This window comes from Amphiura filiformis, chromosome 12, assembly GCF_039555335.1.
Source record: "Amphiura filiformis chromosome 12, Afil_fr2py, whole genome shotgun sequence".
In the NCBI taxonomy this organism is placed as follows: Eukaryota; Metazoa; Echinodermata; class Ophiuroidea; order Amphilepidida; family Amphiuridae; genus Amphiura; species Amphiura filiformis.
Genome location: NC_092639.1, coordinates 46,453,211 through 46,597,389, shown reverse-complemented (window position 1 = coordinate 46,597,389; position 144,179 = coordinate 46,453,211). Strand labels below are relative to the sequence as shown.

General features: G+C 36.7%; 3 protein-coding genes across 3 annotated transcripts in view; 2 read left to right on the top strand and 1 right to left on the bottom strand.

The window, feature by feature from the left end:
* The window catches only part of LOC140166293 (dihydropyrimidinase-like), a 65,911-nt gene extending 17,747 nt beyond the window's left edge, over window positions 1-48,164 (top strand). The window contains exons 9-15 of the mRNA XM_072189704.1: window positions 1,526-1,682; window positions 35,571-35,712; window positions 36,085-36,168; window positions 44,712-44,798; window positions 45,437-45,529; window positions 46,386-46,472; window positions 47,049-48,164. Of these exons, the coding sequence (XP_072045805.1) occupies window positions 1,526-1,682; window positions 35,571-35,712; window positions 36,085-36,168; window positions 44,712-44,798; window positions 45,437-45,529; window positions 46,386-46,472; window positions 47,049-47,360 (962 nt within the window). The 3' untranslated portion in view covers window positions 47,361-48,164. The remainder of the gene's footprint in view (window positions 1-1,525; window positions 1,683-35,570; window positions 35,713-36,084; window positions 36,169-44,711; window positions 44,799-45,436; window positions 45,530-46,385; window positions 46,473-47,048) is intronic.
* On the bottom strand, window positions 4,695-7,069 carry LOC140166294 (protein rolling stone-like). The gene is made up of 2 exons (XM_072189706.1): window positions 6,780-7,069; window positions 4,695-5,778 (listed from the first exon to the last, which is right to left on the bottom strand). The coding sequence occupies exons 1-2, from the start codon at window positions 6,922-6,924 to the stop codon at window positions 5,210-5,212; spliced, it is 714 nt and encodes a 237-aa protein (XP_072045807.1). The 5' UTR covers window positions 6,925-7,069; the 3' UTR covers window positions 4,695-5,209.
* A 7,242-nt stretch (window positions 48,165-55,406) lies between the features above and the next one.
* Window positions 55,407-143,822, top strand: LOC140166292 (uncharacterized). Its single transcript, XM_072189703.1, has 14 exons — window positions 55,407-55,899; window positions 119,528-119,969; window positions 122,136-122,312; window positions 123,877-124,103; window positions 126,692-126,830; window positions 128,540-128,654; window positions 129,376-129,444; window positions 130,126-130,262; window positions 130,880-130,967; window positions 134,497-134,661; window positions 135,033-135,209; window positions 135,427-135,510; window positions 141,726-141,938; window positions 142,863-143,822. The coding sequence occupies exons 2-14, from the start codon at window positions 119,878-119,880 to the stop codon at window positions 142,980-142,982; spliced, it is 1,803 nt and encodes a 600-aa protein (XP_072045804.1). The 5' UTR covers window positions 55,407-55,899; window positions 119,528-119,877; the 3' UTR covers window positions 142,983-143,822.
* Window positions 143,823-144,179: the final 357 nt, after the last annotated feature.

Here is a 144,179-nt window from a genome sequence, read left to right as displayed (position 1 = left end):
AAACTGTCAAATATTTTAGGTCATTTGGGGAAAAATGTATATCTTCAATACAAAAGGTAAACATTTTCAAATGATGGATGGCTTTTCCTCCCTGCTACATCACTCTAACTACATATCATTAGATTTATAAAGTCTACTTTGAGGACTGTTAAATGTCAATAATATCAATTTTTAATAATTTGCCATAAAATGTGTATTATATCGCAAAATCATAATTATTTGATATCAGAAGGATAGTCCTCGTATTTAGAATGCAATTTGGTGTGTTTGATGTGCTCTCAGGTCCCACAAAAATACTGTAAATGTCACTATCTGATCTCTTAAAGGAACCTTTCAGGGTCTTAGCTAGAAATTGAGGGTTGCCCGTCATTTGATAAAATTGCCTGTCCTAATTTGACCTTTAAAACGTTTACCAGACATCTATAGCCCATTGGGGGTTCAAAGAGTTCAAATATGTGCTGATATGGCCTTGTTCTACAAATTGGGTCTACTAAAAAGGTCAATTAGCTTCTCAAAACATACAATTTATAATATAGCTTCTGTCAAAGGCATTAATTTTCCCGTCCCAGGAGCAAACTCCCCGTCTCAAATGACGGCCAGACGGGTGGCTAGCTAAGACCCTGGAACCTTTCATATTATTATATGCCCCCAAAATTTTGTTTTTAGTTTACAATGTGGCAATATAATGGTAAGTAAAAGTGAGAAAAAAAATCTTCAAAATACAATATTTTGTGTTGGCTCAAGAAGTAGGGTCGGTCAGCCGAAGACAACCAGCCAACATTTTTTGTGTAAGCTTTTAGGTGTATGATTGCCTGTGATGTGTTGTCTGCAGCTTGTATTGGGCTATTCCAGTTGAAATTCATACACCCCCTATGGAAGATATGACCTTTATCTTCCACATAGGGAGTGTGAATTTGAAATGGGGTTACCTGAATGGGTGACTCCATTTGAAATCTACATCCCCTGTGTGGGAGATTAAGGTCATGTCTTCCATAGAGGGTGTATGGATTTCATCTGGATTAGCCCATTGAACGTACACATGTATATCACAGGCAATTATACACCCAGCAGCTAATGGAGATGTGTCTTTCTGCCACTGAGCCAAGTAGGTGAAATATCTGCTTATAAGGGCTCGGATAGCGACGTTTTCACATATTTTTTGTGGGACCTGAGAACACATCAGAGATATCAAATTGTATTTTTAATACAAATTTCAAAAATCATAATTATTTGATATCAGAAGGACATTCATCGTATTCAGAGTGCAATTCGATATGTCTGGTGTGCTCTCAGGTCCCACAAAAAATACTGTGCAAATGTTGCTATCCGATTTCTTAAGCGCATACATATACATGACGTCTTGATCTGATTTGTTTTCATGTCCAACAGGCAAAGTAATATTTGGGGAACCCAATGGAGATATGTCTTTCTGTCGCTGAGCCACGTAGGTGGAATGTCTGCTTTAGTGCATACACATACAGTAATACATTGTAATCTTGATTTGATTTGTTTTCATGTCCAACAGGTAAAGTTATATTTGGGGAACCCATTGCAGCTGGTTTAGGATCTGATGGCTCACATTATTTCAACAAAGAATGGCGGCATGCTGCAGGACATGTAATGTCTCCTCCACTGAGACCAGATAACGAGACGCCAGCCTACCTCATGGACATGTTAGCAAAGTGAGTGCATTTAGTTTTTATATTTCATTCCTTTACTTGATGTGTTGTGTGAACATCTATTCATGGAGGATACAGGCGTATGGTAACCAATGGAGGAAGGAAGCATATGTGACACGATCTGCTCCACGGGGGCCAAAGGAGGCATTTTTGACAATTGAGTTACTATAATCACAATCTTGTGGTAACATTGGGCTATTATGTACTGAAAACGCCATAGGTCTAAAATATTTGGTTCTAAAGTTATGAGGTTTTGTGATGTGTATTTTCTTATGTTTTTTATTATTTTTTTACTCCATATTTTTGCCTTTATCTCAATTTCAAATTTGTCGCCTATGGTATCACATATGCATATTTTTTCACCCTATAAGTTTTTTTGGCAAAGTGAATGCAGATGTAGTAGGTAATTTGCTGAATGTATGCAAAGAATGTCAAAAATGATATCTTCTGGATATATTATCTGAAGTTCTGTCAGTTGTATGGTAACAAAACCTGGTGGAAGGAAGGATATTTACTGGTTGCCCACCTAATTGTATTTTTGGGTGAAATAATGCAAATTCAGTAGGGTAATTTGCGTAATTTATGCAAAAATTCTTCAAATGATATATTCCACCTTTCACCTCGTGGACAAATTTATTCCAGATCTTATTGGTGGAAAGAAGTAGATCCACCTGCTCGTAGTTTTTTCGGTGATAAATATGCAAATTTAAAGAGCTAATTTGTATATTTATGCAAAAATCTTTGAAAACTGATACCAGAACTTGTAGACAAATTATCTCAATATCTGTCAGGTGTAGATGGTAGCGAAACCTGTTGGAAAAAAAGCATATGTGACGTGTCATGTCAAAAGGAGACACTTTTGGGCAGGTTATCAATTCTGAGATTTTTACATATATCTTAAATAGAGAGATATTTTGCTTCACAATACCGTTTTCCCCAATGAAATCGGACACTCCTAAGCGAAAATATTGAGTTCGTTAGTTATGGTATTATAAAATTGAAAATTGAGATAACGGCCTTTAAAAATATTATTGACAATGTTGAGAGTAGGAAGTACCTTGAAAAATGTCTCAAAAAATACAAGACGCCAGTTATATTCCGGTCTGAAACTATCACACAATATTTTTAACATTAATAACATCACAAATTCAAGCAACAAACCCAAATTGTGAAAAAATCACCCCGGTCAGATTTTTGGCTATTTCTCCATTTACGATCCTGCCCAAAAGTGTCTCCTTTTGATATGACACGTCACATATATGGAACCGCTTTTCACCAGATAAGTTTTTTGGCGACAAAATTTAAGATCATTTCAAGGTTACTGGGGGTCATGATCTTCTGAGGTCAAATAAGAAAAGATTGTTGGATTGGCATGAAACTTGGTTGAAATAATCCCCATAATGTGCCAACAACATTAAGGATCAGTTTATGGTAAAATTCAACGAAACACAATAAAAATGTAATAAGCTATATCTAACAAGTTGTGTGTGACTGTGTGTATTTAGTCATTCATATCTTTAATAATTATCTGAACTGAAACAATTAAGTATGATTGTCATGGATACGATTGTCATTTAAAACACAGCCAGAATGTGGAGATAAAAGTTTGGCTACAGCATTTGAAATTAAATTCCTTTGCATTTCATTCAACAGAATAAATCCGAAGTATACAGTGAGTGCTCCCCCCCTGGAAATCAACATGCATCTAGTTTTTCCAGTTCTTTACATTTATGATCAAATATAATTTGTAATAAATAATGATGCACTATTTATTTAGCACTTTCCAAAAGAAATCAAGCGTTTACATTATAGGAACAATATACCATTAAACACCAGAAACTTATTTTTAGGCCTAACACTCTCACACAAGCTAAGAAGAATAAATTGCAAGAGCAAAATAAACCATAATACAAATAAATGAGGAAAAAGAACAATGTACAAAAAAATACAGTAGCCAATGTGAAGGGGTTAAACCTGTCATACCATTTTAAAACATGATATTTACAAACTTATATGTAATATATATACAGCCTAAAATTACAGAACTCATTGTACCAAATTTTTTAAAGCATACTTACAGAGGAAACCCGGTAGAGCAGTTCTTCCAGGGTGAACCAAACCTGCCTGGTTATCAAATTAATCAATGACAAGGATATCTCTGAATTTGACAGATGCTAATTGATGTTTTAATGTTATTGCATCAATTAATTTGATAACCAGGCAGGTTTGGTTCACCCCAGAAGACTGTACAAATTAAGAAAAAAAATCAGGTTATCTGGCGGATGAAATCTGGTCATCCGCCAGAGTTTTTGGTAATCCGTATATATCCATACTGCATGAAGGTGAAAAAGTGTGGGTGTCCGACGGATAACCTGCAGTGAATTTCTGGTTATCCGTCGGTAAATCTGGGTGTCAGGACTACCGGATTACCACTTAATTTGTACACTGCCAGAAGAACTGCTGTCGCAGGGCTTCCTCCTATAGATAAGATCATGACCATAGATATTGAACAAACTACTGGTGAGACATGGTCATCTTTATGAATTCAGCAAAACAGGTGATAGATCAAAAAATAAAGAGGTAAGCAGCTACCAACAAACAAAAAACATGACTTGCTACTGATAGTAGTGATACATGACAATTCATAGAGAGAAACCAAGCCTCGCTGAAAGTAAAGGAAAGATAGAAAAATAAAAGAATAAACATTATGGCATACCCTAAATTTGTGAGTGACTCCAGCCCCTGACCCCCCACCCCCTGAACCTCTTCGACGTGATTTAATAATTGGGCGCAGAGAATACATACAATGATACATTACTCTTCTACTCTTGATAGTAAAAAGCATGGGTAATTGTTACCTGTCTAAAGCTGAAACTGGCCTGTAATCAAAGAGATTAAACCCAAAGAGTACCAACTCGGAATTGCCCGGTCCTGAACGCTATGGTAAATCTTGGTTTGTCACACATGGAGACCAAAATATTGTATGATAATTTGCATCTTTTAGCTTGATTGCCCTCCATGAGTGACACACAAATATGGTGTAGTGGGTCTGTTTGGCTCTAATCTCTTTGCAGGAAGATAAATAGTAAGTGAAATTCTTTTCATCCGGGTGGGCAGCTCCATTTTTGTTTCCCATGCAGTTGAAAAGATCTCAAGTGCTATTCACCTGTCTGTCTCTTTGGAAAGAGAATCCCAAAGGGCCGCTACAGACTCAGAGTATTCGACATAGAATATTTGATACAACATTTATTAAACGTTCATACATACGTGCTATATAAAAGCATGCGTGATTGGTCGATAAGCGGGCATAAACAATCGTTTAGTCATGAAAATATATGAATGAACCCCTAATTATCTAGTCCCATTCTATCTCCAGTAATGTTTAAGTTTTTACAAATGTTTGATGACGTAAAATCGATTACATGTTACGTAGAATATCTGTTAGAAATATATTATTGATTTTACATCTTCAAACATTTGTTAGAAGTTAAACCATGCACCCATGGTTTTCAAACTTTTACTTGGATTAGTCATTTCCTGTGTTTCTGTTTGCAATAATAATACCACTCCACACACACCCCTGCTAGTTTGAATAAAGTGTATACAAATAGGTGCAGTAAAGGAGCTGCCACAAAATCCAACATAAAGTAGAAAAATGCGGTGGTTTTTGGGAAACGACCCCAGTCCAATTTCTCTCTGTAGACGTACGTATCCCCATCCATTTCTTTGTCAGTATGATGCTCATTGGTCCCACCTGCTAAATAATATATACCAGAAAACGCGGTGTAGATAACTCCTACTAAGATGACATAAACAACGTGTTGTATGCGATGCGGAGATGCTATAAGGATGATATCGACAAAGACCATAAGCAAAGTGATGCCATGAGCGTGGATGTCACCGGAACTGGTAGTGTATTGGAATTTCTCCCCTGTGTCGACACCCCACCGCAAGAATGTTGTGAGGATGATCCCAGAGAAGAAAACATTCTGGAGAAACCAGGTGATTTTGAAGTACCAAGGGAGCGTGATGTTTTTGCGTGGGCCTTTGCCACTGCGCTGTTGTTCTTCATGTTCTTTAAGTACTGTCTGTGATGTATCTGTAAAATAAACAAAAAAGTCCCCAATTAATCTGTATGCAATTACCTATCATGTGAGACATGTTAATGGCTTGGCTTCGATTTAGTTTTCTTCTGACAATTTTCACTTTACGGCCGCCATCTTGGATTTTGAGCTGAATTTTCATAAATTTTCAAGTTTTACCGGATTTTTAAGCCGAAGGCGAATTTTTTCTTCAAATTTTGATGTCGCCAAGTAATCCTTATACAATTATCGTTCATATAGTACATGCAAATTGGTTGGCTTCAACTTAGTTATCTTTTTTTGAACAAGTGATCGAGCGGTCTATGTACATCAACCCCTGTGAAAGATTGGCCATTTTCTCCTCTAAATCACAATCATTGAAAGCCTTTTGTAGGATTATACAATAATAGGCCAATATAGTCCAATAATGGCCAGCCACAAAGTATTATGTGTTTGTCTAAATATTAGGTCATCCTAATATGTGATGCGATCAAACAAATGAAGTAGGCCCAGGTCAATATAGGGAAGCGATTCTTACATTTTCATTTTCAGCGTTTCAGCATTTTCAAGCCCCATGTCAGTACGACCTTTGTTTACAAACTTGCAACAATTTGAACATCAGTACATTAAAAAGAAAGAAACAGAAAATCAAGTTTAAAGAGTTAACTGAGTCATTTTTAGCACAACTGAAATACATGTAAATATACATAGTCAACTTAGCAATGATACCTTTGGTTTAAGATATAGCTATGGAATTTGGCATAACAAAACGCTGACTCCGAGAAGAATGTTTTCCCTTTCATTTGTGCAAAAAAGTCAATTTTGATTTTTCACCCCTGCACACAATATTTGGCCCATATCTCTAAACTAGGATTGCCGAGTTCCGACTGATTTTGCTTGATCGCATCACATATATTTCTGGGTGCATTTCAGATATTGAGTCAGATTTGATGATAACTCTGGGATGATAATTTGAATTTTGAATTATAAACTACGATAAATTTCTTTACATTCCTACCTTTGTATGAATTTTGCACGTGATAAACCAATGTGCCAATTGCACTGAAGAGGAAGTACGCACAAACCCCCAGGAACGACCAATAGGAATAGTAGACGAGTATCTTGGCTTTGATGCCGTCAAACTCTCGTTGGTAGTCGGGCATTAATCCCCATCTCCAGATGACTATACCCAACCAGATATTGAAATACAAAGCGACAATGATGCGGTATATGATCCAGGAGTAAGGTTGATATGGAATGTGTATCTGGAAAGAAAAAAATGGACAGCAACATCAAAAGAAAAGAAAATTGGGAGAGTTATGTCAGGAAACTTCTTTTGTTATATCTTCGTAGTTTCTATAATAATAGATCAAGGTCCTGCCCCATGGGTCCTGCATGATTTGATCAATTTACTTCAAACAAGGATTCAAACTAGTAACTACAGTGTGCACAATGTAAATCTGTGTTGCAAACTTTTATATTTCTGTGGAATAAAATGGTGTAGTTATTGGAGATACTGATATGCTTCTGTGGAAAAGTTGTTAAGCATTGAGCCATGATTGCGGGGGAAACTAGTACCTCTTATGCAGTGGCGTAACTAGGGTTGGTAGCGCCGGGCAAGAAACAAAATTGGCGCCCCTACCACCAAGAATATCTTAGACGCTGGCAGTGGCGTAGCTAGGGGTTGTGGCATCCAGGGCCAATGATACATAATGCCCCCTCCAACTCTTGAAACAATTGCGCGCAGAGCGTGCGAAATTTTGGACAAATAAGGCCTATCACTAATTAATTTTGGTTACTAGAAGTTGAATATCGGTTTTAAAATATTCTTTCAATTGATTTTGCCATGAAATGCGCGCAAAGCGTGCGAAAAATGTGACTTTCATCACTTGGAGGGGCGCAGAATGGATGCTGAATTGGTCAATTTGGCGCCCCCTAAGGGTAGCACCCGGGGCACGTTGCCCTCCCTGCCCCCCGCAAGTTACGCCACTGCTCTTATGTTAATCCTGGTCATATAGTGTGAAGGAGACATTTTAAAGGGGAGGCTAATTTTAACCGGTGATATAAATTATTTACTACTAAGGGTTTACCTGGTCTAAATGGTCACTCACTGTTTATTGCCATGCAGGGTCTGACACATCCAGCATTTAAGTTTTTTTGGCTTATAATTGGCTAAAGTTATTCGTTTTTTATTACTGCAGGACAACAAAGTCCCAACTTATGCTCACATTAATTTAGAAAAGCGTGCGCCAGTCATGCATTACACAACTAGCATAAGTGCTGTGACCAACGACGTGCCTACCATTCTATATCAATACACAATGTTACGAGGCTTCTTTTTTTTTGCCGAACAAACTTGAGACCAGCAATAAAACAGCATTCAGATAAGTATGAACTCAGATTAAGCATAGAACTAGCCCCGTTCGCAAACCCAGATGCCCCTCAAATAGCGAGCGAAAGGAGCAAAAAAGCGTAGCGAGCATCTTGGATCATCATCGGTATCGGTACAGAACTTAAACGTAATTGTTCATGAAATAAATTATCAAATAATCACAGTAGTTATATCATTTTTCCTCTAACATTATAAAGTAAAATGCTGTGTAATTTTACTTCAGAATGAGTCAGAGCTTGGAAATTTTACATTGTCAAATCTTACCTTTGGTGTGGCAAATCGCTTGGCATGAACTCCATTGAATCCAATCCATTCTGGACTTAATTCTCGCCTCAAAATTCTCTTGAGTTTCTCCCACCCACTGTCTGTACTTTGAGGTGATTGGGCCATGATAATTAGTTTAAAAAATCTTATTGATAAAAAAGATAGCAAAATGTTGCTTTTTAGGACTGTCCTTCTAACAGTTATTTTTAACCATCCTAGTAAAGTTTCCCGTATCTGTGTATTTTAGTGTACTGACACTTTTCATTTCAGTTTTGCCATTACATTTAGAAGTACTACTCCCTCCTGGTGTGAAGAGTGTTCTCTATTCACATTTGTGTGTTGTATGACCATATGGGGTGTAAGAAGTTTAAGTTCAATAGACCAGTTCCAATCATTCCTAACAGTTCTATGGTCAGTGAGTATACTGAATAAAACGCTTTGACCTTGAGGAACTGAAGCATGGATGGACAAAGCAACTTGCCATTTTATGATATAACTGTGCTACTTCCATGGGACTCAGAAAGACTAGTGTTGCCTGATGTCGCATCTTGCTTCTAAGTTGGATATAGGCTAGAAAGAAACACAATTCATGTACAGGTCTGGAAACAAGCAGGTCTGGACAAGGGGCCACACATTTGGAAAAGCAGCTCCTGGTCCTGTGATTATCTAGTGAACCAGAAGCCATTTTTGTCTCGCCTGAACTTTGTTCAGGAGTGGACTTAGGTGTCACTATTTCTGTCTGTCCGTGTGTGGGGGTGTGTGGATGTGTGTGTTCACCAAGTCATTCAAAGCGAGGACAAGAGTGAGTTTCACACATTCAAAATGAGGACATTTTGGCATAGCGAGGACAAAATCCCAGTCCTCACTTTGTGAACAGGTGCACAGGATGACACTCTTTCTGTAGGGCACACACCACTAAATAATCGTCCCATTGAAATACACGGGAAAATACAAGAAAGTAAGTTTGTTTTTCTACCCCATGTAACAACATTTTTAATATTTTGATCAAACCAGTGTCTTAAATAAAGATTAAACTTTTATTTAAATTTAATTTTTTGGGACAAGTTGAGACAAACTTAAAAGATACTGAACTCCTGAACAGCGCCATCCCGAATTTCAGCCGACACGCCGCCTCCTTACCAGTTCCGCCATGATATTGTTCCGAGGGCCTATTACCCGTGCACATTCGATTCAGAACATTTTCTGAACAGATATGTAATGTTGAGCTCCTATTCTATCTTTTTATCAAAACAACCAAGAGTCACTCAAATTTGGTTCCCTCGGGGCGCTTGATATATTTCGCATAGGTGCTATTTTTTACGGAACTATGAAGGGTTACACCAAATGCGGAAGGATTTAGTGTAGTGCACCCTTATAAGAAAAAATATTTTTGATATTCTTTATTTTTGGAATCAGTGGTCAACATCCTAAAAAAGTGTAATTGCTTTTTATCGCTAGTCACTCCAAAGGTTACAAAACAGGGCTCCAAACAAGCTTGGACTGTGTGAAAATATGATACTTTTCGCAATTTTCAGCATTCAAGGGCCAGAGAGCAACATTTTGACCATGTTAAACTGTATATATAATCCCATTAACATCAGGAAAGTGACTTTGTTTACAAAAATATATGTACAATCACAAATTTAACATGACCGGCGACATGTGATCATTTCACCCCCCACTCTTAGATCATGCATAATAAAGACGTGTCAATAGGCATATGCCTTAAGTTTGGGGGGTGTTATCAGGTAGATAGAACGGTAATTTGACACTCTAAAATGTAAAATTTCCAAGTTGCGTGTATTATTTTTGCAAGATCTAAAATTAAGAAACCCCATCATTAGAATTAATTGATAAATTTCTCTCTTGGGAATTGAACATTTGGTCATGAGATAAAAATGCCGTTATTTTGTCATCATTAGGCCATAATATAGTATGCTTTGACTTTAAATGTCTATTGAGACCCAATTAAAGGTTCAGTGATTATTTTCAAAACGGTTATAATTGAGTTTTGATCTTATAATTACATTTTGCATCAAAATAATTCCAAAGATGTTTCATTTTTTCAGCACCGAGATAACCAAAAGTGACCACTTCTATGATATTGGGGCCAAAATAGCTCAATTTCAAGCACGGTCTTAAATTGTCAATTCGACGGGAACTTGCGTTTGAAGCTAATTTCTCGTGCGTTTAAGAATGAAATCGCGTAGTTGTAGACGGAAATAGAAAAACAGACTTTTTTTATTTGCAAAGACATCAGTTTCAGTCAAAAATCTCACCTTTTGGCACTTAAAATCAGGTATTAATCATGTACATAGCATTTAAAATGAGTCTTGAAGGGCACACACCACTAAATAATCGTCCCATTGAAATACACGGGAAAATACAAGAAAGTAAGTTTGTTTTTCTACCCCATGTAACAACATTTTTAATATTTTGATCAAACCAGTGTCTTAAATAAAGATTAAACTTTTATTTAAATTTAATTTTTTGGGACAAGTTGAGACAAACTTAAAAGATACGAACTCCTGAACAGCGCCATCCCGAATTTCAGCCGACACGCTCGCCTCCTTACCAGTTCCGGCCATGATATTGTTCCGAGGGCCTATTACCCGTGCACATTCGATTCAGAACATTTTCTGAACAGATATGTAATGTTGAGCTCCTATTCTATCTTTTTTATCAAAACAACCAAGAGTCACTCAAATTTGGTTCCCTCGGGGCCGATATATTTCGCATAGGTGCTATTTTTTACGGAACTATGAAGGGTTACACCAAATGCGGAAGGATTTAGTGTAGTGCACCCTGTAGGGGGTATAGGGGGGTATGGGTGAATTCCTCTCTTTGTATGTGCTATTCGGAGATGTCCTCGCTGTGAAAAATGTCCTCACTTTGAATGTGTGAAACTCACTTTTGTCCTCGCTTTGAATGCTGGGACAGACACACTTTTATACCTATACACACGCTTTTACACACACGTCCTCTCTTTGAATGCCCGCGTACGTAAAGGGGTGTGTGTGGATGTATGTGTGTCCGTCCGGAGCTGTATCTGGGGAACCGTAAGACCTACGGCGACGCTACTTGGTGGGAGGAAGGGTATCCAAGTTTGCTCCGTAACCGTATGTTTTCGGTGAAAAATATGCAAATTAACATAGCTAATTTGCATAATTTATCTTGAAAATCAGCGCAAATTGATAGCGGAGTTTGTGGACAGACTATCTCAAGATCTGTCGGTATGGTAACGAAACCTGGTGACAGGAATGATACACACCTGCTGATCACCTGATTAGTTTTTCGGCGAAAAGTATGCGCATTTAGTTGTTAATTTGCATAATTTATGCGAACGATTCTACAAATATGGTTGGAAATCTGAAGAAATCCGCCTTGTGGAGCTGTATCTGGGGATTCGTAAGATCCTAAGCCCTATGATGATGAAGCGTGGTAGGGGTAATATGACCAGAGGATCTCAACCCGATTCGATTTTCAGCGCAAAATATGCTAATTAAGTACCTAATTTGCATAATTTATGTGTATCAAGCAAAAACCCTTGTGAACAGCTTATCTGGAGATCCGTATGGGGTACAGTGGCGTAACTTGGTGAGGAGTAAGCGGGGCCAGAGGTTCTCGACCTGATTAGATTTTGAGCGTAAAATATGGTAATTAAGTACCTAATTTGCATAATATATGCGTAATAAGTAAAATATCTTGTGAACAGATTATCTGGAGATCCGTATGGGGTACAGTGATGTAACTTGGTGGGGAGTTGCGTGGCCAGAGGTACTCGACCTGATTAGATTTTCAGCGCAACATACTTTATCCAATTTCGTGAGGTCAAAGGTCACATACAAGGTCAAAGGTCAACTGAGGTCACCAAATCTTTTAATAATTAATTTTCAACTGTGCATCACATATCCAAATAACAGCTTGATCGGTCATGTAATTAAGGAAATATGACGACTTTAAGGGATCTAAAATGAGCGTTTATTGCGTTTCGATAGTATTTTTTGTGGCACATGAGAGCACCTCAGACCTATCGAATTGTATTCTGAATCTGAAGCATGTCTTTCTGATATCAAATAATTTTCATTTTTTGAAAATCACAATATAATACAAATTTTATGACAAATTATAAAAATTTGATATTTTTTCAATTTTGATATATAACAGTCCTCGGTAAATTATATAAATCTAATGATATATTCTTAAAGTGTATGTAGCAGGGAGGGAAAAGCCGACGGTCAATTGAAAATTTTGACCTTTCATATTGAAGATATGGATTTTTTCCCAAAAAGACCTAATTTATTTTGGTGTTTTGGAAAAAAAAATCCATATCTTCAATACGAAAGGTCAAAATTTTCAATTGATCGTCGGCTTTTCAACCCAACTACATACACTTTAAGTATAAATCATCAGATTTATAAAGTTTACTTCAAGTACTGTTAAATATCAAAAATATCAATTTTTAATGATTTGCCATAAAATGTGTATTAAATTGCAATTTCAAAAATTCAAAATTATTTGATATCAGAATGACATTCTTCGTATTCAGAATACAATTCGATATGTCTGATGTGCTCTAATGTCCCACAATAAATAGTGTCCAAACGTTCATACCCCACCCCTTAAGATAGTCGCTTTCCATGTAAAGTATAGCAAAAAAGCACTTTCAACTCGTAAAGGAAGCATCTTTCTGTTTTGATTTATTTGATGAAATAGTTCTTTGGTATTGCCAAATTTAATTTTTCAGCGCAACATACTTTATCCAATTTCGTGAGGTCAAAGGTGACATACAAGGTCAAAGGTCAACTGAGGTCACCAAATCTTTTAATAATTAATTTTCAACTGTGCATCACATATCCAAATAACAGCTTGATCGGTCATGTAATTAAGGAAATATGACGACTTTAAGGTTACGCTAAATTTCTATGGTTCTCGTCCTAATTTGGGCTGTATGCGTAGCCACCTAAACCAATTTTTTCTCCAGAAAATAAACATCGTGAGACCTAAAAATCATAGGTCATCTCGGAGCTAACATTCTAAGCATTATTATTAATTATGATTTATTAATCTAGCTCATACACAAATGTACTTTGTCAGTGTTTCAATTTTATTCACGTCACGTGAGCATGAAGATTTTTGTGACAGGCCATAATTTAGTGATGCATGCCCCGATTTTGCTTTTAATTTGGCTACAGATAATAAACAGTTCAATAAAATAATGGCACTATTCAGCCTGTATAAAGCTTTTGTTGATTTTATTTTATAAGCTTAAGCATTGACAAAATTTGCATGGAATCTGGTACCACTTGTGGTCATTTTTTTTTATAATAATATTGTTTTTGTGTATGATATTATCGCCAGAATTCTTAGCTACATTATTTCTATGATACCTTACCATAACATATGTGGTATGCTAGTGTTACTAGGATTCACCAAAAATGAAATATCTGGGCGTTTAGGCACACTCCGCTGTCATTTTGTGATGGTTTTCAATTAGCGAGTTACGGCCACTCCATAAAATACATGCCGAAAAAATCGCTCTTTCATCAACATCTTTCATTCTGTTGATGTCAAAATGGACATGACGATTAATGAATAGCGTTACATGCTAATCAATAACTTACTTCTTACCAATTTGGTCCAAAGATGTCAAAATTTCAAATTATTTATCCTCCGGACACTTGATTTGAATTCAGCATTTCAGCGTGTTGATTTCTGAAGAGGTCACAAGGTCACTCACGTTGTGTGCCCTGTGACAACTCGTATCTAGTACCAACTCGGCCTTATTTCAATTTGACCCGCTTCTCGGTATATGTCAAACAACTGTGTCCAATTTTCTTTGCCATTTTCTTCCTCTCCCGCACTCTCCTTCAGTCCCTCTTGCTTTCCCTCTCTATTTCTCTCTCTCTCTCTTTCTCTCAGAAAATATATAATTAATCCATAGGGCCTACAATATGAAATCTAATAGGGCTAAATAGTATACGTAAATAAAAAATAAATAGGCCTAAAACCAATCTTTAAAAAAATATTAAGGGCTGGCATTTTCTTGAAGTCCCAAATATACGGGGGGGTTCAGTAAATTTTGGAAAGAAAAATAGGGGGGTCATAAAATGTTTAATGACCAAATGTAGAGAATCTGAGTCACAAGATGATTACAGATAGTGTGTTTATTTTATTTAAAAGGACCGATTTCAATACAATTTTAGCCTGTTAAGGGGTAAGGTGTATCGGTGATGGCCGGGAAGGGGGGGGGGGCAATTTTATTGGCGCTGACTTTTTGTAAATTTGGGACCCCCCTTCCAAAGAAAACTTCACAGCCCCCTAAATACATGAAAGTAATGCATGAGAAAAAAACACATGAAAACTAGGCCTAATAGGCCTATACCTAATGGGTTGTGAAATAGGCCTAATATGGAGAAAAATTTTAAAGGGACCATTGAAAGAAAATATGATTTGGTATCAAAATAAAGCCCATAAAATATAGAATCAATATCTAAAACAATTGAAGAACTAACTATTTTAGAAATAAAAATACAATGAAAACAACGTACTCGATTTACCCCCTTCCGACGCTACATCGCGCATCATTTATCAAAAGTAGAAAATTGGCGCTTTCCTGATGACGTCATTGTGGTTCCGCGTTTTGTGTTGCGTTTTTTTTTGCCGGGATAATTTGACAACAGCGATCGCGATCTAAATATCAGATGCAATAATCATGGTAATACAACCACTTATAATTAAGGTCAAGTAAAAACAACATTCCAGTTGATTGTCCACATGTTATCAAAAAGAGGAAGTGGATGACCTTTTTATTTATCATTTATTAGTTATTTTTTACAATGCAAATGGATCATTTAGGCCTATGTATTATTCCCGGACATTATTACTAGTTGTGTAATTTGTAGAGGAGGATGATAGGATCGAGGCTCTTGTTATTTGATGGTTCTCTGAGAGGATGATTAAAACAAAGCCTCTAAATTGAAATGCTTATTGGACAGAAGCAAATCTAAACTATTGACAATATTATTAACTTTTGAAACATTAAAAAAAAGAAGTTTCCCTTATAATAAAGAAAATAGCATTAACAATTTCAGACTCCCTCAATTACAATGCCATGCGAAAGGATGCGGGCGGGGACGATCAATTGTGGTTTTTTTATCATCATCAAGCATATGCAGCTTCCTATTTTACTTATTCATAAATTCAACCCCCCGGTCAACATGATCATGATTCCGATGACTTTATGTAGGCCCTACATGGCATATATAAAACCATAAAACTAATTATGAGTATGCCTATATGCCTATGATATAGTGACGATGTTGAGGGGGATTTGTTGCAACACATAAATTGCAGATGATGTGCCGGCGCGAACACCTCCCATGGGTATTATTATTATAGGCCTATGTATTTTTTGCGTAGGACCTACCTTAAAAAAATATTCAAGAGATGATTATTTTTTCCAAAACCTGACAATTGGTATAAAAAAGCTTTTTCTTCCATAAGTTAACTTTCAAAAGTGCTTATTTTCATACCCCAAACAATGCAAAGTAGGCCTAGCCCCTTTTATTTTGCAAATTTATTCCCCTATAGGCCTACCATGTGTTATACGGGGGACTTGCCAATATTATTTGAGCCGTTGGCACTGGGGCAGTAGCGGAACGGCAGAAGAAGAAGTTGGTTCAGAAGAACATGACATGCAAGCTGTTCTTGAAATAAATTACGAGGAGCGCCTATAAACATACATAGGCCTTCAAAAAGCCTATATGCTACAAACATCAAATGGGAAATATTATAGGCCTATACTTATTTTAATCCATGGATGGTTAGGACGGGGGTAGGCCTAGGCTATGCGAAATTGATGTCAGTCATTTCTAAAAGCGAAATATCCAGCCAGACGCAGCTGTATTTTACAAGATTTACCCAATCAACATAAACTTTGTAACTGTAGGCCTACCTTTGATAAAACGCTTTCGGACACTTTGCACTTTCAAGTATCAGTGGGAGTGATTGGATTAGGCCTAAAAGCATTTCCATAACGTAAACTAAAGGCTGACCGTAAATATTGTTCATATGATTGTTTGGAGTGGCCTTTATATGTTCCTCTCGTGGTTCTTTATCTTCAAATTTGTTTCTCATTTTTCATAGGCTTTTAAAATTTATAAAAATAAATAAAAATAAATTTCGGCTTTTATATAATAACGCCTTTTCCCAGATCTCGGAGGGTTCAAAGCGCTGTAATTTCGCTGCCATGGTACTTATCACAATCAGATCGCATCATCTATAGGCTGGATGCTGCCGAACCTGTCGCAAATCTAGCCGCACTTGGATTGTAACATCCACCAATTATTTATTTAGCTCCCCAAATTTCATTGGGTGAAGGAAGTTTTTGATAACCAAACAACTAATCACCGATTTTTGAGAAGCAGGAGGAAACTGGAGATCCCGAGGAAAACCTGCGGGATCGAGATAAACCAAGTTCACATGAGTCTTTGGGCCGCGCGCCAGGGGCTTGAAGTTGAACCCGGGACCTCAGTAGTGGTGCAAGGCGAGGAAACAACCGCCCCAACTCGCTCTCCCGACCCGGGGGAGGCACTCCCTATCTGAAATGGCAGGGATGTGCCTCGGCCATGTTAAAAGTAGGGGGCATTCAGGTCAAATGTACAATTACAAAAATATGGGGTCATTCCATTTTCTCTAATAATCTTATCCTGGTCCCCAGGGTCCCTCGCTACACCTACAGTATAATGTTAAACAAGCTTCCCCCTGAAAGAATTCAAAAATTCTGGGAAGATATCTTTGAAGATTTTTGTGATAAGGGGAATGTAGGGTGGGAAGAAATTCATATCCGAATTTCAAATGTACCATTGAGACTCAATTAAGATCATTTTATTTTAAACTATTCCATAAGGCAATTGCTTTCAACAGCTTTCTCCACAAAATTGGAAGAAAAGATTCTCCTCTTTGTTTCTTTTGTGACAAATTTCCCCGAAACTGTGGTTCATGTTTTTTGTGAATGTGATAAAGTTAAATGTATCTGGAATGAGTTATTTAACATGTTAAATAACAAACTTCACCTGAATATTCAGTTTAATAGTTTTGACCTTATGTTTGGTATTGCCAATGATAATTTACTTTCCTTTTTAATATTATGCAGTAAATACTACATTTACAGATGTAGATTTCAGGAAGTGAACCCAAACTTTACTGCTTTGAAAAACTTCATTTTGATGAAAAGAAAAATGGAATATGATATTGCTTTAAAAGGGTAAATTAAGTAATCACTTTAAAAAGTGGTGCTTTGACATTTGATGTACAAGGTGCATCAGCACTGTAATTATACCCGCATGCGAAGCATGGACGGGTATATAGCCATCCTTGGGTTTCATCTCCTTCTCCTCCTTCATCAAACACATCATTCTGTCAAGGCTAGCGCTAAAACTACAAAGGCCCTGGGGCCCATATGTGGTACACTTATGGACCCTACCCGTAGAAGTGCCTTTTGCCCATCTTGGCCCCAGAGGTCAAGGTCACGGGCCCCAGGGGCCCAAATGTGAAAAATACAAAGCACGCCATTTCTCATCATATGAAGCAGCCTCAGGGCCCTGAGTTGGTACACTGATAGCCCTAGGGGTACTCTATATATACAAATATACAAGAGCCCCATATGTTATATATTATGGGCCCCAGGGGCCCATATGTTAAAATATGGTGCAACAGATTGACAAGCCTAGTTCTATAAGTATAAGATGACTAGGGCTCATATGTGGCATATGTATGGGCCCTAAGTTGTAGATGTGCCTTTTGCCCATTTTGGCCCCATATGAACAAGGCTAGGGGCCCCAGGGGCCTAAATGTTAAAACAAAGGGCCGGCCGTTTCTCAGCAAATAAAGTAGCTACAGGGTTCAGATTTGGTACACAGATAGGTCTTTAGTATTATATTGTCATATGTATATATAACCCCCATATGTCACATAATATGGGCCCCAGGGCCCTAAAAGCTAAAACATAGTGCCGGCCGTTACTCAGTAAATAAAGCAGCTACAGTGCCCAGCTTGAGTTTTCTGATAGTACTTGAGAATTATACTTCAACATATGTACATGAGCCCCATAAGTCAAATATTATGGGCCCCAGGGCCCCAAATGTTAAAACAAAGGGCCGACCGTTTCTCATCTAATAAAGCAGCTTCAGGGCTCAGAGTTTGTACACAGATTGCACCTGAGAATTATATAGTTATATGTGCATATGAGCCCCATATGTCACATAATATGGGCCCAGGGCCCCAAACGCTAAAACATAGGGCCGGCCGTTACTCAGTAAATAAAGCAGCTACACTGTCCAGCTTGAGTCTACTGATAGCACTTGAGAATTATACTTCAACATAATTATGTACATGGGCCTCATAAGTCAAATATTATGGGCCCCAGGGCCCCAAATGTTAAAACAAAGGGCGGGCCGTTTCTCATCAAAGAAATCAGCTTCCGGGCTCAGAATTTGTACACAGATAGCACCTGAGAATTATATTTTACTAACACCCACACACCCATCCACCCCACACACGTAGGACTAAACAGACAGATCGTATTATATCATAATTGGAAATACCAGCGTGAAGCGTTAAGGCTGTTGCAGTTAAATTACATACCCATTGGCTGTTCCATTTAATTTACATACTCCCTCTGGAATAGTTTCCCCTAATCATATTGCATAGCCTCACTGTGAGTAAGAGAGACTGACAACAGCAACTTATGGAGAGTAAGAGAGACGACTCCCCTGGGAGGGGACTTTATACAATTTCTTTATTTTAAGTGCTACGACAGTGCAACCTACATTCAATTAAAGCTTGTGACTTGGACTTTCACTTTTTACACATTTTCTGCCCAATTGGACGACTTTTTACAATTTCTTTATTTTAAGTCCTCAGAAATAAGGACTATAAGTTTGGCTACTCCGATAACATGCGGGTATAGCCGTATTTGTGTACAAATATATAGCCTTCTAGTATTGTTTTGCCATTATGTCACATGTACATGTATGTTGACTCTGTATGATATACAAAATGTATCTCATTATTCATTATTTGTGCATTATGTAGTACACTATGCCATGTATGTATACACACATTTGCAGCTGTAATTGTGATTCTCTGTGATTATATTATTCTTATGTTTGCTTTTTCCAATAAAAAATATAATGACAAAAAAAAATATATATGGGGTCATTCAGTACACAACCTGAATAAAAATGGGGTCATTCAGTATGAAACTTTGAAAAAAGGATGGTCATTGGGGTAACAAAAAGTAAAATGGGAGTCATTGAGTACAGGATTGCCTAACTTGAGTATATCATTAAGTACACATAAATAAGTGCCAAACTGCGTAAAAACAACTTAGCCACCTTGGAAATGTGAAAAATCTCATTATTTCTGGAGGAGAACACATATGCCACCTAAATTTGGGAATTAAAAGGGGAGTCATTGGGTATAGCAGGAAATAGAAAAAGGGGTCATTGAGTATATGAATTTTTTTCAGGGTGGTCATTGGGTAATAGGTAGGACCATAACACAAAAAGGGGGTCATTGGGTACAAGCCGGTTTGAAAAAGGGGGTCTATCCCGAGGCACATGATGCATATCTGTCATGGAAGTGCCCCCCCCCCCCGGGTCTCCCGAGCCTGACTTTTGTTTTGAACCCGGTCCCATAAGTGTGCCTCTACACGGAGCGACCGTTTAGAAACAAGCATTAACACACTTTAATCACTGCAATTCAGCTTCCAAACTTGAGTCAGGATCGGCTTTGCGTTTTAGGCCTGGCGGTTAAGGCCGTATAAAATTAATGTTTTGGTTCTCGTCCCCTCCCTCCTCAACTTCTGGGATTTGTCAGATTTTTTTTGATTTTTTAGATTTTTCAATTTTTTTAGACTTTGGAATGATTTATGAAATCTTCATACATATAAAACAAGGACCACTTCCAAGTCTTTTTGTGGTACTCTAGGGGGGGTTTATCCCTCAGAATCTCACATTTGAAAAAAAAGTGTGTCATCGTTTTGAAAAAAATGTGCGTCATCGTTTCCACTGTTGGAAAAGACCGAAAACTTTTATACGGCCTAACCTAGGCCGCACGCCCGGGAGGTAGGCTAATTAGGCCTAAAGAAATTAAGTCGCATGTCATGGGCTAACCCGAAACATCATGCCTTCTCTTTCCTATCCTCACCAGATATTTCAGAGGAAATATAAGTAAAGAGTTGCTATATCAGAATGCCTCAGTCAAAACAAATGATACTCTCTTGCAAACGCCGAGCAGCTAGCACTGACAGCTTTGACTTGGTCAATATGAAGGCTAGGCCTAACTTACTTATGTTTCCCCGTTGTTGGCCAATTTTGTAGCCCTAGCTAGAATTTATATATAGGCCTATCATAGAAGTCATTGTAGCTTTGTAATTTATATTATAATATCCTTTTTAATATACTTGTTAGGCCTAAAAGGCACATAAAAGTTCATTGCTGTAAACACGTTCATGCGTTGGTTTAGGACCAAGTCTGGACTATGCAGTGTTGCCATACAGCGGAAAGGATAACCACTTTGACGTCACAGGGGTTGCCACGTGTCTCTGCACACATGAATTGGGCGAACGATGCGACATTGGGCGCTTTGTCTTTATTTGCTGATTTGGGGGTAAAATAAATGAAAATTATGCGTTTATCATTTTAGAAATGGATTCTATATGTCATTAGCTTTATTTTGATACCAAATATGTTTTTCTTTCAATGGTCCCTTTAATGGCCTTTGCACATTGCAAAAATACCCCCCGCATGGCAAAAAAAACATGCAATTTTTAGTAGGCCGAGAGGGCAGTGGCGGATTCAGGAATAGCGCGACCATCGGGAGGGTGTCTGAGGGGGGATGTGAGCCTCGAAACGGGGGGTACCAGTGCAGGGCCTCAAATTGCAAAACCTGTGTCTTGATGACCTACTATCAAAATGATTTTGCTGGAACAAATTCGCACGAATGGAGCAAAAAGTTTTAATGATATTAAAAATGGACCTAAATACTTGGCGCTTATATAGGCCTACTGGCTTGTCAATCCCAGTCCAACAATTAAGGGGTGAGACCCTCAACTTTTGGATTGTTACAAAATTCAGAGATGCACAGACAGACCCCAAAAATCCTGAACTTGCAAATCGTGGCGAGCGTGCGAGTGGAGCTGTCGCCCAGCACGGCCGGGGGGGTCGGGCCCGCTCAAGGTCGCTGGTGGGGGTACGCCAGATTGTTTCTGCACATTTCGCACCACAGGAAAGGACATTTCAGAGGCTATTAAAAAGAACATTTCAAGGCTCCTGGCTTGTTCTACACTTTTAATAACAAGTGCTTACTTCTTCCAGAAAACATGCTTTAAAGTTACTGAGTTTCCTATACTTTTATGCACAAGAGACACTCTTAAAAATTGTTTTTGGTTTTATTACATGACCAATATGGCTGATCTTGAAGCAGAAAATAAGGCAATAATTAAACATTTTTTGTGCTTGGTATCCACTGCTTCCCCCACCCCACCACACCTACCGGCACCCCATCCTGGGCTTTCACGTTCAGTAAACATTTTAGCAGATTTAGCACCCCAAAAGAGACCATTTTTGACATAAAAACCGGAGTGTTTTAGACTTTTTTGAAAAGTTTTTTTGACCTAATATAATATTAAACATGGCCTACATGACTGAAATTGATAGTATAGGCCTATAATGCGCAATATAAAAACAATGATTGTCCCCCCCCCCAATCGGGATGTGGGAGGGGCCCACATGGGGTACTTATGCATGAAGAATACATGGTATGATATATAAGAGTAATTTGTAAAATTCGGTATGTTAAACATACAGCGTGTCGCTACAAATTGGGATTTGAATAGTAGGCCTATATCCCAAGGGAAATACATACACACACTCACTCACCCCCACCCAACCTACCCCACCCCGACGGCCACACAAAGCGAAATTATACAGCTAAAAGGTCCACATCAAACCTTTGACCCAAGTTTGCTTCCATTTAGACTTGACAAACATGACTTGATCTTAGAGTATACATGGTATACATAGGCCTATACGGCATCAGTCCATGCAGCAGCATCTCAAACGTCATCGTTCATTAATACACATTGCATACTTCTTACTAGGGTAATATTCATTGAGGAAAAAGAGATGAGCTTTTGAACGCAAAACCCGACAGCAATCAGTGGCATGCTGGTCCGATAATGGACTAAAATTCATCAATTTTTGGCATGAAAATGTGTTCTCAATAATATAAAACTTTGATTCAGTTGGCCACGATGCAAAAAAAAATGAGTACCATTATCTAGCCGAGTCATCCAGTCAGGGTTCTAAGGAATTTACATTTTAAAATTCGAGATTTTCTCAGATCCGGAAATTTGATATATATAATGCACAATATAAAAACAATAATTCATCATTATTTGACCCTCCTCCTCTTCGGGTATGTGGGAGGAGGCCCACACCGGGGGGGTAATAATGTACATGCAGAATACACTGTAATTTGTTGGGAAAATGACACCAAAATTGCTCCCCCCTACTACCAAAAATCGCTTGCCCCCCCCTCTCGCCCGCCAAAAATTCGTTGCCCCCCATTGCACATGCCAAATTTTTGGGATGTCAATTTACCAACTTTAAATGGTCTTTATACATGTTATGAAAGCAGCATGAAGGAAAATTTGCATTAAGCTTTTCCGTGCACGGTTTTCCTAAGCATTTTAGAGTGTTTTATGTGCCAAAATTCACTTGCCCCTCCTCTCGGCCTGCCAAAAATTGCTTCCCATCCCCTTTCGCTCGCCAAAAATTTCTTGTCCCCACCCCTAATTTTACCCTCCCCAGGGCTCATAATTATTGCACAGCCTTTAGATGTCCCCATTTTCTCTGCTAAAACAAACAAAATAAACATGAAACACCCACCCCAACGAACTAACTAAACAGAGCGCTACAAACAAATACATCTTGAAACGCATAAGCCCGTCGGCCGTTAGGTGCTATATAAGGCCAGTATAAAATTAATGTTTTGGTTCTCGTCCAGAGGATTTTCATGAATTGATGAGGAGGGAGGTTTTTTTTTTTTTTTTTTTTCCAATGTAAAATTAGCATTGTCAGTAGTTTTCGGTCTTCTACAACAGTGCTCGAGGAAACGATGAGGCCCCTTTTTTTTTTCAAATGTGAGATTCTGAGGGATAAACCCCCTAGAGTACCACAAAAAGACTTAGAAGTGATGCTTGTTCTCTAATAAACTTATTTATATGTATGAAGATTTCATAAATCATTCCAAAACCTAAAAAAATTGAAAAATCTAAAAAAAAAAAAAAAATCCCAGAAATTGAGGAGGGAGGGGCGAGAACCAAAATATTAATTTTACACGGCCTAAAACATGAATGTGATAGGCCTACCCGAAACGATTCTGTCAATCAAACTCCAGCACAGCCGTTATTGGCCAGGATTTTAGTGTGAGGAATAGGCCGAAAAGACAAATTTTTATCCCAATTTGTAAATTTCTTATCTCATTTTTAGTCATTTTAAGGCCCGGTTTTAAGGACTCTTTGCTGTTCCCATGTATTCCTTAAAATTATCTGTGGGGATGATCCCCCACCGACTTCTTCTGGGTGCCCCACTCCCACCCAACCAATCACAGGCCTCAAAAAATATTGACCGGGCCGGTCGGTTTTTTTCTGGCTGCATTACAATAGGGCAGTGTCTTTTAGGCCGAATCGTCTTGGGTCGAGCTTGCAACTGATGATCAGTATAATTGCATGAGGCTGACATCTTTATAGTATGTTTTATAGAGATAATTGTGTTATGCATGACAGGTGACAAGCTATTGCCTGTCAATCAAATTTGTTACCAAGCATCGGTAAACAAATTTAACAATAGGAGCTGACTGAAGGTGACAAAATAAGCTAAAATGGTAATTTTTACACTTTTAAAAAAAAAAAATTTTAATTTCACATGATTGGTATGCATGTTTTCTTACGTGTAAGATGATAATATGTTTTTTGAGTTGACAAAGCCATAACAGATTTTGTTTAACCTTAAGATAGTCGCTTTCCATGTAAAGTATAGCAAAGTAGCACTTTCAATGAGTGATAACTCGTAAAGGAAGCATCTTTCTGTTTTGATTTATTACTTGATGAAATAGTTCTTTGGTTTTGCCAAATTTTGGAAGGTCATTACGGGGTCATCAGAGGTCACTCAGGGGTCATCTGAGGTCAAGTTATTAAAACTGTCGTATGGGCATGAAACTTGGTGGGTACAGTCAACATTTCAAGCCAAATTTTTGGAAGTTCATTTTGGGGTCACCAGGGGTCATCTGAGGTCAAATTAGTAAAACTGTCGTATGGGCATGAAACTTGGTGGGTACAGTCAACATTTGAAGCCAAATTTTTGGAAGGTCATTTTGGGGTCACCAGGGGTCATCTGAGGTCAAATTAGTAAAACTGTCGTATGGGCATGAAACTTGGTGGGTACAGTCAACATTTCAAGCCAAATTTTTGAAAGGTCATTTCACCAGGGGTCATCTGAGGTCAAATTAGTAAAAACTGTTGGATGGGCATGAAACTTGGTGGGTACAGTCAACATTTAAAGCCAAATTTTTGGAAGGTTACCAGGGGTCATCTGAGGTCAAATTAGTAAAAACTGTCGTATGGGCATGAAACTTGATGGATACAGTCAACATTTAAAGCCTAAGTTTTGGAAGGTCATTTCGAGGCCACCAGGGGTCATCTGAGGTCAAATTAGTAAAAACTGTCGTATGGGCATGAAACTTGGCACGAGGGGTACAGTCAACATTTAGAGCCAAAATTTTAGAAGGTCATTTCAGGGCCACCAGGGGTCATCTGAGGTCATATTAGTAAAAACTGTTGCATGGGCATGAAACTTGGTGGGTACAGTTACCATCAGCCAGATAATCGTGCCCAGCCGATAACCGCCAAATTCATTTACCTCTCTACCAAAAGTTATCGCAAAAGCAGGCGGTCAGAAAAGCAGGCGAGACTCGTGGTTCGAGAACCGCCTTGTTAAAGAGCTAGGAGTTATTTGTTCAGAGAGAATCAAAATGCTTATTTTTATTATTTTCCATGCTTTATATACCTGACATTGTATTGGAATAATAAAGCATTTTTGTGTTTCAATATGATCACTTATTTATTGTTCCTGAATGTTTTGATATTTAATCAAAATTTAATCAATTATTTCTAAGACTTGTAAAATAACTTAGAATGCATTTACCTATATCACTAATGGTGTTCTTGCATTGACACAATGATTTGTTTCCTGTAGGGGACACACATTCAGCTTTGAGATGCAATTTTAGCACATTACAATTTTTGAGATGTCCTGAAAAAATGACCATTTTGTACATGAAATGTTTGAAAAAGATCTTTTTTATCTCATATGAGCAAGATGAAATCAGTAACTGTTTTTGAAAATCAGTTTGTCTTTATAGTTTTCTGTAAAGGTCTAATTGTCATGTTTAATGCTCTGCGTGCTAACCATGGCCTTCAATATGAAATGTCCATGTTTTGAAATATGTTCTCAAAATATAGAGAGCTATCTCTTTAGCCGCGGAACCAGTACTAGGCTTGTAATTGTTTGGACTCATTTTAATGTCTTTTTCATGCTAATTCCAAATATGGTCAATTGGTCATGAAAATGTACAATTCCAAAATTGTTGAATTAAAAAAAAATGAAACTTGTCGTCTGCAGTCGACACCCGTGTGGAGAGAGTTAACAGCTTTTAACCTACTTGTGATGGATTTATCTGTAAATATTTGGGATTAAGTGAAGCTTACATGTTCAGGTAAACTGTTTTCATAGATTAAAGAGGTACATAAAGCATTCCAATGGGCTATTCCATTTGAAATCCACACTACCCCTGTGAACGATTTGGTAAATATCTTCCACAGGGGAGTATGTTTTCAAGTGTAATTAGTCAGGGAAAATCATTTTGAAACTCATACTCCCCCTGTATATGGCTTTACCTATGGTTTTGACAACTGGAGTGAGCATTTCAAATGGAAGTTACCCAACTGTCTATTCTATTTGAAACTCATACTCCCTCTGTGGAAGATATTTCCAAAATCTTCCACAGGGGTGTGTGGATTTTGAATGGAATAGCCCAATACTAAATGGTTGGTCCTCAAAAACAAATGATACTGGACTTTTGTTGCACCGTCTTGTTTATTTTTAGTCTGGTTGTTTTATTGTCTGGTTTTTCAGATGTTCAGTTTCAGATATCTCATAGCCACAGAAAATTTTTTTCCATCAAGTGGTCTTTCCAGACAATTTCTTCACTGGATTAAGCCTAAAAATAATTGTTTGATTGGCGTAACCTAAAACAAATCATGATAGGTAGGTCGGGTTTTAGAAAAAATATATTATTTTTTGGTCAAATACTCCTAAATCTTACCTGTTTTTGAATACTAAATGACAATAAATGCAGGATATCATGAGAGGGTTTAATGCACATTTTCTTTATTTTTAACTTCAATGGTCACAAACTACTTTTTTCCATTTTAAAGCATTATCCATTATAATTGTGTAAAATTTAAATGGCCTTTCTTTCTGCCCTCAAAATAAATAAAAATATTCAGGATAGGCAGTATAGTTTAGGGTAAAATGCCATGGTAAAATGACTCAACATATTTGGATCTTTGGGTGCTTTTTGCTCTTCTTTTAAGTGAAAATTGGGCTTTAATTCTCACTGCTGCCACCTTGACATGGTAACATGAATACATTTTAATTTAAAGCAACCATGACATTGGTGTGGGTGTATAGCCAAGGTGTGTTGATGTCTAACTGGAAAATCATTGACCCAAATCAAAAACTGAATACAATTTCAAATCTGTTTTTTCATGCTTCATGAATTTATACTTACCAAACTTAACTAAAGTAATTGAAGTATTTTCTCATGCTTCATGAATTTATACTTTATACCAAACATTATACAAACTGAAGTAAAAGAAGTAGTTTATAATTTTCAAAATGCATGAATTAAAACTAATGAAACATTAAATAAATGCTGTTTGAAACATATTACATACATGATTGTACATGGACTACTTCCAAAATAAACCTTATCATTAACAGAATCAAGTTTGGTATAGATTCAAAAATTTCCTTAAAATGTGTTTGTTTTTTACTGAAAAAGTATAGACATGAAACATAGCAAAATAGTAATCCTTTAGTTGGACTGGCATTAGAAGTACAATTCTAATATTTGGTCAATTTGAAAATAAAATTTTTTTTTATGCAGGGACAGTCAAGCCATGGGATAAGGCACAAAAAACCAACAAGTTTGTTTCCTGTAGCACGTGCGTCTTTCGTTTTTAACGGCTTATTGTTCGCATTTGAATATTTTTTCACTTACAAAGAAAAAAAAAGAAAAAAAAACAAAAAAATCACAATAATATAAAACACTACTGGAGTAAACATTTACACATTACACAACAAATGAGCATAGTGAAAAAAACTACTGCAGGTTAAAAGGGGTCATAAATATTCTTGAATATGAAGAAATATGATTTTTGTGTGTGTTGGAGAGACCCACTGTAAATTTCCATTCCAGTTTGCAACAAAAAAATTTATTTTTTTTTCATTTGAAAACATAGATAATAAAAAAATAAAATAATTTTCTTATATTAAACTTAATGTACAGGGTGTCCCAGAAAAAAATAGACATCAGAATTCAAACATCTAAACTTCAGCATGTAGCCCAATTTATTTTGCATCTTATACGCCAATTTTACTGGAATCGGTTGACTGATTGCAAAGAAATGAGCGATTCCATCAGTGTTTGAAATATGCCTCAAAAAGATACATGCCAGCCGGGCTTGACCTTAAAAAGTGACCGGCCAGCCGGGGCGGCAACTAGATGCCAGTCAGAAAAGTTACCGGCCAGGCCAAAAAGTTACAGGCCAATGGCCGGCTGACCGGCCCTATTTCGAACGCTGGATTCCATAACGCATGCATCAATTCACTTCATTCCAAGTTTGAAAGAAAGATCATTCAACACAATGCGCACTAGTGGTTAACTGTCAATGTGCTTCATATTTTGTTCTGTGAAATCCTCGCTCTTTTAAACAATCTGTTTCTTGCAAAACATTTAATTAGGTTTTGTTCAAATTTGAAAACCTGCACAATATTGGAAATGAAAGCTTGCACATAAGTAAATATCTTTTTTTCGTTAATGTTGATATGAATTTTGCAAAAAGAATTATTGCATAAAGAATTCCAGCTGGCTTAAAATTTCTCACACATTAATGTTTTCGAATATGTCCAAGAAATTGTAATGCAAAGCTTAAATCTTTTAAAACTTCAACATTAATGTTGCATGGTATCAAAAATTACACGTAAAGCTGTAAGCACTTGATCATTGTCATTCTTGGCTCAAATGTTCTTTGGAAAGTTAAAATAAAACATTTTTGCACAGCCTAAAGAATTAAAGTTGGAAAGCTTCCAGTTGCAGATATCAAAGTTTTCTTGGACAGACTGTTATTCATCTTCGGTGAAAGCATGAATAACATAACACCGTCGGATTATAAAATAGATAATGTGGACTAAATTTAATGAGATACACAAACTTTAGGAAGCGGTGGCGAGTATGAAAAAAAGCGCCTGTTGATCAAACTTGGAATGGACTGCATTGATGTGTGCATTATGTAATTGTTAATTTCTTCGTAACCAGTCAACCGAATCAAATAAAATTTTTGTATGTAATGCATAATAAAATAGGCTATGCGCTACAATTTTAATTGTTTGATTTTGATGTCTATTTCTCGACTTACGTTCAATTTTATTCACTCGATGATTTTTTTCTGGGACACCCTGTATATGTATTACAGACATGAAAATAAGATTATAATAAGAAATGTATCATTATACCATTATTATTGTATTAAACATAATTACAAATGTATATAGTATTGTGGCACGTACATGCATGTACTCATGGCCATGAAGTTTGAGCAAATGTTCAGTGGAAGATTATTCCACAGCACCACAGCTGTGTAATGGAAGAATACATCTTACAATTGAATACCTGAGTGGAAGAAGGGCCCAACTCCATCAAAACTGTTTTTGAGATATTAAGAAAAAACTTAATATTTGGAAAAGTTTTATAGGCAGAACGTTTTTATCTTCAGGGGACCTTTAATACATGAACATACAATAGTACATACATTCGAAATTATATATGATGTTTCCATGGCAACGGTACAGGTCTTAATAGGAGCTGGAGTTGGGCCCTTCTTCCACTAATATACCACAAGTACCAGTTCTGTGTTATAAATAGCTACAGAAATTAGATAATCACCATTAATTGCACAAGTAGAACTCATGTAATAGGTTGGCAAGAAAATTTATTGTAGTGAAAAGCAGATTTCATGGATGAACAAAATTCCTCTTTAACACTATGTTTGTGGAAGAAGGGCCCAACTCCATGGAGTTGGGCCTTTCTTCCATGAAAACCATGATTAAGTGTACGTGGAAGACTATTTGGAGAGTGGATTTTGGCTCATCCTTAACATACAAGGAAGATCAGTCTGCTGGCAATAAAATGCTGGGTCTAACTCATTTTTGTAAAAAAGTGGAGTTGGGCCCTTCTTCCACTCAGGTATTCAATTTTGTATCAGTTTTAATGAAACACAAATTTTACAAAGTATTTGTTGTTTTGTTTTATAATTGGAAACTACTACATTTACACCTTTGATCTGTGGATATTTCCACCGATAATGCCAGTGGGGTACTTGTACAGGCCTGGAAAAATCTGGAAATGCTTTGGGAAATGCTGGCATTTGGAGGGGAATTTTGCTTTCCCATATAAAGAAACACATTTAAGTAATGGCAGGAAATTTTGCATCCTAGTGGAAAATTTGGCTTTTCTTGCTGGGAAATCAACATTTTTTCCAGGCCTACACGTATATAATATCATGTGTTGCCATCCTCACAATGGTCTATTCCATTTAAAATCCACACTACCCATGTGGAAAATTTGGAAATAACTGCCACAGGGGGAGTATGAATTTCAAATGGAATGAGATTATGAATTTCAAATGGAATGAGCACATTAGGTCGATTTATTTGAAATTTATATTCCCTCTGAGAAATATCCACCTGAATCTTCCACTGAGGGAGAATGCTGAGTTTCAAATGGAGCTGCTAATGTATTAATTCCATTTGAAATTCATACTCCCTCTGTGGAAAGTATTTCCAAAATTTTCCACAGAGGTAGTGTGGATTTAAAATGGAATAGCCCATTTTCAACCTAAAATACTGACCTACTTCACTGACCTTCCTTGAAACCACTGTTTTGGATAAATGATTTTGTTGGGCTGTCTGTGGGCTGTCTGTTGACATTGCCAAGACAAAAGAGTTTAATATTATAGCCCCACCATTAAAATTTCTAAACAGTGAATTAGGCTTAAAAAATAGTTGACTTGCCCTTAAGGGATCTGGAATGAGCGTTTTGAGCGTTTCGATGGTATTTTTTGTGGGACATGAGAGCACATCAGACATATCGAATTGCATTCTGAATATGAAGAATGTCTTTCTGATATCAAATAATTTTCATTTTTTGAAATTCACGATATAATACAATTTTTATGACAAATTATTAAAATTTGATATTTTTCACATTTTTGATATATAACAGTCCTCGAAGTAATTTTGATAAATCTAATGATATATTCTTAAAGTGTATGTAGCTGGGAGGAAAAGCCGACGATCAATCGAAAATTTTGACCTTTCATATTGAAGATATGGATTTTTTTCCTAAAACGACCTAATTTATTTTGGTGTTTTGGGAAAAAATCCATATCTTCAATAATCTGGTCAAAATTTTCAATTGATCGTCGGCTTTTCATCCCACCTACATACACTTTAAATATAAATAATCAGATTTATAAAGTTTACTTTGAGTACTGTTAAATATAAAAAATATCAATTTTTAATCATTTGCCATAAAATGTGTATTACATTGTGAATTTCAAAAAATCAAAATTATTGGATATCAGAAGGACATTCTTCATATTCAGAATGCAATTCGATATGTCTGATGTGCTCTAATGTCCCACAATAAATACTGTCCAAACGTTCATACCCCACCCCTTAAGGTATCAACACCTGGGTCGATCAGTTGATTTATTTTTTTGTTGTGGTTGCAATTTCTGGAAAATAATATACTTTGCATAGAGAATTTTAGAGAAATACAGACATGCACTTTACAAATGTACGCATCTTCAGGTGCGTAGTTTATTGAAAATACTACGGAAAATGTGATTCAAATCAATGCAGGAAACACAATTTCCATCCCACATTTCCCTGTTAAAGTTACAGCGTATGTTTACGCTGCCAAATTTAACAAAACAAATGCAGAAATTGAGTCAGAATTTGTAAGAAATTGATGATTTTATGCGTTTATACTGTAGATTAACATAAATAAAACACATATTTGAATATTATCAACCAAAATATGACGGTCATTTCCCTATAGTCAAATTAAAAATAAAATAAAAAACCGCAACCGTGTCTTTTAGGATTTTTGGATCGGTGATAAGGGCAAGTTAACTTTTTTTAAGCCTTACTGGTCAGTTGTGCTATTAACCTGATGTTGGGTGAAATCCCTACTCTTTCCCGCAAATGGGCTGTTCAAGTTGAAATCTATACACCCCCTATGGAAAACATAACCTTAATTTGCCACACAGGGAGTGTGAATTTCAAATGGAGTCACTCATTCAGGTAACCCCATTTGAAATCATGTCTTAGGGGGTGTATGGATTTCAACTGGAATAGCCCAATTCCTGTTTGAAGATGATAACACATTGCATTTGAGTACCTCCCCCTCCTCAGATGATGCCTTCTCATTAGTTGGCATGACTTGACCTAATCTAGGATATTAATTGATTTTAAAAACATCTTATGATATTTGGCTTGAAGAAGTAAAGAATATAGTGATACACTTAAAACCTCAAAAACAGTTTTATTATCTAATAACATCTTATGTTGGTCTTCAAAATATAGGAAACATCCGTCTGCAGTGGAAATTTCAATTGAATTTACACAGCTTTCAATAGCTGTATTCGATCCAACCACGATTGTTTTTTGCGTATTTTAAACTACAACGCGAACGAACAACCTTGGATACAGAACTAACCAATCATGAGTGCGTTGGCATGGTTGGATTCACTTCCCTGTTACGCACGCACACCCCCAACGCTGGCGTACATCACATAATGTATGCAAAAATCATCACGCTACATCAGGCTGTGTTCAATCAATTGAAATTTCCACTATAAATAGTCTAAAAAATAGTTGAATATTAGGCTAATGAAAGTTGATTGAGTTTCCCATCGCCTGCCAGTGTCACCTTTTTTATGCCATGTCTGAATGTCATTTTGCAGAATTAATTCATAATTTTGACATTTTATCGAAAATACCCAGTCAAAATTCTAAATTGACCTGTCATTTTTGGGGCGCCCGCTACGGCGGGCCCCTTATTTTACCTTCCGCATGGCTTATTATTACTTATCAGTGTGATAAAAAGGCTGATGCGGTAAAAATGAATATTAAAAAAATAATGAATATTGAAGTAATCTCATTTCATTATTCGGCAAAAAATATGCAATGAAAAACTCAAGATCAAGTTTCATTCTCCTTAGCAATTCAAAGAATTGATAAAATAATGCTAGTAACTATTTTGTCTTTTCAGTAACTCTTTACAAGCAACAGGGTCAGACAACTGTACATTTACAATAATGTTTGTAACTATTTTGTCTTTTCAGTAACTCTTTACAAGCAACAGGGTCAGACAACTGTACATTTACAATAATGTTTGTAACTATTTTGTCTTTTCAGTAACTCTTTACAAGCAACAGGGTCAGACAACTGTACATTTACAATAATGTTTGTAACTATTTTGTCTTTTCAGTAACTCTTTACAAGCAACAGGGTCAGACAACTGTACATTTACAATAATGTTTGTAACTATTTTGTCTTTTCAGTAACTCTTTACAAGCAACAGGGTCAGACAACTGTACATTTACAATAATGTTTGTAACTATTTTGTCTTTTCAGTAACTCTTTACAAGCAACAGGCTCAGACAACTACATTTACAATAATGTCTGTAACTATTTTGTCTTTTCAGTAACTCTTTACAAGCAACATGGACAGACAACTGTACATTCACAATAATGTCTGTAACTATTTTGTCTTTTCAGTAACTCTTTACAAGCAACAGGGTCAGACAACTGTACATTTACAATAATGCTAGTAACTATTTTGTCTTTTCAGTAACTCTTTACAAGCAACAGGGTCAGACAACTACATTTACATTAATGTTTGTAACTATTTTGTCTTTTCAGTAACTCTTTACAAGCAACAGGGTCAGACAACTGTACATTTACAATAATGTTTGTAACTATTTTGTCTTTTCAGTAACTCTTTACAAGCAACAGGGTCAGACAACTGTACATTTACAATAATGTTTGTAACTATTTTGTCTTTTCAGTAACTCTTTACAAACAACAGGGTCAGACAACTGTACATTTACAATAATGTTTGTAACTATTTTGTCTTTTCAGTAACTCTTTACAAACAACAGGGTCAGACAACTACATTTACAATAATGTTTGTAACTATTTTGTCTTTTCAGTAACTCTTTACAAGCAACAGGGTCAGACAACTTTACATTTACAATAATGTTTGTAACTATTTTATCTTTTCACTAACTCTTTACAAGCAACAGGGTCAGACAACTGTACATTTACAATAATGTTTGTAACTATTTTGTCTTTTCAGTAACTCTTTACAAGCAACAGGGTCAGACAACTGTACATTTACAATAATGTTTGTAACTATTTTGTCTTTTCACTAACTCTTTACAAGCAACAGGGTCAGACAACTGTACATTTACAATAATGTTTGTAACTATTTTGTCTTTTCAGTAACTCTTTACAAGCAACAGGGTCAGACAACTGTACATTTACAATAATGCTAGTAACTATTTTGTCTTTTCAGTAACTCTTTACAAGCAACAGGGTCAGACAACTGTACATTTACATTAATGTTTGTAACTATTTTGTCTTTTCAGTAACTCTTTACAAGCAACAGGGTCAGACAACTGTACATTTACAATAATGTTTGTAACTATTTTGTCTTTTCAGTAACTCTTTACAAGCAACAGGGTCAGACAACTGTACATTTACAATAATGTTTGTAACTATTTTGTCTTTTCAGTAACTCTTTACAAACAACAGGGTCAGACAACTTTACATTTACAATAATGTTTGTAACTATTTTATCTTTTCACTAACTCTTTACAAGCAACAGGGTCAGACAACTGTACATTTACAATAATGTTTGTAACTATTTTGTCTTTTCAGTAACTCTTTACAAGCAACAGGGTCAGACAACTGTACATTTACAATAATGTTTGTAACTATTTTGTCTTTTCAGTAACTCTTTACAAGCAACATGGACAGACAACTGTACATTTACAATAATGTCTGTAACTATTTTGTCTTTTCAGTAACTCTTTACAAGCAACAGGGTCAGACAACTGTACATTTACAATAATGCTAGTAACTATTTTGTCTTTTCAGTAACTCTTTACAAGCAACAGGGTCAGACAACTGTACATTTACATTAATGTTTGTAACTATTTTGTCTTTTCAGTAACTCTTTACAAGCAACAGGGTCAGACAACTGTACATTTACAATAATGTTTGTAACTATTTTGTCTTTTCAGTAACTCTTTACAAGCAACAGGGTCAGACAACTGTACATTTACAATAATGTTTGTAACTATTTTGTCTTTTCAGTAACTCTTTACAAACAACAGGGTCAGACAACTGTACATTTACAATAATGTTTGTAACTATTTTGTCTTTTCAGTAACTCTTTACAAACAACAGGGTCAGACAACTGTACATTTACAATAATGTTTGTCACTATTTTGTCTTTTCAGTAACTCTTTACAAGCAACAGGGTCAGACAACTGTACATTTACAATAATGTTTGTAACTATTTTGTCTTTTCAGTAACTCTTTACAAGCAACAGGGTCAGACAACTGTACATTTACAATAATGTTTGTAACTATTTTGTCTTTTCAGTAACTCTTTACAAGCAACAGGGTCAGACAACTGTACATTCACAATAGAACAGAAGGCTGTGGGTAAAGATGACTTCACAAAGATCCCCAATGGAACCAATGGCTTAGAAGACAGAATGTCAGTTATATGGGAGAAAGGAGTGGTAAGTATTTGTTAGGATATCTGGCAACACTGGTATGAGTGGGGATACAGGGAACAGTAGAAAATGTGACTGGAAAGTCTCACAGCAGTGTGATAGTAAATATGGGAAGAAATGTTTTTGTGGTGTGTACTACTTTTTGCTATTATCAAATATTGCCTTTGTTAGTTTGCTGGGGATTGAATGCTATGTTATGCAATATGGTGGTACATAAATGTAAATCTCTTGAGTTCCCAAGTGTATTTTGATGCCAGTGATTTTGTATTATTTTATTGAATTGGCATATTTGCCAGCAGAAGTTAAATTTGCTGCAGTTCAAGCTGAAACAATCGACTGCCACAAATGATTTAAGTTGTTGAACTTTTATGTTTCCAGCACTCTGGTAAGATGGACCCATGTAGATTTGTAGCTGTTACCAGTACTAATGCTGCCAAGATTTTCAATTTCTACCCAAAGAAGGTTAGTGAAGGACAGTGTTTTCTTTCTAGAATATCAAATTCTTTGTTGGAAGGTATCGATAAAGTACTATTAGATAGTTAAGAGTATTATAATAATAGCAAGGGATATTATACTTTTCTTTGTTATGATTAAAGATGTAAATGAATAGACCTTATTGATTTGATACATGAGCTATTTTCCTGCAAGTGTGTGGTATCGGAGTAAGCTACCTCAAAAATACCATAAATTTTTTATTTTTTTTTAAAGGAAGGTTTGTTGGTAAACATTATAAAGGATTTCTTATGAACAAAACCAAAACATTTACTTACTATTGATGGTTTCGCTCATCATGGTCGGTAGGCAGCATCAAAATGAAACGGTCAATAGTGAGAAAATGTGTGCTTTTGTTCAAAAGCAATATTTCATAATTAAAAGATTATAGTATTAAAAATGCTATAACTAGTCTTAGAACTCTGCAAATAGATTCATCAGGATTGTCCATTGAAATTATTTACATAGTTCTAAAACAAATCCAATATAAAATAGGTGATGTTGACATACCTCAATGACGTTTCGTGCTGTATCACAGCACTTTCTCAAATTGAATGATCAGCTTTGACCTTAGCTGACGTAGGTGGCGTTGTTAGTAACTGGTCATAGATGTGCGGAAGAAAGTAGTTTTATATGACCAGTTTGGGTAAGTGCTGTGCCCAGCTGTATGTACGCCAGTCTATATCAATCCACAATGTTATGAGTCCCACCTGTTAAGAGCTGATCAGAGTATAGGCAGCTGATTCCATAACTTTGATGTTGGAACCAAAAGAGTGATGTTCACACAGAACCATTGGGAGGTGATCTGAGCAGAAATTTGGCGGGAATGCGTAGTGAGCGTGCTAGAAAGGGGGTTTTCAGTCAAAATCCATACACCTGCCACACAGGGGTGCAGATTTCAAATGGAGCCACCCATTTAGGTAACCCCATTTGAAATTCACACTCCCTGTGTGGAAGAAAAGGGTCATATCTTCCATAGGGTGGGTATGGATTTCAACTAGAATAGCCCAATAGACGTGTAACCCTAACCCAATGCTGTATGGTGCAAAAACTGAATGAGGAGCCAATGCCTCCTAACTTTATAAATCATTTGTGTTGCACGCAGCATGGATGTGCGCAGTGATCTCGCACAGCGCGATATTCTGCTAGATTTGGGCATGGGAGTGACTGGTTGAACTAGATCAAACATTCGTAAATTACATGCAAACATGATTTCATAGGTGATCTGTTTAAGAATTTGAATAAAAGTATTGTTTGGAGACCCAGCTGTGTCTCTATCATCTGATATAACACGGGATATAGCATTATTATTATGTGGAGCAACATTTCATCAGTTGTTGAGAGACGAGGAATTATCCACTAACTGTGTCTCAACTTAGTTTTAGTTTTCTTGCTCTTCGTATCTCTTTACTTTTTTTCTGATGACTAAGAAAATCCCAATACTTAAAGGAGTATTTCTAGATCCTAGCATCCTCGTTTTATGACAGTTTTTAGTAGATATCCACGAAAAAAGCTTATTCCCAAAATTTCAGTTGATTCCGATTTTGCATTTGCGAGTTATGAATGATTATGTGTATTACACTGCTCCATAGACAATGTGTTTATACCAGAACGAAATTCAAATATCACGATATCTTTGCCAAACGAATTAATCTGCAAGAATTTTTTTGTACATAAACATTATATAGGCAGAGGTTTCCAGTGATATAAAAATCTCAACTTTTTTGGAGAAAAGTGGGGGGATGATGTTGTGGATCACGAAGTGCCCTTTTATAAAAATAGGAAAGAAATGCACTACATTTTTCTTTACATAATCAGATACAAACTATCCACAATACAGCATATATACTGCTCCAAGAGAGTATCCTTACACTTGGAAAAATAATCACAATTTCAAAACTGAACCATATTGGGTAAATTTGTTTTTAATAGATGCACTATCTAATCCGGCACATTTTAACACCCCATTGAATCCAATGTGACTTCAAGAAGCAAAGTTACAAGCAGATGATTAGACGAAGGTCCAGTCTTAAAAGTGACACACTGGCCTATTCAAAACTTCACGGACTAGACATTTGGTTTGAGAGTGGTAAATGGCTAATTTGTGTGTGTCTTTAATTTAAAACAAAAGGAACAAAAGAAAACTGAAACAAAAGAGCTGACAAATAAAATGCAAGTTATGAAAAGTACAGATAAGTAAAAACTGAAATAAATACTGCTTTAAATAAAGTTTCATTGGAGAAACTGTGTAGTCTCTTTGTTGCGCTTGTTGGAATCTTTTTGTACCTTGTATAGGCCAATTTGTCACTTTTAAAACTGGACCTTCGTTTATTCAATTGCTTGTAACTTTACTTCTTGAGGTCACATTAGATTAAATGTGGTGTCATAATGTGCATGATTAGATAGTGCATCTTTTACAAAAACAAATTTACCCCAATATGGTTCAGTTTTGAAATTGTGATTATTTTTTCAAGTGTAAGGATACTTTCTTGGCGCAGTATATTACAAAGTAGAATAAAATCTATTCATATTAAACTTGATACCAAGAAGTTTCTTGAATATAAATGCAGAATATACAGCTATCTAAGTTTTTTTCAATTTGTTCATTCATAATTTATACACATTTTGAGTTAAAAATTTCTTTAGTTTTGCCACACCATTTTGCAGGGGAGGCTATACAAAGATAGTAATTGCACCATTTTAGATCATTTTGTATATTTTGACACTACTTCTATCACAAACAACTAGATTTCCATCAGGTGTTATAGCCATACCTTGAGGAAGATACAATCCTTGTACTAGACATGCTACCAACTTGCCTGTAATACAGCAATACTGCTCTATCACACCAGTGTTGAGTAATGAACTATTGGGATCATCTTCTGATGGCTGACTCCTTGCAATCAACAGACACTCAGTTTGCTCATCATAACAAATACCATTCACCTTTGGGATATCAATGCTAAGAGTTTCCTGTCCAGACTCCATGTTCATCATGCTTACCCTTCCACTCACCGGTCTACTCACTGCAATATTGTTATCATCAATGAGAGCCATATGAACTGGCTTTATGTTTGTCTCTATTGTTTGTATAATCTCACCTGTAGGCTTGTGCATTGTGATTTCCAATCTACATACATCCCCAGCTAAGATACTTCCATCAGCCATAGTAATCACACTCCATACATTAGAAGAGCTTACATCTTGCATTGTATTGATTGTCTTCTCATACGCTCCTCTTGTAGAATATATTTCAATACCAATGCACCTTCCTACAAGAAATTTGCCATTAGTGCCTATAGCCACACCACGGGGTTTGTATGTATTAGATGATCGTAATGACAAACTAACATGTTTTTCATATTGACCATGTTGCCTCCTGTAAACTAATGCTTCCTTCTTGTTATACTCACTGAATACTATTAAACCATCAGGTGAGCATCCAATGTGATATGCATCATCCAGACCACTAATCTCTTGTACTAGTTGCAGATCCCTTGGCTTAACCACTCTTCCTGGTTTCAGATCAAGCAAGTCTTTCCTTTCAATAAACCGTGCTGCATTTGAGGCCTTGCCAACATATGGGGCTGCTTTCCTCACCTTCAGTTCCTTTATTTTGCCCATGAGGGTGGCATGTTGTGTTATATAGGCATAATCTGAGGAGGCTCTAGTGTCATTTGCTACTTTATTAACTGCATTTAGTTTGTCAGCCTCGTTTGTTAGTCTGGTCACTTCCAGGTCTATTTTTGCTACTCTCTCCTGAGTTGCTTGATCCAGCTGCTTCTCCATTTCATTCTTTGCTTCGTCAAGTTTTCTTTGTAAACTCTGCACATGCTGTTGAACTTTTTGTTTTTCCAATTCATAATTTTGGAAAGATTTGGCTCTAAGCTCTTTCAGTTGTTGTATATTATCCCTACATGTGTCTTCTTCAGCTTGAATATCATTCAATACAGGATTCAGTTCTTGCTTCCATTCCTTGGATGTAGTCTTGACATCTTTGCTGTTGTGTTTTTTCCCCATGTGAAATGCCAGGATACAGTTCTGACAAGCGAGTCGATTACATGGCTGGCAATAGAGATGTGTTTTCTCATCATGATGAGTACATCTTGGAACTGTGTGACGCGGACCTCTTGCATAGTTTGGATGCTCTTCAGCAAGATTCTTTAGATGTAAATTTGTCCTTAAGGCTGAAACACCTCCTGCTGGTAGAGGAGTTGTTTTAGGACATCGCAATGGACACTTGATGGGTTGACCTGGCTGGTTCAATGTTACCATTCGTTGCAGACAAACCTCACAACATGTATGCGGGCATGCCAAGTCTTTTGGTGTATTTGGAGGCACAAAAAATTCATAACACACAGGGCATGTAACTCTACTCTTTGCAGACGCTGTAAATTTGGCAGCCATGATTATTGCAATGTCAAGGTATATTTCACAGCATAGAACTCTGCATCCATCCGTATTCTTGAAATCAAAATAGATATAGAATTTTGGTAATTGTTGGCATGATTTACACAATGTATACCAGGAAATTACCTCTGAGACCTTTTCGTTTGGGTGTTTGACTAATTCATGTGTTGATTGCATGAGTTGGTCATTGGAAGTACCAAGCACAAGTCTTTGTTTCCTACCCACCAAACCATGACTTAGCATGAACCTTATTCATTCCATTAACTGCCCAGGGCAGTTAACAATGTCATTTTGGTTAGGTGCTTAATTTATATTGTTTACATAATTGCAAAATTTAAAAATGGCCCAGAATATGTACCGATGGCTCTGAACTTGTGTTTGATACATGTGTAGTTACATGGATCCTGCACATAATGATAGAGGATCATGTGTAGTAAAGTTGCTGGGTGGGCGCTTATAGAGGCATGGGCGGTTATTGGAACGAATATGGTATTTGTCTTTTTCAATGCTACATGGCATAGTGGTGACGTTGTGATGAAATGATCTCTATATACTATGTTAACAAAAGACAAGCTCATGGTGTGTGGTAATAAACTTTCCCACATTCTTTTGGCTCACCATTGAATGTCTGAATAAGTAGACATGTATAATATTCATTGCAATTTACTTTTGTGACTTGGAATCTTATGCAAAAAATATAATATGAAATTATAATACCAAATCATCCAAATGAGTTATTTTATAGTATGAAAAAGTTAAAAAAAATAAATGTAAAAGTATGTGAAGTAAACAAATAAAAAATACAGTATATGCTGTTATTTTCGCAAAGGGTGTTATTTTCGCGAATTTTGTGAGTGGATGTGCACTGCAGGCACAAAAATAACAACACATGAAAATAAGTTTTTGTATAAAGTTACTTCACACTTGAATAAATTCTGTGAAATAAACAACTCGCACATTTTCCAAAAAATCTCAAAATTGCAAAAAATTCTGTACGCGAATATAACAGTGTGTACACATTAGAAGAATAGAATAAGAATTGTTAACTAAATGAGTATAAAACAGCTCCTTGCTTTCGATATTTAAAGGAAGGTGACCTGATATATTTGGAAAATGGAATTCTTTAAAATTTAAAAATGTTGTCCCTTCATGCAAAAAGAACATGGGACTAATTCCTTATGAAATTACTGACATTCATACAGCGTGGTAATCATGATAGTATAGTCTCTACAGTGTTTTTATTAATGATTTTCATGTAATAAATTGATATCAAATGAGAGATCTTATTTTTCTCATTAACATATTGAAATTAGGAGTTCCAAATTGGTGTATTTCCGAAAATATCATCAAAAAACTGTCGATTTAGTCTTAAACAAGGTATACCACAGTAAAGACTAATTCAACAGTTTTTTGATGATTTCTTTGGAAATATACCGATTTGGAATTCCTAATTTTAATATGTTATTGTTAATGAGAAAAATCTGAGCTTTCACCTGATACCAAAATCTGCATTTTGATGGGGAAAAGTGGGGGGATGAGGCTGTCAATCAGTGCAGGTTACTCACCTTTAATTTGTTTGGATTGATCAGGGTTTTTTTTCCCAATTTGTTGGTCATTGTCTATGGCTTTTCCTCCTATTTACAATTTTAGGTTATCTCAATGCATGTGAATTGGCATTAGGCCGATTAAAAAAATACATGTTTAGCGTTCGGGAAGGAAGGAGGAGGGGCTTTTTATTTTTTATTAAAAAATGGGTGCACAAACCCATATATAGCCGCTATAAGCGCACACATACACAAGGATACCTGGAAAAAAGGAGGAGGCCTTTTTTATTTTATTGTTTTGGTAAGATAGGCCGCAAAAAAGGAGGAGGCCTTTTTTATTTTATTGTTTTGGTAAGATAGGCCGCCCTTCTGAAAATAAAACTTTTCTGAAGTATTTAAATATACATTTGTAAGGCTATAGAATGTGTTTCAACTACTGAAACATCTTCCAAACATCTTCGTTAAAAAGTTATACCTAAAATTTTAGAAAATAAAAAATAATACTAAAGAATCTTTAAAAAAGGAAGTGAGAGGGGACGCTAAACATGTATTTTTTTTTTACTCTGCCTTATTTGTATGGTGATATGGGAAGTCACTACAAAAAAGGTCATACCATAAAAGGCCACTCCACTCTGAAAAAGAAGAAAAGAATGGCAAGTTCAAGATCAAGTTTTAGATGTTAGTACTAGGTTGAAATTTAAACTTTCCAGATACTACCCTGGTGGTGGTTAGTTTAGTTAGTTTATTCTTTCTTTATTGAGGGTAACAACTTCAGTGACCAGCACTGCTTTCCAAGCAGGCCCTCAGTCAATACAAAACATAATATAATATTAAGTACACAAAAGTGATACAATATAAGATACCAAAAAAATAAAATGCAATCACAATTAGGAATTCATAAACTATACATTTTAACATGAAATGAGAACATTTGTTTTGAATTGTTTCAAAGACATATTTTCCATATCAGTTCGAATCATTGGTGATAAACTGTTCCAAATATGAGCAGCTCTAACGTGAAATGTACGCAATCCAGAATTAGTGTGTATTTTGGAACAATCAATGTATTAGACAAATGATTTCTGGTTACATGAGAATGAGTATTATGAACAAACTCAAACTGAGATGATAAATATGAAGGACTAAGATTTCTTAAACATTTAAATGTAAGAATAAGCATATGATTTTTCCATCTGTCACTTAGTTGGATCCACCCTAGTGAGTTTAACATGTCTATTACTGGTGTTCTAATATTAGCTCATAGAATTGTTCTAGCCTTCTTTGATATTCAAGAGAAAAATTACACCACACTGAACTAGCATAATCAAAATTGGGGGTTACAAGAGCATTTGATAACATAACAAGAGTGCGATATGGAAGAAAATGTCTACGCCTGATAATACCAATTCTTTTTGAAACATTTTTGCGGTGTGTTGAAATTCCACATGTATTTTTTTAATCAATTTGTGGATCCTACATCCCGTTTCCAGAAACATACAGCACTAATTTTTGGGATTAAAAAATATTATCCTGTTTTCCCAAATGAAACATAGCTAAATCCTAATCATTTTGATAGGTTTAACTGGCAATCCAGTTTTTAGAATTAAGGGCCAAAAAGATGCATTTTAGGGTGTTCTCTCTCATATGCTATGACAATCATGCCCAAAGACTTGTTTGTAGTAAGACTATTTTTCAGGTTATGCATTTTAATTTTTCTATTTTCTTTCATAACCGATTATCAAAATTAACAAGTTGCTTCATTTGTTCATTCCATTTGAAATTCATACTACCCCTGTGAAAGATATTTCCATAAGCTTCCACAGGGGTATTGTGAATTAAAAATGGAATAGCCCATTGCTTCTAACTAATTTGTTAAAACTGACAATGTGAAAGTTTTTCTAAGCCACCTCTTTTAGGTCAGACACATTTTAATTTTAATTTTGCCTCTTTCTATAATTTTTTTGTTTCACAATAATTTTTGAAACATATGGGATAGAAAAACAAAAAGACATTTTAGCTTGACTAAACCAAGTGAATTTTTACTCACTACAATATTTCGTTCTTCACATCGGATGACTTCATCAGGTATGACTGATATGGTCATCTGATCCCATTTCCCGGGAGATGGGTTTCCGGTGATGTTTAGACTCATTTCCAGTCTTTTTTAAAAGCGGATCATATACGTGGCTAAGGAAATATGTGCCCTCCTCTCTGTTTAAGGTCTTGCTCCCCCTTCTTCTGGTATAATAAATAGACCTATATTTTTGTGTACTAAATTCTTCATATGCTTCATTGAAGAGATTCATCAGGATTGTCTATATAAATTATTACTAGAGTTCTCATAACAAATCCAGGTACTCACAATTAGTAGTGACATTTCGCAACCTTACTGGCTGGTTGCTTCTTCTTGACTGAGCTGTATCCAATGCTAGCACTTGCTGTCTTAGCTGTAGTGTTGCCAGTTGATTTTTCTTGGATAAGCTGATTGTAAGCATGACTGAGAAAATAAGCTGCGCCCCCCTCATCTTCATATGCTTGGTTTTTTTTTCAATATTTAAGGGAGTGATCCAAGTAGGTGCTGATGCTGATATTGTTGTATGGGATGCAGAAGCTACAAGGACCATCTCCAAGGATACGCATCATCAAGTGAGTACTTCATATCATGGAAGAAAGAGATTTTTTTCTTCCATGTTTACATATAACCATTCGTAGATAATTTCTTTGGTGATTTTAATTGAAACTAAAGTTTGTAGGGCTTCCCCCCAAAAAAATTTTCCAGTGACCCAAATTCCATAAGAAAAATATGGCACAACCTACAACATAATACAAATGCTGAAAAAATGATCAGCATATCAGGCAAAATTTCCCAAGGGGGGCACAATTTCCAAGTCCCGCTGACCGACTGCCAGAATTACTTTTCAAGGACAGATGTGAGCAAATTTAATGCTAAAAGTGCATCAAAATGGGGGTTACATGACTAATACAATGGTACCTTGCACTTTATTGCACAGAGATGTTTTTTTTTCCTGCAACTCCCACAACCCCTTTTTGACCCTAGTCGGCCTATGTCTTGAATAACCATCACAGCCAGATCAGCTCAGGTAAGGAATTTCAGATTAGCTCAATTATTTCATGAGGATAAAGAGGAACTGCGCTGGGACCCAAACTCGCATCTCCACACCAATGCAGCGGAGTCAGACACCTTACCGATTGAGCCAACTTGACTTCATCGATCTGTTAGTTTTGTTCCCTTCTCATTTTGGTTTCATTTAATTCTATTTCAGGCTGTAGATTTTAACATCTTTGAAGGAATGGAATGTCATGGTGTGCCATTAGTTACCATCAGCCGAGGGAAGGTAGTTTGGGAAAATGGTGAGGTAAGTGTTGATCAATTTACATTACATTGAAGCTGGATTTTACTTTCAGCTGCTTTACCAAAATACCGTAAAAACTCGATAGTTAGCATATGTGCTTATTATTGAGTGCTTTTGAAACATGCAGACATGAAGAGCCCCATCCACAAAAATGTAAAGGGTTTGAGCAAATCATCGATACACATATACATACAAACAAGTAAACCTGCAAATTTATGTCTCAACCCCATTAGCTCAGCTGGTAAAGTGCCGGACTTTGGTACAATTTCATGTTTTCAAAAGCGCTTGATAGTAAGCACATATGCTAACTATCAAGTTTTTATGGTAGTTACCTGAGTTTTACGAGTGACAACATGTGAAACTATATTTTAAGCAAAAATGCTTATTTTGCAGATGATAAGTTAAGGATACTATTACAGACATAAAACATGATATCACTCGTACATAATTTCTAAACAGTAACCAATGCAATTTGATCATTTTTACCATCCAACACAACTTTTCCATGGAATATGTTATGACCCTTTACAACTTAGTCAGAAGTATTATGGGTGTTGTGCTTGTGCAGGGTAGTAGAGACTGCTTCTTAAACACGATATTTGCGTGCATTGTTTCTCTGATCTGCCGATTAGTTTTAGGTAAATTATTGGAAATATGAATTATGTCCCAGCAAAACTTAGTGTTGTATTGACAAATAAGTATGAAAAGTTACAGAATTTATGTACGAGTGATATAATATTTAAATTGTTGTATAATGAAAGGATACCTGATCCAAGTTTTAAAGCAATTATATCGATTATTGTGTTTGCTGAACGCAACTCGTTTTGATGATTTATGCTGTAATATTTGACTTCCACAGTTGAATGTAACCAAGGGATCTGGTAAATACATCTATAACCCAGTACATGCTCCAGAAGCATATGCCAGGATTGCACAGCGAGATAAGGTAAGAATAGCAAAGCAGGTGTTACTATCAAATTGTTATAAGAATGCCAATTAAGGTATAATGCCAAGGGTTCTGGTAATTATATAAACTAGTACATGCTCCAGAAGCATATGCCAGGATTGCATAAAGAGATAAGGTATGAATAGCAAGGCAAGTGTTACTATCAAAGTGGTATAAGAATACCAATGCAGGTATGCCAATAAAAGCCCTGTAAAATAGTGATTTTCTTTGTTTTGGTGCATGTGTTTCAATCAAAATTGAAAAAGGACATAATTACCTGACAGTCAAACTAACATTTTGTGGAAAAGAAATGCAATTCTGATGTAATTTTTTTTTTTTTTCTCACATTATTTCACACACACATTCGACCTAGTCCTTATCCCACCAAAGTTGGCGATAGTACGACTTTAACCAGTTGAATCTGCCGACTCGACTATATCCAGATCCAGATTCTATTTCTTATGGAAATGTTACAATATGGCTTTAAAAGTAAAAAACACTCCCTGGCTGATTGAGAGATACTGAAATTAAAGCAAAAATCTGAATGCATATTTGGATTGTGAATTGAATTTTCAGGTAAACCAGCCAGTCAAGGTTGACCGTGAGCCCTACACAGGTCAGGTTTGGCCCGCAGGAGGAGATAACAAGAATGCAGCAGAACCCAGCAAGAAAGCGGAACAAGCCAAGTCACCTCCTGCTGCAGGTTTTAAAGCTCCAGCACCCTCTAGTGGGCTACCTGAAAGTAGGCCACAAACAAAACGAGGACATCGCGACTTACACGCATCAAGCTTTTCGCTGTCTGGACAACAGACGGATGACGCAGATGGTCACAGGAATGCGTATAAAGTAGTGGCGCCACCAGGAGGACGGTCTAGTATTCAATTTTAAGAGATTGGAATTGTGGGTAATATCTGAGTTAATTATATTAAATGCACTTTTTGTAATATACCTAGAGCAACGCAATTATATTTTGTTTCATGTACTGTAGAGTTTTTATGTCTTTTAGCTGTACTTAACTATAATCGGAGCTTGAGATAAAAATACAAGTTTGCATCTGACGATCAACTCCCCACAGCCCTTAATTGGTTATTAGCGCATCAAAGGTAGGTAGATTCATCTGGTGCCTTTGTCAGAGAAAAGGAATTGCAGAATATGGCGAAAATAACTATACTTTAACTAGGAAAACGTAACTTTTCTAGGCATTGTTGACATGGTGCCTTCAGGAAATCTTTCCTATTACTTAGTTACTTTTGAGATGGTTTGTATGTTTGAAGGTGCAAAATTAACGATAGGGCATATTTTTTTACTGCTACGTTATTAAAGAAATTTCATTCATCACAACAAATTGTAAAAAAATTGTTCCTGAGATTGACAGGTATTAAACTAGTATTTTTTTTTATCTCTGGCTCCGTTCATAATATTTTGAAATTTGTGACATTTTGAAATGTATCATTTGCTGGTGATGCGATGGCTGAATTGATGAAAATGAATTGTGATGATTGTGTGTGCAGCTGAAAACATGATTGAAGTTAGTAGCATTGAAAGACAATTAAAATTAACAGCTACTTGTTGAAGTATTCAAAGTTGTACAAGTCTTGCGATTAATGCTGCAAATGCTGGAAAATTAATTTTGGCCTACATCACAGCATCAGTGAAGTGGGAAAAACTACAGATTTATGAAAGTATATAATTGAATTATATTGGACTTGGTAACTTACGTATATTTACAATACATTGTGATTTGTGATATCCATATACTGTAAAGATTCCCCTAATGGCACACATTGGCTCCTTACCCCTCCGGTAAATTTCAGTCAAGGGTGCTCATATGTGACGCGATCAAGCAAAATCAGTCGGAACTCAGCAATATTGATTTTGAGATATAGCCAAACAAAGCGAATATTTCCTTTTGTTTCCTCTTGTTTTGGAAACACTTTAATTGCTAATATCTTTGGAACTGGTTGTCCAATTTCAATGGGTTTTTCTGCAAAAGCAGCTTTGTAAATGCTATTTAGTAGCCTATAAGAAACTGAAAATTTAATATTTCCGAGTTCCGACTGATTTTGCTTGATCGCATCACATATAATGCGCCATTAGGCATATCATTATGGTATACGTTGAATATTATGTCCCCATGTAAGAATATTTGCTGTCGAAGTGATGTAATAATTGGAATAACTAACATAACAAGAGATGAATACAATTTTTGAATAGATCGCCCTGCACTACTAACAGGTCGCACTCTTACAGGTACGAGTGATCAGCATAATATGCATATTATTAAACTTGATCCCCAGTGTCACAATGGGTAACTCTATTTACTACTTTTTAAAAATGTATATGCTAGATCATTATTTGATTTTGTGTTCTGGTGTCTGATATGTTAAGGATGAAATCAAAACTCAATCGCCAGTTCCGTTTGATTCCTATTGTTCTTAACAATGGAATCCGGGTGGTACCTGCGGTCAACCGCCTGTCAAGTTTTCATTTCATCTCTTATATGTTTTGCATGTGTGGTATACCCAGACTGTCCTACATTAGCTTGGTTTCAGTCCTGTTTGGGTGTCTGCCTAGCACACAGAAGGGTGCGGGTTTGATTTCAGCACATTTTCCAATTTTCTGTCTTAAGTTTATCTTGAGTTTTTAATAATTGGTTATACTACTGACTGTTTTTGTTTCCTGACTTTGCTTCAGTTAATTCTTGAGTGATGTGAAATATCTAAACATTTTGCATCAACAGAAATTCCTCGGTGCCAACAGTAAAATGTTTGGATTTTTCACAATATCCTCAACAAGTGGTGCACAATAATTTGGTCATATCACTCATGGTAAAAATTAATACATAATCTTGCATTTATATATATTTTGTATGGTTACGGACCAAATGGTCGTACAATAATTGAATTTCGCTGTTTGAATGCATATCAATGCCATTTTATGATGCACTTTTAAACCTTGACAAACCAACATTTTGGTGAATTCTACATATTTTTTAGATTGCTGTTGATATTGGTGTGAGCTATTTATGTTAATAGTACAAGAATGGTATATTTTTATGTTGAGTATGTTGTATTACTGAATAAAACCATGTGCTTGGTCTTGTCTAGAGATTTGATCGCAAATTCCACAGTGTAAAATATGTGCATATTGAGTTAAGTTATGGATACTAGTATTTAGGTTCCTACCAGAGAATATATCTTACCCTTCCCAGAATCCTTTGCAACATAATACATCACCTCATTTCAACAAATGACACTCCCATTCAGTGCTGCACGGTGCAAAAACTGATTGAGGAGCCAATGGCTCCTAACTTTATAAATTTAGGCGCCCAAATTTTGCTCCCAGGTAAAAAATCTGAGGTGCCAACGTAAACTGAACAGCCACGTGTGTTGAATGTTCATAGCTGCTGTACTCTGATCTACATATTCCCATTGAACGCTACATACTTCATACGCAGCATGTACAGTAGTGTAGGCCTATATGTTTTCCATGAAGTCACCATTGAGACATGATGATAAAAGCATATTCATAGCATACATTCGTACTCTTGAATGCTACATTACATACATGTTTTGTTTTGGGCGATTAAAAGCTTCAGCAGTTGGTCGCCATTGGCGCCAGGGATTGAATATTTAGTCGCCATCAGCAAAAATCTAGTCGCCAATGCGCCTAAAATGGTCGCACCGTACAGCACTGCTCCCATTACTTTGTACAGGTTCCCTTTGTTTTCATTTTGAGAATAGACTGGCTAAACATGGGTCAATAGTCAAGAAATTTGCAAGATCTAGATGAGCTCTGTTCATTGAGATACTTTTTGTCACTATCGACCCATGTTGCACTAGATAACAAATCAGTACAGAAAATTAAAAATTGAAATCAAAGAAATGCATTGTGGGAAGTGTAACATCTCTGGTTTCTTACAGAGTTGGAGACTGGGGGTACTCAAGTTTTGTTTGGATAGGGGTGTGCTGCTGAGAATTTGAAAGTGGACCCATCAAAATATACCAAAATCCAAATTTTTTGTCTTCATTTTTAAAAACTTTTCCCCCAAATTTTGGGAAAATTTTGGCTACAGTGAGGCAAAATTGGGCTATTTTTTGATAAAATTGAGGAAACTTTGAAAAAAGGACCCATCCATATACCAAAATTGACCAAGGGGGTCCTTGAAATACCAACATTCCAAAATGCTACCCATGTTTGCAGCATGTCCTCCGTATGGTCATTTGTACAGTGTACCGCCAGGGTTAGAGACAAGACCGTAGCAAATGTTGGTTACATAAGCACACTTACACTTGATACTTGAACATGACTGAAGTTTAAAGTCACACAAGTATCAGTACTGTGCCTTAGATACAATGTGCTACTTTTACCTTTGTGAAATAAAATAGAATATTTGTGTGTGGTCTGAAATGTTATTTGTGTTTTATTTATAATATTGAAATGCTGAACTAAAATAGCATCAACTTCCATTTATGTAGATCAAAAATATATAGTTATGCACTTCTAGAGTTTACAGACAGCGAAATACTTTATTGCACTTGAGAATAAAATAGAAGACAGCGAAAGATTTCAAAAGTTTAGGTTTTTTAATCTTGTAACATACAAATTTATTATTTGAATTTGACCTACCTGTGCACTTAATGCATTTTATAGATAGACAGTAAACATGGAGGTTTTACTACTAGGTGCAATGTATTTATTTTGTGTTGAAATAATTTGTGCTTATGTTATATTTGTATGCATTATTTTGCCTTCAGTATAGTTCTGTTTAAATGCGGTGCAATTAGGAGATGAGTGGTGTTATAACTGACACACATGTGGTGCATGTGGGTTTTTGTGGAGATATTGTCAACAACTTGTGCTCCTGGAGCATAAACCCAAATTATAACCTAACTCCCTACACTATGGATTAGGATTGTGGTTATGGTTAATATTTTGTAGCCCTAAACTTAACAATTAAAGAGACACGTTTAGGATTAGGGCGTGCCTCTAGTGGCTGACAATATCCTCCACATCTGGTTTGAACAGAAAATTGTTACTTACGGTACATATTTGTACACGGTAATGTTGGCATGTATTGATAAATTCTACTTATAAGACAATTAAATTGTTGGAAATGTTTTATACCTTGTGAATTGAGAATGGAACACAATCCTGCCAAATGTACCTCTTACATATCATAGTCTAATTAAAAGGCATATCTGTCATATGTAGCATTACACAAATACTGGCATGGTTTAATAGAACATGTGGAGACATTGTGTACATTGGACTAATCCAGTTGAAATCCATATACCCCCTTAATCTTTCACACAGGGGGTGTAGAATTCAAATGGAGTCACCAATTCAGGTTACTCAATCTAAAATACACACTCCCTGTGAGGAAGATTAATGACATACCCTCCATAGGGGGTGCATCTGGAATAGCACTGATCCAAGAATGGATAAATGAGCATATTGGATCTTGTGTCATATACTGGGGTACCCAAAAAGTTGGTTTTGTTACATTTTGATGTGCAGCATGGATTTCAAAACACTGTCTCTTGAGTATTCCTTCACTTAGAAGATTCAATTAGGTCTTAAATTGATGCTAATTTATTCTATATTACTCATGTTTTTATCCTGTTTTAAAATATTTTAAAATTATTTTCTTATGACGTTTGGCATGAAATGTGCCAAGGGTGGTTGAGGATTAGGAGGAGGGATTCGTATCGTAAATTTGATCTAAAACCCCCATTAAAAATTTGAATCTAGTAAAAAAATTTCTAAATGAACTCCCAGACATCTAAACCAAGTAAATAAATGAAGAGCTTAGTTTCAAAACCCCTTACATCCACTTCAGAAATTTTGAGAAAACATTAATAAATTATCAAAAAAATCATTGATATAAGGGAGTCTGCAACAAAAGCAGTTTTTGGCGGGATGCCTGGGTAGGATGAGCATCCCGCCAAAAACTGCTTTTGTTGGAAACCCTCTTATATCAGTGATTTTTTAGATGATTTTTTGATGTTTTCTCAAAATTGCTCAAGTGGATGTAAGGGGTTTTGAAACTAAGCTCTTCAAATACAGAAGGTCATTTAAAAGACTAATACTTGCTCAGAATGATTGTAAATCTGGAAAAAGGAGGTGGGGTTAAATCCCACCTACTTTGTGATTGTTTTTGCCCGCACTCTCATTTTTTAACCGATTTCCATAAAAAAAGGTGTCAAAATGCTCAGGAGGATGAACCACTTCAAGTGAGACGTGTAGGTAAAATGTTTGAAACATTTCATTTTTTTTACTATGTAAGGGAACAAACCAAAAGATCGATGACGTCCTATAAACGTAATGTTTGAAAATGTTGGAAATTTTGACATAATAATAATAATAACTCATACTTCAGACCGATGTTTTTGTACAAACGTAATCGAGTATTTTTACCCCCTCCCCCTAAACGAAACTAGTTTTGTTTATAGGACGTCATCGATCTTTTGGTTTGTTCCCGAACACAACCCCAGGTTGTGACACAGGACCTTTGACTGCTTGGAGTATTTAACAGGTTTGTGCTCCAAACAATTTGTCCAATAACAGTTGAGCAGTTAGTGTCCATGCCAATATACCATTATAGCCTTTATGTATGCATGAGCAAAAAATGTCAAATTATATACTAATATGAAAAAAAATGGCAACAAGTGCACAACTCAAGCTGTGAGTCAAATTATATATGGCATTCTGATGATAATTCACCTTTTCGGTAAATCCCATAAACTAAGCCCCCCTGAGCATTGTGGGGTAATATGGTGACTTTTAGGCAGAAATTGTCGGTTGCAAAATTCTTTCTCATAGGTTTTTAAACTTTTTTGTATGTAATATTTCTTTGTTGTATTACAAGAATCCTGGTGTGTGATCTCCATAAATTCAAAAATGCATAGAGACATGTCTGTGTTCAATTCCAGTGTGGGAATGAACTTTGTGGCCCATGATTTCCGACCAGTCGCCATATTATATCCACAATACTTGGGACACGCGACCCCCGCTAGCCTCTCTTGATACAAAATATAAAAAATCCCAGTTTCCGACTTACTTTGTCAGTAGTACCGGACTAAAGTAGTTAACGAATATAGTTTGTTTGGTTTATAATTGGCAAAAAGTATTTGGTTTTTGTTACTGCACACATCAATAAACTTAACGCTCGCAGAAATTCACATAAAGCTCGCCAGTCACGCATATTTATGCAACTAGTGTAAGTGTTGCTCCCAAGTGTGTGCATGCTGTTCTGTATCAATACATGTTTTTTGTTTTTTTTACCAATTGAAAGCCGAACAAACTAGTTATGGACATCTCTCCCATGTCCCCAGCAAATTCAAAATGTTCCACAGAAACCGTTTAATTGCAAGGTTATATAAAGGGTATAAAACGTTTTAATAACATTTAAAAAACATTTTTGAAATTTTGCTGCAAAACAATGTCATTCTAACATACCGTTATTTAAATGTTGAGAAAATATTTTGCAAAAATGTTTGCTAAAAATATTTTACAATTTGTAGTGTTATTTTATATAAAACATTTAAATGACATTTAAATCGTATTAAAACGGTTTGACCCAAAAAACAAAACAAAAACCATTTAACCAATTTTGTGTTTGCTGGGTATCGTCTCTTTACAAATCAAAACTGTTTTTCACATCATTGCTTGAACTTTGCTTACAAAATAGAAGTTGAATATTATCATCTTTTCTATATATCAATAAAAGATTCTGATTCTGATATGCCTTTAAAAATATTCTGAAGAAATACTTTCAATGTTTTAAAATGTGTGTGCCTTTGATGTTAATGAATAGAAATGACACTACTGCAATAAAATGTTACATGTATCCAGAAACAGATGTGTTTTGTGTTTGATTCGTCTGATTTTTCCTCTCTGCAATTAGTTGAACAGGGTTGGACTACTTGGTAATTTTTCTTCTTTTGGAGACTGCAAAAGTGGGCGGAATTTTGTTGGGATTCTGATGACCATGCATTTCATTGTGTAGTATTACTCCCCATTCCAGAAAAATACAGAACTAATTTTTTGGGATTGAAAAAATATTATCCTGTTTTGCCAAATGAAACATAGCTAAATCCTAATCCTTTAGTCCTAACTAGCAATAAAAGTCCAAATTTTAATATTTGGCCAATTTTTTGGAAATAAATCATTCATTCATTCGTTCATTCATTCATTCATTTGTTCATTCATTAATCTGACTCGACCCCTGGTCTGTATGCAAAAAAAAGTTTAGACCTGGTCTAACTACGGAGGTTAGACTGAGGTCTAAATTTTTTTTTTTTTTTTTTTAAATGTACCAAACATTTTCTTTCCAAAAAAAAAAAATTGAATTCATTATTTTGAATGCATGAATAAGTTACTACTACAAAGTTGAACATACTGCCATAATTTTACCATAGCCTAAATTACAAAACACATACAAATGCATTTGGTTTGCAAGAAAAATGTGTTTTTATTTGGTTTGGTTTTTAGTCTTGTGTGAACTTCTGAGTTCTAAACATTTCATATACCTTTTTATTTTATTTTACATTGATTATTATGTTTTGTTGAATACAATCTTTCCCACAAGCCTGACTTGGATTGAAAAGGATTTCTATCAAATTCATTGATAAACATGATAAATAGAATTCCTTAAAAATAATTTGCTTGGACAGGACATTTATTTGCAGGGCCCAACCATGCCACACTGCTGGCATTACCAGGGACTATAGAGCGCCCTCCTCAGTAACCCATTACTACAAAGATTGGGGGCTCTTGGCCGCGGGATTTACCCATTTTGCACAGGCTAGTGATGTTTTGCTTTTGTATAATTGCATTGGCCAGTCACTTGGCTAAGTTTAGTTTTGTACATGCTGTTCTATCATGTTGCAAATTTTTGTTCTGGAGCTAAACATCCCAGCTAAACAACACACGGGAATATTTGGACTCTGATATTTTTATGTTTGATGTCTATGAATATCTCGACTCATTATCACAGCAAAATGAAGATTGGCCGACGATTAGCAACTTTGGCAAATTATACATTGCTCAGTGAGCCTAAAACTTGTTGTAATATCAGCCGCCAGACAAAAAGCTACAAACTTTCAATAACAGAAAAGTAATAACTTTTGACCAACAGAGTTACAGATATTAAACACTGTCATTCTTAGAAGAATGATGAAGAGGAGAAGAAGAAAATTATTTTTGACTTTAATTATATTTTTGCCTCAAGTATGGCTGTTTATGCAGTTAAACTCTACAGAAAATGTGGAACCCGAATTGGGTGTTGGTGGTGTCGACTCGAAAAGGAAAAAGTATATCTTACGTCACGGAAAATACCATGATGATGATTTTCATTTCGGAGGTTCTGGACAACAGATGGATAGACCTATTGGTCATCACACTTCTATTGCTCTGAACAAAGGTAAGACAGTCAAAATTATGCACAGACACATTGTTTCATTTTTCGCTCATCATGATAATTTATCATGTAGGCCTACTCACTGAAGTTTGTAGGCCTATCTTTTATATGACCCTGTATCATATAAGCTTAAGCTTCCTCAATATTAGCCAAAACTAAACACGATGCTTCTGAAATACACCACCTGACCTAAATCCATAAATACGTGTATTTTTCCGATTTTAGCATGAGAAGAGTGGCAAACCCAGGACTCGTAGCAAGGGCCTGGGGGGCGGCTCCATGGACAAGGTGCAGTGGGGCTCTTTTAACATCTTTATCTTCCCCTTATTTCAATTTTGCTTAAATTGCTCCTTTGTCCACCCTGTACTTCTTTCTACGCCCCTGCAGTGGCCCCGGGCAGTGGCATAGGGGAAGGGGTGGGGGGAGCACAGGCCTTTCAATCTATTAGAAAATCACCAAAATAGGAAAATTGCCAAAATATGGCATATGCCCCCTCCATCAGACCCGGTGCCCCCAATCATGGTTGGTGCCCCCCAATCGGATGACTCGCTCTACGCCCCTGAGCAAACCGGCAGGAGGGAGGAGGAGAGGGGGAATCCTAAGGAGGGCTTATCAGCAGGGGTCACCTGGAGCTTACTGATATCGGTCCACCGAGCTAGAGCAAAGTCCCAAATCAATTACTAAAATGACTTAACTGGGGCGAAAGTTCTTTTGCGAAAATTTGCCATTTTAGTAGTCAACTTGGGGCTGGCCGGGAGGGGTGTAGGAGAGGGAAGACCGTGGACCTAATTATATAGGTCAATAACTTCATGTTATTACTTGAAGCTACGGACCTATTTAAATTGGAAGCTGTTGCCATGGTTACTATGGTCCGATTCACTTGCTCATAAAACGGGGGGTCTCCTCCCTGGTTGAAGGTATCAGGGATGTGCCATGGTTTTTGAGTACGACCTTTTTAGCAATTTTGGTATATCAATGGGTGGGTTTTCAGTGGAGACCAATGCCCCCAATTGGGCAAATTTTGGCAAAAGTTCCCTTAAAAACACCCAATTAGTGCAAATTTAGGTGCTTTTTATTGAAAACTGGTATACTGATGGGTTGCGAAAACAGCAAAAAGTAGGTATAGAGAAAGCACAGACCGGGAGCACAGATCCTGGAAAGAAAGTCAGCATCCTAAAGTCTGTGTGGCACAGGCACATCCCCTTACAAATTTTTTCGAAGACCCCCTCAGCTCAGCTCTATTGGTAGAGTATCGTACTAGATTAACTAATTAGGTCCTGTGTTTAAGTCATGAATTATAGTGAATCATCACATGTAGGCTGTTCCTGGTCATTTTCAAGATGTGTCAGTTCAACTGGCTGTAAGGCATGCTCAGACAGTCTTAGAATTTTTGAAAATCACTGCTCGAGAATTGTGATTCCCAAAGTGTGATTCCCAAGTCAATCGCTGACCATTGATCGTCAAAATAACAGCCTGTGTGTCCATACGAAACCATTGAAGGCTAGAATCCTTGGTGTAATGATGCCTGATAATGAAAGCGTTGGAATTGCAAACGGAAGATTACTGAGTGTGACCTCATAGATTAGGCTCAGCAATCGACAATCGCAAAGTTGTTCACGCGTCAGGAGCACACGCGGGGAGCACAAAGGATCACTTGATCACTCGGGGATATCACAAAATCCTTTAAATTTCTTGGGGATAAATTTGGTGACATACTCAGTGGCAGCACCTGCGGGGGAAAGAGAGGGCATTTGTCCTGTGCCCCTCCCCGAATATTTTAATCTGCCCCCCCCTTTTGAGGCAAAAGTCACAAAGTCACACAAATTTCCACTTTTTGAGACAATTTTGTGCATAATTTGTTGATTTCCTCCCCCTGAAATTCACTTTGCAATGCCCCCCCCAATTCCAATCCCCTTTCCCTGGGCACTCCATGTGGACATTGGCTTGGTCCAGTAATGTCATGCATTATGAAGGTATCCATATATTGCCTGGGACATTGCCATATAAGGATGTGACAATAAAGCATTGTATGTTGAGAGGAACATGTTTCCTTCAATTTTGGCCTGGAAATTGTAACATTGTGCTTATGTCTGTTGTTTGAGTTTGAAGAAAGACATTCATGAACTAAGTTTGGTGATTGATACAGAACATTGCTCTCTATCTCCCTGATGAAGACAAGTGACCTTTTTACCATTCAAATCTGATCCGTAACCTCATCCCCCACTTTTCTCCAAAAAGTTGAGATTTTTGTACCACTGGAAACATCTTGCTACATATGTTTATGTGCAAAAATTCATTTGTTTGGCAAAAATATTGTTAAACAAGATTACAACAGTGGCCTATATGGAGCAATGTAATACACATAATCATGCATAACTCTCAAACGCAAAATCGGAATCAACTGAAATTTTAGGAAGAAGATTTTTTTGGCGATATCTACTGAAAAATGCCATAAAAAGAGGATGCTAGGATCATCACAAAATACTCCTTTAATTTAATGATGTATTATATTTAATTATTTATATTCTTAAAGTCTTGCAGGTTTTTTTTACTTCAACAAATAAAGATACTACCCTGTAATAATGCTAAGGCTTCAAGGGGGAGGGGGGGCTTCATGAAGCACCACGCCCTGGCTTCAGTGTACCAAGACCCCAAGGTTTAGTCCCAGCGCCCTAGCACTGTAGCTAAATCTAGCATGAGTAATCCGCTAAAGAGGAGCACCTGGTCTGATAGAGGGGACTTCAGCCTTTTTTGCCACTTTTCAATGGAATTGTGGCAAATTTCACTTTGATTCAGGCTGGGGTGTAGCATCATGTAACAGGGATATGGGGAGGCCAATTGAAGAAACATTTTGAAAAAATCCATTGAGAAATGCTGACAAACAGCTGGTTCCCCTTAATCAGGCTCAGTACCCTTAGATAACCCAATTTCCATTAGGGTCCATTTGAACACTGGGGTGGGTTGGGAACAGTCACTACTCTTTTTGAAACTGGCTCCGAGATACATGTTCAGGTATGGCTCTCTGTACATAGATCTGAGTACTTTCATGCCCAATTCTAAATTAACCATGAGAAGAGTGGAAGTTTGAATTTAGTCTACAGATGTTTCCAATTAATTTCGGACATTTTTCCCTATGTCAATATCTCAGCAAATCTCCACCATCAGGAATTGAACCTGGGACCTTGTGCACTGAAGGCAAGTACCTATGCTGTTGTCATCAAGAATTTGTGATTAATCTTCGTGATAATGAACAAAATAAGGATTAAAGAATTTCTAAAAGTGTACAAATATGCCCGCAAATATGTGCAAAACTGAAAAATATATGTTGTGCATATTATTACGGTACATAGGCGTTAGATCCTGGGGGATATATTTTGATGGGTGGGATTGTCCATACAATCATCCCCAAATGTTGATGCCTATAGATGTGGGTTTTTGCCAATTTAACCTCATGTTTAGCCATTTTAACCTTAAAAGCTCTTAAAAGTGCCAATTTTTTCCACTTTTGTACCATATTTCACCAGTTAAGCTTCAATATGGCAAAATTTTCACCAAAAGGTGCTGGATTCACTTTACTTCAAGAAAAAATTTCCAAACCCCATCCCCCAATGTCAAAAAGAAATCTACGCTATTGTTATGGTACTACCAAATGGTATATTGTAGCTACTGCACAGTTATAGCTAGGGTGCAGTGCAATAAAGGCATATCCGCAATAGCTGCCAGGTGTCATATGCATACCATATAGAATGCAAAAATGGTCAAATTAGCTATATAGGGCAGCTTTTGCAGATACTGGTAAGTCAAACCCTGGATACACATTTTCTGTGTTCAGTCTTGTGTAATGGCCGGCTACATAAAACAAGCTCCTTTTTATTCAACTTATTCAAAATTATGACAGCGTAAAATTGGTTTTACCTGAAGTCAAGTCACAAATCTTTTCTTCTCAAGCAGGTAATTTCATACATCCTACCAGTCATAATACTGTTCATTTAAATTGGTATCAAAAGGTTCTCGTAAAATTTTAAGGGATTATTGTGAAAAAAGTAGTCAATAATTACAGGAGAAGTGTCAAATTGGTCCTTAAATACTAGTATTAGCTGCAGGTGATTTCTTTCAAAATGGTAAATGCACACTTCCTGCAGGGATTTTGAGTTGTGAGTGAAATTTGACAGAAATAAGAAAGTTTTTGTGTACTATTTTACGAAACTTTTTTTTGAAATGTTAACTGGTAATATACACAGCATTATTGACATTACACTGCACTAGCTGGTACTGTAAATTATATGCAATACAGGTACCCTATTGTGTAAGCTTGTGTAAAAGGCCTAAAATGTAGTACAAATGACCATAAGTGTATACGGGGATGTGCCACAAACATGTAGCATTTTCTGCCTTTTGGTATATCAATGGCTCCTTTTCCAGGCCAATTTTGGTATATGAATGGGTCCTTTTTAAATATCCCAATTTTGCCTCACTGTATTAAATAATTTTACAATTTCTCCAAATTTGGGGAAAATGTAATAACTAAGACAAGTTGTGGTATACAGTTGGGTCCAAATTCTTGAAAAATTGATGGGTAGGCCCTATTTGATGGGTCCACTTTCAAATTTATTTGAATTACTTTATGGCCATCCCTGTTGGAATCTTATTTAATGATCCATACTTTGAAGAACTGATGATCAAACGTTTACTTTGGGACAAAAAAAAAGAGGAATTATAATAGGGCCAGCTATTTCTGTTTCATTATTTTGAAATATTTGCCTCTATAAACAAGCTGTCAAATATGGCTGCTATAGGTCCCATCATGCAGGCATGCATTGAATATCACAGGTGTAATATGCATGACCAATACAGTAGAACATTGAATACTGTAAAAATTGAAATTGCCCAAGAAATTTCATAAGTGCTATTAATTTTTGTGTTTTTCTGACACTGATGTCTATACTTGAACTGGATTAAGTTCTCTACTTAGCAGAATCTTGCACAATTGCTGTAGATAACTTGTCCATTTCCGGGGAAGGGGGAGCACTTAACACAAATGCTGGTACGCCCACCATCTTCAAATTCCTGGGGCAAGTACCCACAAAAAATTGATGACTGAAATTTGAAAATGTGATGTTAGACATTTTAACATAATGTTATCAAATGTTGACAAAATATATTTAAATAATATGTTTGTCAAAAAACATTTTACAATAACATTTTCATGTAGTGATGTAGTGTTTTTTGTATCAAACTTTTTCAAAAATGTTTTATGAATCTTACTATAAATAGGGAAATGTTGTATGTATGTATCTATGTATCTATGTATGTATCACTATAAAGGCTCCGTCAGTTTCGATCCAAATGTCGCCAAATTCATACGGGAGATCGATGAATATACGGGAACGTGTTTAAACTTTATTTGGTTGAAAACGGTCAAGAATTGGCTGCAAAAACAGTGAAAATATGGGTAAAACGGGTTTTTTGTTATGAAAATCGGATGTCAGCCTCACGCGTCACTGCAGCTGGCGGCAGCGCGTCGGCGCCGTCGTGCGTAATGCGCACTACGCCAATGGGCGCAGAACGGCGCAGAGCCACGCGACTGCGAGCCAGAGACCAGTGGACATGATAATACGGAAAGAAGGAAAAATAAAGGACATGAAGGTACATGGACGGGTTTCGGGATTATGATAATGGGTGAACACGTCCACGAACAGACACGCTTATGAGAGGACGTAATAAATACGGAAAAAGATGTTTGTTGCACAAACAATATGAAGCGGTACTATAAAGAAAAAGAAAATTAAAATGAGGACAAAAAAGTACGAGTAATAGGCCAACGGGTTAAAGTAACTAAATGAAACGTGAACGAAACAAAGAAGGAAAGAAACTAATCAGGAAATGTAAGAAAAAAGAAGCTAAAATAATGAGAACAGAATTAAATAAAAAACATGGAAACGGGAAATCACAAGCAGCAAATAAACAAAGAAGCTAAAGGAAATGTAAGAAAGAACATATTTAGAAAATAATGGGAACGAGGTTAAATAAATAAATAACATGGAAACGGAAATTCACAAGCTAAAGCAAAAGAAACTAAAAAAGAAAGTGTAAGAAGAGACAGGTTTAGAAAAATAAAATGTACCTTTTCAATGATTCTACCTGTTCAGTAATTATTCCTGTTATGGTGAACGCTCCCATCTAGCGGGGACCCGCGCGAAGCGCGGGTATCCCGCTAGTGTTATTAAAATGTTATTATACCCTTTATAACCTGACCTGACATTTAAACCTTTTCTGTAAAATGTTGTGTGTTTACTGGGTAGTGCAACATGTGCATGACTGTGCATGGTTTTGTTCTGACGGGGGAAGGGAGTTTCCCCAGTCAGAACAAAAACATCACTGAAAATTCCACTATTCATGACAAAAGTTTCCAGATTTTTGACACATTTTCAGATTGTTTGCATCACCCTGAAATTCACTCCCCTCATGCCCCTAAAAATGTCTGGTTTATTTGCGAGAGAACTTGAAGAGTGAATGCAAGTGAAGCTTTGTGAAACTAGGGGTCTTTCGGTGAGAGCCTAGACACCGAAAAAGGGGGGTCTTTCAGTGAGAAGGCCCCAAAAGAGGGGGTCTTTCTGTGAGACTGGGGAAATCTGACCAAAAAAGGGGGTCATTCAGTGAGACTGGGAAAAAATTTGGGTTGAGATATAAATATTGATACAATTTTCAAAAATTAATACAAATTTGAAGAAAAATAATGAAAAAATGGGGTCATTTAGTGAGAGATTATCAGAAATTTTCCAAACATTTTTGAAAAAAAGGGGTCTTTTGGTGACAGGAAAACAAAAAAGGGGGTCATTGGGTGAGAGGAATTTAGTAAAACAAACAAGGAGGTCATTGGGTGAGAGGTAGCTAGTTGAAAAATGGGGGTCAATGTGGCTGCACATCTCCGTCACTCATTTTTAGTGAGTAGCCCCAGGCTTTTGAACCATTTTAACACTCAAAATAAATATTACTTCTATGGTCATATCACTTTTGTACTAGTACTAGTCTCTGCACTAGCACTGTAAATCATGAATTACATGCATGAACAAAAATTGTGAATTGTAACTGGCAAGGATTGGTGTATATAAGAGCTTGGTGTATATGTTGCCATACACATACAATTAAATCATATTTGCCTATTGCACGGTTCCGCCATATGCGAGGAGAGCCTCGAACTGGCAATAGACATGAAAGGAAGTATTATGTAACTTTACGCAATGTTATATGACTGGTTCAATTCTCATTCATGCATGCTGCCAGATCGAGGCTCTCCTCGCATGTGGCGGAACCGTGCAATGGGTGAATAGGGTAGATATATATAGAATATGCTGTAAATATGAGTTTCTTTTGCGATCCCAAAAGTTTCATACTGTGAAAATATGTTACTTTGATAGTAATAATAACTCTTTCCATGTTGGCTGCAAATAATGGTTATTTTATTCTTTCCCCTACTTCTTTTAAGGGATTGGATAGCAACGTTTGCAGAGTATATTTTTGTGGGACATGAGAGCTCATCAGACACATCAAATTGCATTCTGAATACGAGGAATGTTCTTCTGATATCAAATAATTTAGATTTTTGAAATTCACGATATAATACAAATTTTATGGCAAATTATTAAAATTGATATTTTTGACATTTAGCAGTCCTCAAAATAAACTTTATAAATCTAATGATATATACTTAAAGTGTATGTAGCTGAAAGCTGTCCATCATTTGAAAAAAAAAATGTATATTTTCAATACGAAAGGTCAAATTTGTCAAATAATGCATGGATGGCTTTTCCTCCCAGCTACATGTATAATACACTTGAAGTACGGTACATATCATTAGATTTATAAAGTTTACTTTGAGGACTGTTAAATATCAAAAATGTAAAAAATAACAATTTTTAATATAAATATGCCATAAAATTTGTATTATATCACAAATTTCAACAAATCAAAATTATTTGATATCAGAAGGACATTCCTCATAATCTTAATGTAATTTGGTGTGTCTGATCATAGATACTAAAAATAAAGTATCTATGGTCTGATGTGCTCTCAGGTCCCAAAAAATGCTCTGCAAACGTTGTATTCTGATTCCTTTAAAAAAATTGTCAAAAAATACTAGAACTTCACACTTAACAACTTTTTAACTTTTGTATTGTTTGTTTTGAGTTGCACTTGACCATGCATGCTGCCAATACCATGGCCAAGAATTCCAGCATACAATGTATTGCTGTGGGTGTGTCACGTGGGTGTCATAGATCACTGGAGTGTTTATTTGCTTGTATAATGCATCTTACCTTAAAAGTTCACAGTTGAAAGATCTGCTACCAATTCCATGATCTGTAAAGTCTGAAAAATGGAACGCTAACCTGCACTGCAAAATCAAATGCTCTGTGTGCTAGCCATATAGGCTTCAACAGAAAAAGTCCTGAGAAGATTTGAGATATTTCTCAAAATATCAAGAGCTATCTTAAGAGCCGCTGAAGCAATACTAGGCTTGTTTTTACTCATTTTCATCCATTTTTCATGCTGATTCCAAACATGGTAAAGAAAATTTACAATTTTGAAATTTTTGAATTTTTAAAAAAATTTGAAACTTGTCATCTGCAGTTGACACCTTCATGGAGAGGGCCGGATTTACCTTTTTGGGGCCCTGGGCCAGGCCAAAATTTGGAGGCCCCAAACGCACCGTGATGAGGAAAGCATGTGTACTCAAGTTTGCAAGTTTTAGATTTTACTTGATACTTGCGCCAAGCGCTCAAAAAATATCAATTTTAGACTATTTTAGCCCGTTTTAAGCTGAATTTTGCTATAACAGACCAGAGCGCGCGAAGCGCACAAAATTTTGCAGTTCTTGTATCCTATTTTGGCTCAAAACATGGTGTTTTTGGCTAAAATAGAAGATGCACACTGCACAGGGCAAATTTGGGGGCCCCAAAAATTTGGAGGCCCTGGGCCCGGGCCCATATGGCCCTATGGTAAATCCGGCCCTGTTCATGGAGAGAGTTAATGCAGAAAGAGTGCTAATTTCTCAGGCTAATTTTTAGAAGGGGAAGTGGTGGTGGACTCAGGAAGAGGAACACATCAACAATGATCAAATGGATGAAAGTTTAGATGAGGATTGCTGGGGGTACACACATTATGTGAGGCATGATGTGCAGCTGGCATGGGTAGGTGTTGGGGGGCACTTCACTTTTAAGCAAAAGACACCCCTAAACAGGAATTTAGCATGGTTTTGTGACAAATTTTACCCCTAAATAGACTTTTACCTGAAAGATAACCCTATAAGCCGGATTTTATCTGAAAGGTACCACCCTTACAGGGTTTTGATAAAATAGTACATGCTTTTTAACACAGGTGTGATATGGTATACTGATATACCATTCTGCAATCTGCAGCTAATAGAAATCTCCATAAAAATGATATATTTTGAACTGTTGCATTTTTTCTCAGACTATATTTAAGTTTGACAGAAGGCTCAGATTTGAAGAAATAATATGAACTTGAATGAAATATGTTTAACAGAAAAAAGGGGATGTTATTAATGTTGTGGGGGAAATACTTGACACAATTTACATCATATAAATGAAAAATATTGGAGCCTTGGGACCTTATATGGTATGTATGGGGGAGAGGAGAATGTTTGATCAAAATGTTGCAGCATGAACCGAATAGAGCAAATTGTAATTTACATCAATAATGTGGAAATAAATAAAGCAAATACCAGAAGGGAAATACTTTATACTTTGAACACGCCTTTTGGTGAGGATCAACGAATCATGTCAGAGTTGCCAAACAAGTGATTCGATAGCCCAATTGTGCAACTTTTGAAGATTTTCACTGCAACTTTTGAAGATTTCCTGAGTGGCTTTGGAAGATTTTCAACATGGGGGGTGGGGGCTACCAAATTTTGTTGATGACCTGTGATGGGAGGGGGTGCCCAGGAGGTTCCCCTGAGAGTTAAAAAAAATAGGGGAAATAGGTAAAAAATAACCATTTTTCCAGTACTGATCATCACTGTTATTTTTACTTCACTGGGAATTATTGGGGGCTGAAGGGTAGGCCTATTTGAGTTCCGCTGCACCCAATTTATTGGGTGAATTGGGCTGAGCCCCCACTAGCCTTGACCCTCCCCAGTTCAGAAACCTATGCTTCTGTCCAATAGAAACCAATAGATAAGAATAAAAGTGTGTGACTTTTCAACATTGGCCCCAGGACTCAATTTTGGTAGTTTTCTGTCTCATACAATGGCTAAGATGGCCAAGAGTAAAATTGGGTGACTTTTGGATGATTTGCCCCTTCTTTTGGGCTGATAAAATGTTGGCAGGCACCCCTGGATCAGGACAGGATGTGATGAAGTTGAGGTCATTAGGTGTGAATAGGCAGATTTGTTGACCAGGTAATGGATATCTTACAAGGCGGGCACCTCTTGGGTGTCTATGATACCTAAGGTGGGGTAGGGTGACGACTCTTGTTAGATGACTTCCCCTTCCTAAAGGTGCTTAATCCATCTACACTATGTCCCAAATAAAAGGTTGCATTAATCTTCTTCACTTTCTGATGTAAATATATGAAATTCAACATGCATCTAGGTATTCTACCCACTTTAAAATCTTGATTCAGTGACATCCCAGTCACACTGTTTGGCAGGGGGTGCAGGAGGTTCTGATTTTCTTTTTCTCTTTCATTAATTTGATACCATTTCATACCTTCTTGGGATTTCGAGATATGAAAAGAACCAAATTAGGAATACTTAACCCGTGTCTTATGAGGAGTGTCACCCAGTGGGGAAAATGATTTTAATACATTACTTCTTTTTCTTTCATTTGATGCCACTCAGGGTTCATACCTTCTTGGCCTTTTGAGATATGAAAAGGACCCAAAATAATAATATTGACCCATGTCTTAATAGGAGTGTTACCCCTGGTGGGGAAATTATTTTATTACATTCTTATATGTAAATAAAACATTTGTAGCAAATGAATCAAACACATTTTTAAGTGTTCACTTAATTAAATAAGGATAACATATTGAGAAATATTTATAGAAGTGGTTAAGCCTATTGTGTTGTTTTTGCAGCAAGTTTTTTTGAACCATCAATGGTTCTGTAACAAACCAAAAATGTTCTGTAAAGGCCAATGGTTCCACAAAGGATTAAAGAACCTTTTAAAGCCGAAAAAGGGGTATTTCAGTTTAAAGAACTTTTTTCTTTTCTTGAGGGTTCAATAATATAGGGCACAAAATAGGATTCTTTACTCGGACCTTTTAGAACTTTAAGAGTGATACCCTTCATGTAACCCATCATTTAAACATATTTTGTAAAACTTTTTGTGTTTGTTGGGAACAAACTTTATCTCAAATCCCAGATTGATTCAAGCCATGCAGCCTACAGTCATACAAAATCTAACTTGAATCTTGTGCCACTCAGATTGCTATGCACTAATGGCATTCAATAACAGGTACGGAAATCGTTCATTTCCCAGGATTGGGGCAAAAACCACCCCATGACTAACCTAATTTGATCATATTAGTTATGGACAATGCCATTACCGGTATTAAACCAATTACAAATTATTTTAATTAATAAGAAGTGAAATGCAAATTTCACGACTTATAAAAACCTGGTACGGTTCTTCGGGGGTACTGTGATCCGGGGTTTGGATGGTACTACTCCCTATTGCAGAAAAATACAGCACTAATTTTTTTGGATTTTTTAACAGTTTCCCAAAATTAGCCAAAGATTAAAATATGATTATCACCAATGATCAGGATTTAGCTATTTTTGCAAAACATAATAATTTTTTTGATGCAAACAAATTTAAGAGCTGTGTTTTTCTGGAATCGGGAGTAGTCTTGTCACAGAGTCTGTCCCAGTCATGTTTACATGTGCAAGCTATTTTATGACTTATTCTGCTTGGTGTCAGCAAGGGTACATAACATATTAATAATAAATTCTTTAAAATTCAGCACATTTAGTCATTTGTCATTTTCATATATTTTGTACATATTATATTGCTCCATATTTAATTATTAATTCTATTGTGTAAAATTTGCATAAATAAGTATAAATTAGCATAAATTTCCTTGTAGTACAATGTATTTTATTGTTTTCAATAAAAGTAAAGATGTTTTAGGAAAAGAAAGGAAAACTGCAGCAACAAAGTTTGTGAGATCTAGCATTGCTTCCTTGATCTATGCATAGTTCATGATCCATGCCACCAATATTATTGCACTGGCTCCAAAGGCTCCATCCAGGGTTACAAAAAGTGTACCAAACAACAACAAATAGTTTGCAGATATCTTGTCATCTTATATTCTCATTATACCTGCTGGAGTTCATTCTACTTTATCCACACCAATTAAGCCCATTCAGTGATTTGCTCGTCCGGACGATCGTAAAAATCATCAAAATTCAGATTTTGGTACCTTTGTCATTTTCATAGATGTGCTAACATAGCCTGCGAGTGGTTCAGCCGAAAGCCGTGTATTTAAGACAAAATAAGACATTTTACACGAATCTGTAATTTAGATACTGACAGTATATAAATTAGTTACATGTATTTGAATGGGGCTCCAACTTAGCCAGTAATGCTGTTTTCTTTGTTTTTTGCCAAATTTGTCATTTCAAAAATACCAAATGACAATTTGAATGACTTATCCTTCACTTTTAAGCAATGTATAAACAATTTTAATTCTTTTCACACTTGCGCTGGGATCACTGAATGGGTCTTTAATCATATTTAACCCCATGGCTACAACCGTCATCTAAGAACTATTTGATTGGTTACAAAGAGGGGGTGGTTATCGTGTATTGAGCCAATCAGAAATATGGTATTAAAGAATGGAGTAGTCCTGACTGGGAGTAAGCTTAAAATTGTTGAGAGTTTTAAAAGCTCTATTTTGATTGGTTACTCGGATAATTAGATAATACTAGAGCAACTGTGCCCTTTGCAAGGGCACGAGGTAAGTTAGGCGGATGACTGTGATGATCTGATCAAGCAGCAACACCGTGCTGGATAGTATTAATTTTAATAAGATTGTTTCATTAATTGCCGTTTTAATAAACCTTAATCGTGGAAAGTTGGCATTTTGAACACTTCACCTTTGACCTCTGTATGACCCCCTTAATGACCTTAAATGAATTTTAAAATATTTAAAACATGTTAAGAATGTCATAAGGATCATTGCATTTAAATTTCAGCTAAATTGAAGCATTTTGAAAACTTGACCTTTGACCCCTTTATTGCCCCTTAATGAAATGAATTTTAAAATTGTTGCCCCTTAATGACCTTAAATGAATTTTAAAATGTTTTCAACATCGAATGTCATAAGGATCATTGCATTGGAATTTCAGCTCAGTTGGAGCATTTTGAAAAACTTGACCTTTGACCCCTTTATGGGCCCCTTAATGACCTTAAATAAATTTTTAAATATTTGAAACATGTTTAGAATGTCATAAGGATCATTGCATTTAAATTTCAGCTCAAATCGGAGCATTTTCGGTTAAAATGACCTTTTTTGACCCCTGTGACCCCTTGGATGACCTCTGATTTTAAACAACCCATAACTTTTGTAGCCAGTTACCCAATACTGCTTGTGAGTGAGTTTGGCCGAAATTCGATAAAGGATGTGGATGTAGTAGCAAATTGTGAGAAGAAAGAAGAAAGAAACGGCAAGAAAGAAATAAGTTAGGCTGCACGCCTAACTTAATAATTAACCAACTGTAAGAAATTTAAGCTGTAGTGCCCGTGGGGTTAAATGAAGATTTGTTGGAAGCTATCAATTTTGTTTAACGTAAGAGTGCAGGTACAAAACCTGTATAAAGTCATGCGCTGCCTTGCATTACATAATTGTGTGTAACAGTGGCCATGCGACATACATCATGACATAGTAAAGTAGGCTCTCGTAAAAGGAATACAACTATTTACTATAATTAGCAGTATTTCATGACATAAACATAGATACTCAAAAATAAACAAGGGACTGAGCCTTTACAGGTTCATAGTGCGTGACAGTGGCATCAGGATTACTTTCATTATAGTTTGCCCATTGTCAGGTAGTTGGTATTGGTTACCAGCCCTGGTTACCAACCTGTGTACTGTGTGGGCTGCTATTAGAAAAAGCATTTGTGATGCGTTCAAGCAGTATTACAAGCCAGAAGCCTACAATGGTAAATACAAATTTGAAAGATTTTTTAAGTGATAATTTACGCATTGTAAAATAAATGTAAACAGTTAATTTTACTGAAACTTAAAATTAATCAGAAATACCTGAGTTATAATATAATGAATATTTTGGATGCTTGATATTAAAATAATGAACACCCTTTAAACACCTCTTTTGTCACACTTTTTGAACACCCATTTAGGAACATCCCTTTGAACACTTACTGTAGTGTTCTAGTGTTCTAGAGTATCCAGAACAAGTCAAGTGTTCATAATTTTGAACACCAGCGCAAAGGTGAAGGAGTCCTGATGGATCTCAAGAGAGGGAAGGGAAGTTTTTAGATATTTTCTCAAAATATCAAGAGCTGTATTAAGAACCGTTGAACCAATACTAGGCCTGTTTGTACTCATTTTAATGCATTTTTCATGTTGATTTCAAATATGGCCATGAAAATGTACAATTCTGAAACTTTTGAATTTTTAAAGAAAATATGAAACTTGTCGTCAGCAGTCACTTGCATCAAGAGGGTTAAGGTTCTGTCAGTTAATATTTTGAAGGAAAAAGTGCCCGAAAGGTCCATCCGCTCATAGAACGGTATTTTTTCATCTCCTAACATTCATATTTCACTCAATCAAACAAATGTATAGAAAACATCTGCTAGGGTTGGAAATGTTAACATGAATTGATTTGCCTGGTTGGTAGTTGAAATTACCTGACATTCCAGATAACATAAAGAGATACTCATATCATGGATTTCATGGTATGGTATGTTGTGTAAAATGTCTGTGTTAAAAAAAATCATGAATTAAATGATCAATACTGAGCAAAATGCAAATCGAATACATTTTTACCAACTATCCAAGGGAGCACGTTGGCCTAGCGGAACGGGCACTGACTCATAATCGGAAGGTTGCGGGTTCGAGCCCGGCGACGCCATCGTGTTGTGCCCTTGAGTAAGGCACTTTATCTCGATTACTCCTCTCCACCCAGGTGTTTAAATGGGTACCGGCATTCTTAAATGCTGGGAAGGTAACAGACTCGCTGTAGAGGAGGTGTAGCGATCCCCCTATCGCAACATTACATGGAGGAGTCTGGTCCAATCGCCAATGAAAGAGAGATGGGCACTCCGATCACTGTTTATACAGGATTGTCTCCTTTACCTTTACCTTTACCTATCCAAAAATTCTGAAAAATTGTGATAAAATCAACAACACATACAATTTTTAGAGTACCCACTATAGTTTTGAGTGCTTGCTAAGGGAGGGAACATGCCATATGCCAGCAAACACAAAAGGTTTTTAAAATGTTATAAACATATTTTGACATTTATAACTTGAAAATGTTTAACGTTTTTTAAAATGATTTGTCAAAATGTTATTGTAAAATATTTTTGGCAAACTTTTTTGCAAAATATTTTGTCAACTTTTAAAAAACATTATGTTAGAATGTTTATCAGAAATGTTGTCAGAAATGTTTTTTGGAATATTAACATTTTAAACCCTTTATATCCCAACAATAAAACGTTTTGAAATATTTTCTGAGGTGCTTCAATTGCAGTAAAATTTAGATTTTTTATAATAAAAATGGGATCCCAAGTTTTATTCACCAACCCCACTTAGAGCTCCACAATTAAGCAGCTTAAGTGATTATTTTTCATTTTACCATATTATTTTAGCTTAAAATTATCAGAAAACCTTCCAAGTTCCAGTTGACAGTTGTTACTGATATTATGTAATAATTTTGGTAAAGAATAACAAAATAAAATTTGACCAAAATCATACATTATGGCTTTAATCTTGCTTGTGAAAGAGAAACTTCAAAGCATTCCCATAATAGAACCTTTTAGGGCCATGGCTATAATACAAAGGTGTGATTTACAAATAAGAGCACTCGCTGAGTTCAGCCATTCTCATGCCTTGACACCCTTTTGCTCAAAAGAAAAAAAACCAGAAATGAAATAGTGCAAAATATTGAATTGCTTGAAATATTTTGAGTTTTCCATTTGACTTCATCATATGGTTTTTCATACCACCAACTGAAATATTTTGCAAGTATTTTGATTTTGTAAAAACCTCTGCAAATGGTTTGGTTCATTGATGAAATGTGTAGTAAAGTTAATCTTGTTTCATATATTTTTGTATCAGGGGACCTTTAGGGCAGACAGTTCAAAATTGCACAAATTTCTTGTCCCAAAAGAGTGGGTTTTATTTTTTAAATTTTTGTCAAATGTGTTGAAAGCTAAACATTAAAGGTGTATTGTGTGATCCTGTAGAGATCCTTTTCATCCTGTTAGTGTTATATCTTGATAATGCCGAAACAATTATATGTTTTGGTTATCGTCCCCTCCTGAATCAATTAGTAGAATTTGTCAGATTTTTTTATCCGATTTTTCAAAAAATTGAAGACTTTGAAATGCTTTATAAAACTTTATACATATTAATAAATAAATGGTATCAATTATAAGTTTCTTGCCACATTTTGATTGGACAATAATAACTGTGCGCTATCTGTTTTGAGGTCATTGTTGGAAATCGGATCGAGGGTTTGTTTTGAGCCGAGGTCATTTTCAGAGACCATTTGTGTTTCTGATTGTGTAGGTTTCTGATCACATAGAAAGTTGAATATAATGCTCAGAGAGACATGGGGGATGAGGATCATCAAGCATACCATTCAACCATGAACAGAAATGTAGTCAAGATTAGGCCTACACAACTTATATAGAATTTAGTAGGTCTTATTTTTTGCATGTTATTTTCACACAATTTTATATTCACAAAAATGTTATAAATCAACTAGGAAATATGAATATATAAGGCACATTAAGATGTTTATGTGACTCCCCAAAAACAAACTAAATGGTACAAAAATTAGTATTCAAAATTGTTGGTATATAAGTGATATATCTTTTCCAAAATAATGTCTTATTTGGAATATTGGTCATGATATCAGTTGATCATCAAAACACTGATGGTGCAAAGTTTGTTTGGATGTTTGTTTACACGTGATTTGCCTGCAACTCATAAAACTCATGACTTCACAAACACAAAATCTGAATCAAATGAAATGAAATTTTGGGAATAAGTTTTTTTCGTGGATATCTACTAAAAAATGTCATAAAACGAGGATGATCACAAAATATTCTTCTAACTGAAAAGAAATGAAACAAATGAATGAAAATAACATTAGCAAAACTTTTCCATTAATCTAGAGGGGCTACCAGGGCCGTGACACTCGTATTCAATCCCTGTATAAAAAGTGAAGTCACTTCGCCGGCAGTTTGAGTGACAGTGATTGACGGTTGCTATGCCGGTTGCTATGCATTTGAGTGCGCAGCCTAAATCTTACGTACTTGTGAGCGGCTATCATGCATAAGACTGCTTTATTACTTAAAAGGACTTATCCTGTATTTGATTGACAGTTGCTAGGTCATTTGAGTGCGCAAGATTTGATTGGTTAATTTAGTTCCAGATCTCAGTTCTAATCTTGAACGACTGTCGAGGAAGTCTATTTCGAGCTATTTTCCAAGATGGCGCTCATCGACTGCCAATTATTCGGACCCTTTCCAGCAAAAATACAGCTTATTTAACCAGTCTCGTCATGGGGTCATCGAAGAGAATATTTTCCTAGCATATTGAGCTAACTCCTCAGCTGTTTGGTTTTTCATGATATGATAGTAATGGAAAGATTCGACCAAATGTTCGCCGTTTTTCGCCATTTAATTTTTTTTTGAAACGATGACGTAAACATGATCATCTCTTCCACAGAAAATACACTCCTACACGTACAGGGGTACAGCTAGGCCATCACATGTATCATCCCGCACAGGCTGAATGACTGACTTCATTTGCGCAAACGACTGGCTTATCCTATAGTATATTAGTACTCGAGAATCCTTGGGGCTACACATAATAATTTACTTGTTTGAGAAGCACTTATATCCATTACAGAATATGGGAGTGCTGAACTGATACAATTAATTTATAGTGTAACAATTCTAAGATTCAGGGTGTCAAACTTTTTTTATAAGTAAACATGAACCTTGAACTAAAAACGCAGTGTGTTTTTGTTCAAAGCAAAACACAGGAAAAGGTTCTAGGTGAATCAACTAGAGATAATTTGGGAAATCATTCATGTGTGCAACTGTAATAGAGATACTCACTTGATCTATACCCATGATGCACTGCACAAAATCATCACCCATTGCACAGCACTGCCATCAGTGTTTTTAAGCATTTTTTCCCAAATTGGCCCAAATTTGGTACAAAAATTCCTCAAATTAACTAATTGTAATAGAGAATTGCAAATTCCTTTGCGTTAAATCTAATTTTCATTTTGCCAAATATGGGCTTTGAGCTCTGAGAGCATCTGAGTAAACAATGTGATCCATATTTGGGTAGCGCTTCAAACTGGCAACTTGAAGGAAGAATTATGTATTAATGCAATTGACATATGAGATGTTGGGATTACCTAATTAATATTTATGAAGTATATAAAAATACTCAATGACCAGGCTAGTAGACTTGCTAAGAGGTTGAACACTGCATTTTTTAGAACAAAGGTCCCACTTGGCATGGATGTTCCTTGGGGCAAGAGAAAAAGATTCATCCAAAGAGACACTCTGTCTCTATGCATAAAACCCCCTAATTAGCATAAATTATGCTAATTAGTACCCAAAATAAGGTATTTTCTAACTTTTGAACCATTTCACCTAAAAAAAACTATAAATAGTTGAATTTGGTTTACTTTAGGGTGAGGAATTCATTTTTGGGGGTGTTTTGGGAATCTGTGCCCATTTTGACCCTCAAATTCAAGATGGCTGCTAGCCGCCATCTTTAAAATAGGCGTTTTTACAACTTTTGAACCATTTGAGCTACAAACTTGTGTGACATATCAATTTGTACTAATTTGGGGTTGGAAAACTCATTTCTGGCACTGTTTATGTGATACGAGGTATTTTGAAAAGGGTACCAGGGTTTTAAATGTGAATTCGAGGTACCTGTCATTGGCTATATGGTAGAAGGATGAACATCAAATTTACTTATGAATATGTATACCTTAATTTTAAGCACCTTTGAGGACACACTTTATAATGCATATTTTTACACAGTTTTACTATTGTTTTCAAGTCATTCTATTGATAGCAACAAGCGTTATTTGATTTAAAATGATCAGTATGGATACATGAGACTGAAATTTGTGTTTTATTTGTCAGTTTGTCAGCGATGAACCAATCACAGATCCCGCATCGGTAAAATTATGTGGCCGACCTAAAAAATAGAAGCTTGTTACACAAAACGGCAGAAAAATATCTCAAATCTCAGTGAGTATGGCGATTTGCCAAGCTTGGTAGTAGTAGATGGTATCTCTGGTTGTGGCGGTGGTGCGAGTAGTGTAGTAGTACGTAGCGCCATTGCAGAGGCGCTGTCAACCAACAGAAGGTGGGTCAGACAAAGCTGATAAAGGCTGAGAGGAGTACATACCGAAACAGCCTGGTGAAAACAAAGTGAATGACTGTGGCATGGTTTATGTATCCCACATTGCATACCTTTAGCAGTCTCTATAGAAAGGCAGATATAGTTTGTGAAACCCACACTGCCAAAATTATAAAAGCCTAAGGTTTCAAGAAACTTGAACCTGATCATCTGGCACTGCTTTGATCACGGGTAATTTCCTCTTCGACAGAATATGGTCAATTTGATCCCTGACATCAAGGAAGTACAACGGTCATGTGGTTGTTGGGATCTGGTGTTTCATGAAGATCTCAGTCAATCAGATGTTTTCAGGCTCTTTCTCAAATACCTCAGAAGCAGACTCTCTTGTTTCAACATTGAGATCTTTACTATTATGTTGTTAGATGGCCCTTGCATCGATGTCAATATACATCCTGCTTCAGATAAGCTTGTGTTATCACTGGCTTAAACTACCCGATGTTCAACGGTGTATACAAAAGATCAGCAAATGCCCAGAGTGTGCCACACTATATGCGTGAAATAGAGGCCACATTATCCCGTATGATGGTAATAAAGGTATATTATGATGACGGTTAAAAAGGAGAGTCTTGTTGGCATGCCGGCAGAATAAGGCTGAGCATTGATATTGCCAACTCATTACTCATTGGAAATGGGAAGGTGTTGTAGTTCTTGAAGCCACCAAAGGAGTCTTCACGACTGGCGGAAGTGACAGCATTGATTATAATCCCTCATCAACAACTGCGTCATTTCAGTTTGTTTTCCATTGGACTGGCATCAGCATGTAGGCCTACCAAAAGACTGCGATCACTCCCAGTGGATGTATCTTTGCCTAAGGATGACATTTTTCATGTTCCATCACTGCATGATATTAACAGCCATCCAGTACCTGCATCCAGATCACTGCAGCAGGTCCTCCAAGATGGCTATCAGTGGTTGAATTATGTAGATGATCACTAGGAAACGCAGCTGACTAGTGACGACTGGGGTTCTTGGGCTCCCTACCACGCAGAGCGTTCATCCAGGTCCCCCCTTATTCATTTCAAAGCCCTCTATGCTCCCACTGCTGACAGAGTCAGCAAACATTCCTATTACAATATGCTTCACTGTATGAGTACCTCAATCCACGACAGACACTCGTTGTGGTAGCTTATCAGCTACTGTACATACTTGCAAAGCGTTTGCAGTGGAAGTTTTCAGATACAGACATTACTGAAGTTATACCTTGTCTTGTTTGAGGCCATGCGCACTTTAAAAGATGTTGTGGTAAGTTTTAGGTGACAGGTTGGAGGGCAGTGAGGGAACCACACCTATGAATAAACAGTGGGAGAGCATAGTCCTTCCTTAGTTCATCTCACATCTGCAGGACTAGATATGTGCACCAAGTATCAGGCACAGCTGTTCATTCTGATGAAGAAAACCTATACCCAATATGTTGAGTTGAGGCAAACTACTGCTACAGGCCTTGCTCCTGACTTGCCATTTGCTGCCGCTCATCAACCCTTGAAAGAGTGGGGTCAATCCTTTCCCATCCCGAAGCAAACTTCTGGTTTAAGTCTACGTTCTGCCAGCTTGTCAACAAGATTCTCCTTTATACCCGTTTTCATATGCACCTTCATAACCATTATAAGAGATAATGGAGCCTGTCGTTGACGCAGCACACTCTGGGATTCGATGATTTTTTGCATACGGAGGTGTACATATTGGTTTGTGCCAGTGATAACACAATCTTCTGTGAAGAAGCAGGACGTATAGCGACATTGATGCAAGTTCCATCTAACAGCATATGTAGGAAAGTTTCAATGTTGGAACAACAAAGTCTGCTTCTGAGGAATTTGAGAAAGAGTCTGAAAACATCTGTTTTTTATCAAGAATATCCCTTCACAGAATCTTGACTGCTTGTGCCAAATAAGACGATTTTCTAAAGTCCTTCTTGTCTCCAGACTCCCATCAATAGAAGCACCTTGTTTCAGAAGAATCCTTATTTGCAGTTGTTGTCCCTTGGGATTCACAAACCATACCAGAGCTCATTCGCCTGATATCACTGTGTATGCTCATTTGGTTGGTAGATAAACAAGCAAGCAAGTAGATTTAAACTATCATTCAACACAAATATATTGAGATATTTACCTCAATATTTCGATGTGTACAATGCGCATCTTCATAGCAGGAGGGATCTGATGATGAACTGATGGAGTTGAATGTCCTGCTCTCGACCTTTGATGTCCTTTCTGTTGATCGGATTAGGGCATTATATAATGAAGGAAGCTCATTCAGCTATGCTATTGGTATGTAGTCCTCTCAGCCTTTCTCCTTGCTTGCCCGATTTACCTTCTGTTGGTTGACAGCGCTTCTGCAGTTTTTTATGTCATACGGTATGCTTAGTTTTCCTTGGCTCTATCTACTACTGCACTGCTCGGGCTCGCACCACCACCACCACAACCACGGATATCATCTACTAGTACAAAGCTGGGCAAATGTCATACTCACAGATATCCGATGTATATTTCAGCAGTTCTGTGTAACAAGCTTCTATTTTTTTTAGGTTGCCCACATAATTTTACAGATGATGTTGGATCCTTAATTGGTTCATCTCTGACCAACTGAGAATTAAAACAAGTTCCAGTCATATGTATCCATACTGGTCATTTTAAATCAAATAACGCTTGCTACTATCAATAGAGTGCATGGACTGAAAATTCAAAAACCAAACATGCATCATAAAGTGTGTCCCCAATGGTGCTAAACATTAAGGTATATTAAAACATAAGTTTAATGTCCATCCTTCTACAATGACAGGTACCATGGAATTCACATTTAAAACCCTTGTACCTTTTTCAAATTACCTCCTATCACATAAACAGTGCCAGAAGTGAGTTTCCCAGCCAAAATTAGTACAAATTGATATGTCACTTAAGTTTGTAGCTCAAATGGTTCAAAAGTTGTAAAACGCCAATTTTAAAGATGGCGGACAGCGGCCATCTTGGATTTGAGGGTCAAAATGGCTACAGATTCCCAAAACAATCCCAAAAATGAATTTCTTACCCTAAATTAAGCCAATTTCAAATGTTTACACATGTCTATAGGTGAAATGGTCCAAAAGGTAGAGAATACCATATTTTGGGTACTAATTAGCATAATTTATGCTAATTAGGGGGTTTTATGCATAGATAAAGAGTGTCTCTTTGGATGAATCTTTTCCTCTTACCCCAAGGAACATCCATACCAAGTGGGACCTTTGTTCTCAAAAATGCAGCGTTCACCCTATTTTCACCCCTTAACAAGTCTACTAGGCTATTGTACATTCGGGCTGGTTATCTGACTGTACTATGTTGGCATATGTTAATGAATTCAATTAATACAATACAATACAGTACAATATTGCATTATGGGATATTGTTATTCATTCTCTGGTATTGATACACTTGACAGGCTATGTGGCCAATCATAACATTGATGCATGCTTCAAGTCAATGTACAATTTCCTTATCATATTATTTTCAAAAATAACCTAAAATTTTACAGAATTGTTCTTTTGTGTAGAAGAAGAAACAGTTTATAAATCAGTTATTTTGCAGCAGTTGAATGTCTCATCTTTCTAATGTTAAGGGCAGGCCCGTACGCAGGGGGGGTGCGGGGTGCGACCGCACCTCCCCAAATTTGCAAAAGTATACAAAAAGTCTCAAAATTTAAGAATTTGCAAGCGTAGCGATCAAAAAAATCAGTTTTTTTATGGTTTTTTGGTCAAAAAAGGTCCAAATTTGGGGTGGAAAGTCCACTTTTCCAAAATTGCCCCCCTTTGGAAAAAAAGTCCACTTTTTCAAAATCAGCACCCCCAAAAAAATCTTGCGTGCGGGCCTGGTTAAGGGGTACTACACCCCTGTCCAATTTTGTGCCTATTTTTGCGTTTTTCTCAAAAATTATAGCGCATTGGTGACAAGTAAGATATGTTTATTATAGGGGCAAGGACTACAACTACTGCACTGGACATTTTATTTCAACACAGACAACAGTTGTGGAGTTACAGTCAAAAATGAGGGAAATATACATATCTTACTTGTCACCAATGCCCTATAATTTTTGAGAAAAATGCAAAAATAGGCACAAAATTGGCCAGGGTGTAGTACCCCCTTAACATCATATCTGAAAGATAATAAGCAAGATATCAAATTTTATTTTTGGTATAGATATTCTCTCAACTTGCTCAGAAAATATTTTATTCAAAATATGGACCCTTTTGGCAAATTAAAAAACACAGTGTGACAGGTGATGAGACATTTGGAACAGTTTAGAATTGTTATGGAAAAATGTGATTTGTTTTGAACTAGAAATATGAATTTTTAAACACACTGGTTCATCATCATCACCTTGAAAGTCTACATAATATTTATTTTATAGTACATGTATATAACCCAATTTCGCTGTTTGAGCATTGTCGGCAAGTCTATTTTGCATGACAGAAAGTGCATATTTCTTTTATATCAACTTTAAGCACCTTTAAATGTTCAAATGAAATCCTCCCCTTTTTCTCCAAATACATGTCTAATATTTCAGGATATGTTTACTCAAAGTTGTAATGAAGTAAACATGGGGAATTGACATGGTAGACCTACTGGTATCTGGGGAAACATGGTCTATCATATATCCATTTGGGAGATGCAAACTTCAGTGCAACTATTCTTCTGCAAAAACTGTCTATTCAAAATAGTGAAATTTTCTCTCAAAAGCTCTTACCTGACCAAAAGCTCATAGGTAGCTGCAGGTATTAGTTTGGGAAACATAGGAAGGAGGATTGGAGGAAAGGATTGTTATTACACAGATAGAAGCTGATAGAGGGAAGGAGGTTTGCCGTTACCTAGCTTCACTAAACTGATGTAGCTTTCTACAAAACCCTAAAGTGTAGGATTGTCACAAACCGCTCATGGATGGAAGTATCCTGCGCCTCCTCCACTTCCGGTCCTGCCGGGACTCGAACCCACGACCCTGGGATTAAGAGGCGAGCACGCTAGTGTATATAAAGAGGACTTCCCCGTCAGTTCTATAACACTAACGCACTTATACCTCCGTGACAGGATGACATTTTGCGTGTGTTTTTTCCTTGCAACAGATGCAGCAGCAATTGTGCGGCAGTTCAGGGGTAAAAAAATATCAGTAGCTTTTCTGGAAATTATAATTTTAGATTTCCAAAAATGGGGCCACCATATGCTGTGGCATAGCGATGGGGTGGTGGCAAGGGGGACACATGCCCTGGGTGCTGAATTGACCAATTCAGCGCCCCCTCCAAGCAATGAAAGTCACAATTTCGGCATAGAATCATTTGAAAGATCAATTTAAGACCGATATTCAACTTCACTAAAATTAATTAGTGGTAGGTCCTATTTGTGCAAATTTCTGTGTGCTCCGCGCGCAATTGTTTCAAGAATGGGGGAGCACATTTTGTATCCTTAGCCCTGGGTGCCACAACCTCTAACTACATCACTGACCACATGCCCATCGCCAGTTGATTCATAGTTGTGTGCCCTTACTGTGTACTGAGCCTGGTTGGGCTCTCTCTCTCTGTCTCTGCACTCGTGGAAGCTACATGTGCCTGGTTGTGATTATCACATTAGATTAATCCCTAATCCTTTTATTGGCATGGTGACAGCTTGGATTCGAAACCAGTCATCTCTGAAGTCTCTCAGCTGACCTTCCTGACGAAATTGGTGGTCATCTTGAACCCTAAATGTGTGATCTTTCACAAGACTGTGAGCGACCAGTAAGCTTAAAACAGTAAGCTTAAGCCTGCAAGGCTGCATATTGGCTTTTATTCTGGTTCACATACACGAGTGTAAAAACAATCAGCAATGGCCACAACACATCGTGCGCCAAAGCAATGGCCTCTAACAAAGAACGAAACAATAAACTCATTTGAAAGCTGGAAACATAACCTCCAGTATACACTGTCATTAGACCCAAGCTTTTCTCCCTACTTGGTTGAAGGAGCGGTATGGGGCAAAAAGTCAAAAACTTCCCTCTTGAGGTCTCACTAACGACGGTGAGGACATACAGGAAGCCCAAAGGAAAACAGCAGTCCAGAAAAATGCTGCATTGGAGCTTATGCTTGGACAAATAGCCAACTATTGTCCAATTATCTCACGAAATACAATACTCAAAAACTGCACCAGCCTGAAAACGATATGGCAAGCCATCCGTCTCCATTTTGGCTTCCAAACAACAGGTGGCCACTTCCTAGAGTTCAACAATATTACCCTTGGCCCTGATGAGCGGCCAGAGGACTTGTACCAGCGTCTAGTAGCATTCACGAAGACAACCTCATGCGTGAAGGAGGCGGCATCAGTCACCATGACCAAGTCATCGATGAAGATGAGGAGATTACGCCTACACTCGAAAACTTTGTAGTGTTAACGTGGTTGCGTCTTATAAACCCTGATCTGCCCGATTAGTAAAGCAGCGATGCGGTACAGAGCTAAGATCCGCACCTTGGCTTCTATCAAAGCCGAAATTTCTCAAGCTCTGGATTCGCTCCTGGATGAGCTGAGCTCAAACGATGCTGCTCGCAGCATGCGCACTAGTAGTCAGCGTAGACCGATGCCTAAATTGAAAGCTAAGAAATCATTTGGTAAATCCTGCCCTATGTGTGAGCAAGCTGGTCGGCATGACCATGCGCATTTCTTAAGCGAGTGCTCGTACCTCCCTGAAAAGGACAGAAAATACCTGGCCCGCGCTCGTCAGCTTAACATCCTTGATGATTGTGACAGCGACTCAGATTTAGCATGCGCCTTTGTTGACCAATCTGACCTTAGTGCGCAGCCCAATGTTCAGAACAGCGCTGCGAATTCATGTTGATCAGTCTCCTTATGTAGATGCATTCCATAAGCACCATGCGGTCCGCATCACCATTGACAGTGGATCCACTGGTAATCTCATTCGCGAAAACACTGTCCAACGATTAGGATGCCCCATTCATCAGAGTTCGCAGTCTGCCCGTCAAGCTGATGGGTCATCCCCTCTTAAGGTAGTTGGGGAAACAACCCTCACCTTTACTCGTGATAGACACTCCTTTGTCTTTAAAGGTCTAGTTGTTAGAGACCTTGACGAGAAGAAATCCTTGCAGGTATTCCCTTCATGAAATGCAATGATGTCGCAATTCGCCCTGCTAAGAACCAAATCATCTTAACAGATGGTACAATTATCACTTATGGCACCAACAAGAGCCCCAAATCCCAGCACACTGTTAAATCGTGCCCATATACTTCGTGGACCTTCTCAAAACACTACCATATGGCCAGGCTCATACGTTGAGGTAAATCTCCCTGCAGACATCGTTGAATCAGATGCTACTTTTGCCATTGAGCCCGTGTTGATACCCCGCTTCGGTAGGTTCCTACCGCCCAAACAAGCCTGGCCCAAGCCTGATGTAATCACAAGTATTGCAGGCAGGGTTCGCATTCCCAACAATACTGGTGTGCCACTTGTCATCAGAAAGCATGAACATCTTGGCCAGATACACACTGTTTTTTCACCATCACTAACTTCTAAGCCATCACACACTGCTGCAGCAGCATCAGTCAGTGTCCCAAAGCCCAGTTCACGGTTAACTACTCAGCTGCTGTTGCCCTTGACCCAGATGGTATACTTGGCACTTGTGAGCAATCCAACTTCCGCAGTCTTCTCGATGAGTACGATGAGGTTTTTGACCCTAGTTTCCCAGGTTACAATGGTGCTGTCGGCCCTTTCAAATCTGTGGTTAATATGGGACCGGTCCAACCCCCCAACGCAAAGGTCGTCTCCCATTGTATGCACAGGATAAACTCCAAGAGTTGCAATCAAAGTTTGATCAGCTTGAAAAAGCAGGCGTCTTTGCTAGACCTGAAGATGTCGGTGTGTGTGTGGAATACCTTAACCCGTCCTTTCTTGTCAAGAAGCCTAATGGAGGCTTTCGTCTGGTTACTGCATTTGCTGATGTCGGTAGATATAGCAAGCCACAACCCTCTCTAATGCCCAATGTGGACTCAACATTGCGTTCAATTGCCAAATGGAAGTATTTGATTGCCACTGACTTGACTAGTGCTTTCTACCAAATCCCTTTATCCCATGAGTCCATGAAATACTGTGGTGTTGCAACTCCCTTTCGTGGGGTGCGTGTGTATACACGGTGTGCCATGGGTATGCCAGGTTCTGAAACAGCCCTTGAGGAACTGATGTGTCGTGTCCTTGGTGACCTCTTAGAGAAAGGTGTCGTAGCAAAACTCGCTGATGACTTGTACTGTGGTGGTAATACTGGGGATGAACTTGTTGAGAATTGGCGTCAAGTTTTGCAAGCTTTGTCTAAGTCTGGGTTACGTCTTTCTGCTTCCAAAACAGTCATTTGCCCCCAAAGACAGTAATTCTGGGTTGGATTTGGTCAAATGGAACCCTTTGTGCTAGCCCCCATAGCATCGCCACACTTTCCAGCTGCTCGCCTCCAAGCAAAGTTGGTGGCATGCGGTCCTTCATCGGTGCATACAAGGTTCTGGCCCGTGTCATTCAGAATTGTGCCAGTCTGGTAGCCCCATTAGATGATGCTATTGCAGGGCACCAATCAACTGAAGAGCTTACATGGTCTGATAGTCTGCATACTGCTTTTCACAAGGCTCAAGCAGCACTGTCTTCCGCTAGGGCAGTCACACTTCCCCATCCCAATGATCAGCTTTGGATCATTACTGATGGATCCGTGAAGAAACATAGCATTGGGTCGACATTGTATATTTCCGCAATGACAAACTCTTCCTCGCCGGGTTCTTCAGTGCTAAATTGCGTGATCGACAGCCAACATGGTTACCCTGGGAAATTGAGGCGCTGTCTATTTCTGCCTCCACCAAGCACTTCAGTCCCTATGTTATTCAGTCCAAACACAAGACATGTATCCTCACTGACAGCAAACCTTGTGTTCAGGCATATGAAAAGCTCTGCCGGGGTGAGTTTTCAGCCAGTCCTCGCGTGTCCACATTCCTCTCCACTGTCAGTCGTTTCCAAGCATCTGTTCGTCATCTTGCAGGATCAGCTAACACCCCTCAGACTTTGCTAGTCGTAATGCCCCTGACTGCACTGAGCCCACTTGTCAAATATGCTCCTTTATCAAACGTGAAGAGGAAGCAACTGTACTTCGTGTTTCCGCACATGACATTCTGTCCGGAAAGCTAAGCTCCCTTTGCCAGCAAAGCAGCCTGGCATGCTATTCAGCAGGAATGCCCGGATCTGCGACGAACACATGCTCATCTAGTTCAGGGCACTCGCCCTTCAAAGAAAGCTACTTCTGTCAAAGATGTGAAGCGCTATTTGCAGGTTGCATCTATCGCTAGAGATGGCCTACTTGTTGTTCGTCGTGATCAACCATTGTCCCCAACTCGCGATTGTATTGTTGTTCCCAGACAGGTCTTAAATGGTCTTCTCACTGCCCTGCACATCCAACTTGACCATCCTCCAAACATCAGCTCACTTTGGTGACCCAGCGTTACTTTTATGCTCTTGATATGAACAAGGCTATTGATCAAGTGACATCAACTTGTCACCAGTGTGCTTCTCTGTCCAATGCCCCTAAGACATTGATCGAACAGTCCTCAAGTGACCCTCCCGATGCAGTTGGCATTTCTTTTGCAGCTGATATCCTGAAGCGTAGCCGCCAGCTAGTCCTTGTGCTGCGCGAAACCTCAACGTCCTGCACAGCTTCTTGCATTGTCGAGAATGAACAACATGGCACGTTGCGTGATGCCCTGATTCAATTGTGCATTGAACTTCGTCCCACTTGATGGCCCCCTGCAGTCATTCGTACTGACCCAGCACCAGGGTTTGTTCGACTCGCCAATGACAAACTTCTCACACGTTACCATCTATCGGTTGAGATCGGCCGTATTAAAAATAATAACAAGAATCCTGTTGCTGAGAAAGCCATTCGTGAGCTTGAAGATGAGTTGCTCAGACAAGATTCTACAGGTGGTCCGGCTACAGCATTATCACTTGCCATTGCTACTGCAGCCCTTAATACTCGCATCAGATCCCGAGGTCTTTCAGCCCGTGAGATGTGGTTTCAGCGAGACCAGTTTACCAATGAGCAGGTTCCTTTCACTGATTGTCAAATGATTCAGGCCCAGCATGCCTTGCGAAAAGCCAACCACCCACACAGTGCTCAGTCAAAGGCCCCATTAGCCTCTGCCTCCCCAGCAGCAGAGTTGGAGGTTGGTGATCTTGTCTACCTCTACTCAGATCGCAAGAAATCTCATGCTAGAGATCGCTACTTAGTCACTACTATCGAAGGCCCATGGTGCAACATCCGCAAATTTGTGGGTTCTCAGCTTCGAATACTTCTTATCGTATCAAGAAATCTGAGTGCTTTAAGGTCCAGTATTATCCTGACCTGGATTCTCGTCCCTTTCCCAAGTCGTCTCCACCCACCGAGGATTCCGAGTTTGTTGAAGTGGTCCCTGAAGGTACTCCTCCAGAGCCTCCTTTCATACCTGGCGAGTTGTCCACACCTGCTACTTGTGACCCCCTGCCCAGGAATGCTAATCACTCGCACCCCAGTTCTGAGTCAGATCCTTGCGATCCCTTGCGCGATAGCGGTCATAGCTCCAGCAATACCTCCGGTTTGGTTGCACAGTCTAATCCATGTACTGGTAACAGCAGTGAGGTTAGTGAAAGTATCCCCCAAGCTAGTATGGTTGGCCCTGAGATCATGCCACCATTGCTCACACAAAGGCGTTCCGCGCGCCCTCACAAACTTCCTGAGCACCTGAAAGACTATGTGTTAAACTAAATGGACAGGTCACTGTGTACTATGACATTAATCCATCATCGGTGTCCTCCTATATGGTCACTTCATTGAACTTTGAACTGATTTACGTATGTCATTTGGAATTCTAAAAGAAAACTCTGGAACTGACGTTTACTTCTTTGAACTTTGAATCATTTTATATTCATGTTGAATGTCAGTTTGTCATTGCAGACAAAAAGACTCTTGAACTGTTGATGTTATTGACTGTTGGCACATTGCCTATTTTGAGTGTTCTAACCAGCAGTGTCTTCATTCACATAAGCTGTTAGATTGGTTTCTGCAAGTCAGTTGTTAGTAGCAGGGGCGGCGCCAGGGTATTTTGATAGGGGGGCAAAATTTTGTTGAATTTGTTATGCGGCGCGACAGCGGGGGGGTCTGAGGGGGGATGTGCCCCCCTCAGAATTTAGAAAATTTTCAAAATGAAAGCACAAATGAAGCCATTTGATGCACCATTTTCACCCTTTTTAGGGTTATTTATTTATTTTCCAACCGGATATTTTTATGGATTTCATTCACGGGCCCGACTTTCAGCCCGCTGGTTTTAGGCATGGACCTACTCAATTAGTAAATCCAGCACCTTTTGGCAACAAAATAATTTCATGGTACAAATAAAGTCGCATGAAGCGGAAAAAATTAGCACTTTTAGGCTAAAATGGCCAAATATGAGGTTACTTTGGTCAGAAACCCACATACAGGCGTCAACATTGGGGGATGATTTTATGGACCATCTACCCTATCAAAATATTGGGGGGATTTATACCGCACACCCCGGGTCGGATCTACGCCTCTGGTTGCAACGCGGTGTATGTTAAGTCAGTTGCATTGTAGGCTATATGATATGCCGGGTTTTTTTTTTTTATAAATTGGCACGATAAAATAATATGAATAGGGGGTGTCTTGAGGTTGAAAATATTTCAAATTGAAAGCCGTAATCAGGAGCGTAGGGGGAGGTGGGAGGTAGTCGCCCCTATGATCACTAAAAGCCAAAAAGGTCCACTTTGTGAGCGTAGTGAAGAAAAAAAAACCCAGTTTTTTAATGCTTTTCCAGTCAGAAAAGGACAAAATTTGCCCATTCGCGAGCGTAGAGAGCGAAAAAATTAGGTTTGTTATGCTTTCTTGGTCAACATTTTAGGAAAAGGGTCAAAACAGGTCCACTTTTTCAAAATCATATTAATTGTTGCATGCCACAGACTTGCATGAGTTGCCGCGCCAGGATAGCAACGTTTGCACAGGATTTTTCCAAAGTAGTTCGGAGAAGGCAAGAGAGGCCATGTGACTTATGGGGAGAAATTTGCCAAAAATGGGCCAAAAATATAAGAACCAACAACTTTAAAACTGTGTTGATACGTGATGTAGGTCAGCATTCCACAAGGGTCAAGATGTCCGAAGGGGGAGTTTCCTCCTTCTAACCATGGCCAGGAGCTGCCAGGGAGGGAATGGCTCCTTTCTTCTTCTCCCTCCTCTCTTTTTCTCCCTCCCCTCTCTCTTCTTCTCTTTCTCTTTTCCTTCCTTTTACCTCTTTTTGAAAATCATAGGGGGGGGCAATTGCCCCCCTTGCCCCCCCTGTGGCGCCGCCACTGGTTAGTAGTAGTTGTTTAGTAGTGTTATCCTCACTTCCTTGTGAGGAAAGTGATCTTTTTTTCTTAAAAAAAACAAAAAGAGAGAAAGAGGTAGTTACGCCAGTTGATTCATAGTTGTGTGCCCTTAAGGTGCACTGAGCCTGGTTGGGCTCTCTCTCTCTGTCTCTGCACTCGTGGAAGCTACATGTGCCTGGTTGTGATTATCACATTAGATTAATCCCTAATCCTTTTATTGGCGCATAGCACAGATCGTACCAGTTGCCATGGTTCACAATTTGCATATCAGCATTTCAACTTGTCCCGATATTCCTGGAAACTTTTGCTATTAAAAGTATATTGACCATCCGATTTCCTTTGGACACAGTTTACTTACTCAACATCCTATCACATAACAGCTGAATACAGCTTGCTCTGTGCAATTACAACTCTCAATTGCCACTGAAAACATTAGAGCCCTGGAACAAAATCACATTTTCCATACATTGTATTTGTACATTGCACCCAGGACAGACAATATAGAGATGTGCCTCAAATAAGGGTCTCATTTTTGGACCTCTGCTTCAGCAACTTATGGCTCCATTTAAAGGTGGATGACCTGATCGACCGGGTGATCGACAGCCTCATCTCCTCACCTTTTCCTATCAAAATGGAGATTATGACATCAGAAGAAAGCTCACATTTTTCTCAGTGCAATTTTAGGCCTAATAAAATATATTTCATTTAGTTTTTATGAACGAAAAAGTTATAGTTTCATTCCCAATTGTGGTATACCACACCATTGTGAAACACGTTTTTACTTCTAAAATCAAAACAGCTAGTGCAATTTACCTCAAAACTTGGAATTGGATTATTTTGGTACTGACAGGCCTCAATGTGAGGTACAAAACACAATACAAAAAAATCTGACCACCTACCTGTAATATCTAGGTTAATTAATTTTTGTAAAAAATGGTAATGTTGTCAAATTTTTGGAAACAATACCTAATTTCACCTAACTGGAGCCCAAGTTTCAATTTGGTTTTTCAATTTTATAACAAATTTCACGATATTTACATAGGCATATCATTGTCCCTACACAAATCAAAGTTGAGCATGATATAGAGGTGTGCACATGACAGTGCAACAGGAATGCAGGGTGTAGTCACACTGGTACCAACCCTCTAATCATCGGTAATTAATACATCAATAATGATCAATTAATAGCAACTTGATTACTAATTGCTGTAATAGACCTCCTAATAGACCTCCTAAGTATACTTGTGGTTACTAGATACTGTCAAAACAGCAAAGTAATTTGTGTCAAATTGTTCACAAACAAAGTTTGCTTTGCTAAAACGATGCAAAATTGACCTTTATTTTATGTAGTCTATAAGTCTGACATGATAGAATTTTACATTTGCCATGTCCACTTCAATATATAGCACATCTATTCTTGTTCCAAAAATCTAAATGTTGATGAATTTTAGGGAAATTCCAGCAAATTGCTGACTAGGTCTTTAAAAGGACATTTTTCTCCAAAAAAGTTGAGATTTTTATACCACTGGAAACCTCTTGCTTCATAATGTTTATGTAACAAAACATTTCTTGCAGATTAATTTGTTTAGCAAAAATATCGTCAAATTTGAATTACGTTCTGGTGTACCAGAACAAAATTACAACAGTGGCCTATGGACAGTGGCGGCACTAGGAGGGGGGACAAAGGGGCATTTGCTTCCCCAATATTTTCTTGCCCCCAGTTTGCCCCCCCCCACTTTTGAGACAAAACCCCAAAATCACGTAAATTTCCACTTTTTGCAGCAATTTTGCCCAAAATTGGCCAATTTTGCCCCCCCCTGAAATTCACTTTCCCACCCCCCCCAAAAAAAATTCCTGGCGCCGCCACTGCCTATGGAGCAGTGTAATCATGCAAAACTCACAAATGCAAAATGCAAAATCCGAATCGACTAAAATTTTGGGAATAAGCTTTTTTTGTGGATATCTACTGAAAAATGTCATAAAAAGTGGATGCTAGGATCATAAAATTCTCCTCTAAGTATTGTTATTGAAGTTCTAGAGAAATATAATCTTTAGGATGATAGAATATTATACCCCTGTAGTCATATTATTGTACAAAGCAATTAGTGTTGGATTTCATCATTGATGTTGAAGGCACTGAACTTGTGACCTCATGTTAAGGACAAGCTAATTAAGTGTGGGATTAAGGGCCATACATACTCCAAATAGTCAATGTAAAATATTCATTCAACAAGTATTCGTTATTCAATCTATTTCAATTCATTTTTATCTTGTTACGAATGTGTGACAGAAAATCTGTTAGGCCTATATGTGATGTCGAATGTCTGGTGGAAATATACTATTGATTTTATGTCATCATACGTACATTTGTTAGAAGTTAAAACACTTCTGGAATTAGAAGGGGGTAGATTGAATAACAATGACATGTTGCATCAAATATTCTTCATGCAATAAAAAGTATGCAGGGGGCTTAAGGACTGCCTATGTATCAGCTAGTGTATTTTAATCACATCTGAAAAAGTTAAGTCTAAAATAGATGTCCTTTATGTAAAGAATCATGATTACTTAAAATTCAGGAGACTGAACTAAATCCACAATTCAGTTCAATAGCAGTTATAGTGTTCATAATGTGTCATTTGTTTTCATTTTTATAGATTTTTGACTTTACTTTCCTACCTGATAAACTCTCTGAACATCCAATCTATCAAATAAGATAATGTTTCATATCATTCGATGTTTTGGCCCTATTTGATTCCATGAGCCCTTTTAGGCAGACTTAGCAAATTAACTTTTACAGAAAAGGTTTAAATAGCAGGTTATAAACAGGGTGTTTGAAAAAATATTCTAACATAAATGTTATTAATGGCAAATATTTTCTAAATATAACTTTTTGACAACAGTTTCCAAATGTTGTAATGTTTTGTCATATAAAATGTCTTAAAATGTTTCCATGACCATTATATAACCACCTGATATTTAAATGTTATTAAAACATGTGGACCAAAAACTAAATACATTTTCCACACATTTTGTTCAAATTTGGAAAATTATCAAATTAGAACGTATTTGCAATTGTTAAATTAGGAATGTATCACATCATCAGTCAAAATATGGACATTCTATAACATTAAAGTTGACCACCACAAAATCTGTGAATGGGCAGATGACAAGTTTCAAATTCTTATAAAAAATTCAACAATTTTGGAATTGTACATTTTCATGACCAGATTTGGAATCAGCATGAAAAATACATTAAAATGAGTACAAACAAGTCTAGTATTGGTTCAGAGGTTTTTGAGATACCTCTTGTTATTTTAAGAAAATATCTCAAAACTTTGACTTTTAAAATGTTGAAGTCCATGGCTAGCATACAGAGCATTGGGCCCAAAATATGAGTGCTGATGTCTTCTGTGAGTTTTGCAGCTCAGTTGCTGTTGAACTTGCTTCATGCTTCTGATTTTAACACTCTTGTTGACAGAATCAGTAACATGACCCATACAAGTTATGATAAATTCTCTGATATGACATAAAAAAATCTATAGGAATGCAATTGCTTGTTTTTTGTGTGTATTATTGAAGAATGATCAGTAAACAGCATAATTAGAGTCTTACTCTGCTTACTTTTTTCAAGATCTTATCTAAGTAAAAAGTAAGTTAATTGAATTTACCAAAATACCTGTTGTTAGACATAATTTGTATCAACATGCCTAAAGTGCATCCAAGTTCAAGCCATTCTTCTCAATATACCAAATTAGCTGTATTTAGTCAAACTGTTCTTTCAAAATACAATACCACACACAATAGTTAGAGGCAATTATACTATTGATACCATGTACTCAATGGATTGTGTACAAATAAAACTGTGTTCAGCAAGGTGATTATTTCCCTAATTGGCTGGGGATTGTGATTTTGACAATAATTTTCACAGTTGTATTTATTTCCCTGTATGGTAATGTGGGGTAAAGGTATTTTGCGAGTTGCCAGATGCAAGTTGAAATCTGTGAGTTGCAAGTTGAAATTTGCGAGTTGCCAAAGGGATCATTGCGAGTTGATTTGCGAGTTGAGAGTTGGTATTTGCGAGTTTGCAAGGGGAGTTGCGAGCTGACATTTTTGAGTTGTGAGTTTACATTTGTGAGTTCTTGCAAGTTGCTAATTTGTCAAATTTTAACAAATATACAGAAATTCTTTTATTTTACCCCCTATTGGAACTTAGACCTTCATTGCCTGTGCACTAGTTCCATGCACAACATTGGACATGTACACTCGCAACTGGCACATAATCCACACCCGCTAATGTGGCCAGGTCAACAAAATGAGCAGTCTGGCTCCCTATCAATTTTACTTCACTTTTTCATTTGATATAGTCTTGGTGCACAATGTGCTTTTCAATTTCACGTACAAGTAGAATGTAATTTTTACCTCTTTCAGTAAGCAATAATAACCTTAATTTCATGGGGAAAACCATTCAGGATTATCTTGCTGGAACAAGTGCATGGATTGAAATGAGTTTTTCCTGTGGTATAGTAGGCATGGAGTAACCCAGGGGGTACTCAACATTTGGTTGGGAAGGGATGTCAAATCTGTGAATGGGCAGATGACAAGTTTCAAATTCTTATAAAAATTCAACAATTTCGGAATTGTACATTTTCATGACCAGATTTGGAATCAGCATGAAAAATACATTAAAATGAGTACAAACAAGTCTAGTATTGGTTCAGAGGTTTTTGAGATACCTCTTGTTATTTTAAGAAAATATCTCAAAACTTTGACTTTTAAAATGTTGAAGTCCATGGCTAGCATACAGAGCATTGGGCCCAAAATATGAGTGCTGATGTCTTCTGTGAGTTTTGCAGCTCAGTTGCTGTTGAACTTGCTTCATGCTTCTGATTTTAACACTCTTGTTGACAGAATCAGTAACATGACCCATACAAGTTATGATAAATTCTCTGATATGACATAAAAAAATCTATAGGAATGCAATTGCTTGTTTTTTGTGTGTATTATTGAAGAATGATCAGTAAACAGCATAATTAGAGTCTTACTCTGCTTACTTTTTTCAAGATCTTATCTAAGTAAAAAGTAAGTTAATTGAATTACCAAAATACCTGTTGTTAGACATAATTTGTATCAACATGCCTAAAGTGCATCCAAGTTCAAGCCATTCTTCTCAATATACCAAATTAGCTGTATTTAGTCAAACTGTTCTTTCAAAATACAATACCACACACAATAGTTAGAGGCAATTATACTATTGATACCATGTACTCAATGGATTGTGTACAAATAAAACTGTGTTCAGCAAGGTGATTATTTCCCTAATTGGCTGGGGATTGTGATTTTGACAATAATTTTCACAGTTGTATTTATTTCCCTGTATGGTAATGTGGGGTAAAGGTATTTTGCGAGTTGCCAGATGCAAGTTGAAATCTGTGAGTTGCAAGTTGAAATTTGCGAGTTGCCAAAGGGATCATTGCGAGTTGATTTGCGAGTTGAGAGTTGGTATTTGCGAGTTTGCAAGGGGAGTTGCGAGCTGACATTTTTGAGTTGTGAGTTTACATTTGTGAGTTCTTGCAAGTTGCAAATTTGTCAAATTTTAACAAATATACAGAAATTCTTTTATTTTACCCCCTATTGGAACTTAGACCTTCATTGCCTGTGCACTAGTTCCATGCACAACATTGGACATGTACACTCGCAAGAACTGGCACATAATCCACACCCGCTAATGTGGCCAGGTCAACAAAATGAGCAGTCTGGCTCCCTATCAATTTTACTTCACTTTTTCATTTGATATAGTCTTGGTGCACAATGTGCTTTTCAATTTCACGTACTAGTAGAATATTATTTTTACCTCTTTCAGTAAGCAATAATAACCTTAATTTCATGGGAAAACCATTCAGGATTATCTTGCTGGAACAAGTGCATGGATTGAAATGAGTTTTTCCTGTGGTATAGTAGGCATGGAGTAACCCAGGGGTACTCAACATTTGGTTGGGAAGGGATGTCCCTCCGAGAAACAGAAAGTAGACTTTTGTATCCGCAATTTCCCAAGAAAATTAGACCCAGATTGTCAGCAAATTTAACACTATTTGGCTATAGTTTTCAAAATTTCAAAAATATTTTTTTGAAAAAGGGGCCATTGTTAAAGTAAATTTCAGCAGATTTGAGCTTCAGTTAGATAAATTTGATTTCTCAAACAAGTTTGTAAAATGACTCATTTTTGTACCAAATTTACCTAGAAATGGGGCCAGTGGCAAAGCAGAACCCCGAAAATGAGACCATGTGGCACATCCATGTATGGTCATTTGTACAGAGCTAGTATCCTTCCCCCTGAAAGAACCTTACACAAAATAAGTAGTCTTGGGTGGAATCGCAGGAATGCTAGAACTAGCCAGGGTGATTAGGACAAGTTAAAAGTGTCACATCAGATTAGACCATAGTAACATAAACATAGTGAGACACATCTACTGTACCAAGGGGTAATATCACTCCCTATCACATAGCCATGTGCTGCAGGAAATAGAACCTTTGGGTGATAGGAACTGGCCTATATTAACTTATCAAAGCTCAGTTTTGATGGTCTCAATTCATATTTATAGTTTCATGAGTATAGTAGAAACTATGGTAAGTTAGCATACAGCTTTTGAAGCTGAACGGGTACTTTGGTAGGCTTTTTAAAATAGTAATTTACTGAAAAATTGTCATTTTCGCAACAAATTTGATGTGCATTTTTATTTTTTCATTTGAATATGTTCCATTTTATTATTATGTACATTTGGTGCAAGCTTAGCCTATTACACTTGGCTTATATTAAAGTCCTTATATAAAATACAAAGCTTGGGAATAAGCTGTACAAATGTTTAGCCATTAGCAAAACGAACATGCCTAATGGAAATAGGCTAAGCCCAATGAATGCATTCAATATACTGCTTTTGAGGCTTTTTAAATCCAAAAGTTCTTGAACTATTTCCAATAACTTTCAAGACAATATTATGTGTTGAATAAACCTTTATAAGACTAAATCTCAGTGAGGTTATTACAAGCAGTGACGTACCAACCTGGGAGAAAAGGGAGGGGGCAGGTTAACCTTCTGAAATACTAGACCAAATTGCAATTTGCAGCTTCCTTTTGCTGTGTTTGTGACCAAAACAAATAATCAAATTTGTTCCCACTTCAGCACTAAAATTGCAAATTTTCGCAACATTTTTAGCAGTAAAGTCATTCTAGGAGCACTTGGAAATTGTATCTCAGGTACACTGTCACTGACTATAGTGATGGCCCAAATCGTAAGGTGCAAAATTTCCAGCATATGCACAAAGTATAGCTTTAGTATAATATTTGAAACTTGTAGGCATGGACGAAAAAGATAACAGACCGCATACAAGCAGTCAAAGTCTCAGCATCACCTGATAATGAGGGCCGGTTGTTCCATGAAATGTGACAAGCAAAACTGCTATGAACTTAACACGTATTTTTACGGTCTATCGTGCAACGCTTTCGTGATTGTTGATCGAACAATCTGCCCTCATGAATATGCAAGAATTCACAGCATACAATACATGGGCACTTTGATCTGTAATAGTCTGTGCTTGTAGGCCTATGATTTTGAAATTGTTGCTGCATGAAAGCTGTGGAATAACACTGGAGTTGAACGTTTTAAATTATGTGCAAATGTTCAAGCTTGCGCTTGTTCACTTCCATTGTAAAACGCATCTTGACTTTGCTTAAAGCTCTCCTAAAGCAGCAGGCATTCCTTGGTATACTTGACAGTCAGAATGTGATTGAACCTGACTGGCTGAGATAATTGCTCTAACCCCTGTGACACCAAGTCTCCATTTAAAGTGTTTGAACTTGAATTCTTGACAGGGTGTCTGTCAAATTCTCTGGAGTATTCATATTAGCCCTTGGCTGTCCCATGGGTAGATCCTAGGTCCAGTCCCTTGGTAATCATTAGCAGAGTGTTGGCAGATTGTCTTAATAGTTATTTAATGAGTTATTGAATGATGGATGGATGGATGGGAGTGTCAAGAAGAGGAGTTAGACAAATCTTTCCAGATATCATTCACTGTTGAACCATGGAAGTACTAGAGAAGTACTTCCATGGTTCAACCATCCCAGCAAACACAAAAATGTTCTTAAAATATTTTTTTCAAAACGTTTAAGGGATCTAAAATGAGCGTTTATTGCGTTTACAGTATTTTTTTTGTGGGACATGAGAGCACCTCAGACCTATCGAATTGCATTCTGAATACTGAAGCATGTCTTTCTGATATCAAATAATTTTCATTTTTGAAAATCACAATATAATACAAATTTTATGACAAATTATAAAAATTTGATATTTTTCAAATTTTTGATATATAACAGTCCTCGAAGTAAATTATATAAATCTAATGTTATATTCTTAAAGTGTATGTAGCAGGGATGAAAAGCCGACGGTCAATTGAAAATTTTGACCTTTCATATTGAAGATATGGATGTTTTTCCTAAAAAGACATACTTTTTGTTGGTGTTTTGGGAAAAAAAATCCATATCTTCAATACGAAAGGTCAACATTTTCAATTGATCGTCGGCTTTTCATCCCACCTACATACACTTTAAGTATAAATCATCAGATTTCTAAAGTTTACTTCAAGTACTGTTAAATATCAAAAATATCAATTTTAATGATTTGCCATAAAATGTGTATTAAATTGCGAATTTCAAAAATCAAAATTATTTGATATCAGAAATGGCATTCTTCGTATTCAGAATGCAATTCGATATGTCTGATGTGCTCTGATGTCCCAAAATAAATACTGTCCAAACGTTCATACCCCAGCCCTTAATGTTAAGTTATATAAAGGTCATGAAAATGTTTTAAAAAACGTTATTGCAAATATTTTGAGCAAACATTTTTGCAAAATGTTTTTTCAACCCCAAAATAACATTCTGTTTAGAATGTTTTGTTTGAAGTTTTCAAAAATGTTTTTGGAATGTTGTTAAAATGTTTTTATACCCTTTATATAACCCGACATTTAAATGTTTTTTGTAAAACATTTTGCGTTTGCTGGGATATGCTTCATCTCAAAATTCATGGTTCCCATTCAATGATAAAACAATGTTTGCCAATGAAGAAATTGGAGGAAAATCATTTGAACAAGATACAAGTCAATATCAATCACTTTCCAGAAATCACATCTGTGTAAAATTTACAGAAAAAAAATGACACTGAACCATTGTGTCAAAAACAATGGACCATTTTGACAAAGATTAAATGACACTGGACAAACCCTTGACCAGTCTCTTGGTAATAATTAGCAGACTGTTGGCAGATTGTCTTAATGGTTATTTAATGGGTTATTAAATGATTATGTATGACTTGGGATGGGTGTGGACTGTGGATAGTCAAGAAGGAGAGTTTGAAAAGACCATGCAGAGATCCTTTACTGCTAAAGATACATCTGTGAAGTATTATAGCCTATTTCTCAAGTTACAGATAAAATGTCAAAAAGTACAATTTTAGACTCCACATAACAGTCAGAGGGGAGCATGAGCTAGTGATGTTTGCACCCGCAACATATTAGACAAATAAAGCTGACACACAAGGGGAATTGTATAAGTTCTATAAACGAGATCCCAAGGCTTGATTACCAGGCTTGATTATTATGTGGGTGTCGCAGAAATGAGTCAAGGAAGCCAGTAATCACATTTTTATTTCCATAGGTCTTGCAGTTCTTAAGGTCAATACCCAGCAAACACAAAAATGCTCTTAAAAGTTTATTCAAAACGTTTTAATAACATTTAAATATCGGGTTAAATAAAGGTCTTAAAAACATTTTTAAAACTGTAAATTGTAAAATATTTTGAGCAAACATTTTTACACAATGTTTTGTCAACACTCAAATAATTTCTGTTAAGAATGTTTTGTGTCAAGTTTTCAAAAATGTGTTTTAAATGTTATAAAAACGTTTTTATAACCTTTATACAACCCGACATTTAAACGTTTTCTGTAAAATATTTTGTGTTTGCTGGGTAGTAGGCCATGTCAAAATGCTTTGGATCCCCCACCAAAAAATGTTTTGCCAAAAATAAAAATGGCACTGGACCATTTTGCTGACAAAAAAAATTGACAGTGGACAATTTTGCCGAAAAATAAAATGACAATGGACCATTTTGCCAAGAAGAAAATGAAACTGGACAATTTTACCAAAAATAAAAATGACACTGGACCATTTTGCCAAATAACAATAAAAAGACACTGGATCATTTTGCCGAAAAATGACACTGGACCATTTTGCCAAAGGTAAAATGACACTGGACCGTACCAAAAATAAAATGACACTGGACCATTTTGCCAAAGGTAAAATGACACCGGACCATTTTGCCAAAGGTAAAATGACACTGGACCATACCAAATATAAAATATAAAATGACACTGGACCAGTTTGCTGAAAATAAAATGGCACTGGACCATTTTGCCGAAAATAAAATGACTGTGACAATGGACCATTTTGCCAAAGGTAAAATGACACTGGACCAGTTTGCCGAAAAATAAAACTACACTGGACCAGTTTGCCAAAAATAAAATGGCATTGGACCATTTTGCCGAAAATAAAATGACACTGGACCATTTTGCCAAAAATAAAAATGACACTGGACCATTTTGCTGAAAATAAAATGACACTGGACCATTTTGCTGACAAAAAAATGACACTGGACCAGTTTGCCGAAATAAAATGACACTGGACCAGTTTGCCAACAATAAAAAGACACTGGACCATTTTGCCAAATAACAATAAAAAGACACTGAACCATTTTGCCGAAAAATGACACTGGACCATTTTGCCAAAGGTAAAATGACACTGGACCATTTTGCCAAAAATAATATAACACTGGACTATTTTGCCAAAAATAAAATGACACTAAACCATTTTGCCGAAAATTATAAAATGATGTTTTTTGAATCAGGACTGATGTAATTAAATTAAATCATATCAGATTATGTTGTTCAAGTCCAGAATTTCACACATATTTATAGATATTTCATCTTCTGTGATGAAATATTCGGAAGATAAAACATCTAATAATTGTGAGTAAAATTTACTTGTTTTGGGTTCTGAAAATAATTCTTATGAACTAACTCAATCTGTTTCATTGCATATGTAGGCTTAAGTTTATTTATATGGGTATGTACTTTCATCCCACATACTGAAGCCCACTTGGTCATATTGTCTTACATACAAATTGGTAAGAATGTGAAATGTCACAGTCAATTTCAACTTTATCATTGGACCTCAAACAAATGTTGTATGGGCGGTGCCTTAAGGTTACACGAAGAGACGTATAAAAAACGTATAAAAGACGTATAAAGTTGTTCTCTAAAACAGAGTTTTCTCAGTAATCAAATGTCGCAGCGAGTGAAATGTTGGTGCATTGGATGTAGCTTAACATTTTTGTGTGTGTTATATACAAATTTTTGCTGAACCATGAAATGGTATCAGCCTATAAGAGTGAATGTTACTAGCTTACTTACTAGCTTACTTACTAGCTTACTTACTAAGTTACTAGCTTACTTACTAAGTTACTAGCTTACTGACTAACCATTTGGTCTGAAATGGACATATCTCTAAATGCCACGAAGGTATGACCCCATGAGTGGTGTCATATGAAAGAGGAAAACATAAAGAATATAATACAAATATTTCCAAACGTCGGAGGTCATCCAGGGGTAACAGGGGTCAAAAAGGTCATTTTAACTGAAAATGCTCCGATTGAGCTTAAATTTAAATGCAATGATCCTTGTGACATTCTAAATATGTTTCAAACATTAAAAAATTTATTTAAGGTCATTAAGGGGCCATAAAGGGGTCAAAGGTCAAGGTTCTCAAAATGCTCCAATTGAGCTGAAATTTAAATGCAATGATCCTTATGACATTCTAAACATTTAAAAAATATTTTAAGATTCATTTAAAGTCATTAAGGGGTCATAAAGGGGTCAAAGGTCAAGTTTTCCAAAATGCTCCGATTGAGCTGAAATTTAAACGCAATGATCCTTATGACATTCTAAACATGTTGAAAATATTTTAAAATTCATTTAAGGTCATTAAGGGGGGGCAATAAAGGGTCAAAGGTCAAGTTTTCAAAATGCTTCAATTGACCTGAAATTTAAATGCAATGATCATTATGACATTCTTAACATGTTTTAAATATTTTAACATTCATTTAAGGTCATTAAGGGGGTCATACAGAGGTCAAAAGTCGAGTTTTCAAAATGCCAGCTTCTCACGATCAAGGTATATTAAAACGGCAATTAATGAAACAGTCTTATTAAAATTAATACTATCCTGCACAGTATTGCTGCTTGATCAGATCGTCACAGTCATCCGCCTAACTTACCTCGTGCCCTTGCAAAGGCACAGTTGCTCTAGTTTATTTTATATTCTTTACTTTTCCTCTTTCATTAACACCACTCGGGTGGTCATACCTTCGTAGCATTTCGAGATTATGTCCATTACAGACTCCGGGTGACAGTGGTATAGGCCTACCACAATATACTGCCAAAGCCACATGGTTCAGCTATGGTGCGGTTATCGCTCTAGTTAGAATAAATTTGAAAATCCTTCGTTTAAAGCATTTTTACGCACCATGTTCACAAGATCAAAAACACGCTCCATGACGTTTTTTTCAAATGTCGCCCGTATAAATCCACGCCGAGTGATTGTTTTCTTCTTTTTCGTATTGTACTACAAATCGATCAAAGAAATAATGTTGCCATGGGGAAGAACCAAATACAGTACCGATTAAATTTTAAAAGCCCGTTTTTGGGGAAATTTTGGAGAATTTGCTTGAGAAAAAGCTGGTTTGTGAAATTATTGATATCTTGATTACGGGACGTTAATTTAGACATCTGAATACCTACATTATTTCTCAACATTCTGCCAATTGCTATTCCATTTGATTTTCACTCCAAATTGAAGCTAGTTTTGCAAAAAACGAGGTTTTTCTCCGTCTGGTTTGTCCAAAATTTCAGCGGTGACATGCGTGTTTATTCTAAGAGCCATTATGCGGACGCAATTGTAATCACGTCATTGCGTCAAATTATAATTAGATATCCCTTTCGCCAATCAGTTGCGTAATGTGATGTGTGGCCGAGCGGATAGAGCGTTGGACTTTGAATCTATTATGATTAATTTTTGTGGGTTCCAGTCCCCGTGTGGCTGAAATTTCAGTTTTTTTCCTCTTTTCTCATTTTTTCTTTTGTTCTTCCTTTTTTTCTTTCTCCTTTTCTTTTTTCATTTCTTTTTCTTTCTTTCTCTTTTCTTTCTTTCTTTCTTTCTTTCTTTCTTTCTTTCTTTCTTTCTTTCTTTTTTTTATTTTTTATTCACTATTTCTTTATTCTTTCTTGCTCCTTTCTTTTATAGCTTTTGTATATTTTATTGATTCGCTGACTACAGTGATTGATTGTTTTTTACTTTATATAATTCAGAAATTTGTAGGCCTGATAAGTCTGTCTTGTTGAATATTCCCAAATTCGATTTACAAATAATAATTGCTTTGTGATGTTATTTATTTATTTCATCAAATATATCAAGGCTCTATAAATTTAATATCAACACATTTTCTAGACGGCGTATTTTCATGAGGCGGGCATAGGGGCCAGAGGAAGTGCCCCCAATCGATTTTAAAATTTATAAAATCCTCATGAAAATTGCAAAACGGCTTGTGCCCCCCTTCCGCAAGATATAATCGAGCTCCGGCACGAGCTGAGCCAAGTGTCATGTCTTGACCGTGGATCGATATTCTATTGTAATTATTAAAGTAGGCCTATAGTACCTCCCGCGCTTGTTTATTTTCTGCATGGCTGTTTCTGTTATGAACTTACGCCCCTCTGAAATCAAGCGCATGAAAAACCTTTCGGCTAACCTTAACATTAACCATGCTCACATAGAGGTAGGATCCTAACATTCCCATCCTTGGTACAGCTCAACTGATCATACTTTTCCTACATTCGACCTTGCATGATTTTTGAGTTGACAGTCATGAAAATAACTATAGATACTTGACAGACCATTAGTAGCCCAGTTCTGAACCTTTTCATTGATCATTCATAACAATAGGTATCTGATGGATCAGTGAAGATAAGAAGGATTATAATATATCCGTAACCTTGATATTATAGTACATCTCGAGGAAAAAGTGCAATGGACATGTTTTCATTTTATGTTTCAAACTAGTGCACCTGCGGCTATGAGAGCCCAGATGCTGTGAGAGCACTGGCATGATAGCGATACTATTTGACCCCAGATGACCTTTGAACTTGGATGACCTTGGTGCAATTTTTTTCATGCTCCCCTCAGTCATACGAAGGATTCCACCTATCAAGTTTAAGCCCAATATGGCAAAGTTTAAATTTAGCCCCTACATGACCTTTGACCTCGGTTGACCTCAATTTTGTTTTATGATATATTCCCTCGTATCAAGGATTGCACCCACCAAGTTTGAACCCGATAGGACAAAGTTTGAAATCCATGACCTTTGACCTCGGATGACCTCCATATAATGTTTTTCATGCTCCCCTCATACGAAGGTTTCACCCACCAAGTTTGAACCCGATCGGACAACGTTTGAAATTTGACCCCGCCGTTATGACCTTTGACCTCGGTTGACCTTGATTTTATTTCGCGCATTATATTCCCCTCCTATCAAGGATTCCACCCACCAAATTTGGGCCCGATCGGACAAAGTTTGAAATTTTGACCTTTGACCTTGACCTCCGATGACCCTCAAAACCACATGGCCAACATGCTTTTCCCGATACCTACCTATATGCGAAATTTCAGCGCGATGCGTCGAAGCACGGCGAAACGCATAGCCGGACAGACAGATAGATAGACAGATAGATAGATAGACAGACAGACAGATACAGCCCGCTTATTATTTTATTAGTAAAGATATCCCGCGCATGAAAATTGAGTATTTAACCCAAAATGGAAAATGGAACAATTTATTGGAAATCTGTTTTAACAGATTTTTTTGACATCTTTTTCTGCACTGTATTATACCTAAATTAAGAAATTTGATAAATATTCAAAGAAAATATAGGTCATCCAAAATTTTTTGATTTTTACACATTTTGGGGCAAAAAAGGAAAAATAAGCAAAAATATCAAAATCTGTTTAACAGCTTCATTCATCAAGTCATAACAAACGGCCTACATGCTTAATTTCTAATAAAATATTGAAATTGTGAAAAATATAGGTATTTATTGATTTTCATGTTTTTTCTTGCAAATGGAACAATTTATTGGAAATCTGTTTTAACAGATTTTTTTGACATCTTTTTCTGCACTGTATTATACCTAAATTAAGAAATTTGATAAATATTCAAAGAAAATATAGGTCATCCAAAATTTTTTGATTTTTACACATTTTGGGGCAAAAAAGGAAAAATAAGCAAAAAATATCAAAATCTGTTTAACAGCTTCATTCATCAAGTCATAACAAACGGCCTACATGCTTAATTTCTAATAAAATATTGAAATTGTGAAAAATATAGGTATTTATTGATTTTCATGTTTTTTCTTGCAAATATGCTAATAATATGCAAATTATGAAATTGCAAAATAAAGTTTCTACATGGCATACATCTTTCAAGTGTGATGTTCAAAATGACAGACATCAAAAAGAGATTCGATGGAATGTAAAGGTGTAGTAACAATTTTGGCATGGACTGTCTGGTTAGGAAAAGTACGGTAAGTTGAGCTGTAGGCCTATGAGCTTATCAGTGGCGGTGCTGTGGTGGGGTCAGTTTTCCCCCACCCCACTTTTGAGGCAAAAAAACCCAAATCACACAAATTTTCACTTTTTGTGGCAATTTTGTGTAAAATTTTTGCCCCCTCTGAAATTCACTTTGCTTCCCCCATGCCCCCCGAAAAAATTCCCGGTGCCGCCACTGGAGCTCAGAGATGGAGATGTCTCAAAGTAGGAGGGAGGTAACAGTGGCATACCCAAGATTTTCCAAAAGGAGGCAAAGGGATGACTTTCAAGAGGGAGGGGCCAAAATAATATGAAACTGGTCAAAAATGTGCAAAACAAAAAATCTAAAAATTTCAAATATTATGGTCAGTGGCCAACATCACGCAAGGGGCATGACAAGATGTCCCACAGGGGGCAGCTTCCCTCCTTTTCCCTGGATATTGCACTACTTAAGGGGGTACTACACCCCTGCCCAATTTTGTGCCTATTTTTGCATTTTTCTCAAAAATTGTAGCGCATTGGTGACAAGTAAGATATGTATATTATCAGTCCGGTCCGACTGCCTGATCAGGAAGTACTGCCGAATCAGGCAGTATGTTGCCGAGTCAGGCAGCATGGTATCCCACAATGCAATGCTCTATTTCAAATAGAGCATCTTTTAATATACCGTTATTTCTTGGTTTAGAGTAAAGAAGTAGGTAAAATATATAAAATTATCAATGGATGTACAATTAGTAGTATTTTTTCATCAATTTTAATTAAAATAAAATTAATTTGCATATTCAAATCAAATTTTTAAAAAACCGTTGGAAATTGTTTTGTTATTTAAATTATTTTCCTCCCGGTGGAATTTTTTTTTCGCCCGGTGAAAAATTGTCAACTTACATGTAGCTCATGTGTGTCAAAGTAAAATTTCCACCGATCTTTTATCAAATCACCATGAACAATTTAGTCCTTAGTCTGTCAAATTCGGAAGGGTTACTAAAGCCTGTGTTGCGGACTCGGCAACATACTGCCCTGATTCGGCAGTACTTCCTGATCAGGCAGTCGGACCGGACTGATAAGGGGCAAGGACTACAACTACTGCACTGGAAATTTTATTTCAGCACAGACAACAGTTGTGGAGTTAAGGCTGGTTCAAAGTGAATATTCGAAGCGAATATTCGACTTCGAATACGCTTTTGGGCGTCAAAATATATGCGGCTTCGAATATGAAACTATGAACCGGAGAAAGATATATTTCTACAATTTACAGCGTTGCCCGACTGTTAACAAGTATTGCCCGTTGACCAAGGTAAGCAAAATTGAGAGAATTTCTTTAACGAAGTTAATAAAATCATAGGCCCTAATAGGTAAATTCCATTGAACTATTGTCATGATTTAATGTCTGTATAAATGGGTCTAAATAGGAGCAGTGGCGTAACCAGTGGGGGCCGGGGGTGCAAGCTGCCCCCCGGACACAAAAAACCTGGAAGGAGAGTAAAAAAATTGCGAAGGGGAAAAGGGGGAAAGGGAGAAAAAGAGGGAAGAAAAAAGAGGGAAGAGAAAGGGGAAAGAAGAGAAAAAAGAAGGGGAAGGGAGAAGAGAAAAGGGGAAGGGACTCAAGGGAGAAGAGAAAAGGGAAAGAAAGAGAGAAGATCTATAGGCCTACTACTTTCATTGTGAAATTTGTACTCTGAAACACTGATATTTTCTAATAATGCCAAAAACCAGGAGCTTCATGGCGCTCAGCCCCCTTGATCCCCGCCTGGACCCCTGGACCCCACCGACTCCACCCGCTTAACGCTAACGCCTGTGGCAAGCAAGCTTTCTCTCGAACATAAATACTAAAACTTTTGATCAGAAATTGGGAAATTTTTCAATCTTGACCCCCCCCCCCCGGAAGGTCAGGTTTGGTTACCCCTGACCTGAATAGGAGTCAAAAGATTTGCTTTTTGGGGCATTTACGACCTGCCTGTAACAGGCGCGGAGGTTGACCCATACCTTCTTGTAGGTTTCAACTGCAAAGCAAATCAAGAAATGAATGAGTCAATAGATAAATAAGTAAATAAATAAATGAATAAGTCAATAAATAAGTCAATAAATTCATAAATAAATAAATAAATAAATAAATATAAATAAATAAATAAATAAATAAATAAATAAATAAATAAATAAATAAATAAATAAATAAATAAATAAATAAATATCATAAGATATGATTGAAGCGATTTACTAATATGACAGCTCTCACAAGTGTTATATATGAGACCACCCACGGTGACCCACTAAATATATATTTGTCGAGTTCAACAAAATTCAACTCCCACAAATATATTTCCGTGAATACTTTTTTCATTGGCTGATATCCACATGAGATCGGTATCATCAAAGTAGTACTGCTCGCATTTCATGATTCATTGAGCAATCGATTTTGGCATTTGACCGAAATACGCGCAAAAGATGAAAAGTCTCGTTCGAACTTGTGTAGGCCTACATTGCTAGGGCCTAAGTGTGTTTTAATGCCTGATTCACTAATTATAGAAATAAACAAGAATTTATTTTAAAAGAACACGCAATGATAGGATACCAACGCTCGTGGTTTTGGTTGTTCTGCATAGTTTATGAAGATATTCATTGCAAAGCGCTATATATCCATTCCTACATATTATTACTTATTTTGCCCTCTTAATTATTAATTATAATTATGAATTTGACTGATAACAACGCATTACATCTTTATTCCGCCCAAAATAACATCGTTTATTGGGGCCAAAAACGTCAAGAATTCCGCTATGACAAAAATGGTTGAACCTCCATTTTTATATCAATAACCAATGATTTACCACCCCCAGACCCTCACACATCGTCTGCCAGGGGCAGATGCATATGGGGACCTAGAACTGGGGCCAAACATTATTTATGTAAAACCGGGGTGGAGGCATAAATCTGAATTTGGACTTTTTTCTGCATCAGTCGATTTAAAATATGGAAACATTCTTTAGGTTATGTTTGTAAGCCTAAATATCATATTATTTGCATAAAACATTACTTACCATCACTACAGCATTGGAATGCTATTGCCTGCCTGCCTGCCAGGCATTTTCCTTTACTTTCATATCATATAAAAATGGGTACGCTTGTACCGCACTAATCCGGGGGCACACCACTAAATGAATGCGCCATTTGTGTAACCCTAATGAGTTCCGTAAAATGCAGAAACTATTTGAGGTATTTTGGGCTTGGCTGGACTTATTAATCAGAAAGAGTGGCGAATTATAGCTTAAATAAAAGTGGAAAGCCTATACATAAATTTGAGTCACCAAAAATGTCGCATTTTTATAATTATTGAGAAAATAGGTCCGCATTATACTTATAGTGTATGTAGGTGGGATGAAAAGTCGACAATCAATTGACAATTTTGATCTTTCGTATTGAAGATATGGATTTTTTCCCCAAAACACCAAAAAAATTAGGTCTTTTGGGGGAAAAAATCCGTATCTTCAATATGAAAGGGCAAAATTTTCAATTGATCGTCGGCTTTTCCTCCCAGCTACATATACTTTAAGAAAATATCATTAGATTTATAATATTTGCTTCGAGGACTGTTATATCAATATGTGAAAAATATCAAATTTTAATAATTTGTCATAAAATTTGTATTATATCGTGAATTTCAAAAAATGAAAATTATTTGATATCAGAAAGACATTCTTCGTATTCATAATGTAATTCGATATGTCTGATGTGCTCTCATGTCCCACAAAAATACTGTCGAAACGCTCAAAACGCTCATTCCAGATCCTTTGATTTTCATTGGGGATTTTTGAAATCATCGTTCGTCGAACGATATTCAGGTGACCTCGAGCCTTTCATATAAATCAATAGTATCTCGCTATCAGTTGCGCGATATTTAATCCGATTCAACTCGGCGTGTATTCGCTCCCGTATATATTTTGACGTCACAAAAAAGTATTCGAAGCGAATATTCGCCTTCAATATGCACTATGAACCGACCCTTACTGTCAAAAATGAGGGAAACACAATATTTGATCAATAAATCAATAACTACTTGCCTTGAGTTGCTGAAATTTCAGTGCAGTAGTTGTAGTCCTTGCCCCTATACTATAATATACATATCTTACTTGCGCTATAATTTTTGAGAAAAATGCAAAAATAGGCACAAAATTGGCCAGGGGTGTAGTACCCCCTTATTAATGAACAATTTCATTTAGCTACATACATTAACTTTGATCATCTCTTTTAGGAGAAAACAATTATCTTATACCAATACTAGAACTATGCCATTTTAGCCAGACAGTGTTATATTAATCTGTGTCACCTCATGCATATTTTCCTGGGTAGGATTAGGCCAGTATTCACTGGAGGGGCACAAAAGCGAGAGCTACATTCTGGTTATATTGATTTTACCAAGTAAAATACTAATACCTATTTAAATACATCCAAAGGTCCATGGAAATTAATGAGGTGTCACTGGAGCTGAAATAGATAAGGCCAAAAATTTTTTTTGGGGGGTTGCCCTCAGAGACCGACCCAAAAATCAGAAATCTTGGGTTGTTTTTTTTTTCCCCAATCGCTTTTTCACTTTTTTAGAAAAAACCTTAAATTTGGACAGTATCAAGGACATTTTTTTATTTATTATTCACTCATTTCATTTATTAAATGCATATCCGATTAAAAATAAGAAGTATTTCCATTTAAATTCTGTCCAAATGTTTTTAATGTAAAATGATCAAGAAGTTGTCAACACTAGCCTTTTTAAAATAAATGAAAAAGGAAGAAGAGCTCATGAAAAAAAAGGATCAACCTGTAGACCGACCCTCCAAATTTTTGTCTTGGAAGTGCAAACCAAACAATTTATTTTTTTGGCCTAATAATGTGTGTCAACTACTCAACTTTGAAATTTAATGTAGTAGAAAACAAAAGTATGTCAAAATATTATTGATGTTTATGCATTCAAGCTTAAAATAATGGCAGGAATGCTGTTCTAGATTATCCCAACATACATTATTTTACAGGCTTGTTTAAGTGTGCCAATATTATTGTATCTATATAGCAACAATATCTTTAACAATAGAATCATGTGACTTGCCTGTTAACATATCTTTAGACACATCATGTGTGAAGTTGGTTTAAAGCCATATTATAACATTTTTCAAATTCTGGTTTTTACATGATTGTAATAATACATAATAACAAAAATTTAATTTCAAAAAAAGTTCCAAATACGTGATATACAGCTTAAAATGTGTGTAAAAAAATCTTTAAAAAAAACAAATTACCGACCGACCTACCCTAATTTTTTTAATGTTACGCCAATCAAACATTTTTTAAGGCCTTAGTTTGTGTCTTGTAAAGACAATATGTTTTGTTTTTGGAAAACACATCTATTTGCAAGGCTTGACAAGAGACATTATGAATACCCCTAGTCCAGGACCACTTATTCGCTGCCGTAGTGCATGTTAGTAACCATTGGTTACTGGTTCAAGCCTAGGCTCATACACCTGTTCCGAATAATTCGTGTTGTGATTATTTCGATCAGTGGTTCGTAACAAAGAAAGCATGAGCCAGTTGACCTAGCAACGGTCATATTCTAACGTGCACTACGCCAGCGAATATCATATAGGATAAAAGACTAGGTATTGTTGTTCTTACTTCAGTGTACTTTTTTCTTTAAAATTCAAATATTTTCATGCAAATTCTGCATCTCCGTGTTCTTTATGTCAAGTGTTAACTTATCAGACATGCCAATTACATTAATAACAAATATGACAAGGTTAAAATTGCCAGTATTGTCTCCATGATTGTAAATGTCATGATGATTTTACATGGATATGATGTTTCGGCTTTAAATATTGAGTGTTTCGCATAAGTTTCCCATAAAAGCCCAGATGTTACTATCTTCAAGTACTTTAAATCTTGTGCACATTTATCACAGTTCATAATAATTTAACTGGAAGCAACCAACAGATGATGAAGACGATGCGTGAGATTCAGCCATATGGTCACATAACCGGAAGAATCTCATTTATTGTGAATCAACTTCTGATGAGAAATAGGGATGGAGACCATGTGTGGGTTTCTTTTAAATTCAATACTGAAGATTCTTGATCAGAACTGGGAAAAATATAGGCCTACTTGCTTGTATTGACATTATTATATCATTTGCTAATAAAATACAAACCCATCCATGATAAATGCATAAACAGTTTGTGAGTATTTTGGGTATGTATGTTTTTGCTGAACCATGAAATGGTATCAGCCTATATTAGTGTATCTTACTTCCTTACTTCCAGACTGACCAACCTTTTGGTCTAAAATGGGCATATCTCAAAATGCCACTAAGGTATGACCCCCAAGTGGTGTCAAATGAAAGAGAAAAAAATTAAGAATATAATAAAAATATTTTCCCACCCGGGGGTGGCACTCATAATAAGCCCTGGGTCAATATTCATATGGATCCTTTTTATATCTCAAAATGCCAAGAGGGTATGTACCCCCGAGTGGTGTCAAATGAAAGAGAACAAAGTAAAGAATATAATAAAAAATAATTTCCTCACCGGGGGTCACACTCCTCATAAGACCCGGGTCAATATTCCAATGTTGGGTCCTTTTCATATCTCAAAATGCCAAAAAGGTATGACCCCCTGAGTGGTGTCAAATGAAAGGCAAGAAAGTAAAGACTATAATTAAAATAATTTTCCAATCAGGGGTGACACTCCTCAAATGACTGGGTCAATATTCATAATTGTGGGTCCTTTTCATATCTTGAAATGCTGAGAAAGTATGACCCCTGAGTGGTGTCAAATGAAAGAGAAAAAGCACAGAATATATAAGAAAAATAATGTCGTCACCGGGGTGACACTCCTTATAAGACTTGGGTCAATATTCCTATTTTAGGTCCTTTATAACATCCATAGAAGGTATGAACCCCTGGGTAACCACTAACCATGTACAATGTATATCACAATATACTGCGAATCCCCATGGTTCAGCGTTGGTGCGGTAACCGCTCTAGTTATTTTATGCTACATGTAGGAGAACATTTTTTCCAGTTTTGTCCCTATATGCAATGTAGGTTTTTTCCAATGTAAACAAATGTTAAAAAGATCTTGTTCAATGAGTAATATTTTTTTCAATGCTCAAAGTAGACTTTGGTTCTAAAAATAAATGGTTCTCTTAATAAGGCTTGCCAGGTGAAATCAGGAAATAGTGGTAAAAGTGGCATTTTAAGGTTTTCATATTATTTAAGAATTTACACTTTTAGTTTTCAAATGCTTTTTGTTCCATTGAAATCGGTTTTAGGGTTTAGAAATGGCGCCCAAGGAAGTGAAATTCGTGCATACGAAATTGGACAAAAAGGTAATTTTTCCTATACTTTAACATGCGTTGAATTTCTTATGTATTTTATTGTTTTTGGGTGGCAATTTTTAACATTTTTGTAGAATTAAGTTATTTAAAGGTACATTTTGTCGAAAATTTTGACTAGTTTGCAGGGATTAACAACTCTTACAAGTTATTTGACACTTTCACATCTGATAAGTTGAATAGTTTTACCAAATTTTTTAAATTCAGTGTTTCTAGACTTTAAATGCAAATTACGCCAAATGTTAAGTTTCGGCTTTTTGACCCTTGCGCGCAGTTTTTGAAATACTTCTAGTCATCAGATCTTGTTAAAATTTGACACAGTTATTCACATTAATTCATTCCAACAAACAATGAAGAGATTTTTTGGAAAAATTGTTCAGGTCGTTAAATATGGATAATTTTCTTCAAATTTTGGTGGGAAAATATCAAATTTCAAAATTAACGAGCTCGTTAAGGTAATTAGCAACACTTTTCTTGCAAAATCTCTTCATTGTTTCTTAGACTGATTCAGTCTGAATAACCGTGCCAAAGTTCATGGAAATTGGACTTCCGGAAGTTACTATAAAACTGCGCGCAAGCGTAATATTTGAAAAAATCCAATATGGCCGCCGTTTCCATGGCAACCGTCACGCATGACTGATTTTACCCATTTTTTTCCAATTCTATTATCTTGTCCCACACTGTGACCAAATATGGACATTTTCTGACCAGTATTTACAAAAATCACTTTCACCTGGCAAGCCTTACCTTCTCTTAAAGCCATATTATAACATTAACCAGGATATAGGACTGACCATTCCATGGTAGTCATTGGCCTAAGTAAGAGTAATAATATACAAAGGGGACGAGGTTCGTGGAAGTTGAATAACGATTTAATTGAAGATGATGAATATGTAAAAGTAGTTAAGGATTCGATAACTAAAGTAAAACAAATCTATGCTGCTTCGACGTATGACAGAGAAAATATAAACAATATTGATCCAAATGAGTTAGAACTAACTATTAATGACCAACTGTTTTTTGAAGCACTGCTTTTGGAAATCAGAGGCGCTACTATAGCATACTCCTCAAAAAGAAAGAGAGAGATGGACAAGTCTGAAGAAGTACTTGACAAATTGATAGAAAACTTAAATACGTCATACGAGGAGGCATCATTGAAAAACAGCCCTAATGTTGAAATTTTAAAGAATGAGTTAGATAATGCTAAACATGAACTTGAGGATATTCGTAGTAGAAAGATTAAAGGATGTTTTATTCAACAAAGGTCCGATGGATAGAGGAGGAGAGAAACCCACCAAATATTTTCTTAATCTTGAAAAAAGAAACTTTGTAAACAAACAAATGGTTAGAATTGTGAGAGGTAACAACACAGAAGCAACATCTCAAGATGAGATTGAGAAGGAGGTAGTATCTTTTTATGAAAATCTGTATAAAGAAAAAGGTGGAAATAATAATGTTAAAATTGATGATTATGCTTCCATAAACAAATTAACGCAAATGTAATCAAATACGTTAGAGGGTGAAATTACTCTTTCTGAGCTCACATATGCTTTGAAAAACATGAAAAACAACAAGACACCCGGACCTGATGGTTTTACAGCGAATTTTACAAATGCTTCTGGTTGGAAATATCTTGTTTTCTCCTCCGATCTTTAAATGAAGGTTTTAGAATTGGGTCTCTTACTCAAGTTCAAAAAGGGGGTCACGTTACTCTTCTGCCAAAAGGAGATAAACCCGTCAGTTCTTAAAAACTGGAGGCCTATTTAAGCTTCTAAATGTTTCTTATAAATTGGCCTCTGCATGTATTGCAAACCGTATAAAATCGGTTTTGCCATATTTAATTTCAGAAGATCAAACAGGTTTTGTCCCAAATAGATTCATTGGTGAAAGTATTACCTTATTTATGATTTGTTAAGTTACACAGAGGTAAATGAAATTCGGGATGCTTTTACTAATAGATTTTGAAAAAGCTTTTGACACGGTTTCGCATGATTTTATTCTTGAAACTTTAAGGGTATTTAATTTCGGATCAGACATTTGCAGATGGTTTATGGCTTTGTATAAGAACGCATCTTCTTCCGTAATCATAAATGGAAATATATCTAAACCGTTCCAAATTCAAGCGCAGTTGTAGACAAAGGCGATCCTCTGTCGCCATATATCTTCGTTTTATGTGCGGAGGTATTATCTACAATGATTAGACAAAATAAGGATATAACAGGAATTTGCATCAATGATATGAATTTTAAAATTGCACAGTATGCAGATGACACTACATTAATTCTTGATGGTACAGAAAAATCACTGGAAAGTGCCTTTAAAACATTGCAATCATTTTATGAGATGTCTGGTTTGAAAATTAATATTGATAAAACAGTTGTTGGGTCTCAAAAATTCAGAAATACTATAATTAGTAAAAATTTAAAAATACAATGGAATTTCAATGGTAGCTTTGAGTTTCTAGGCATTTCTTTTAGTACAAACCTTGCTCAAATGGTAAATGATAATTATGATAAAGCACTTCATTTGATACGAAAACTGTTATCAAGTTGGAAAAAAAGAAATTTAACGGTGTTGGGACGGGTTGTAGTTGTGAAATCATTGGCTTTGCCAAAAATAAGTTATATTGCTACCAAACCCAAGCAAGGAATTTATCAAAACGGTAAATGATGAGATATATAAATATATTTGGAACGGCAAGCCAGATCGAGTTAAAAGAACACAATTTGTGCAAAATTATGAAAATGGTGGAGTAAAGATGCCAAATGTAGAAATGCATATAAATGCTTTAAAGGTAAATTGGATTCGGAGGGTTGCCTGTGGTGATCAAAAATGGGTTAAGCTATTTTGTCTTTGTTTTAATGTAATAAGTGATGATATTTGTTGCCTTGGTATGTATCGTTTTAATGACATGAAAAACATGATAGATAATAAGTTCTGGTATGATACTCTGTTTTCTTGGTCCTCACTTATAAACATTGTAAATAATAATAATCTGGATTTCAACCGTGTTGCAAAACAATATTTGTGGTGGAGCGATAAAATAAAGATTGGTGGTAAATCAGTTTGTTATGCCCATTGGAAAAAAAGAGGTGTGCTGTTTATAAATGATCTCTTAAATGCAAACGGATCCTTTTTGTCGATTGTCGAATTTACAAAACTTTATAAAGTGAAGACCAATTTCTTAGAATACAATGGTATTATTAGGGCAATTCAGTCAAATTTTAATTACAATGGTACTATAGGCTCCAAACTAGCCTCCCTTTTCAGCCGTATAATATGGAACTACTTTTTAAGCAACGAAAAGGGTGCAAAATGTTCTATGATATTTCTATTGAATCAAAGATGAAGAATACAATGAGTAAGTCAAAGTGGCAAATGGAATTTGGAATGGAGAATGATGAAAAAAAAAAAATATGTACCTTAAATTTCAAATTTTCCACCGATATTAAACTGAGATGGTTTCAATACAGAATTAATCAGAGTATCATAGGCACAAATACATTGTTGTTAAAAATGAACATAAGTGATGATGACTTATGTACTTTTTGTAAGATAAATCCAGAAACAATCAAGCATCTCTTTGTGGATTGCCCTTTTTCTAGAAATTTTTGGGAAGATCTCAAAGACTGGATAAAAGACAAGATCAGTATAGATCTAGCTATGACCCCTCAGTTAATTCTTTTTGGATCTAAATATGATTTAATTCTAACATTGATTTTGACTATTGCAAAATTACATTTGTATAGAGTAAAGATGACAGAGAAACGACCAAACTTAGATGTTTTAAAAAGGGAACTTAAATGTTATTATAATGTTTTGAAATACCAAGCAGTATGTAGCCTAAAGTTACAAAAGTTTAATAATGAGTGGCAATCCTGGCAACTATTAATGTTATGATATAATTGTGTGTATTTTTAATCCATAGTAAAGAAAGTAAAATATGCTCAACATGCTCAATGTGTGGTGGAGAGGGTCGGCGGGGTGGGTCGGGTGGAGCTCATTGTTGATTGTTTGTTTTCTACTCAATTTGAGTACAAAATAATCAGCAGTTAGTTCTATTCGCTCATTCTGTTGCTCTTTCCTTATTTTTGTTGCTTGTTTTTCAATCCTCTTATAACTCTCTTGAAATGACTATGTCACTAATATTAATAAATAAAATTCACGTTAATGTATTTAAGGTCACTGATTAAATGACAGTACTATGTATTAAGAAACTTTTAATAAAGACAGCTGTCTACAAAAAAAAAATAAAAAAAAAAAAAATTAAAATGTTACTAAAAACAAAAAAGTAAAAAAAAAAAAAAAAAAATATTATAACATTTGCTGAGGAAGACGCCCTCACTGAATTTTTAAAATTCCTTTTTTACGATTAAATTGTACTTTATTAAACCAATATACCCGCAAAAATCAAGACTCTAAGTGCTGTAGTTTTGTCAAAATCCGTGATTTTGAATTAAAGGCTGATTCAGCGCTTTATTATTACGATGGAATTATTAGTCGAACGCATACACGATGTTCATAATACACAACGTCACGGCGTGCGGGACAGGTGATATACACACCAAAGGGTCGTACCACAACATGACCGAAGGAGTAGTGCGTATTGGCACATGTGCGCTGGTAGTAAATTCAATTTTCTTTGCTTTGCCGTAGTTGTTCGGCTCAAAAATAAAAGGGATATATCTGACAGTAAAAGCTAACATTTTATGGCAAAGAAATGCTAATCTATTTTGTTTGAAAATGTTATAATATTGCTTTAATGCTCTGCATGCTAGCCATAGGCTTCAACAATGAAGTTTTCAGGTATTTTCTCAAAATATCAAAAGCTATCTTAAGAACCACTGAACCAATAGTAGGCTTGTTTGTACTCATTTTAATGCATTTTTCATGTTGATTCCAAATATGGTCATGAAAATTAACATTTCCGAAATTCTTGAAACTTGTCGTCTGCAGTCGACACCCGCGTGAAGAGAGTTAAGAACCAAAAGGTTCTGTCACACTATAAAGAAGCACAAGACAAACAACAGATATTTAGAGGACAGTTAGTTAGACAACAAGTTTTCATATATTATTAGAGATTTGTGAATATTATTTCTGTTACTTTTTCCACTCAACGAATGACCCTGTGCAGAAAGCATTTGAATGACAACATTGAAGATTGAATCATCTTTTCCCTGACTTAATTAAGTCAGAGATCATTTTGTTAAATTGTAACAAAAAAAAGACTGCCTTTTTAACTGCAGCACGTACCAAGTCAGATTCCCATTGACATGATTGAGAATTAGCAATTTGTAAACCTTGCTGAAAACAAATAACTTCAGTGCAAATACCTTTCATTTTTGTTCATGAAGTATATAGGCCTTCCAGAGGCACTTGACTAGTTTGGTAATGGAAGTTATTTTTCAAATTTTTTGGCAAATTAATTCTTTTGTATAACTCTGGAAGATTGATGAGTATTGTGTTTATATTTGATAGGTTATCTATCATTATTCATAAAAGAACTACTGGAATTTCGAAGCAGGTAAATTCAGCACAGCCAAATATGATTAACAAACTTGTTTTTCTTAATTTAACTAAAAATTGTAAATTGTAAATGAATGGGTGAGGCATTTATGCTTAGTTAGCCTGAATATGTCAATAATGCAGCGATCAGGGAAAATTTTGTGGCTTTTAAAAATATGGAAAGGTTTTTTTAATTTTTTTCATGATTAGATGTGCGGTGTGTGAAGTGTGTAGGGGTCACAAATTGTCATTTTCATAAAAAGGGTTGTTTTTCTAGACTTAGTGAACTTATTTAGGATAGCTTTTTCCAAGTTTGTGTAAATTTAGTTCAAAAAGGTACATTTTTTTATAAATACACTTGCAAACACTGGCAAAATTTGGAGAGATATGGGGTATTTTGAAAAATAAATAAATGTCACAAATGTATTTGTATACATTTTCTGGGGCAACTCAATTTCATAGTGTACACTATTGTTATTTCACTCCAGAAAATTGATTTCAATTCTATTCAAATTCAATTCTTTCTACACATGGAGTCTTGCTATTCGATTCCAATTCAATCCACCTTGCTTTAGAATTAATTCAATTCGATTCCAATTCAATTTGTCAATTTCAAAATCATTTCATTCCAATTCCAATTCAATGCAGTGAAATTAGCAGCTAATCAATTTCAATTCAATTCTGAGCATTCATTTCAATTCCAATTCAATTCCAATTACAATACAGTTGCAGTTTGTGTTAATTGACCAAAGCAAAGGCACACTGCAAAAACTGCGTCTAAAGATTGAACACTTTTTTGTCAGATTTGTAAACACATGTAAAATCTAAACACAAATATCAAGTGTTTAATATCTAAACACAAGTCATCAAATTACTAAACATGTTTAGCATTTATACAGGTTTACAAATCGAGGACAAGATGGTGTCTAGAATGGTGTTTAATATCTAGACACTGTTTTTGCAGTGCATGTTTTAAATTTTACTATCCATTTTATAACACTTGTCGCAACAAAAGTCAAAATCAAGTACACTAGGCCTACTTGTCACAAAAGCACCCCAGCAGAAGATACTTAATTGTTATGTTAACTCACTTTCACATTCAAACAATGCGAGTGATCCTTTCCTATTTTATGAAACTTGGAACTTCTTAGTTCTTAGGTGACTGACTTCCTAATATTTGTCTTAACTTCTTGTCCACCATGCACATTATTTTCTAAACTTAAAGGAGGATTTTGTGATCCTAGCATCCTCTTTTATGACATTTTTCAGTGGATATCCACGACAGAGGCTTATTCCCAAAATTTGAGTTGATTCCGATTGTGCGTTTGCGAGTTATGCATGTTTATGTGTATTACACTGCTCACAGTTGTAATTTCAAATTTGACGATATTTTTGCTAAACGAATTAATCTGCAAGAAATTTTTGGTACATAAACATTATGTAGCCAGCGGCTTCCCGTGGTATAAAAATCTCACCTTTTTTTAAAGTGGGGGGGGGGATGAGGCTGTGGATCACGAAATGTCCTTTTAAGGTGTGTGGTACAATCGATAATGAGATTATCCTTAGATTTTCACCCCAAATCCTTGTACTTTTGAAAAAATGTGTGAAAAAAGCTGTCAAAGATATAAGCATTTTCTTTAATGGTTTTCTCACAATTTGTTCAAAATAATGTACAATGACTTTTGAGCATAAAAATTAGGAGTTTGAGAAAAATAGGGGCTTTGTGATTAGTGCCAAAAATTTTTAATGTGTGTTTTTTGTGTGATTGGACCTGGAAGTGTATCAGAATTCAGAACGGGGGAAGGGCACTTTTTACCTGTGGACTGATCTGGAATCACAGATATCTGCTTGTGAATTGAAATGCTGAATTGAAATCAAAGCTGAATTTCATTTCAATTCCACTTCATTCTTCATCACTCAACTGTAACGGGATCCGATACCCCTGGGTACGTTATAATAAATCACGCCCTCTTTGGGTCCTTGGAGTCTCCATCATGGCAGAATAGCAACAAACTTTTGATCTTCAATTTTGATTTTTTGAAATGTTCACAATATAAATGTAATCTGTCCATGTAATGATGTATTTTCCATGCTTGAAGAGGGCAGCAATGACCAGCAAGTCAAGTCCCATTAAAAGCAGTTTCACCGCTAAACAACATCCACTGTGTTGCTGGGCTTCTGTTGATATTTCTTCGAGTCCAGGTGCATCTCATCTCTTGGAGCATCTTGATGACCAACTAAGTCCATGATGGAGACTCGAAGGACCCAAAGAGGGCGTGATTTATTATAACGTACCCAGGGGTATCGGATCCCGTTACATCAACATGATTTCAATTCCAATCCAATTCAATTCTTCATTGCTCACGATGATTTCAATTCCAATCCAATTCAATTCATGCCCAAGCCCACTCATTTCGATTCCAATTCAATTCCAATGCATTGAAATGAAAATCGTCCAAAATGCATTTCAATTCAATCCGATTTCAATGCATTGAATTAACATTAGTGTACACATGCGTGACCAGAAATATGAAAAAATGGGGTCCTTTTCAGAGAATGTTTCTAGAAAAAGCATTGTTTTTAAACCTCTACTTGTTGCATTTAGGGGTCATTTTATTGTACCTAATGTGTTTGTTAAAGTTTGTGTTTTCTGATTTGCATTGATCAAACCTGTAAAGGTGAAACCTTATAAATAAAGTCCTGCTTAGGAGTACCTTTCAGATCCTTTTTAGGGGGTCAAATGTGTTGCAAAACCATGCTAAATTCCTGTTTACGGTATATTTTGAAAATCTCTGGCAGTGCCATGTATAATTATATGAAACTTGAGTGCCCCCAGACATTATCATACTATTACTTATCATCGCATAATGATAGAGTACATTGAGTAACTGTGCAAGTTCAACTGAGTAAAGGGCCTACATTAATGCATTCTGAACTTACCCCTTTATTATTTGTATTTTTCAGGTCCATTTGAAGGACAACAACAAGACCCATTAAGACGTTTGAAAGATGCTCCTTATTCTCCTTCTATTAATCGTCACCAAGAAGAAAGTCTGCCAAAAAACTATGCCAAAAATATTCATAACATGCTCCCAGCTGTAAATCAACATCAGAGAAGCTCACCCAGCCACCATAACCAGAAATTAATTGCTTCACTTATAAACAACTCACAAATTAACAACAAACACAAGAACCAGAACAAGATTGTCAAAGCATAACCAGGATAATGTCAGAGAACGTTTACGTAAACTGAATCGCAGCTTTTTACGGATGATTTGGGCGGTGCAAGTGACAGTGTTTGTGTGATACCAGAGATGCCGACACCTAATGGGACATGTCCAGATGCTAATGTGAGATGGAAGTGTGATATGTCACCGATATTCTCTACACTGGATGCAGAAACAAGGTGGGTGGGTGGTGATGCTGTTGCAGAGATTAGGTCATTCCTGAATAGTGACATCGAAAATGTTTTAAAAACTTTAAAAATTCCTTTTTAAGGTATTGCAATGTCAAGAATGGTGCAATAATGAATGAATAATGAAATATTTTATGTCCCATATTGAAATTATCTGACGGAAATAGAAAAAAATATGACAAGCTTCATTGGCTGTTCAGGGGCTGTACAGTAATTATGATCCAGGGTAAATTTTCCAAACAGGCACACCAACAATTGCTTGCCCACCCCCTTTACACATGCCAAATTTTTGGGAAGCCAATTTACAAACCTTAAATGGTATAGACATGCAATGCGAGCATACTGACACAGACCAGGACATTCTGGAGCAATATAGCAGAAGTTCTTGCCTGTTCTTGTCATGGTCAGGCGTCTTTTGATTTCTTGACCGCTGCCTCCTTCATCAAGAAAGTTGATATCACTTGAATAAAAATACCTAAAAATGCCTCCCATCCAAATTAATTACAAGACATTGAAGCTGGCTTTCCCTTTTGAAGGGAATTTTATTCAATGTATTTTCCTAAGCCGTTAGGGCATGCAACTTTAAAAGGGGCTTCATATAATATGTGCCAAATATTGCTCCTCCTTTCGTGGCTTGCCAACATATTCTTGCCCCCCCTGATTTTACCACCCTTGAGGCTCATAATTATATTGCACAGCCCCTGAATGCTAAAATGCAGACATCTTGATATGGAAGAAAAAGTTCAATCAAACTTTTGTTTTAATAGTGTTTGTGTGTCACCAAGACCATACTATAATCCATTCAGTAGCCTTACCATACAACATAAGCCAGATAGTTCTAATTCCCAAGTTTGTTCACTTAACTAACAATTTCCTTAATTGTAATCCCTGGGGTTTTACTTATGAAGTTCTGAAAAAAAAGGTTGCTATGGATGACATCTTGTGAACTTATAGAGAGTTGGGTGTACATAAACATAGGATGATAACTTGTTAAATTTAGACTCTCAGAGTTATGTCAACCAGAAATATGACATTAGGGTAATGTATACGGAAAACCTGAATCCGCATCGATGTAAAACTGATGAAATCCAGATCATGTCCAGATAACGTGACCACGAAGGGGGGCACTTGTATTTTGAGGAGGGGGTACTTGTATTTTGAGGAGGGGCACTTGTATCTTGAGAAGGAAATCATGCTGGTGTCAAAAATAAGAAAAAGGGTGAATTGGTTGAGGACCTTGTCAAAAACGTTGCAAGTTTGAAAAAAGGTCTTTTTTAAAAAGAACTCGCATATTAAAAACATAAAAAAAAGGAAAATAATGGCTGTTTTCCACTTTTTTGTATGGTACATAAAATGTAGTAAACATGACCAAGATACTGTTTATTGTCTATATATCTCATAGGCTTAGGAACTGGGGGGGCTTGGGGGGCTCAGCTCCCTCAATAATTTTAATGCGGGCTGGAATACCTTTCAGCCCCCCCAATAATCAGAGGTGAAGTTAAAAAATGGTGATAAAATAGAGGGAAAATGGGTGTTTGCGACCTATTTTTTTTGTAAAATTTTCTGAATCCCAGGGGGAACCCCTCGGTCGCCCACCACAAAATTTTCCAAGTTTACCCCCCCCATTTTGGAAATCTTCCTAAGCCAATGTATTTACCTCAAGCCAGCGGCACTAACTTTGAAATTCAGCTTGTGCTGTGTTGGATTAGCATTATTTTTTGCGTGTACATATTCGCCACTTCGATCCCAAAGTAACGCTAAGCTAACCATGCTAACACTGAACACGCTGAACTTCAAAGCTAGTGCCGCTGACTGGAGGTAAATATATAGACTACAGAGTATTATGGAAGCCTTGGAAAAGAACTTGTTTAGGGTATGTTTTGAAAATTCATGCATGAGTATGATATCTACCTTAGCATGTAGGCTGAAAAAATTCAAATGTGGAAAATTTAGGTAATTTTCCAAAAATAAAGAAATACATAAGAAATGTTAGAACTTTTCTGAAACTCTAAAAATAGATGGAGTAAAGACTTACCTTTAGTTCGTTAAAAGTTTTAAATTAATACATAATTCTAATTTGCTATTGTAGCTGTTTTGCTGCAAGCCCGATTAGTCATATGAACTACCTTAATTGTTTCTTTTTTCTTTCTTTTTTAGGACCATTCATGTCAACTGTCCTGGTCATTGGAGAGTGAATTATATTGACAGAACTGAAGAGGAACAGTTGGTATCAAGAGGCAGTTACAGGAATCCTCCGAAATGGCACTACTATCAGGGATATCAACAAATTACCATGGAAACAGAATATGCAGATGTTGTTTGCAAAGGGAAAAGGTGTGCTAATATTATTTATGTTTATGAATCAAAAGAATCTTGGATCTGGTATAGGGGGCCTTTGGTATACTCTCTTAAAAGCTCTTAAATTAACCAATTGACATATTTTAATTGTTTCATGGTTGATGATGATACGAATATTGAATGTTTATGAGTACAATGGTAATAATATTTTCATGAGGTGAAATATGGACTGTTCCATCCAACGAGGCTTTGCCGAGTTGAATGGAACAGTCCATATTCACCGAATGAAAATATTCTTTCCATTAAACCCAGGGCGTCAATCTGAAGTTGATTGTGGGGGAACACAAGTTTTGTTAATGAGGGCAAAGCAGGCAATTTGTTACGCTTATGCGACACCGGGGTGAGGGGGATGTGCTCTAGAAGAGTTGCACCCTATTTGGTAATCGCTCTGATTTTTTACAGGGTATGTTAGTTTACTAAAGTACATTACAATCGTGTAAGAATTTGAAAAAGTCCTCAGCAAATGATACATTGGCTTTAACAAAACCTTTAGTTCATATTCATTCATTTTATTTTATTTTTGAACATTTTATTTTTATGGACTTGTTGTCTTCAGCTTGCTAGAATTTATTTCCCCATTTCCTTTTTATTTAAACTTGACACAATGTCAATTTTATGTTGGAACTTGATCAACATTATCAAAATGTTTATTATCAAGTTTCTTAAAGCTTGTCTGGGAAGGATAATAAAATCACCATAGCAGAAGAAACAATTAATGTATTTTGAACTAACATCCTAAACACAATTTAAATATCTGCAACATTCTGTAAGCATTATTTACATCCATTAAAGTAAGATTTAATATGGTTGTTTGATACAAAGTGAAGGAAATGGAGTAACCTTAATAATTGTGACTAAAATGGCGAAAAATTGACAAAATGAACCAAATTTCAAACATTTTCTGCATCAGACTTTTGCAAGACTGAAGAATTTCAGGTTTTTGATACAGACTTTCATCATGATTATAGCAAAATATTTGATATATTTTTCTCTATGACATGATATTGATGGCCTATCAGGGAGTCCCATGTCCCACCTTAATTTTGCATGAGAAAGAGTTAGAAAGGAACCCCTACTCCAAAACACCCACCTCTTCTCTGGAGCAATCATTGGGGGCAAAATATGAATTGAACTTTTTCAGCTAACTTGGGGCTTCAAGAAGATGAGGAAGCATGGGCACCATACCACTCTGCCCAATCTCCATCCTGCCGGTCTTTCCCTAAAACGGCATGATCAGCATGCAGATCAGGTCATGGTATCCTCTTGAACAGCCAGTGACAGCACCAGAAATATTTTCGGCTAAGGGGGAGTCAATTCAGGGGTAAAAAGTCATGAAATTGCCTTGAACATTTTGGTTTTTATTGGGGGAGCAAGATCTCTGACTGGGGGGACATTTTCCTTCATGCATCCACTGAACAGCGAGTGCAAATCATAAGCTGCTGCAGAGTGTGCAGCAAGAATTCAGGTGGTCTAATGGGCTATATCTTGAGCCAACGCTACTTTTTCATTGGTCCATTTTCTTTTGTTGGTTTGTTTTCAGGAACAGGAACATGCATAACTACCACACCCAGTTTTTACCTAAACCAGATGCAGATAAGAGACAAGAGACTTTATTGCATACAGTACAGGCCAAAGAACCAAATTGGAATCCTCTATCAGTGCTGACCATTGTACTGGATTCATTATCAAGAGCACATGCACATAGGGAGTGTGGAATACCAAAAACTATTAGGCTGTTGGAACAACTTTATGATGCTAGTTCTGCAGGTGAGACAAGTGAGGTCATGGTTTAAGATGTAGAGTGTCCCGAAAATTTGCACCCCAACTGTGTTCCTGGATCCGGGAGGGGGGGTGGGGGGTTTAAGTTTTTTGGTAGATGCAGCCCAGATTTCATATTTCAAAAATGCAGACTCCAGAATGGATTTTGAAGATTATAAAATGAACTAGAATGGGTCCTTTTTTGGCAAAAATTTCTCAGAACCAAGAAATATTAAATTTTGGGTATTTGGAGGAAAATTTAGCCAAAAGTCTCTGGATCTTCATGGGCTTGAAATAAGGGTTCTTCAGAACCAGGCTTCAGAATGGAAAAGGAGCTTATACCTATGGTTCAAGGTATACGGAGGAGGTGCATATTTCTACTACTTGCCTGTAATGGTGTGTTTCACACAAAACGTAGATTGAAGACCCTTTATGTTGTAATAGTAATAACAATGCAATGCACTCTACATCTGAATTAATAACAATGTTCATATGCTTGATTTAAGAACAAAATGGAGTTGTGTAGTTAGATATCCAGTAACAGCACATCAAATTTGTTCACAGTAAACTACTGAAAATGTTATCTGTCCATAAAGCTGATAAGTCATGCGTTGAAAGTTTAGCTAACTTGAGGCGTCATGTGATTTCCTGTTTGTGAGACCCTAGATGTATATGAACTTGGAGGACATTAGTTTGTACAATTTATATCTTCCTTATCTATGCCCGTGGAACGGTGGCATAGATATTGTATTTGTTGTGTTTAGTCTTCTCCTTCTCCTTCTCCTCCTCCTCCTCCTTCTCAAGACCACTTCTTTGCACCCCTCTAGCTCAGGAACTAAAGCAGCCCCTGGGCCCATACTTGGTACAATGATGGCCCATGACCCCTAGATACATCCTAGGGTACCCCCGACCCCAAAGGTCAAAGGTCATGGGCTACAGGGGGCAATATGTGTAAAATTTCAAACAGCTCTAGCTCAACTACTCTAGCGCCCTCAGGGTTCATACTTGGTACAATGATGGCCTATGACCCTAAAAGTATGCTATGCTAGCCGCAACCCCAGAGGTCAAAGTTCATATGCTTTAAAAAGCAAAATTGGTACGACCGGTTAACACAGTGTATCGCAATAGGTAGCATTTTGGTAGCTACCTGTATTTGCAATGATAACGGCCTGAATCGTACGTCAAGGAAATTGATCACAAAAATTCCCTTAAAAGGGAATGTGTAGGCTTTTTGATATTAGTGCCTTGGACCACCTCAAAAGGCTGTCATTGTGGGAGATGGCGTATGGTTGGTTAATGGGTGTTAGGAGGGTTAAGGGTTGTCACGGTTTGTAAGGGGTGACCAAGGGGTGGTCACCAGTTTTTATAGATTTGGCGCCCAATTGGGCGCTTTTTTATTTTAAGTGCTATGAGGATGATACTTATATCAATTAAAGCTTATAAACAGGGCTTCCACATAATGGTTACCAACTTTTGGATTTGGCGCCCAATTGGCGCTTTTTTATTTTAGGTGCTATGAGGATGATACTTATATCAATTACAGTTTATAACAAGGGCTTTCACATGATGGTCACTAACTTTTTCATTTGGCGCCCAATTGGGTGGTTTTTTATTTTAGGTGCTATGATAATGATACTTATATCATTTAAAGCTTATACCAAGGGGTATAAGTTTTCGTTTTGTTAATAGGGGAAGGGGGGGTTGGGTGTGGTCACGGGCATAGATATTCGTGTTTGGTCAAACACAACTGTGTTTCTAGTTATTATTCTGTTTGTGCAAATGTTAGTTGTCAATGCCCATCTTTCATGAAATCAATTTACATTTTGTCACCATCATACGATAATTGCATAACTTGTGTTTTAGTCAAAATTTTTCCCTCAATTTCCCATAACAATGTGCGTCTTCCTGGGTCATTGACCAATCATATATTTTTCATAAAAACATTCTAAAAGAATTCAGAAACTGACTATCATGTGTTTATGCTTCATTATTTATTATTTAGAAGTGAAACACTTTCAGTGTCCAGATATTCTAAAATAATTCGGTAAATTCGTATCCGAATAACGGAAAATACATTTTCAACCATTTCTTTGTTTTTTAAAGCCCCTGGTCTTGAAATTATGCACTTATTGTAGTAGGACGACAATTACATAATTGAATTCTGACATCAAAAGAAAAAATATGAGCAGTGGCTTCACCATGACGTGGGGGGTGTGCCCTCTCAGTCAGAACTCTCCCCCCTCGTTAAAACCCAAAATTACAACAAAAAATGAATAATTGCGGCAATTCTGCACAAAATTGATTGATTTTGCCCCCCTGAAATGTACTTTCCCCCAAAAAAACACTGAATTCCCGGCGCTGCCACTGACTATGAGATCCATTTAGAGGGCATTGCTTTTCCCCCAAGTTAATGGCGAAGAAGTATTTTAAAGTTTCATTTCTTAATAATAATATGTTTTCAATAACATAGGTTTGAAAAAGGCTTAGTGACCGCAAGCCGAAAGCTCACGTATGTGAACATTTTTGTTGTGAGAATAGTCATACAATCATCAATATAATATGTTTTCTCTTTGTTTTCTTTCTGCCATATTCATCAGATCCATCGTTATCATCACATCAAGCCTTTCTCTTTAATCGTTATAACTCAATCAGCAGTGCTACATCTCTTAATTTGACTCCTATGTTTTCTGGTGAACTCTATGATGAGCCAGATCCAGACAAAATCACACAGGGAATGTAAGTATTGCTAGGGTGGGTGCACTAAGAAGCCATTATGGTGTCTGAAATTAAACCAAAACTATGTATAAAATGACCCTACATTTGCCTACTGGACCCTGTCCAGAATACAGTAGGCCTACCCAAAAGTGGCGGATTCCTGGATATAAAATATGAAAAATCAGCCTATTTTGGGCATATATATTTCAGCCCAAGGTATAGCAGGAAATGTCAAAAGATTATCCCATTTTTCATCCAGATGCACATCGGAATGTAAAAAATTGGGAATTCTGATAACTTTTTGGTGTAAATGCATGTAAATCCCAATTCCCAAATGTACACTCTAAATAATTATATGGTTGGGAAATCCCATTGTTATGTTATGGGTAGCTTGGGAAATCACATAATTTTGCGAAATCATTCATGGGAAATCCCACATTTTGTTTTAAACTTAACTTTGTCATCTTTGGGGGTGTGTGGAAAATTTCTGGAATAGCCCATTAGGTCTTCTTTTTGCAAAATTTTGTCATTTCTGATAGGGGCACATCCACCCTCCATGTGGAATGCAAGTGCTAACGCGATGCCCGCTTCACGGCCATATGGTTTGTGGCCATCTAGAAATCTTCCACAATAGAAGTATCTATTATTTTGCGCCCACATATTTTTTCCTCTTTGGATCCGCGGCTGCAGATCCAAATTACAAGTTGAATGCTAGGCGAGATGTGACAAGGAGATTTTTATATTATGTTCGGTTTTGGACTCTGTAACCAGGGCCGTAGCAAGCGGGGTGGCCGGGGATGCCATGGCCGCCCCACTTTTTGAGAAATTTGTTATGTTTTTCTTTATGTCTTTATTTCAATTTGGCCATAAATTTGTGATTTGGCCGCCCCACATTTGTGATGGCCGCCCCACATTTTTCAACCTTGCTACGGCCCTGTCTGTAACAATATCATCAGGTATCTGCAGTCATATCACATGATGGGTTGGTAGTGCATCTTCACTCTGATTTGAAACTGTGTTATGAATTATGAGATAATAAATATTAAAAGATGATTAAACTTTCTGTGAACTTTGAATATGATATCCAGAGGTGTTATCAGGGAATGTTTTATTTTGTGTTTTTGGTTTGGCATGGAATGGAAACCTAATCAGCAAACAGCTGATAAGTGATCCTGTCACATGGATCAATTCCTTGATTTTTCTGACTTCTGATTTTAAAGGAGAAAATATTTTTTGTGTGCATCAGAAAAATGTATGTGTAGCTAGGGGGTGCAAATATACTCTTCCCTAACCCATTATAGTAGTTAGGATACCCCATGGAAATGAAATGAAAATTTGTTTTCTTTTGCATCAAGTCTATACATTTCCTACCCAAATCGCTATACAAGGAAGAGGGCGGTACTTGCACAACTGGGGTTCTCCCTGGTTAAAGATATACGGGTATGTGCCACTGTTTTGGGGTACCTTTCAGCGATTTGCGTATATCGATGGGTGGGTTTTCAGTGTAGACCAATGTGTCCAATTGGCACATTTGGGAAAAATGTCCTTAAAAGTGCCCAATTATGGCAAATTTGGGTGCTTTTTAGGAAAAATGGGTGTAATGTTGGGTAGCAAAAGTAGTCATAGTCGGCATCCAAAAGTCTGTCCCTATACAATTTTTTTTTCGAAGAACCCCCCCTCCCTCAGGTTTATTTCCCATTATTAATGTCCCCTCTTTTTCCAATTCACAGTTATGCCAAGGATATTAAGGAATGGATATGGGAGTATGCTAATCACCGTGGTTACCTAACAAGCTATGGGATAGATAACAACAGTGGCATGATGGGTACAAGAACTAATTGTAAGGTAGGTCAGGTAGTATATACATGCATTTATCCTACATTATGCATTTAGACCAAGTCTAACTCTAGACCTGTTCTGAGTTAAGCTTGGGTCTAACTTTGCAGCGGCTAAGGCTACATAGACCAGGTATAACTCAATCGTACCCTGGGGTTTGTGTATTATGTTTTGATTTAAATTAGGTCTCAAATATGCTACTGAGACCAGGTTTAAAGACTGTTTTGAGGTGTTTTTTTTATTTATTATTATGTATTTGGAGTTGATAGTATTGATTATATTTTCTATGGCTACTGGAACCAGACAAGGGTATGCCTGGTTGTACTCATTTTAATGCATTTTTCATGCTGATTCCAAATATGGTGATGAAAATGAACATTTCTGAAATTTTTGAATTTTTAAACAAAATTTGGAACTCATCGTCTGCAGTTGACATCCACGCGGAGAGGTTTAACTATAAAGGAGAAAGAATTGAAATAATGAAAGTTATACATTAATACTTAGTAGCCCAAATATGAAAGTTTTGTGTACATAATAATATTTCAGGGTCTGACAAATACAATAAAATCCAGTTTTACTCTTGTTACATTGATTATGCATAATTGCAAAATAACATTCAAGATGAACTGTAAAGGCGTATATTTTGCTATCTACTGCTGATAGCATTTAGGCTTACTCGTTGTATATAGATGAAATTTATTGTTAGTGATTTTATTCTTGCACCATACAGGCATGTCATTACAGGCCACCAGTACTTCCTCATACAGAACATGGATGGGTTAGTAGAGAGAATGAAGAGGTAAGAATAATAAATAATTACCCTGCTACGATAATTGTGTCTTTTTTTATCAGTTACGTTCTCATCCTATTCATTTCTGATTATTCCTTTTAAGGTGGCACGCAGGATCACTCAAAGTGGGAAATTATAGACATCGTTTTGTATTGTATCTTAATGATGATAAGTACATTAAAGTACACATTTTCAGAAAGGAAATGATGCAAGGAATCCAACTAGCACAGCAGATTTCTGCAAAAAATGAGCACTTTTTGAGAAAAGTGCCAAAATTGATTTTCCATGGCAATTTTTTTTGATCCGCCATAACAGCTTACATGCTTGAACCTTTTTTTGTACTTGAAATTACAAAAACTGACTTGAGCAATTATAATAGCAGGGTGACAATATGCAAGCAATGTTAGTGCTACCGGAAAGGGGGGACTTAGACTTTGCCCCTCTATCAGTGCAAAACACTAAAACTAAAAATGCCACTATTTGGGGTTTACACCTCCTGAAAAAAAACCCTCCCCTCATGGAAAATATGGTGCCGCTACTGTCCCGGGGGAGAGGGGATTAAGGTGGTCTTTCGGAGCTGCGCAGTCCAAAAACTTAATTTATGTTAAGTTCTGGTTTGGTTAATCACTGATAATTATTTACTCCTATCGTGAGATAATGCCTCTCTTCCTTTTTAATTCATTTTGTCAGGTTATCTCCAATGTCCTGTCAGGATTTTGTGATGGTAATTACATGTTACATGAACACATCTTAAATTATACCAGGGAGTTTTTAAGGCATCCTCATCCTGCTAAATGGGCTGCTATGGATCTGAATGCTGGACACAGGTAACCATTTATCAGGGGTTAAATTTTGTTACACAGTACGAGCAAACTTGATTCTTGCAATAGTGTAGTTGCTTGCTTGTGTGAATCATTGATTATCACCCAATCTTTTCTCAGTGGCGGCATCAGGAATTTTTTTTGAGGAGGGGGTCAAATTGAATTTCAGGGGGGGGGGGGAAAGAGTTCTGACTGGGGGCGGCAATTCCCCCCATGCCCCCCTGTGGTGCCGCCACTGTCTTTGCTGCATAAACATAAAGTTTACAGGAACCAAGTTTGATTCACACAAATTTGTTTACAAGAATCTTTGTAAGAATTGATTTGCACTTTGCAGCAGGCCCTTAGCCAGGATTTTTTCAAGGGGGGTGGGGGTGCAGATTTTCCAAATGCAAACCATTTATTGAATGATTATGGGGACTTTACACTGGCAAACGAGTCTTTTATGTATTTGTACATTTTTGCAATACCCTGATAAGAACAGGAAACTGTGGACATCCTCAGTTGCTGGGTGTCCTCATATATCATGCTATTTTCAGGGTATGACCATTTACAGGTCAAATGCACACATACCTGGTTATTAAGTATTAACATTTTCTCATTTTGTGTTGATTACTCATCATCAGGAAAGAAATGGAATCAGTGAATCAGGTTGATGAAGATTTAGCTGAGTTTTTAAAGACTGTGCTATCAGAGAACTCCAACTTAGTTGTGGTAAGAAATGGGTATGTAATGATCTATACACCCGTTCCCGCAGTCTGTGTATCCGTGGATAGGGGTGCTCGTGTGGGAAATTTCACATAATAGGGCGTGATTTCTGATGTAGAAATGCGAGTTGATCGCAAACATAAAAAAGGGTTAATTTTTCAAATTACCATAAGGGTGGTTCTTCATCTATGAATCAAGTAAAATAAACTGATAAATAGTTGTTCTAAATTGTTATTTTGGGAAACAAAAATACAAGAACCTTGCTCAGTTTTTAGGATTCATTGCATTATTTGCATGTGTGTCTATGAAAAAGGGTCACTTGAAGTATTGTTTGTGTTTTATTGAAAAAATTGTTATTGATCAAGGGCAAAACATTCATGAAATAGTTAATAAAATGGCCGTTTTTACCTAAAACGTTGTGAAATTAGATGCAAAAGGGGGTGTCTTTATAGTTTGTGCATGATTATGGCTACCTGCAGGGACCAGGGCAATACATACTGTATCACAATTATTGGTACCCTTCAGTGATAAGGTGCTGAAAAAAGAAAGCCCTCTTCTACGGGCCCGTCCAAACAACACTTACTTAAGTTGAGAGGTCCATTCGTCCATAGAATAGGGTTTTTTTTTCAAGAACCAATACCGTAAAACCCCGTCTACAAGCATATATAGTGTTTTTTATAAAAGCTTAATTAATTTGAAGCAAGCGTTAATATACCAATACAATAGATCGGTCTTAAAATAATACTTGTTTGTATATGCTTGGATCCGTAATTTATTTGCTCAAACTCCATAATGGTGACTGGATTAACCCTAACCGCCTAAGGGCCTTTTGGCGACGGGAAGGGAAAGAAGGAAAGAATAAAGAGAGAAAAGAAGGAAAGAAGTTGTTTGCTCTGGGTGGGATTCGAACACGAAACCCCTCGCATGCCAAGCACTCGGTCGGCGACACTTTGCTTCGCTGGCCAGCGAAACCGTGCCTATATATGACTTAGGGCGATTGCGTCATCACACCACGTGGGATGCATGCACGAACAGCGCATATATCAAGTAGTATTTTGTAGCATTCAGGAGGGTTAGGGTTAATGTAGCTTTCATCAGAAGCACACTATATGCTTGTAGACGGGGTTTTACGGTATTGTATTTGTTTAACATCAAACCTGGTGGGTACCAATCATAGTAGTCTGGGGCTTAGGCTGTGAAATCAGAATGCAGTCTGTCTGGTTCATATCAGATTCATCAGTATTTCAAGTTATCAGTATCGCCTAATTAACAGACAATTTGACACACAGGTTAGACATAAGTGTTACAACATGAAACAGACCATGATATTAGTCATCCAATTATTCTCTGATAACATTATTACTGCTACTGGGGCAGTAGTTACAGGGTGATTCCACATGGGAGGCCAAATGCGGATCAAAGTAGATTCCGAGGGGGGCACTTGTATTTCAAGGTGGACACCATGCTTGTGTACAAAAACAAGTAAAAAGGGTTATTTTTCAGCATTGTGCAAGTACAGCGCTGTACCTGTTTAGGGTGTCAAAAACGCCAAAAATCAGGAAAAAGGGTATACTTTTCCAAGCAAGATACTTGCTTAGGGTACCAAAGTTTAATGGCAAAATAAATATAAAACGAGATCTGATTGCGTTCGCCTGCGACCGCGAGTATGCACAGCCAGCAGTGACAAATGAGTTATGACCCCGAATCTGTGAGAACCGGAACTGATCCCTTAATTACCTTTGACCCCGCAAAAATAGTACATAGCGCTTAGGATGTCATATGGAATATTCCTGGTGAATTTCAGCTTAATCGGAACTTATACATGGATTTTGATTTTTTTTTAAATTTATGATTGACCTTTTGACCCCCTTAATGACCTTTGACCTAAATAAAAAAAACACCACATGTACAATCGACAAAATGCATTGTTCCAATTTTAATTAAAAATTCTACTTTGTTTAGTTGTTGAGATAAAAATTCTTGAAAGTTATTTAGCTAAAAACAGGAAGTGACCCCTTAATGACCTTTGACCCCCAAAATAAAAATACCATGCATACATCAGGTAACATTGATTCATGTATGATGATTATATTACTCTGGTCTGTTTACATTGTGAGATAAAAATTTTTTAAACTTTTTTGATAATTTTGGTTTTTGACCAGAAGTAAGCCCTTAATGACCTTTGACCCCAAAACTGTAGGCATCCTAAAGACCCTGGCTAGTAGCAATGCATGTATGCTAATGGCGACTCTCTGCTATGTAATTTGTAAAGACAGTGATTTTTTGAATAATTTTTACAAATTTTTCAGACTTTTACCGGAAGTAACCCCTTAATGACCTTTGATCCCAATTCTGTGAGGAACTTTTAGACACTGGCTATAGATGATGCATGTGTGTAAGTGACGTCACGATGCTATGTAATATGTGGGAGGAGTAGCATTTTTAGTGAAAATCCCAGTTTTGGCCATTGACCGGAAGTGGATGACATTTGACCGGAAGTTGATCATGTGACATCTGTGGCACCACCAACAGTTCTACTGACCAAGTATGGTCAAGATGCCTGAAAGCATGTGGCTACGCTGGCTGATTATGATGTTGACAGAAGAAAGAAAGAAGAACGCGGTAAAAACAATGCACAGCGCCGATGGCGGCTGTGCAAAAACCCTTTGAAAGGGAGTGCTCAGGCATGATTGGAAAACATGGTTGTGCAATGTAGGTCGGTGGTGCGTTTCAAGAGTCCATACATGAGCATGGTGTCCATCACGTAATGTAAGTGGCCCCTGGGGTAGACTTCCAAGATGCGGATTAATGTGAACTTCTCATGTGCATGCAGACGACATAGGTACATCTGTATTCAGTTCCCTACAACGCCCATGCACATAATGTCAGCGTACACCAGGAGTTCTCAACTGGGGCCCACAGGCCAGATTCGGCCTGTCAACCAGTGTGGTTGGCCCTGTAACCCGGGGGGATCACTCGCTTACCAAAGTGGTACGTATGCTCGTCCCCAAAAACGTCGAAAAAGGGTCGATTTTTGGCCTTGTGGCGGCGTCGACGTTTTAAGAAAAAAGGGTGCTTTTCAGGTAAAGTTTCGACGTTTAGGGTATCTTTTTTCAATTTCCATGGGTTTGTTTTAGAGTTTACGCCATTTAGGGGTTCATTTTAGTTTCTTACACGAATTACGCCATATTTTAGGGTAAGATTTTCAGAGCCTTACGCCAATAAGGGGTGAAATTTTTCTACACTGATTACGCCATTTAGGGTCCATTTTTGAGGTGCTGGGACGAGCATGCATACCACTTTGGTAAGCGAGTGATCCCCCCGGGCCCTGTAACAGCTCTAAAATGTATAGTAAACATGGCAAACCAAGGTGCAATTAGCCCTCAAACACAATCAAATCTTCAGTGGTGGTGGAAGTATTAAAATTAAGGGGGACAAGCATATTTTATTCTGGTTTTAATGTTACTTCTTTTGGCAATTACGAGTTGAACAAAGAATAGAATATACTATGTTGAAATGTTTCTTGTCTCTTCAGTTTATGTTAGGTGATCATGGTAAGCCTTATCAGAAGAACCCAGGTCATCTGGGAGGATACTATGAAACACTACTACCATTCCTATCGGTCATTATGCCAACATGGGTATTGGAAGAAGCGCCCTCTATCATGGATAATCTAATTACTAACCAACAAAGATACTTGGTAAGAAACTTTTAAATGTCATTAGAAAAAGGCTAATTGCTTGTGAAGTTGTTTCTTTCATGCTTAACTTGATTATTGTTCCCCTTCTTTTTGTATGGGATAGGAAAACAGATGACAATATTTGATACTCAAATTAAAAAGGGAAAAATTTTGGATGCAAGAACAATAACAACATAAATGTTGTACAAGCTTACATGTAATGTGCAAGTTACACTACCAAAGTTACTTTTGAATTTGAGTGTTACGCTTCTCAGTGAGAGAGCATGCGGGTGAGTTAGTGATTTGATAGAAGTTTATCACATCATATCAAAACTTATTTCTTCATGGAGTAAAGTTCAACTTACTTAGACTCTTTATTTTTCCTATTTCAGGTTCCAGCAGACCTTCATGGCAGTATGAAGTCCCTTCTACATTTTCCTGATCTTGATGCTGTAACAGGAACAAAGGCACCAAAATCAGTCAACATATTCAGTGAAACAATCAAAACACACAGAAGTTGTCAAGATGCCTATATACCAGAATGGTCTTGTGTATGTGGGTTAATGAGGGTAAGCATTATTTTGTAACAGCCCAAAGGAAAAAATATGCTCATTAACACATTATAATGAAATTAATCACATAGTCTTTTGCCCACATCTCAAAATCAAACGACATGAACAAGGGACTCATTTCACTTAATTATGACACAAATATTGTAATTGTATTTTTAAAGAAAAAACATGACCTGATTTGAAATATGTTCATGTTCTTTCTCCTTGTTTTCAGAAGTTACGTAAAAGTGAGTGGAGCAGTTCACATTCTAACATAGTGCAGTTAGCTTTGGATGATATCAATGCTAAGCATAGCCAAGTAAGAGATAAAATTGGTCTTATTTACCATGAGGCGAGTGGAATTCTCGCGTTTCACAATATGATGCGCCTCCAGCGGTCGCTGGGTCGAGGCCAAAATACGCAATGCATCATGGGAAAATAAGTCGACATCCAAAGCCCGCGTAATACAAATACAATACAGGAACATGCATCATTGTGGGTTTAAATGACATTATAATGATGTTACATGCAAATGCACACTAAAACAACAATTTACAACTATAGTAGATCCATTTTCTATCTATTGATCAAGGGAATCCTTTGTGGAGCTGTTTTCAACATATTTATTATCACACTCGCGTGAAAATTCAACAGCAGCTAGAACGGCGATGTCGACTCTGGAGTTGAAAATTTGACTGCCAAAAGCAACCGCTGGCCGCGCATCGTATTGTGAAACGCGAGAATTGCAGGAGCCATATCTGTCCAGTTTTTACCATTTAAATAATAATAAGGGTACTCCTTAATATTAATACATAGATCTAAGAAAGAAATCAAAGAAGGAAATAATTGCATTTATATTTCCATAGGTAACTTATAGTTTAAAAATACTTACTTCTCACATAGAAATAATTTAAGTAATAATTTAACAAGTTGATATTAACAAATTAACAAATACTATAGACCACTTTACATTATTGTTTATCAACAAAGGCGAGGGATTGGTCTGTCGATATGCCCGAACGAACCGCTTCACAGTGCAATGGCTTTCATGTACTATATGAAATGTGGTGGGAGATTTAAAATAAACATGCCCTGAGCAGACTACGATGCGCACACACACTGCAGGGCAAAGAACAATGGAAAGTACCATAATGCGTGCGCATACTGCCGGGCAATGACGTCACATGTCAAGTGGTCTATACTTATCTTCTCACACCAGGTCTGATTAGCACATATTGAAGGCATAAAATTAACAAGTCACTATTCACCAAATTTAATTTCTCATTAATTAGTTCAAGTTAGTATTAAGGTTATTAAGAGAGTTTATCCGATAGACTCAGATGGTAGGTGGAAGATGGGGGTCAGCAAATTTTGTTCATATTTTGTCAATCAAACATGTGTCCATGAGTATTTACAGTGGAGGTATTAAAAAAAATTTGAGGACCCCCCGCTGGGAGATACTGGACCCCCTCAAAATGAACCCCTATGATTGTCTTCTCAGACACAAAAACTTGAAATATCGCTAACTTTCGACTAGAGCCACGTAATAACACCAATTTGCAGACAATTTATTTATACTTCACAGTAATTATGCACATTTTGTCTCGACAGAGCAATTACAAATTCTTTAGAAAAAGTTTGGATTGTTCCATTTTCAGAGAGGGGTGTAATGGCCTTTTTAGCAATTTTATAAATGTTAAGAAGCCAAGTTTACAAGATGATTGTGAGAGTTCCCCAATATTTTTGTAAAAGTTATTGATATGTTGGATAAAGTAAATATAGGCCAAACAATTGAGCAAATAAAAATCATGGAGACTTTTTCCGTTTTAAAATGAGCACATCTTATTTCATGCCCTTTTTCAGACAATGCAACCGCAACATTTCTAAACTATAAACTCATGTTCGGTGATTTTCCATGTTTGAAAAGAAATTGGATAAAACGTGAGCATATTAGAAGTAAACAACATCAACAATACTGTTGCATAATAAGTTTGGGGCCTAAATTTTGCTGTACAAATGCTTAGAAAAGGACTATTCCATTATTTGTTGGGTGTCAATACCTCGTGTCAGTACTACAATTCCCTCTGTTTTGATTTAAAAATTGCATCATGCTTATATGCATCCTGAAATGAATATTATCTCTTTCTTCCATGGTAGATATAGCCTACAATTATTTTCTATCACATGTAGTGAACAACAAAGACAATAGTAATATTGGAATGATACATTCATCAAGTAGGGGTGTTATTATGATAAACATAAAAATGCTTATCTGTCTATGATTCCTAATTTTTGAAATACCAATAATGCTGCTGACATTCAATTGATTTTGGGATTTGTATTGAGGTTCCTATGAACTTCTTCCTCCTCCTCTCTCTCCCCTCCTCTCTCTCTCTCTCTCTGTCTCTCTCCATGTTCCATCATATTGCAAAGCATGTAAAAATCAACTTTTTAAGTGGCATTTTCTACCATGCGTGGCAATATTTTTCCATTTTTCCATCTTTTCTAGTTGTATTAAATAAAGAATACATTTTCATTTAAGGGCTCGGATTTTTCCCAAAAAGACCTAACTTGCTTTGGTGTTTTGGGGAAAAAATTCTATATCAGATTAAGGTCAAAATTTTCAATTGATCGTCGGCTTTAAGGTGGTACTACACCCCTGGCCAATTTTGTGCCTATTTTTGCATTTTTCTCACAGATTATAGCGCATTGGTGACAAGTAAGATATGTATAATTATAGGGGCAAGGAGTACAACTACTGCACTGAAAATTTTATTTCAGCACAGACAACAGATGAAAAAAAAAAAATGAGGGAAAACCAATATTTGATCAATAAATCAATAACTACTTATCTTGAGTCCCTGAAATTCCAGTGTAGTAACTGGATTCCTTGCCCCTATAATATACATAACTTTTATTACCAGTGTTTTATTAGTTTTTGAGAAAAATGCAAAAATAGTGACAAATTTATCAAGAGGTGTAGTACCACCTTAAGTACATATCATCATATTATACAATTTACTTTGAGGACTGTTAAATGTTTTAAAAAATATACATTTTTAATAATTTGCCATAAAATGTGTATTATATCGCGAATCTAAAATTAGCTTTAATTTCATGGCTATCTTTACAGAATCAGATTTTTTATTGAAACTGTTGAAAAGTGACGCTACTATTTCTATACCAAAACTATTATCAAAACTGGCTCCGTTCGCAGTAACTCGGAGAAGGTCTACCTTTCTTGTATTAAATAATTTCATATTCATATCCATTTGAGTGATTAATAAAATAGCATGTTTTTATTTGCTCAATTCACTAGGGAATTAAAAATTAGTATAAATGGCTGTTGCCATGGAAACTCTCTTTGAATTCTCCTAATATATGTAGCCTAAAAATAAAGAATCCATGTATATCAATAACATAAAGTGTAATACAAACTTTTGTAATGCAAGTAATATGAAAATGGGTCAATTTTTGGCCAAAATTCCCCAAATTACTAAAAACATGCATTTTATGACTAAAGAGTATGAATTTCAAGAGGTCATAGGCCACAGAAAAATATTGTTGCTGTCATCTGGAATAAGGGAGGCAACAAAAGATGCCATAGTGGGTTTTATCTTGATGATAATGTGGATGGAACCTTCCGAGTGGATCACCTGATGCGCGCTGGTACCGGAGATGAAATTTGGCAGGGATCACCATGACCACATGGCACTCATGATATCCAGGTCACTATCGAGCAGCAGATTATGCCTGCGCCTGTGGCAGTTTCCGTGGCAACAGCCATTTATACCAAAGGGCAATTTTTTGGAAAATTTTACAAGAAAATTTACCAAATGTTACGGGGGAAATTCGCTTTAAAATGACTGAATGAGTATAAATGACTGTTGCCATGGAAACTGCCTTCCCTTTGAATTATCCGAATAGCTTACAATGTATATCAAAAATATAGAATAAACCCACTCCCTATCCGAAATGGCAGGGATGTGCCTCGGCCATGTTAAAAGAAGTGGAAGTGCCCTCCCCCCGGGAATAAACCAAAATATAAAATGTAAAAAAAAGAGCAAACAACTTCTCTACATGTTTCATTTTTAACAGCATGTTATTTTTCTATTTCATCATTAATATCAATATTGTTATGTAATTTTTAAACTGTTGTCTAGCTTTTTTCTATAATATGAGGTTTACGGGCATGGTTCAAAGTCTAGAGTAAAAAAAGGGTAAATTTGGTCAAAATGGATTTTTGCCCGGTAGGCCCACCCTTTTCAAAATAATAAAAGACATACACGCACAAATGAGTGCCATGTGTTCTTTTTTCTTGTCTAGCTTTTTTTCTAATATGAGGTTTACGGGCATGGTTCAAAGTCTAGAGTCAAAAAAAGGGTAAATTTGGTCAAAATGGATTTTTGCCCGGTAGGCCCACCCTTTTCAAATAAAAGACATACACGCACAAATGAGTGCCATGTGCATGGTCATGGTGGTCCCTGCCAAAAGCCAAATAAAAGACATACACGCACACCCCCACACACCCACACCACGCCTTAAGAAAAACAAAACATGCCCAATTAAAGCCCACTACTAGTACTATGATTTACCCCCCTCCCCCACCCAAGGTTAATAGGATTTTGTACTTTAGTGGCATGGGCCCTTTGTAGGCCTAGTTCCTATACCCAAAGTGCTGATACATGTAAAATGATTAAAAGTCAGAATAGGAGCTTGTGATCATCATAATAATCGTGATAACGCTAACATATAGGCCTTTATGTTCATGGAGCATTATTTACTGGTGATTTTACCAATATGCTGTAAAAAAGAAGCACCCATCACACCATGTACTTGATTTGTATTCTTAAATGTGGTGCTCAACTCATCAAAGCAATAACTGACTCAAGATAACTGACTCGAGATAAGGGACTGATCAACAGTGAAAAGATCATACGTTTGATGTTGGTGTAAATACAGCATCATTATACAAATGCCATACCGTTTATGGGGAAAACATATGTTTGTGTTTTCTGAAAAGTAAAGAAGTCTCCATAATTTTTATTGCATGATATAAATATAATGTACAGAGCTTCTCTCCTGTAATGAACAATATGAAAAAAATTGGGGAACTCTTACAATGACGTCACAAAGTAGAGGGATATTTCACTTCTTTTTTCAAAAGTTGTAAAATGTGAAATATGGCCCCTCCCCTGTAAATAAATGGAACATCCCGATATAAATATTTGTTGTTTTATATTTTTTCAAGAAGACAAAGGATGAAAGATTTTGTGTACAAAAATTTACTTTCATAAATGCTCGTCTTAGGTGCAAAAATATTGTTCAAAATGGTATAAAACCGCATTTTACAAGTCAGGGAAATACGCGCTTGGGAGTTCATGGAGCATTATTTACTGGCGATTTTACCAATGTGCTGTAAAAGAGAAGCACCCATATACTTGGTTTGTATTCTTAAATGTGGTTATCACCTCTTCAAAGCAATAACTGACTATTGACTCAAAATAAGGGACTGATACAGTGAAAAAATCATACGTTTGATGTTGGTGTAATATACAGCATTATTATACCAATGCCATATATTGGGGAAATACATGTTTGTGTTTTCTGAAAAGTAAAGAAGTCTCCATGATTTTTATTGCATTATATGAATAACCTATGTGCAGAGCTTCTCTCCTGTAATGAACAATTTGAAAAAGATTGGGGAACTCTTACAATGACGTCACAAAATAGAGGGATATTTCAGTTTTTTTCAAAAGTTGTAAAATGTGAAATATGGGCCCCCTCCCCTGTAAATAAATGGAACATCCCAATATAAATATTTGTTGTTTTATATTTTTTCAAGAAGACGAAGGATGAAAGATTTTGTGTACAAAAATTTATTTTCATTAATGGTCATCTTAGGCACCAAAATATTGCTAAAAAAATGGTATAAAACGGTATTTTACAAGTCAGGGAAATATGTGTTAGGGGCATATTTTAGGGGGTCCCATATTTCCTAGGAGGGGGGGCATACCAGATCTACTCTCATTCCCTACACGCCGCTCTTCCGTTCTCCATCACCCTGTCGGGTGACAATGACAAAATATGGTTGAAATTTGCTGACCCCATCTTCCGCCTTTTTTCCATTTCATCGGTATTTCTCAGAAAATCTCTCTTAATTATTTTAAACTGTTGTGATTTGGTAGTTCACAGCATCTTACGAATGGTAGTGAGCTTTGGCAAAAACTGCATTGCTCAATTCATAGCGAGTGTGTAGAAGAATTAAAATATCACAGATATACTTTTTACAGGTGCTGCGGTTCTTGAGTTACGTTGTAAAGAGGGCTGAAACAACAACACTTTTGTAAAACGTACATAACTCATTAACAACAATAAATTAAGCAAGTTTGCAAAGTATACGATCAAGGTGTTATTTTTCAATAATATATTGATCTAGATAATGAAAATCGATTTTTAGGTTGCTTCGACCAACAATACCTCGTCTACCCTTAAAATTAACAAATACCATACTTACCTTCTTGCACCATGCAGGCCAGACTTGTCCATATTGAAGGCATACATCCTAACACACCAACATCTTGTCTAGATCTTCACCTACTCAAGATCCTTCACATCTTTGTGAATGAGAACCCACAAGAGGATGTCTGGTCACCACAGAGATACATCTATCATATCACCTACCAGACTGTTGAGATGAATACTGTATGGTTAGTCATCATTGATAATGGATTGAATATCAAACAGGTAGGAAAGTGTAAAATCCGTAGGGGAGGAGGGTACTCCCACTTTGGAGATGATGCATATGTATAGGGCTGTTTAATAAGACCCCCCCCCTCATCAGCATCATTTGGACAGCAGTTTCCATTTATCTCTAATTTTGTTACTTCTTTCGAAATAACAAAGTCATTTGAAGCATTATGAACTAGAATTTCATATCCCTGCGGGGTAAAATCACTGAACAATTACGCTTTTAAATCATGGGGTGGGTACATGGCCACATTGATGTTGTCATAATATACATTATGCAGCAAGCTGACACCCCCTCAAACTGATGATAGGTTCAGATCTTTGTTCTCCAGTATGTTAAGAATTTTAATCATGTGAAGTACTTCTCACAGGGGTGGAATTTCGGCGGGAGTCCGAGAGTCGACTCTCGCAATTACTCCCGTAAAAGTCCTATTGCCAGAGTCCATGCATGCATGTGGACTCACGCTGGAAATGATCGGCTCAGCGAACTTACGTTTAAGTTCAACACGCCTTAAAACTCAAAGCCTGCAAAATATAAAGGAAAAGTCGCCAAAGATGCAATTGATGACATATATGGAAGTGAGAGTATGATGACACATATATTAAAAACTTAACTTTGTTAGTTTATTTGTTGAGTTTGTTTGTTTGAATGCATTTTACGTAGGCCTACATATAATACCTTTTGGACTCCCAAGATTGTACAACAAGAATCTCACGGAATCCATGGACTCTCATAAAACTCTCTTGCGAGAATCCACTTGGACTCCTGTGGCACTTTACGAAATTCCACCCCTGTTCTCATGTTGTAGGGGTGGTGTATTCTGCATTCTGATCGGAATAACCCATTTTCAGTTCGCTTTTCCCAGTCAACAGCAATATAATCAGAATAATGATAGTTACTCTTTCTTCATTTCATTACAGATAAAGCAAATCAGCATGTACCAAAAGTATGATGTGTGTTGGGACAAGCGAGTTCCTCTTCCATACTGCGTATGTGACATGGATGTCAGTATTGGGCACAGAAACAAGCAGGTTAGGTGACACACCATGTGATGTTACATAACATTTGAAAGAACTATTTCACTTTACTTGCCATCAGTGTTTGAACTAAGTGGTTGTCTGTTCGCCTGGGACAACCGAATCTAACACCAAACAACCAAAAATGCTATGGTGGTTGTTAATTGGACAACCAAAAATCTGCATGCATAATTTCAATTACTACTATAAATGGGAATTCTACACAGGTTAACAGTCAACTTTTGCAGAAATTTTGATGCTAAAGAAATACGGAAAATCAAAAAATTTGGCAGAAAACTAAAACATGAGACCTTTATTTTCTTATTTAGAACATTGCTTGCCAAGTAGTTATGAAGGGTGACTTTAGGGTTTCAGGCCCCTGAAAACTGAATTGATCAACAGATGAAGTACTGAAAAAAAGAAAAAATGCTAATCGAAGTTGATGGTGTTGGGACCAGTCAGCAGGGTTCGAATTTGTTTAAAAATTTTGTGTAGCAGTTTTTGGCTAATTCATCATAATCAGGATACTTCTACTAAAGCACTATAAAAAGTGCTATACAAATGCAAAATTGGGTAGCAGTTTCTTCAAAATGTGGAGCAAACTGATATGCGATACAGCCACATTCGAACCCTGGACCAGTGTTCAAAATAAGGCGGGTCCTCTGGCCGAGTTACTGTGAAAATCATTGTAGGTCCAAGGATACTGTATTTCCTAGAATAGTTTCCCCCTTCAAATAAATGCCCCGCTACTTTTTTCAACCAAGATGTTTCAAAAATACTGGTATTTACATGCTATCTTGTGTAGTGCTTACCAAGGTTCACACAGTGTCGATAGTTGGCGAAAATCTTATCGTAAACCTGAAAGTGAACCAGAAGTTATATATAGTTCCTGAGTTCATAGTTTGTCATTTCAGCATGAGTTTTAAGCTTACCTTATTATTTTAACGGGAATTATTGTTCTAAAAATGACCTTTAATAAACGCCGCCTGTTGGAAAATACAATGCCCCCGAGGGCGACTATTTGAGGAAGTATGGTATGCAACCCTGGTGAAATTCTGCCACCCAAGTCAGCAAGATAGATTCAATGTTGTCTTCATCATCAAACTGCCTTTACTACCTGCTGTTGATTTCTTAAAAAGTGTCACAAAAAGTGGACCATTGTAACATTAAGGTGGTACTACACCCCCTGATAAATTTTGTGATTAATTTTGCATTTTTGCA

Coding starts and splice junctions, on each gene's coding strand:
- LOC140166292 (XM_072189703.1), top strand. CDS start 119,878: ATGCCGACACCTAATGGGACATGTCCAGATGCTAATGTGAGATGGAAG. Junction 130,968..134,496: donor AGAACTCCAACTTAGTTGTG/GTAAGAAATGGG, acceptor TTGTCTCTTCAG/TTTATGTTAGGTGATCATGG. Junction 135,511..141,725: donor TCAATGCTAAGCATAGCCAA/GTAAGAGATAAA, acceptor TGCACCATGCAG/GCCAGACTTGTCCATATTGA.
- LOC140166294 (XM_072189706.1), bottom strand. CDS start 6,924: ATGCCCGACTACCAACGAGAGTTTGACGGCATCAAAGCCAAGATACTC. Junction 5,779..6,779: donor CGTGCAAAATTCATACAAAG/GTAGGAATGTAA, acceptor TTTATTTTACAG/ATACATCACAGACAGTACTT.